The sequence below is a fragment of the Lemur catta genome, chromosome 3, assembly GCF_020740605.2.
Source record: "Lemur catta isolate mLemCat1 chromosome 3, mLemCat1.pri, whole genome shotgun sequence".
Lineage (NCBI taxonomy): Eukaryota > Metazoa > Chordata > Mammalia > Primates > Lemuridae > Lemur > Lemur catta.
In genome coordinates, this window is record NC_059130.1 from 46,207,513 (window position 1) to 46,351,691 (window position 144,179).

At 35.7% G+C, this 144,179-nt stretch overlaps 2 protein-coding genes across 2 annotated transcripts; one reads left to right on the plus strand and one right to left on the minus strand.

The window, feature by feature from the left end:
* Positions 1 to 8,719: 8,719 nt before the first annotated feature.
* SLC30A7 (solute carrier family 30 member 7) lies at positions 8,720 to 81,145 on the minus strand. The gene is made up of 11 exons (XM_045547431.1): positions 80,862 to 81,145; positions 80,535 to 80,636; positions 67,762 to 67,875; positions 63,603 to 63,690; positions 62,811 to 62,937; positions 58,207 to 58,350; positions 55,325 to 55,375; positions 51,428 to 51,563; positions 23,708 to 23,798; positions 17,841 to 17,990; positions 8,720 to 10,071 (listed from the first exon to the last, which is right to left on the minus strand). The coding sequence occupies exons 1-11, from the start codon at positions 80,939 to 80,941 to the stop codon at positions 10,024 to 10,026; spliced, it is 1,131 nt and encodes a 376-aa protein (XP_045403387.1). The 5' UTR covers positions 80,942 to 81,145; the 3' UTR covers positions 8,720 to 10,023.
* Positions 81,146 to 94,061: 12,916 nt separating this feature from the next.
* On the plus strand, positions 94,062 to 98,811 carry EXTL2 (exostosin like glycosyltransferase 2). The gene is made up of 4 exons (XM_045547433.1): positions 94,062 to 94,165; positions 94,543 to 94,970; positions 95,608 to 95,678; positions 98,293 to 98,811. Coding segments are annotated over exons 1-4 (990 nt in total). The 5' UTR covers positions 94,062 to 94,163; the 3' UTR covers positions 98,782 to 98,811.
* The last annotated feature ends 45,368 nt before the right edge of the window (positions 98,812 to 144,179 follow it).

The window sequence follows — 144,179 nt, forward strand, 5'->3', positions numbered from 1 at the left end:
CAAACTTGGGTGTTTTCAGCCATTATTTCTTCAAATACTTTGTCAGTACTGTGACCTTTATCCTCTTTCTGAAACTCTGATAATATAAATGTTAGACATTTCTTAATTGTCTCATAGGTTCCTGAACTCTTGTTCATTTTTTTTTCAGTCTGTTTTCTGTGTTACTCAGAGTGGATACTTTTTATTCATCTATCTTTGAGTTTCATTAATTCTTTCATTTGTCTTCTCCATTTTGCTGTTGAGTTCATTCTGTGTGTTAAAATTTTTGGGGACTGTTGTAAAATTTCAGTTTGGTTCTTTTTATATATGCTCTTCTTATTTTAACATTTGTTGGAAGATTATTTGTGATTGAGCATTTTTCTATTGCTGTTTTTTATATAGAATTTTTATATTGCTTGTTTGAGCATTTTAAATAGCTGCTTTAAGGCCTTTGTTAGATAACATGATGTTATCTTAGCTTTGGCATCTGTTGATTGTTTTTCTTCTGCAAGTTGAAATTTTTCACGGTACTTTGTTATTTTTGGATTGCAGCTTGGACACCTTGAATATTATATTATGAGATTCTGGGTCTTGTTTAAATTCTGTGGAGAATCTCAATCTTTTTGTTTTAGCAGATAACCAGCCAGCTAGATTCAGGATGCAGTTACCAGTCTGCCTTCTGTGGGCTGTGGTTCCAATGTCAGTTTAGTTAATCCAAGCATTAGTGATTTGAGGATGATCCCTGGGGTTCATAAATAACATTGTGAGGGTGCTTTGCTAGGCTCCTCCCTCTCTATGATCTGCCCGCTACTTCCCGTTTCCCTCAGCTCCCTTTTTTGGTCAGTCCTCTGGCTGGTTCTGGTTACTCTGCTTTGTCGCTCTCTTTCATATCTTCATGATTGGGCTTGCATCCTGACACATGTCGGGTGGGAGAGGGAACAGAGAGAAACAAATCAAAGGGGTTTTGCTCTATCCTTTTGAAACTATAGCTATACTGAACAGAATTCTTTTCTCTCAAAGTTGTAGATCCTGTGGGGTTTTATAGCTGCTGGCTGCCACCACAGGATTGCCTGGGGGAAGTTTTTGGAAGCCAGTGGGAATATTGCTCCAACTAATATAACTACAAATGTAGTAACTTTGCCTTCGTTGAAGTCTGTAGAAACCAAATGACTTGTGTACAAATTATTGCTCATGGGGAAGTAGAATGATGCACATACAGGACAGATAACCGTTATAAAGTTGACAACATTATGGTCTAATTCATTGCCTAGGATGGGAAGACAGTGATGGCTAATCAGACTGACCTTATTTTATTTATAATTTTGGAAGTGATTATGACATTTTCAAAAGTCCAAGACAAATGGCAGTTCTAAATGCTGTCATACTGTACCTGTACTTATATGTGAATCTGAATTTGTTCACTTAGAAAATGTCATGTTTTCAAAACACTATCTTGTGCCTACATTCAGGAAATACTTTTGTATTTGTATTGTTTTGTTTTTACTCCTTTAGTTTTAGCTGTGGGTCTCTCACAAGAACAGTACAATTCACTTTAAAAATTCATAGAGAACCATTTTTCAAAGAGGAGTTAAACTTTATATTAACATAATTCATCCATTTTTTATAAATTTTGATTGCCCATATTGTGCCAGACTCTATGAATGTATTATCTTGCTGTTAACATTAGTACTCTTGGTTATAGGAATTTAGCAGATAAAAGTTGAGTTGTACATTTAAATGTTGGTAGCATGTACTGTGCCTGAACTTTGTGGTAGATTTTTTTTTAAGTCTGGAAGTGGAGCTAGATTAGCTGACAGTATTTGAATGAACTAGAATCCCATTAAAGTGCTTTTTTTTTCTTTTTTTTTTCTTTTTTTACAGAATGAAAGACAGTAAATTGCTGTCATTCTGTCAACATCAGTTGCACCTGTTCACTCCTGCCTGTCTTTGCTGTTTCTCTGGTCTAGACTAATGAAAAGTTTGCTTATTGCCATATTGAGAGTAAAGAGATTGAATAAGGAGGGAAAGAAAGGCTTTATGAATTTTCAAAGTTGTTTAGAGGAATTTGTACTTCATAAGCATTAGGGAGCCACTCAAGATTCCTGAGCTGGAGGGCTGAATGTGGAAACTGGGAAGCTGACTTAGACTGTCAGTCTAACACAGGATGGCTTCTAGGGGAAAGGAAGCAAAAACCCTAGATAAGAAAGATTGGTTAATGCAGTATGTCGACTTGCCAAAACATGTGTGTAAACAGAAGAGGCTCCTCTAAAGGGGCATTGCTAGCCCACTGTAGAATTAAGCCAGAGGCTAATTCCAGAGAATACTGGAAAGGCAGGGAGTCTAGCTCTAGTAAGTCAAAGTGCAGTATGCAGATGGGCCAGGCCACGGTAATCAGGAAGCCATGGTAGGACACATGTTTTAAAAGGGCCTGGACAAAAATTGGATTCAGCAGAAATTCCTTGTACTCCCTGCCCAAACCAGGATTGCTTGTGTGTATGTGTGGGCAGGGAGGGCAGAAATAGAGATGGCTGGAGCTGGGCAGCGCAGTGGTTCTGCTTGTAGTCATCAGTGAAGTCCTGGAATAGGGCAGTGGAAATTGAGAAAAGGTGAATTTTAAGTTTTCAAAGGAAGGAAGAGGACTTTGTGATAAGGGATTCAGGAAATGGAGGTGGCAAAGGCAATGTTTAGATTTCTAAGAATTCTGTAAGGAATTCTGACAAATTGGTAGTTGATAAGAGATTAGAGTGGGAAAGATAAATTTACTTTTTCTCTATTTAGAATTTGAGATGCTGATAGTTCTGCCATGGATGTGACAAGAAATAAGCCACTGATGGTCTTTAAACTTCTACAAAATAGGGAAGAGTGAAGGAAGTGGAAGCAGCACATGTAGACCACATATGAGGAATCCGACAGACACACTGAGGGTAAAGCCCTTATGGTGTAGTAGAGGTTGATAGCGTAGAGGCTGCTTTGGTAAGAGTAACTCTGAGAAGGTGGGATGAATGGGGCCTGAGGTTTTGTGGAAGAAGTTACTTTAAAAAGGAATTGCTTCTGATGAGAAGGAAACATTTAGAAGGATAATGGAGGCTCATGTCAAATGCTTTGGCCTTCATTTCATATAAGATGAGGCGTGGTGGCTCACGCCTGTAATCCTAACACTCTGGGAGGCCGAGGCGGGAGGATCACTTGAGGTAAGGAGTTCGAGACCAGCCTGAGCAAGAGCAAGACCTTGCCTCTACTAAAAATAGAAGAAATGATCTGGACAACTAAAAATATATATAGAAAAAAAATTAGCCGGGCATGGTGGCACATGTCTGTAGTCCCAGCTATTCGGGAGGCTGAGGCAGAAGGATCGCTTAAGCCCAGGAGTTTGAGGTTGCTATGAGCTTGATGCCATGGCACTCTAGCCTGGGCAACAGAGCGAGACTGTCTCAAAAAAAAAAAAAAAAGATGAGATCATCCATAGAAAATGAGGTAAGAAAAGAACAATTTGGGGTTAATGAACATATTTGGAAATAAGTACTTTGAGACGTGTTTCTGAGGTAAAACAATGAGTGAGAGCCACAATGAGGCTCTTCATAATGAAAAGGCACTTCCAACCTCCTAGCATCTCTTCTCTCCTAATGAGTTCTGCTATTTCCTGGCTCTGAGAATCATTCTTTCCCTATCAGTTCTTAAGTCCTCTAGAATCTACTCTAATAACTGCTAGGTTCAGAGTGTTCTTTTCAGTTCATCAAAATGATAGACACAATTCAAGGAAAGATTTTTAAACAGAAATTTTATTGAAAGAATTTTGATACAGTTCATGATTCTTTTTAAATACATCTAAGGTTAAACAAAATATATACATGAATGTGTTCAAGTAGAAAAAGTGAAATATACATTATGGATTTGTTGTATTGCACATAGGCAAATCATAATTGCTCACCGTAGCATATTCAAACCAAATTACAACATAGCCTTTGAGATTTGAGATTACAACCTAGCTTTGTACCCAAAACATTTTTGGAAACATTTTGATGTCATAATCTTCACTGAAGGAATGAAACCCAAATACAAACTTGGCCATATGTTTAAAAACTACGAAAGGCAGGGAGGTAAAGTGGTGTAGAGGTGTTTGGAATATACTACAGAGGGATTTGGCAATTTTTTATTCACAATATTTCCAATATAAAAGACTCATTCTTTTTTATCAAATTCACGAAAGTTGGGGGAAAATATTACTTGGGAAAAAATTTCACTGAATTTTCTATTACAGGAAGCAATGAAATTACTTGACAAACTGTTGACAGGGTGTGTCTAGTTCAAAATTAGATCTCCATTGAGGCTAATTGATACACAATATGTGAGATATAAATAAAATTCAAATACTAAAATTCAAAATAAACCTTTTCCCCCACTAGCATGAAGTGGAAGTTCTACAGTGGAAGCAACAATGGAAAGAGATGAAAAATAAAGGGAGGCTCTACTAAAATTTAATATTTTGAAGGAAAAGGAAAAAAAGGTAAAAAGTATTCTAGGAATATTTAAATCACGTAATGAATACATGTAGTGTGTTTTTATAGAAGCACCTTCAAGAAATACCTCTGAAAAAGTTTCAGATGATAATACATTTGCGATAAATGAAATAGAAGACACGTTGTAGTCCTTAAAACATGAATGTGGTGTATTTCCATAATAACAAAGGCGACTATGTGGTTCCTGGTTTGGCCATACAAAATATAAAAATTCAAGTGGTCCAGGTTCCACAGTCCCAGTTCTGCCAAATTCTTGTCCAACAATATACAAAACGAATAACATCTGTTTACTTCCACTGTTTGTATATTAAAAAGAATGAGCAGCTCACAGGGCTACTTGAAAATAAAATGGCCAAGGTGAATATAAAGTCACTTATTTATGCAGAAATACCAAACAAATGCTGAGATGCCTTCTGTAAGAAACAGTAAATTACTGGTTTTACCTCTTCCTAACCCTTGTTTGTGAGTCCACTACTATCTATAATACTCACCAGTTAGCCAAACATTTACTGAGCAGGTAAGTGTAAGCCCGTGCTAAGTTTGGGAATAAAAGGATATATATAAGACAAAGACATTCTCTTTTACAAGCCTTCCAACATCATGGTCAAAATTACAAATAAATTTTAAAAGCTGTTGTAAGAGTTCAGTTAAATATTAAGCATAGATTACTACTACTTATGAAATAGATTTCTTCCTTTTGAAAAGATATATTTAAAATGTAATGTAAATCAAATCCTACTTACCCTTCTCCTGCAGTGCAAAATTATTTATACTTCTTGGGAGATAATTCCCTAATAAACTAAGTTAAGGTCTTTTGGGCAGTTCAGTTTCTCTCCTCATACTGGCACAAAGGGAGTCAATCCCTTTTAAGCAGTTTACTAGAAGAAGACTGTCAATAAAACTTTCTGCGTCTTTTTTTTAATGGTCTTAAAGGTACCTAAAGGAGTTCTGATTCCTTTTTTTAGCCTGCACAGTTTAAGATGAATGGCAAAGGTGGGAAATAAGTGTAAGAGAGCATAGAAAGAAGGAATGAGTCTAAATACTGTATAGTGACTGTTCCCCGTATCAGTTTTGTTGTGGTGATTGTTCACTAATTTTATAGGAGAGTCTGTTTAGATTTGCTACAACTTCTCAGAACTTTACAACATTGTTGAATGACATATGTAAAATAGAGTAGCTGTCAGCACCGGATTAGTCAGTGCTCTACCACTGCCTAGCCCCTAAGCAAGTCATTTAAACAGCTTCCTTCTGTAAAATGGGGATAAGAATTCCTTTCCCACAGGGATGTTAATGAGATTAGAAGTGAAAATATATTTGAAGAAGCTGTGTCAATCATAAAGTCATGCAAAATTCTTTATAGAAATCTGAGGATTAAATATGATGACATGAAGAAGGCTACACAAAGTGCCTGGCACATAAATAAATCCTTAATAAAGGTTATCCTTCTCCCCACTCGCCCCCCTTATAATTTGCAGTTAGGAAATGGTTAAACATAAACCAAAGATGCCCTCATCAGAAAGACTCACATACATTTGGACTTTAAATAGAACTATAATTCTTTGTTCCTTTTCTCCAAATATTTTTTTGATACGTAATTTTTCACTGTGTTTGAGTCTGTTGTTGAGATCTGGACCACTAAGGCTTCTGGGAGACCACATCTTAAAATAATCCTTCCAACACTGATAAAACTTTTAATACATGTTCTTCAGAGAATGAAATAATTTCCTTTTCTATGAAGCACTGGAAGTTGCAGTTTAACATTTTGGGTTCTGATAAGACTTCAAAATTTTACCTTACTGAATTAAAAGATTTGTTCTATACAACATTAATGCTCAATTTTGCATGGCTCTGAGAATCTTTAAAATGCAAAAACTCTCCAGTGGCTGAAAACCAAAGTGGCAAAACTGAAATGATATGACTGTGAATTAGCCTTGTTTCTAAAAAGTACCAGTTCACAGAATATAAACAAAATAGAAACTAAGCAATCCTTAAATTGGATTTAGCCTTGGGCAATTAACAGAAAAATTCACTCATAAATTAAAGGTATACATTGTACAGATGTCATTTTTAAGTCAGGAACTGGTTTCATTAAGAGTTAAAAAGTAGAAAGTAAAAAAATTAATTATAATATCTTCCATAAAGAATACTATGGAAATATTCCAAACCTCATAATTATAAATGAAAAATGAGACAATAAAGCCCCATTTATAAAGTGCCTTAATGTACCAAAAATGGAGGTCAAATGTCCTTTATTTACAAATGATATTTAATCACATTTACAGAAAGGCAAATATTACACTGGAGAGGCAGCACAATAGAGTATAAAGAACTCTCAACTTAGAAGATCTGAATTCTAGTCTTAGTTTTGCCACTAATTATCTCTGTGACCTTGAGTAAATAACAGCTTTTCTGGGCTTCAATTTTCTCATCTGTAAAATGAGAGGTAGACTAGACTGTTTCTAAGGACAGTTCCTGCTTAGATGTAAAATTCTATGTTAAGCAACGTAATATTGTTCTTGAATCCCAGCCTTATATAACAAGGTGCTACCATATTAATAATCTCTGTAAAATCTGATTATTTCATAGCAGGTAGGTAAAAACATAGAACTGTGATCAACTGCATTTTGAGTTAATGATTTGGCTGCTTTACAAAGGTGCACAAAAATCACAGTACTTTGGTTACTGGTGTATATGTATGTAGGCTTTCAAGAATGTTGAAACGTTCTGGATACAATGGAAGTCACAATGCCAATGAATGACATCTGTTACCGACTGGTAGGGATGACAGCATGAGGAACACTGACCTACAGATAAACTAGATACTGTCCTTCACAAAGATGCACAGGGAGTTAGCAAAATGAGGAAGTTGTACATGTTAAGCCCTTCATCTTGAGTAATCTAGATTAAAAAACCAAAATAAATACAGTATTTCTGTTTGGGGAAGTTTACCAGGCAAGGTAAACTTTCCCTGGGCAATACAGATTTGTTCTCCAGAGAATATTTTGGTTTTTAAAATATTGGAAAAGTTATGTTCAGATATAGACTGTTCTGGCTTTTGGGGGGGCATTCTAAATGTATATTTCATACATTCTTATTTTATAACAAAAATCGGGTAGTACTTCTCAGTGAAATTATCTCCTTTAGTAATACATATGTGCCAAGAACACTAATAAGGCAAAGTATTTCCTAAGAATGAGAAAAAAGCTGCTTTTTCTTACACTAATTTTTTACTTTAGCACACACAAATATAGTGACATTTAGTTAAAGCATGAATGTTAATGCCAACCTGCTAAATGACATGAGCTGGCAATCTCTTGTAACAAATGGAAAATTAGAGTTTCATATCAGCCTAACACTCTATATACTCTATACGCTATCAAAGGAAGAAAAACATACTCATGCATTTGTGTACTCAGAGTTCTGTTAAATACATATTTTGCAAAAACTTCACTTGGAATTTTGGGCCCAGTGAAAGGCAGAATTGGATCTTCAAAAGGCACTGGTAAATTTAGACCAGTGTAATTATCTCCATATGTGAAATATCAGTATAGTTATACATAATTAGTTTTTAAAGGCGCACATCCAGAATTTCTGCCTTCATCTCGATCTGTCATTTTCTATAATATGCCAAAACCACAGAATATCCCAAAGTTTTAACAGACTTGGTAGTGGCTGCAAAATTCTAAATGACTACCTATATTTGTAATGAAAAAAGCAATACCATAATCAGGACATTTCCTTTTGTTCTTTCCCTCCTCGAAGACCTCAACAATTGTTTTAGTCAACACATTCTATTGCAGGAATTCTTAGCTTTAGAACTGCCTGGCAGTAAGCAAACATGTTTTGAAAATACTACTTTATCTGCAAAACAGAGACTTACTGATAGTTCATGGCAATCTAAAGCAGTTTATGAAAGAATGAAGAAAGTGGTCTACTTTTCCTAATACAGAATAATTCATAAATTGTAGGGGAAAAATACTTCAAAACTTGGACAAAATCAACAATGATTTCTGCCACCTCACTGAAAAAGTGCTTATTACTAATCTATATTCGTAACAGTCATTACCACCCTTCAGTGTTTTCCCCCCAATAATTTCAGTTTTTTAAAGTGAAAGGGAAATACATGTTGTTATAAAATGAAATAAAATGGGAAAATGTTTATACAGATCATTATCTCTTTATAAAACAGAGTGTACTTAAGTAGAGTGTTCAAGCACTTGTCATCTCAAATGGCAATTTTATTTTTCAAATACACAAGGACCTAGAAAATCCTTGTCCTAGAAAAGGATTTTCAAATACACAAGGGCCTAGAAAATCCAAATACCTGTGTTAGGAACCAGGTTTGCTCTGTATGCTTTAATAGTTCAAACTCAGTAAAATGCTGCTTTAGGATTCCTGAAAGCAACTGTATGTGTGTAAAGCTTAAAAAGGAAAACAAACTGTCTGACTTGGCATTTGAAGAATGAAAAAGCAAAATAACACTGTCACAATCATTTCTGCTTCCAGTCTACCATTGCCTTTTCCTTTCATTATAAAATCCATAAAAATGGTAAGGAAAGATACAGGAAAGCTTATCATAGACACAGTAGCTTTTATAGAAATTTGGAATTTAGCAGATGTTTTAAGTTAAAACAGTTTTCTGTATAACAGATGCATATGCAAAGTTCTGAAAACACAGTCCACAAAGTAATTTAATGTGGTAATTGAATTTGTTTTAAAAAGCAAATTAACACCTTTTATTTTTTGATGAGATAAAAAATAAAAGGAAAATTTTCATATATCTAAACCTATGCTGGAAGTACATAAAAAGACAATATACATTACTAGCAAAAGTCTTATTTTGTATAGATTACAGACTATCCATTTAAAAACTAATATACATGAGCTTTGATGGTACATTTCTATGCTGGCAAATACATTTTCTGATACAAAGGCACTTTGAAAACCCAATATGGTTTGGTTCTTAAGTTTGCAAGGTACAAACAATTTTACAAACATATGATTATACTGAAGAACATCAACAACTGTGACATTACATATAAAACAGATTTCCATTTCTTTCTTTTTTCTTTTTTTAAATAACACTGGTTTCATGGGAATGAAAGCATTGGTTTCCAGAAGCTTCAGTGAAGACATTCCAGATGATTGGAGGCCCACAATATGAATTTCTTACTGGCTGGGATGAGGGGGTGGGAGTGAGGAAATTCAGCATGAAAACAAACAAAAAACACAAAACAAAAAGGACAAACCAACACCCTGGAACAAAACCAGAAACCTCCGTAATCGTTTGGAGGGAAGAGCACAAAAGAAAAGATCAAAAGTCCAGGAGATGATATCCTCTTAATTCTGATCCCTTAGCTGTGAACTCCCCACAGAGCACAAACGTTTGGCTGACTCTACCTGGTCTACTTGGTGCTGGGGAGTTGTAGTGATAATTTCTCTATTTTAAAAAGCTGGGTACAATGTTTTGGATTGTACAGTACCAGAAAAATTTGGTCCAAAAGAAAGCATAATTTCTTTTCCTTCATTACATGGCTGCAAAGTCAATCTGTACATAAAGCTGTCTTACTCCGGCCTGAAAAGTGAAAAAAAAAAAAAAAAATTAGAAAATCAAACACGCCAATAACAGACTACACATTTCAGAAAAGTAGAAAAAAAAAAATCTCAGCTTTGAAAAAGGAAAGAATTATTTTTCTCTTCTGCCTTTGGGAAATAATTCTTCATTTTTTAGCATAAAGCACCAGAAAATTGTTTCAGAAACAAATATACTCATAAGTTATGAAAAAGAGTCATCATTTACCACTCCAAGAAAAAAAAAAAAGTCATGCTACTAGTCACATGCCCTGTCCAAGTGATATTTAGAAAAATGGGGTTACGCACCTGCCATCGGTGCTTGACTGATTGGGTACTAATTAAAATCAATAAATCAACCCAGTCTAAATCCTCCCATGACAAATGATTAGGAAACACTTTATTAAGTATAGCCATCTATTGGTTATTTAATTATGTTGTACTCCAACTCCTCTCTTTAATTTTGGATATGAACTTGCTACTCAAGGATACTGCTGTCTAAATTGTCCCTAACCTCTTCCATATTATCAATTTTCCCCCTCAACTGGATCACTTCTATTAGCATGCAAACACATTGTAATTTCTTCCATTTAAAAAAATCCTTTACTTAACCCTGCATCTACTTCTGGGCTACAGTCCAAATCTCTGGTCTTTACAGCAAAAAGCCTCAAAAGGATTGTCCATATTTGTTGTCTACAATTCCTTTTCTCTCTTTTCCCTCAAACTCATTTGAACCAAACCTGTGCCTCCCACCACTTCCCCAAAAGTGTTTGTTAAGGTAACCTCCAAGTTGCTCCCACCAGTGCTCAATTCTCAGGCCTCAGCTTACCACTTAACCTATCAGCAATAGCACAGATGATCACTCTCTCCTACTAAACACCTTTTCTCCTTTTGGCTTCCAGAGAGTATTCACTGGTTGACCTTTTACCTCACTGGTCAATCTTTCTCAGTTTCCTTCGCTGGTTCTTCCTCCTATCTTTGAATACTAAACACTGAAATAGCCAAAGTCTAAAGAGAAAAAAAATGAAGCTTGGTACAAGAGCTGGTAAATGCCTCCCAATCTCCCTACCCATAATATTCATCACCTTGTGATATATTATAAAACTTATGTATTCACTGTGCTTATTGTTTATTGTTGATCTCCCACTATATTATAATCTCTCCAAGGTGAAGGATGTGTCTTCCGTTTTTCATTGCTTAATCCCACAACCTCAAGTAGTACCTAGCACATAGTAACTGATAAATAAATATTAGTTGAATGAACTGAAATTCTAATTTCTTTCAACCCACAATGATTTATTTTACTAAAGCAAACCATCAGTCACAATAAGCCCTTTCTTATCAGCACCATAGAATGAACAGTGGATTGGAATATTTAATAGAAAGGAAAAAACCAGAGCGAGGGATAAAAATCCATTAACAGAACCTTCTTACATCAATTTTGGGCTCCTCAAAACACTGCTTTCTAGCACGGCTTTTTTCTAGCATTCAGATAGGAAGGCTCTGCACAACACTAATGAATATTTGAAAGGAGTCAGGAACAACTCTAATGGCTAAAAAGCTGGACAGATGCTCGAAGCTTGTCAGCACAGAAAATATACTTTAATTTTGCCTCATTAAAAAAAAAAAAGCAGCTGGGTGCAGTGGCTTGCACCTGTAATCCCAGTTACTGGGGGAGGAGGGAGGTGGGGGGGGACTGCTTGAGGCTGGAGGTTCCCGACCAGCCAGGGGCTTTATAGGGAGACCTTGTCTTCTTAAAAAAAAAAAAAAAAAGGCCTTCCCATGGTAAGTTAAAGCTCTCTGTTACTCATATTTACAGAAAATACATTTAATAGCGTCCTCTCCTTAGTTAAGAGGCTTGTGGCAGAAAAGAGACAGAACTTAGTATCTGTATGTTCTTGAGCTACAAATTAAAACCAAATCTGTTTTTCTCATTTTAAAAATGTTGATAAATACCAGCTCTACTAATCCTCACAGAATTGTTACATATTCATCCAATATTTGACAAATATTTAATAAATCCTTGCTACATACCAGGCACTGTTATAGAATGCTGCTGTAAACAAATTATAATTGATTAGTTATATGATTCTATATACTCAATCTAGATAACCTTGAAATAACTAAGGAACTCTTTTGCAAAATTATTGTATAACTAACCTTACAAGAAAACAACTATTGCCCAAATAAATTGTCTTAATTTCTTTTCTCTTTCAATAAAATTGTTAATGAAAGTAAAATGGGCCAAATGAGTTGGGCTCCTTTTGTCTTTGCCATTTTCCTCACCCCAGCCCTAACACAGTGAGGATGATAATAAAAAATGAAGTAGCCCAAGGCAATAAAAAAAGGGGAAAAACAAAGAGGCTAGGTAAATTATCTTTGCATAATCACGAGTTAATTACTCAAGCTGATATTCTTCCCCTGAGGGGCTACAGCTTGCCACAAAAACTCAGTCTAACAGCAAAAAAACATCATTTTGCTTCATCCATCTGTCCCAATAGGCACAGCTTCAAGTTTTCCAGCTTCCCATTTTCCTCTTTCAATTTTCTTCAGAGTGGACAGAAAGCAGTATTTCCAAAGAATCCCACAGTGAGTCATCAACTCCCTAAATGCAAACTAGGTTTTCTATAGTTTATTCACATTACGAAGACATGACAGATACTCCAGCAGATAAAAACAGTGCTCAGGTTCATCAAATATTCTACCACTGGAATGATACCAGGAGGCTGAGGCTGACTGAGAGGTCCTTAAAATGTGAAAACCATATAATACTAATTGTGTATGCTGAGAATAATGTACAAACTATACTTCAGTCGATACTTCTTAAAATGGGAAAGATAGCTAGTTATTTTAAATACTTATATGCTCCTAAGAAAATAAATGTTAACCTGGTGCCACAGGCTTAGAATATCTTCAACAAATATTCATTGTTGTGGAAAGAAGAACAAATCAGAAGTAAAAATTTAGAAAAATAAACGTGAATATGACTATAGAAAATTATTGGTTTGCTTGTATTCTCTACCAATCAAAAACTACAGAAATTTTCTACTCTAGTTTTTGACTGAACATATACTAATCTTTATCCTTTTAAAATGAAGTCTTGAAAAACTGTCTTCCATGTCTTCCATGTGAAACCTAAATCACTTCAGAGTTAGCGAAATAGTGAGTAAATGTGACTAAATTACAAGTGAAGAACAATAAATTCGGTCTGGGTTTCCTTCTCTGTAAATAGTCTTATGAAGATTGGGTAACATGTTAGGTACCTATCACAGCGCCTGGTACATGGTGGGCTTAATAAACACCAGCCGCCACTGCTGCTATTATTTCCACCACTATCAACCACCCAGTGAACACTTAAATCATGTGGATCAATTAAAAACAACAAACCTAGGGATTTGCTGGCCTCACATCTAGTGGCTGTTCATGTCAGTCTCCTAAGAAAGTTGGATTCTGGTGGACTTCAAGTACATATAATGAAGAAAGATAATGGAAAGATGGATAAGGAAAGAGCAGAGTGAGCAAGTAGAATAAAGATTAAAGCTCTCTACAAAAAGGGAAAATAAATAAAAATGGTAGAAAACATAGCAACCCATCTGGAAAAGGGTAGATACCTTCCCTCTCTCCTACCCTCACCCTTAAGCAGACACAACAAGGTTGGATGAGAGACAGGAAAGGATTATGACAGAGAGTCAGGAGAGTGACAGAGGTGGAGGGTTTCTGAAACTTGGGGCGCTCTCATTTGGGCTTGTGAGGAGGCTTTTTGGTTCCTTCCTGGGTATCAGTGTTAACTTCTATTGAGGCCAGAGAACAGAGCACAAAACCTGAAGCAGGAAGCTGGGGGCTTAGGATTTAATAGGCATAAGGGAGAAAGGCAGAAGAATAGAAAAGATGGAAAAGATAAAGGTAGAAATTCTATTGGGGAGTAAATATGTATTAGGCTTAACTGTCTTTTGTGCTTTGTGGAACTAAGGAGGGGAATGAACTCCAAGCATATTCTAGATTTTTCTTTAATGTGTTTTCTTCAGACAATGTTATTTCTAACAAAAGTATGTTAAAATTTTTAGGATTATAGTTATAATTATGAAGTGTTATTAAAAATAATTAACATGATATTGGCCAGTCTAAAACAAAAAACATACATAAAATGTTAAACTGCATTCCTAATCCAGCATCCCACTTTCTCTTCCTGTTCACATATGAAACACAAAAGATAAATTTTCCATTTTATCAATTTGAAAACACTAACTCCTTTTTTAAAAAATTAGTGTAAGGGGAAAAGGGGAGATAGAACTTGTTCTATACCAATAGAAAACTTTGTAGTTTAAAAAGTGGATTATCACTTCATCCCAGAAGAATCTAAATACTAAAGTGACTTGCAGCAATTCACTTATGTTACTCTATATTTATGCATAACAAGGCACTTTCTTTAGCAGTTAAAAATTAATTGGTAACTCTGGAAAATGAGATTAAAAAGGATAATGCCTAATATACAGGTCTACAATAGTCACAAAGCTATAGTTTTATAAACACAACAGAAAGTTATAATTCTCAAACTTTTGAAGTTGGTCTTTTCAGTTTAAAGTTATCCTCATATAAGCTTTCACAAGAACAATTTTAACCAAAAATTATTATGTAAATTCTAATTTAAGATCAGCTATATGAAAGATAGCTAAAAATGTAATAAACCAAAAGGTATGACTTATTATTGAAAAAAATCCTTCTTTTGGTCTTTTGGAACTAAGGCCACCAGTATTTTAAATCTTTCTGCAAGAAATATACCTAAAGCATTAGTGTGATTTTTTTTTTCTCAAAAACGGAGCAATTTAAGTTTTTTTATTTGTGGTAAGTAGAAATTATAAATAAGATGTAATTTAAAATTAAAAAATTAATTAAATTTTAAATTTCATTTCATTTCATGAAAATGCTCCTGCAAGGCCTGGCATATACTCATAGCATAAAGACATGGGTATAAGCAGAAAAGGAAATAAATTAATAAAAAATTTCAATTTTGAATATGTCAGAATGATCATAATACAGTAGTTATAAAAGAACTTTAAATCATTAAACGTAGGAATGAAAGTCATTAGTAGGGTGATTCCCCCCACCCTGGGAAAAATGAGTTGAAATGTGTTGAACCATCTTCACCGCAGCCTCAAAAAATCTCTAGTCTCTGCAACAAATAAAATAAAGTTGACTTGACCTTTGCTTGACAAAAAGGCTTAAAATATTTTTCAGGGTTTAAAATATTCAAAGCTCAAATGCAGTTTCCAAAACCAAAGAAGCGGCTGAATAAACTTTCAGCTTCAGCCATTTAAAAGCCAACATTTCTGTTACCAGAAGAACCTCCCTCCACCTACTTGAATGACAGCTTCAGCAGTTCCTAAGCACAGACACAGCTGCGTGCACACTTCCAAACCTAGAAACTGCACTCCTTTTCAGAGGGAAAACTGTGACTAGGTGCCAAAGTCTTAGGACAGTATGGAGTGTCCTAGAGGCCAACAGAAGCTTACAATACGAGTGTGGCAGGACATGGCATAACTAAGAGAAAATTCAGAGTAAAAGAGAGAAAAAAGAACTAGAAATAGCAGTGAAAAGAAGGTTACCGCGCTAGCCTCCTCTTTTTGTCCCTGAAGTATGTAGGAGGTATGAGAAAGATTCAGACATGCTATGAAGGTCTTGCATGCTTCATTAGGAAAGTCATAATGATACTGACTTAGAGTGTCTGTTAAGAAAGAGACCTAGTTGTTAAAATTCTGGAATAAATAAGTGGTACCAGTTTATTGTTTTGTGGTAAAGTCTTGAATACACATAAGTTTAGAATTAGAGTAAATCCTAATTACACATAAGATTATTTCATTAATTTATTCCCAAAGAGACTAACCACATATTTCTCTTTATTAGAGAAAAGAGATTCTGTATCTCATTAAGATCTTTTTATGTTTTTGGTTAAAAAGATCAGTGGGAACCCAACAATTTTTTTCCACACTCAGCATATGTAAAGTTGGTTTTGGTCAAATACAGTTTGAAGAATTGTTTATCCAACAAATTCATTATACACATATACTCTTCTAAGCATTGGGAATGCAAAATCATGACATCTGGTAGGAACTTGCAAACAAATACAGTGTGTACAAGGTGAAATGCATATCACAGGATAAAGTAATTCTGCTTTAAGGGACCTTTAAAGCTTTAGAGAGAAAGTAACAATTGAATTGAACATTTAAATTAGAGTAGGGTTTTTGTCCTACACAGAAAAGTAAACAGTCCGGTAGATTTGGTACACAAAAGTACATGAGAGACTTGAAAAATCAATTGGATCATGCTAGAAAGTTTGGGCTTTACCCTGGTAGCAATGCAGAGCTACTAAAGTTTTTATTTTTCAACTTCTCTTTTTGAAAAATTTTAAAGTCAAAAGAATAGTATTAAAAAATACCCGTATATCCATCACATATATCCACCAGTTGTTAACATTTTGCCATCTTTGCTGTAATCTCTCTACATATATTAATATATTTATCTGTAATCTTTTTATTTTTGCCAAAACTTTTGAAAATTAGATACCTCAATACTTTACCATTATTAAATCCTTCAGCGTGTATCTCCTACGAATAAGAACATTCTTCTATAACCACAATGCCATTATCACACCCAAGAAATATAACACCTATACAATTATATGAATAATTATTATATAGTCTATATTCAAATTTCCTTGATTACCCAATACTTTCCTTTGCGGCTGTTTTTTCCCCTAGGCCAAGATCCAATCAAGGATCACACATTGCATTTAATTGTGAAGTATCCTCTAATCTAGAATTATTCCCCACCTTTTTTTCCTTTCCTTTTTAAGAATCCAGGCTAACAGTTTTGCAGAAGTTCCCACCGCTGGATTTGTCTGGCTGCTTATAATTAGAGTCAAGCTAAACCTTCCTGGCGGGAGCATCACACAGGTCGTGTCGCATCACCTGTGCCATCACACCAGGAGGCACAGAATCTCAGTTTTCGGCCAGAGATTTTTTTAAGGCATGGAACCAGTTTCTTCGTTAGATTTATGCATTAGATAACTTTGGCAGCAGTGTGGATGCCTAGGTTTTTGAACCAAATGTTTCCAGCACACTAGACTCAAAAAAGAATTTGTGTTCTCTCTCTTCTTAGATGTTATTGGCATGATCTTTTTACTCTCCCAACATATACACAATACATCCCATAGTAATCACTCTTACTCTGATTGTCAGTCACACGACTATGTTAACTCATGATGGCACAAACATCAACTGAAAGAATTTGGTTGCACACCATGCACTAATTCATGATTCCAAATACACTATTAAGAAAAAATCAACAGCGTATTAAACTATTAAATCAGACAGAAGGTAACCATGGTTTTGTTACCACACAAAAAAGTTAACAGTCTGCTTTTAGCTAAAACCAGTATATAAGATAGTATTCTTATTCCAAATGCCATTTTGGAATTCTGGGCTTCAAACAGCACCTAACATGTCTGATAAGGAGTGTGTAATAAAGGAAAATCTACTTTTTTTTGAAAAAACTCAAATCACTACAATAATATGTCAGTAGGAACTATCTTCCTTAAGAGTATTAACTACAATAAGGATCTCCCAAATTTGACTCTGACTGAAAAAAAAAAAAAAGTACTTTTATTATTACCTCATATTTTAGTACCATATATTTAATATGTTAGGTAGTATTTTTAAAACTAGTAGATATAATAAATTGTAAGACCCTTAAAAGAAGTTAGTGAAAAGGTCATACCTGAGTAAAAATATTATGTGTTTGGCTTAAAATCCACCTGGCATCAGCGTCAGGTGCTACTACTAATTTCAAGGTCCCAACATAAACGTCAGAACACAAAGTCCAAAAGTGCTGTTCTTGTAAATTGTAAACTCCTTGTAACTGCTGCACCTGAAATACAAAGGGCAGATATGAACATCATAATCAGGTTAAGTGCCCCCTCCCACTTAAATTATTAGGCAATATATTAATAACAGTAAACACGGGTTCTATCCACTAGTTTAAAAAAGGGGAGGAGGATGTTTGAATTAAATGATAGAATATACAATATCAAAAAACCAGTTCTTTGAAAAGATTAATAAGCTAGAGGAATAATTCTTAATGGGGTGTACTTTAGATAGGACAATTCTTTACTGTGTATAACTATCCAAGAAACTACAGGACCTTTGCATGCCAGGGCCCCAGGGAACTAAATGACAACGTATACCCTTCCCCAAATCATATGGCAACCAAAAGAGAGGGATCTCAGTTTTTCCAATGGCTCCCTAGGTTTCCACAGCGTTAGGCTGAGAACCACTGGTCATTAAGATGAGAACCAGTGGTCATACAAACTTCTGATCAAAGTGAGAAAGATAAAATAAAAGAAACTGCAATTAAACGAAATACAAAACAAAAAATAGGAATAATTGCGAACACAAAAGTTTTAAAAAACTGTAAAAGGGAATACAACTATTACAGGAATGTATCAATATAGGAATATATAAAACATTTTGATCAAGTAGAATCCAAATAATTCTCACTACCTATACTGCTATCAGCCTAGTTCAAACCAACACTATCTCTAGTCTGGATTATTAGATTGCTTCTTAACTGTTTTAATTCTAGCCTTGCACCTCTCCCATCTATTATCAAAATAGTAGCCCAAGTGAGATCTTGTTATTTTAGGTTAGACACTGCCACTCCTTCATTCAAAATCTTCCAATGGTTTCCCATCTCACTCAGAGTTCAACCAATGTGTTTACAATGATTTACGTGGACCCATGTCTTGTGGCACCCTTGTTACTTTATTTACCTCATCTCCTCCTCCTCCTCTTCCTCCCTCTTCATCAGAACCCCAGACTCCTCGCCATTCTTTCAAAAGCCAGACAAACTCCTATCTCAGGGTACTTGCTACTCCCTATGCCTGGAGTGTTTTTCCTCCTAGATTTCTGCATGTCCACTTCGGGTCTTTACGCAAATGTCCTTTTTTCAGTAAGCACTGTCTAAAATTACAATGTTTTGATTTCTACATTTCCCTGCTTGGTTTTACTTTTTAGCATAATAGTACTTTCTCTATCGTCTGCTTTTTATGTTGTTTATTGCCTGTCTCCTCCAGCAGAACTTCAGCTCAATAAGGTTAGGGATTTATTTTTGTTTTGTTTTTCACATTTTGTATCTTCAGCACCTAAAACACAGCCTGGTCCAAGTAAGTGTTCAGTAAGTATATATATTAAATGAATAACACAATTTTGAAAACCTAGACAAAATGGATAAATTTCTGGAAATACAGAAAATGCCGTATAAAACAAGAGAATAAGAAAGTGGAAGGACCATTAAAAACTGAAATGGTGGCTGGATGCAATGGCTCATGCCTGTAATCGTAGCACTCTGGGAGGCTGAGGCAGGAGGATCGTTGAGGTCAGGAGTTCGAGACCAGCCTGAGCAAGAGCAAGCCCCCCTTCTCTCAAAAAAAAGAGAAAAAACTGAAATGGTAACAAAGCTTCCTTTTAAAAAAGCCCCAGACAGCAAACTTTCAAGGAATAGATAACCTCTTAGCTTTTCCTGAGAAGGGGAAAACGTTGCTAGCTTATAATAAAGATAGTAAATCATAAGCTAATTCCTTTTATGAATTAAAAAAGCTAAATTCAACAATGTATTAAAAAAATAACATATCATGACTAAGTTGGGTTTACCCCAAGAGGGAGAGAATGGTTTCGTATCAGAAACTCTATTGTTATTCCTCAACTAATGAAGTAAAAGAGAAAAATCACTTAGTCATTTCAGTAAAGGCATTAGAATTCCTTAATAAAGTTCAACATTTATAATTCAAAAAAATTATTCAAAGGACATATCCTTAACTTCATAAAGTCTATATACAAAAAATGTACAGAAAATAAGAATGAAACCCTCTATGTATTCTTTCAGGATCAGGAAAAAGACAAAGATGCCCAAATCACTGCTTATTGTTCAGCATCTTTATATAGATCTGGAGTAGTTGAACAAAGATCGATATCCAAGTTGAAAGAAAGGCTCAATGTGAAAAGATCTTTAAAACAATTACAGCAGTTTAAAAAGAAAGGGGCTACTCTGGGGATGTGTTAACCGTCTATCCCTGGAAATGGTCAAGAAGCACATGACCAATTGGAAGTCACAGAGCGAATTCTTGCAACAGAAGTCTGGGCCAAATGAAAAATAAGATCATTTTCAATTCTGAGATTCGGATTTTTATGTAATCTACTTGGGAAGTCAATTAAGAAAATATTGATCTTATATCTATCAAAATATTTATAAGAATCTGATGAATATAGGCATTATTTCCTATTAATATAAACTTCAAGACAGTTGGTGAGAAATTTTAGACAATACCCACTGTGCCTTCTTTAAAGACTGCTTTTACTGGGGAAAGAAATCAAAATGTACTTTTTCTTCCTCTTTTTGAACTCTGATGACGTTTTGGTTTTAACCTGATATCCCTCTGCATTTTTCTAAATGGCATCCTCATGGAGTGGTCTACTGTTAATAAAACAACTTGACTGAAAAGATTTCCTCTACCTCCATTGAAGTAGCAGTACAAGTACATTCTTGCAGTTATCCTAAAACATAGATTAAGGATTAACTCCTGTGGAAACTAGCTTTATGACTCTCCAAATTAAAAAATTTGAGGAAAGTGTAGTTACAGATGAAAATCTGTATTACTATTCCTACTCTGGCAATGTGGTATAGTGGAAAGACCATGATGATGACCTTTATAGTCAGAGTGACATGGATTAGAATCCTGAATCAGCCACTAGCATTTGTGATTTAGGATGAACCTCCATTTACCTAGAGAAAGGAAGATGATACTTACCCTGTAGTTTATGGTGAAAACGAGAAACTGAACACAGACCCCACCCCCCACCCCCCGCCACAGGACACTTAGTATATAGGGCTAACTTATCCTAGGCATTCAAAAATTGTCCAACTTCCACAATTATGCTGACTGGCCTTACCTTAAAATCATAATCACATATCTTAAATGGGCAGCACTTCACTTTCCCTTTCTCAAAAGCCTAGTTTATACCTTTCCCTTTTTCTTCTAGCCTTCTAATCTCTCTGCATAATTATACTGCCTTATAAATTATAGAGAAAATAGAAGCACACAGGAAAATCCCTCAACCTATACCATTAAATCTACCAGATGACCCTCCTCTATGTCAGTCCTTTCTGCCTTCCCTCTGGGGAAGCTGTATCCCTGCTCCTGTCTACAATTAATCCCTCCATTGTGCTTTGGGTTCTATCCATTCTCACCTTCTCAAGAACTTCATTCCTTTAATAATCTCCTTCACTATACCGTATCATCCATTCCTTCCTCTCAGTTGGACTGTTCCTATGAATAACACATATGTTCTAGAAATATGATGTGCAAAACAAAAATCACTAGACACATGTGGCTATTTAAAAAAATAAAAATTAAATTAAAAAAATCAGTTACACTAGCCACATGTGGCTTGCGGCTTTAATATTGGATAGTGCAAAAGCTGGGCATGGTGGCTCATGCCTATAATTCCAGCACTTTGGGAGGCCAAGGCAGGAGGATCTCTTGAGGCCAGAAGTTTAAGACCAGCTTGGGCAACAAAGCAAGACCCATCTCTACAAGAAAATTAAAAAATTAGCCAGCATGCACCTGTAGTTCTAACTACTCAGGAGGCTGAGGTGAGAGGATTGCCTGAGCCCAGGAGTTCAAGATTTCAGTGAGCTATGATCATGCCACTGTACTCTAGCTAAAAGTACACTGTCCACAAAAAAAAAAAAAAAAAAAAAAAAAAGGACAGTGTAGATTATAGAACATTCCTATGTCGGGAAAGTTCTATGCAATTATACTGTTTTAAAATATCTTATTTTAAAGTAAATACCTTCTCTCCTGATACTATAGCCATAAAATATATTCTCTCCTGATACAACATCCATATCCAGGCTATCAACTCATTTCTCTGCTCCCTTTAACAACACTTCTTAAAAGAGTTGTCTGTAGCCACTGTCTCTACTTCCCCTATTCATTTTCTCCTTAATCCACTGAAATCATGCTCTCATTTCCAACATGCCAATGAAACTGCTCTTATCAAGGTAATTAATGATGTTCATGATGCCAATCAATGATCACTTCTCTATTCCTACCTTGCTTGACACCACAGAAAAGTTTGGCAGGCATAGTTGATTACTTCTTCCTTCCTCAACTCTGTGATCCTATACTCTTTTGGTTTTCCAGCTCTCTTACTAACCATTCGCTTTCCCACCTGTGCTCTAAATCTTGAGCTGAAATTAGAGCTAATAGAACTACAACCTCTCCCAAGGTAATCTCATACAATGTTTTAGATGCTATTCATATATTGATTACTCAAAACTCTTTCTAGTCCTATTCTGTCCCCAAAACTCCAGATCTGCATATCCAACTACTTAATTAACATTTCCCCTAGAAATATAATAGGGATTTCAATTTTTACATATCCAGAATAGAACTCTTCATTTGGGGAGATTTTCTGTCTTCAAATGTATACCAACTCAGCCTCAATCTTAACAAGTGGCATTACCATCTATCAAATTGTGAACCAACACTTTTTCTCTCCTCTGCTAATATAATACACCTCCAAAAACATTTCCCAAATATATATTTGTCTCCATCTTCACTGCTACAACTTTAGTCTAAGCCACTATTTTTTTTTCACTTAAGTAACAATAGCCTCATAACCGATTTTCTTTCCTTTCATTCTCCATAGAATTTGTGCTCTACACAGCAAACAGAATAATCTTTTAAAAATATAAGATTTATGACACTTCCGTTGCCTAAAAGGTTTCCAATGCTTCCCACTGAAGTAGAATTAAATCTAAGCCTCTTAGTATGATCAAAATTCCTAGATGATCTGGCTCCTTCCATTCTCTCCAGCCTTTCAAGCCACTCTTCTCTTTATTTATTATGCTTCAGCTACAATGGCCTTTTTTTCTGTTCTTCAAAAACACTAAATTACTTCCAGACACTGCACTTTTGCATTAGCATTTTTCTTTGCCTGGAACATTCTTCTCCAGGATTTTCATATGGTTAGCTTCTTCTTGTCATCAAGGTTTCAATGTCCTTGAATATAACTTTCTCAGTGAATCTCTTGTAGCCATCCATGCCTATCACATCACCTTATTTTAATTCTGTTATAGTAAATATCACCGACATTTTCTTATTTAACCATTTATTGTTTACTGCCTGTGTTTCCCCGCTAGACTGTAAGCCCCATGAAAACAGAGACACTCTGTCTTGTTGACCATTACATCCCCAGTACCTTAGAAGAGTATCTGGCACAGAGTGGGAGCTAAAAAATGTATGTTGCATAAATGCTTATAACATCTGCTATCCATATTCTATATTTTAAAAGAACTGCTCAATTTCTAGACGAGGACAATTTCTACCACATTTTCTTTCATAAAGTATACAATGTTTTCCAATGATTTTATTCTGGTTTGTATAAATTGCATTCATGGTTAGCATTCAATCTTAGAAGAAATATTCAATTATACACACATGCTACCCATATTTGTGAAAGTTGAAAACCCTAACAGTTTGGAAACAATATAAAATCCAATGGTTTGGAAGCTTTGAAACTTACCCTCTGATAGCACTGAGGCAGAGTATTTTCCAACAGGGGAGGAGTTCTCTGCATTAATATTCCAACAGACTCTCTTAAAAGGGGAATAACACTAAGGAAAAGGAAGACAACAAGTTTATTAAACCTACATTCTGACAATCCCATCCTGTTAGAAAGTAATAATATGCCTCTCTATAGTAGGATATAATAAGATTTATCAGAATAATACGAGAAAAAAAGGATGGTTGTTTCAAATTTTCCATGTGATCAGTAAGTTATCTAATGTAAAACCTAAAAAATCTAGAGAAAATGTACCAGTGTATGAAAGACTAAAGTTATAAAACTGAATGATATTGGATCACCTAAAAATCTAAACACAGCACATGTTCAACTATTATTTAAAATATGATTCCATATGGTCAAAACCTTCCAAGTAATCATAGACTATCATGCTGACTGGCCTTTAATATTTATCAAATATTTGCATGCATTTATCTGAATTGTACTGATAAGCAAAACACAAAAAAATTAATGTATCAGTCCATTCATCTAGCATTTCTGAAACCCGGTTATCAGTCATATTTCCTTATTTAAAAATTATAGAAGCCTGGCTACAACCACAGATGTAGTCAACTCAACACCTCTAAAAGTCTGTAGGTGTTGATGTAGCTAGTCCTCAACCAGTATTTGAAAGTACTGCTTTAGGCTATTTGGATGATTAAATGTACACAAAATAATTAATTGTATAATGGCAAGGGTGATTCCAATGCAATGGCTTTCTAACCTAGCTACACATCAGATTCACCTTAGTGTCTTATTTTGCTTTCATTTCTGACATAATGAAGCAGAATCTTTTAGGAAATGTCCAGGCATCTATGTTTTTAAAAAGCTCTCCCGGTGATTCCAATGAGTCAGGGTGGTAATGCATTGTTCTACTGCTTCAAGTAGATTAAGAGGGGAGGTCAGAAATAGCTTCATTACACTTAATAGCTGTTTACAAGGCTCACTTTAAAACTTGTAGAATCTCATAATTTTCAAAGTAAAACTTCTCCTGATAATAACTGTAGACGCAGATAAGAGGAACATACACCTTTCAAGGAAGGTCTCACAGGAAGAGTAGAAGTGGAAGTTACCTTAAGGACTAGTGGTATTTCTAACATATGAGAGGGAAAGAGAAGATACTAATAAAGACCCAAGAGAACAGAGACAATGCTTGTCTTGCTCACTATCATATTCCCAAGGAGGTCTAATAAAGTGCTGCTCATAAAGTGGGCCCATGATAATTGCTGGTTGAATAAATGATAGATATACAGATATCAGGTATTTTAGAATATGGATTAAAGATAGGAAAAGGGCTCAGGAAAGAGATCAGGAGACTTTTTCCATACATTAAGTAAGAAATACTTGGATAAGAATAAAAATAGAAACAGAGACAAATAAAGTTCGACAGGCAGAAAGAAATAACTGGTGTCTAACTGGATACAGTGAAAGACATGATAAGAGCAATGTCAAGGACAAACCTAGACTACTAAAAGTATGGAGGCGATGACTTTGGCTCTGGTCTCAGGCAGCTGCAATGATGGCTTCCAATGACTCCTGTTTACCTAATATTCATGACCTTGTGTAATGCCCTCCCTTCAGTGTGGGTGGGTAGGGGGAAGCTAGTGGCTTGCTGCTAATGAATAGTGTATGGCAAAAGTGACAAGATGTCACTGACACGATTAGGTGAAAAGACTTCTGTCTTGTATATCTTCTTCTTTTGCCCTCACTTGCTTTCTCATAGCTGCTGTGTTATGAGCTGTACTATAGAGAGGCACAGGTGGCAAGAAACTGAGAGATACCTCTAGAGAGAAACCAGACCCTCAGTCTAGCCCAAAAGGAACAGAATACTGTCAGCAACCACTTGAGTGAGCTTAGAAGCAGATTCTCCCCAAAACGAGCCTTGGAACGACTGCAGCCCTGCCTGACACCTTGATTGTTGCCTTGTGAGAAACCCTGAGCCAGAGAGCCCAGTTAGGCCTCTCCCAGGTTCCTGACCACAGAAAGTATTAGATAATAATGCATGCTATTTTAGTTACTAGGATTTTGTGTAATTTATTATGTATTCATAGATAATTAATACACCACTTTTATAGAACCATTAGACTAATCTATATAAAGTAAGTATGTGATTCTATCTCCTTCCACACTAAAAAATGTGCCAAAAGTTCCCCACTGCCTAGGGGAGAAAGTGTAAGCTCTTTAACATGGTATATCTTTGTATCTGGCCCCTTCTAGCTTCACCTCCTATCAATCCTTCCTTCACATTTTAAGCTCTCCAAACGTAAACATACTTGTATTTTACTGTATGTTATTTCTTACTTTCATGCTTTGGCTCATGCTATAACTTCTGCCTAGAATGTCCCTAGACTGACCTTTAGTCTGGCTTATATTACTTCTTTAAAATCTAAAGTGTTACCCATGTAGGGTATATTTCCTGACCCCAACCTGTCCTCCATACTGTATGAACTGCCCTTTCTGAGCTCCTATAAAAAGCTGTGGTATCTATGGTATTATTACATTACATGACAATTGGCACCTTGTGTTTCCCTCTCACTCTAAATTGAAAGTTGCTTTAAGGTAGGGGTTGAGTCTTATTTGTGTTTGTGTCCCTAGCATCTCAGTGTTTGGCAAATAAATATTTATGGAACAGAATTTATAGCTGAATCCATTAAACATAATTAATTCATTCATTTAAAAAGTATATTTAAGGCCAGGGATCAATACTAAATCTTGCAGAATCTACGAGGTTATTAACAGTTAGGAAAAAGCATTACTAAAGACAATAAAGGCATAGTAACTAAACCGTCAGGGAAAAAGGGAAACCTATTTCCAGCAGCAGTAAATGCCTAAATGAAGGAAGAAAAATATAAACAGAAAAAGGCCATTAGATTAAACAATAAAAATAATGTTTGAGGCCTCCCACTGTACAATTTCAGGAGGACTAAAAGCCAGTTTGGAGAAGGTTGAAAGAAAAAAAAAATGGATGGAAAACAACTGGAAGTAAAGCTAAGGATTCTGAATAGTGAAAAATATTGGTTATTCATTCATCTAAACTGAATCGAGGTATCTGGTTCTACCTACTGTGCTGTTATTAAATAGGTAAAGACTCCTTGCTTTACAAAAAAAGAAAAGGAAAAACATGATGGTAGAGTAAAAAGGTACAATTCAGTCACTATGACATTTTTCTTTACTCTCTCCATCCCTATTTCTCAGGAAAAAGAAAGGATCTGTTGCAGATTTTTTTAATATATGGAGCTTAAAATTTTTATGCTTTCCTACTTTTCTTACTATATTTCCCAGAAAATAAAACATAAAAATGATTCTCTTGAATTATTTGTTTGAGAATAAGAGAAACGGTCTTTTTCCTAACTATATCCCTCCTAAATTTAGGTATTTTGCTAATTTCTTCTTCAATCTTATCCTAAGGAACTGCTAATTATGTCTAGATATGTGAGGTGGAAATCACACTCAAATAAAAATCATGACACCTAGGTTCTAATTCTGCCATTAAGTAGCTTTGGGAAAATCATATAACCTTCCAGAGCATCAGATTTCTCATCTACAAAATAAACCTAGGCAATTTCTTCTATCTTTAATATATTTTTCATTCAATAATAATACATAGTTAAACTATAAGGAATACTAGAGGGAGAATATATCTGGAAATGAAAGAAAATATAATTGTTTTTATATACTAAAGAAAAAAAGGCTATGTAACCAAATGACACATAAGATATATCTGGCAAACTGATTTATTCCATCACTAATTAGGTAATCCTGAAAATTAATTTTATTAAGCAATTGATACAAAGGAAGAAATTATTAAGCACCTACTACTATATGCTTGACATTAGATTTTCAAGAACCAGATGGGACTTTACTCTGGACTTGTGGAAACAGAAGCCTAGAGCACCAAAGTAACTTGCCTAAGGACACACACATGAGCAGGAGAACTGGAGTAACAGATCAGGCCTTTTGACTACAAGTTCAGTTTTGAAAAGTTCAAGTCAATAAACATTTATTATATGCCTACCATGTGCCAAGCATGTGCCAGACACCAGAAATAAAAAGATAAATAATACATAATACCTTACTTCAAAGAAATTTATAAGTTTGATTTTAAAAGCCTAATAGAGAAGGCAATGGAAATCAGGTAACAAATGTATTTAGGACCCACCATTTAGAAGAAGGCATATATGGATTTAAAACAACTATAGATTTTGCCTATATCCATTTTCATTTTCCATTAACTTTTGGTGAATGGTTTTTTTTATTGGTATGCTAATAATTTACTTTTAAATATATCTTTAAAAATGAAGGGGAGGGGAAAAAAAGGAATAGAAGAGGCATGCACAGTATGGGCAAAGAAATTACTTAAGCAATAGGTATGAAATATCTTTTCCAAATCACTTTTAAAATATTTGTCATTTTAGAATGCTTAGGCTTAGTCTAATTTTTCCTTGCAAAGAGCTAAAACACAGTAAGTAAGAGATGGCGAGCTCCATCATTCTTGAGATCAGCCTTAAAACATTAAGGACATTCCCTTAGGCAGTCCTATAGTTTCTCAATAAGTCACCCAGAAGAATCATCTACAGATTTATCCAAATCTTTGTTCCAATTTATATGTGTATATTCCATGTGTATAGCCTCCCAAAGTCTGCTATTCTCTGCCATCAACTTTTGTAAAAAAGAATCCAATACTTCCCCTTTTCTCCTAAAATTCACTTTAACATGAGGCCCTTACTTTGAGGATTCTAGAATTGGTAAAGAAGTTCCATGATCACAGATAATACCTTATTAGAATTAAAAAAGGATTTAGAGATCACAAATTTTAATACTCAATTTAAGAACCATATGCAGATAAATATTTTAATAAAATTAATGTTAGAAGCAAATATGTATTTTAAAATAACTAAATATAAGATATCATAACTGATATAAAGAAATAAAATAGTGCATTTCTTTTTTTAAGTAAGGGTCAATTGTGGTTTTTACTGATTTAGCTATACTATGAAATTTGGAATGGTTGCTTTCTTAGGTAGAATTTTAATAAAATGTTTGCATTCAACAGCAGCAAGCATTTCAACAAAGCAAATGGGAATGTCACACTAATTTTCTACAATAGCAATTTTAAAATAATGTAAGAATTTCAATTGTAGAAGCCATTACTAGGTAATAAAACTGTGATGAGGAAAAAAGTACCTGCTAAATCACATGGTCAGATGCAATTTAGAACCAAGGTCAACTTCTATAATAATTTTGAGGGTAATAAAAATGTAAAAGAAACCTGGAGAAACTCTAGTTTTTGACTTTTAAAATTGTGTTTAGCGCAGGAGTTTGTGTCCATATTTTTCTGATTATCGTAATGGGGAATTATAAAACAGATTTTAGCATGGATCTATCTAGCCATAATGAAAGGATATGTAGAAAAAGACAAGCTTAGCAAATTCCTCACTAAGCTAAGACTTAGAGCTGCATCCAAACCCAAAAAGTAAGCATTTGGAAACAATTAGACGTTCACTTCTGGTTGACTAACCCAATTCTAGCTTTCACAATGAAACACCATTTTCCTATCATATATAAAAAGAGATGAGTCATTAGTTACGAGTTTACCAGTAAAATAGCGTAATGATTTTATTCTTTAAAAGGTGAATGTAAATCAAATTTATAATCATACAATTATAAACATAAAACTGATTTGAAAGCTTTAACCTTAAATGTTAACAGATTAAATAAGAGACAGTTATTATTCTTTACTGCCAGTAACTCTGCAAATGAAAGTATATTCAAATCTTACTTCAGAAGCAGCTTTTAGTCAAAGAGCCTCACCATTTCAACAGAAATAAAATTATCTAGCAGTAATTATAAACAAACCAAAGAAAAAGGCATACATTATAAAAATTTTTGAAGAACAGACTAGTGGCAATCATGTTTAACAATAAAAAATTTCAGAGAGTTAAAACTATTAGATTTGAGAATACACATCAAGTAGTAATAATTAAAATGTGATTACTGATTCATCTTTATGAATTGGCTTATGGGCTAAATCCTCTTGCATATTATCAGTAGTACTGACAATCTACAAACACAGAGAAAGAAAACTATATTTTTAAAAATAAATTTGAAGGTCTGGTATATGTCATGTACTCAAAAATTTTTAGTGGACAAAAAAGCCAAAGAAAATTAACCCATAATTATAATGCAATCAACATTTAAATCAAATATTTAGTCACACTTGGATAAATATAATTAATCCATAGTGATAGATAATGACCTATTAATCTAGAATTTTATAAGCCTAGTATAGAACAGATAACCCAAAATCATACCACCTGAGATTGTGGCTTACTCTGAAATCATACTAAATCTCCAAAACTTACAGTTCAAATCAATGAACGTTTACAGAGTTCCTACTTTACTCCATAATAGGGATAATAAGAAACCTAAGGTACCTCAGCAGAATCATGAAAAGGTCACTCTTTTTCTTAAACTTCTGGAACTTAGTTATAACACCTAATGTGTCCGGTCTTTGGAACAAAAACACCAGTGTATGTCAAGTTATTAAATAATTAGTAATGTCTTTGTTTAGATAGCACTTAAAAGTTTTAAAAGTGCTTTCACAACATTTTCTAATTTGATCCTCACAACAACCTTAAGTAACCTTAAGAAAAAGCTGGAATCACAGAATATCAGATGGAGGCAGGATTGGTAAGAGATCATTTAGGCCAACTCCCTCATTTTACAGATGAGAAAACCAACTCAGAGAGGTTCCCTGTCATACACTGTTAAGAGGCAGACTTGGGTGTGACATTGCCAAGCCCCCTGCACACACTGCAGTATCTCATCATGGTTAAGTCCTCCACAGTCAAGGTCACACCACATTCGTTTTACTCCCAGTGCCCAGTACAGAGGTTGGAACATAATAAATGCTTAACATATGCCTGCTGAAAGTATTATTTATTTGAAAATTTCAAATGCTAGTAGATTACTGGAATATAGAATAGCCTTCCTTTGACATGACCTGCAACACTTCACAGTAATAGCTAAATAGCAAAATAGTAAAGAGCTTTCCAATTCAGTCACATACAAAAAAGAACCTCTACTATTTATTAGAAAGCAAAGTATCTTATCCTCATTCAAACATAGATGAGAAGGAATTATATTTAGGCAGAACAATCAGCATTCTCAATTTTCAATGTGCAATTTATTACCTTAATGAACACTCTTATCTTCATTTTCATGAATAAGAAACTAAAATCACACCAGCAATATAAGTAAAAAATAAATCTTAAAATGAGAAGAGACAATGAAATCAATGAAGTAAGAGGGCAAAAAGCTGCACAAAATACACACAGGCTTGACAGAAGATTAGGCAAGAAATAATTCATATGATTTGTATTAAATATGGTTAACATTTGTATTAAAAAGTTAAGGAGACTTGGAGGACCTTCCCCACTCCCTCTGTAACAGACTGAAAGCAGTGGCTAGGCCCGGGTGGACACAGGCAGGAGATGAAGCTCTGTGGGGAAATCTGCATTTTAAAAAGCATAGAAGTAAGGAAACAGGACCCTGTTTAGAAAAATCAGATGGGACAATGAGAGATTTATTAAGACTATCAAAATCAAATTAATTACCATTTAGGTAACTTTGGAGATCACAAGTGTTAGCTCAGAACAGAAAGGCCTTATAGTCAGCAAGAAAAAATCCAAGAGGATTGGGAACAAAGTGCTAATTAATCTCTAGGTTCAACTGGCTATTAGGAATCTGACATAAACTGTATCTACTAGTTTAAGATCAAAAACGGTTTACGTATAACTGATACAATCTAAATGGTGTTCAAACATCATCATTTCCTCACAATATAGTCACAGAGCTTTGCCTCTTCATGGCTGAGTGTTGCTCTGAAGAAATCCAGCATCCAGGAAGGATACCGGAGAAAAGTAGAAAGAGGCATCATCAAAAGTGTGACTCCTTTGCCCTCTTAAATGACGGAGGTAGAACCTATCTAGGGTTTGGTCTGTGGCCTGGCCCATCCTAATCAGTGGCAGTGGTAAGATGCACCTTTCCAAGTAGCCAGGAGTTAGTTGTTCCAAAGTTCCAGGGCAGATACCAGTGAACTATATTTCTTTTATTCTTTTTTTTTCTTTCTCTCTCTCTTTCTCCTCATTTGATGATGAATGAATAGGAGTCAGTTAACATGAAACAAGGACATTTTACAGTATAAGAGAAGACTACATTTAAGTGAATGGTGTGCAGTTAACACACTTCCAATGTGGCAGGTGCTGTTCAAGACTTTATACAAATTAATTCACACACAACAAACTATAAGATAGGTATTATTTTCACCCCACTTAAAAAATGAAACATTGAAGCATGGAGAGGCTAAGTGACTTGTGCAAGGTCACTCACACAGCTACAAGTAAAAGCAGGAAGTTCAGCTGCATGGTGAATGCTCTTAACCAATCTGACACTGCCTCTAATGAAGTCATGAAAGTGGCTTGCTGGCTCTTCCAAAGCACTTGCTTACAGTAAAGTCCTGACTATAGGAGAAGCCGATCTTCAAAGTATATAGGGAGGCCTGGACCACAGAAAGAAACGAAAAAGCTTAGGAAAATATGAACAATAAAAATGACCCGAGAGGACCTTGGCAAGAGACAGAGAGCTAACAACGTGAAAGTTTTCCACCATCTAAGAGCTGACTGGTATGGTCAAATGACACACCAGAAACAAATCCCTGACACCTAATTTCCATTCTGGGGCCACACTCAGTGCTGACTTCCAAAGCCACATGTCTGCTAGCAGCAAACCTAATGTATGAAATAAAAAACAAAGAAAATCCTTATTTGTTTCTCCAAGATAAATTTTTAAAAGTATCACTGCAAGAATATATATATGTATATATTTGCTTATTGAATATCTCAAAGGTTTCTAATTGCTACATTACACTGGATGCTGACATTAAAATATTTAGGTGCTGAGGTACAAGCAGAAATCATGTTTTCAAGATATTAATTAAGCAAAAGAACAGAGTGATTTAAAGTGCAGCCTGTAGCTAGTGGTGGAGAGTTTGAAATTAACTACACACAAATTAAGAGTGAACATTAAAACTGAAGAACCAAAAGAGGCTGAATTTTTTTCTTTTTGCAGCAAATAAAGAATTAAAAAATCTTAATATGTTTTCCACCTTTTTTGATTTACTTTTGTTTTTCTGAAGAGCTAAAAATATTGATGATTCCAAGGTCAAAAGTATATTAAAAAATATATTTGAGACTCATTTTTAATCCCTTCCTTCTCACTAGAGATAATTATATTTTTACCTGCTTTTAGTTCATTCTGCCAGTGTTTTTTTGCAAAATTATACGGAAACACATTTAGATTATATGTGTATCTCTTCTCTTTCTTATATAAAAGGTAGCAGTGCTTTTATGCAAACTTATGCTATACATCTAGATATGGTGTGCTACATATTAACTGCCATCTTGTTTTCTTAAAAATCTTGAAAAATCACACCACATTATGGTATAAAGATTATCCTTACTCTCAATTTAGGGTTGCATAGGACTCCCTTATTGATGGTATGATATTGTAACACATAAATTTGATCTTCTACCCCATTTCCTGACATAAAACTCCCAAAATCCTTGGAATCTCTAAAGTGATGTCTTTTTGTATGCTAATGATTGACTGATAGCTGGCAGCCACTGGAAGCTTCAGAATGGGAGCTGGTCATCCGAAAGATCAAGGCACGATCGAGAGGGTTGGGACTTTTAGCCTCCAGGGAAGAGAATGGGGCTGAAGGTTCATGGCCAATGGTCAATGGTTTAATCAATCATGCCTACACAATGAAGCCTCCATAAAAACCCAAAAGGAAAGGGTTTGGGGGAGCTTCCAGACTACTGAACACCTGGGTGTTCTGGAGGGTGGTACAACCAAGGAGGGCAATGGAAACTCTCTGTCCATGCCCTCATATTTCACCCTATGCATCTCTTCATCTGTGCCCTTTGTAATTAATAGTTTTTATATAATAATGAACTGGTAAACTACTTCCCTGAATTCTGTGAGCCACTCTAGCAAATTAACTGAACTCAATGAGGGGGTTGTGGGAACTCCAATTTATAGCTGGTTGGTCATAAGCACAGGCAGAATACCTGGGCTTGCAGTTAGCATCAGAAGTGGGGACAGTCTTGTGGGACTGAGCCCTCAACCTGTGTGATCTGACACCATCTCCAGGTAAACAATGTCAAAATTGAATTGAATTAGAGGATACCCAGCTGGCCTCTGCTGGAGATTAATTGTTTGCTTGGTGTGTGTGGAGAAACACACATTTTTAGTCACAGAAGTCTTCTGTGTGTCTTTTCCACATAGATGGACATCTGTGCTCTTTCCAATCTTTTGCTATTCCAAATAAAGCCACAAAGAATAACCTTATAAATATGTCCTTTAAAAAAACAAAAAAAGACAGGGTCTCACTATTGTCCAAGCTGGAGTGCAGTGGCTACTCACAGGCACGATCATAGCACACTGCAGCCTTGAACTCCTGGACTCAAGTGATCCTCCTGCCTCAGCCTCTCAAGCAGCTGGTACCACAGCTGTGTACCACCACACCCAGTGCTAAATATGAACTTTTATATTTTTGCAAATTTATCTTTGAGATATATTCCTAGAAGTGGGATTGCTTAATCAAAGGTAAATGCATATTTAATTTTGCTAGATATTGCCAAATTTCTCTCATAGAGATAACACCATTCTCATTCCTAATCCATGAAGTATGAGAATGCCTATTTTACCTATAGCCTTGCCAAAAGATTATGCAAACCTTTGGCTATTTATCCACCTGATAAGTGAAAAGTTGGTATCTCGATGCAGTTTTAATTTACATTTCTTTTTTTTATGAGTGGGGCTGAACTACTTTTCTACGTTTTAAAAGTAATTTGTATTTCTTTTCCTGTGAACTAAATGAACTTATACTCCTGCCTGTTTTTCTATCAGGATGTTAGTCTTTTAATTAAATTAAATTTTTATTTTTAGTAGTTCTCTCTACATTGGTGAGGTTAGCCCTTCATGATCTAAGTGGTGAATATTTACCCTAGTTTATTATATCTTTTGATTTTCCTTATGGTGCTTTTTTCCTATGCCAAAGTCTTCTTTATGTAGTTTAGTTCACCAATTGTTTCTCTTACTGATTTTCTGAGTTTTGAGCCAGTTACTCCCTAATGTTATCACGTTTAAAATAATTCAGCCATGCTTTCCTTTAGTGCTAGCATAGTTTCATATTACTTTTACAACTCTAATTCATTCATTTTTCCAGGTATAGAGTGTGAAATACAGTTCCAAATTTATCTTTCCCCAAATGGCTATCCAGTTATTAGAAAGAGCATCTTTTTCCCCAATGATTTGAGGTGCTGCCTTTATCATTTCTAAACTTCTACATGTACATATAAATCTATTTCTGAACTTTCTAACCTGTTCCAGTAGTCTGCTTGCTTTTTTAAGTAGCTCACTATTTTAATTATAAAGGTTTTACATTTTACATCTTTTTTCCCAGAGTTTTCTTGGCTATTTCTATTGGTTTGTTCTTCCTTATAAACTTTAAAATCAGTTTTTACTACCTCCTCCTCAGAAAAAAACAACCTGTTGGGATTTTTATTAGGATACTTTTAAATTTGTAAATAAACATAACAAGAGTTGACATGTTTATGATGCTGATTCTTCAAATTGTCATAGTTAACAAAAAAGGCTCTGTTCAAGTCCATTTTTATGTTTTTTAAGTGTTTAAAATCCTCACGTAAGTTTTAAACATTATGTAATTTCACCTCTACATTATCTTAGTTGTTACTACCGAAAAGGCGTCTTCACTTAAATTATATCATGTAACTGGATTTTGCTTATATATAAAGGGCACTGATTTTTGCATATCAATTTTATATCTGTAACTTTACTAAATTATCTGCCATAGTTCTCCCATCAATTCTCATGGGCTTTACAGAGTAAAGAGCACTGGATTATTTCAAATGCCTCTGACATCTATGGCAATGATGACATCATTTTCTCCCTAACTTGTTTAATATAATGAATAATATTCTGTAATACTGAATCATCTTTGTATTTTTGAAATGAACTTCAATTGGACATGATATATTATTTCCAATATGCTTTTTTAAAATAGTAAAATGCATTTCTTCAAACATTATCAGACAATGCATAATGCTTATAACTTGAAAGTCAAATTATTCACATTTCAAATACTCCAGATTTAAGATCTTCAATTATTTACCAAAACTTTCTGATGGCTTTGACAAACACAAAAAAATAAGACTAAGTTGATTTATTATTAGGAACTAGAATTAGACTAGTACTGTAACAAGAAAACATCTTGTAGTAATAATACAAGCACTTAATAGGAGAACATAGTGTAATAGTAATAGTATGACAGAGTACAGAAAACATGACTGAGACCTTGAGAAAGCCACAGGTGGCCTGTGCTTCAGTTGTCACATCCACTCATTCAACTCTCCAATCCACACTAATCAATATCATCCTTTTTCCACTCACTAGGTTAGGTATTCAGAATACAGAGGAAGAAGGTAAGGTTTGGCTAATATATCCCAAAGTGATCCCCAATGAGTCACCCCCACATATTATCCCCTCCCGTTAAGTATGAGCAGACTTGTGACTTGATTCTACCTAACAGAACATGGCAAAGATAAAGGGAATTTGTAGATGTAATTACGGTCCCAAATTAGTCAATTTTTAATTAATCCAAAGCGAGATTATCCTGGGTAGGCCTGAGTCAATCAGACGTATGCCCTTAAAGGAGGGACTAGAGCCCCCCCTGAGGTGAGATGCTCTCCTGCTGATCCTGGAAAGGTAAGCCACTGTGAGTTACACAGCTGTAGGAAATTAATTCTGCCAATAACCACATAAGCTTGTGAGACAATCCTGAGCCTCAGGTGAGACCATGGCCCAGCCAACACCTTGGGGGCAGCCTAGTGAGGCCCTGAACAGAGGAGCCAGCTAAGCTGTGCCCAGACTCTTGAACATGGAAACTGTGAGATACTGAATGAGTATTGTTTTAAGCTGATAAAATTGTGGTGATTTGTTATGCAGCAGTAGAAAACTAATATATATGCAAATTCTCCAGTTTATTAGAAGGAAATAAGTAAGTTTAATGGAGTGTGATAGATGCTAGCTATAACGCAAGTGTTTAGGGCACAAAATAAAAAAGTTAATTCTATATGGTACTGTCAAAAAACAGGCTTCACAAACGAGATGCTCTTTGAGGTGAATCTCACAAGAGGTATCCAAAGGATAGACATTAACTCCCTATCAAAATCCCAATGACATTTATTCCAGAAACATAAAAATCCATCTTAAAATTCATACAGAATCTCAAGAAACCCCAAATAGTCAAAATAATCTTTAAAAAGAACAAGTTTGGAGATTCATAGTTCCTGATTTCAAAACTTACTACAAAGAAACAGAAACAAAAACAGTGTGGTACTGACACGAAGACAAATAGACCACTGGAACAAAATAGAGAGCCCACAAATAAACTCTTACATATGGTTAAATGACTTTCAACAGGGATGTCAAGACCTTTCAGTGGGGAAAGGGACAGTCTTTTCAACAAATGCTGATGGTAAAACTGGACATCCACATGCAAAAAAATGAAGTCAGACACTTCAGAGGCATAAGCTAACCTAACACATTCTAAAAAGTACAATTTGGTACCATGGAAATTTAGTTCAGGAATCTTCATACTAGTGTACATACAGGAGTATGTACTACCTCCCACATCTGGGGACACCAATCACAAAAAAATACCCGAGAGGATACCCAAAGACTTTCCAGAAGATGTTGGGAATAATTTTAAGAGAATAAAATACCAGATCCTGCACTTTTGCAGGTATGCATTCCTAAAACTGACCAGACTGAGACAATTTGTCTAGTAAGCAGTTCTCTATTGCTCCCCTCCTATTTCACCATAGTGAAAGGAAAAGCATATATTTAACACATCCTAAATATTACTGTGGTAAACTGTGCCAGGAAAATCTTTGGTGTGGCAAAAAAAGAAAAAAAAAGCCAATTTAAAATGTTGGTATCTGATAAGCCTTTATTGAAAGCAACATAAACCTGAGGTATAGTTTTGTGCCACCCCTGTCTTATATAATTCCTGTTAAGGGCAAAGAGTAATATTAGAAACAAGGTATTCTGGCCCACATTAGGAATGTTCTAGGTTCAGACATATTGTAAAGGAGGATGACTAAAGTGATGATAGTTTAATAATCTCACCTCTACTGTCCACTAAATATTGACAAAGAATGTATCATTCCTTAGAAAAGTCCCATGAAACTTTTGTCAAACAATGGTAAAAACCTGTTATCTCTTGCAAGGTCATTAAAAAAAAATTCTATTTTTTTTAGAAATGGGGTCTTGCTATGTTGCCCAGGCTACACTAAAACTCCTAGGCTCAAGTGATCTTCCTGCCTCAGCCTCCTGAGTAGTTAGAACTACAGGCGCGTGCCACCACACCCAGCTTGCAATGTTGTTTATTTATATGCTATACAGACCTTAAAATAAAGCTACTAAGTTTTTTAATAAAAGAAAGCTGGGAATATTAGTTTTAAAAAGTAAACACTTTGAACAATTTCAAGATATTATCAATGTTGGCTTTAGAAACTTCATATAAAGTATTATTGCTCACTATCATGATTAAGAAATCATATTTGATAGTCACCATATCCAGTGTATAGGTGGATAGCAAAAAAAAGTTAGATACCAAGTCTATTGCTACAACTCAATTAATTCCCTATTCAGATACCACTCTACTTCATAAAATGTATAAAATGGCAGAAGTCATAGTTCACCAGACTGTGGCAAAAATTGTTACAGATAAAATATATCCTTGACATACTAATAAATCCAGAGGTGTTTCCAATTATTTCTAGTAAATTATTATATCAGCTTTTACATCAACAACGAAAAAATGGCATTACTAACATAACTTTGGTATGCAAAAACTTGTCTAGGAATATAAACTGTGAAGAGATTTTCAAAACTTTGGATACTTTCATTCCAGATTTTGAGCAATACTGGGAATCTGCAATAACATGGCATAAAAGTAGGTTTATTGTTCATGTCTATGCTTTAAGTCCTATTTTAATTTGGAAACACTTTTATTTAAAAACAAAACAAAACTCAAAAAACTAGCTTTGATTACTGAAAAGTTTAAACTGACTTGTATATAGCCTTGGATGTCACTATTAAAAAGGTATTAAAATTCATGCCTTTAAAAAGTGCCATGTGAGGAATCTAGGTTCTGACGTAGTCAAAAGTAAGATGGTTGTCACGGGGATAAGTAGTAATACTTTGGTATTAGGTGAAGTATCTAAAGAATGGAAAAACAAACACCATATGTATTCTCTATTAACACACTGACTGCCACACTAGAAAAAAACATTTTTTCCTGGGGCCACAGTGTTTTATTAAAACAAAACAATCTTTTCTAATTTGTTTTCTGTGTGTGAGTTATATGCAATGCAATCCACATTTTTAGAATTAAATTATTAATATTAATTGTAACAATGAGAACATCAACAAGTAAGATTTTCACAAACCAACTGCAAGGGTTTTGCTTCACGAGGCTCCGGGCCCAAAACTAGTCTGAGTTAAATACAACTCACACGGCAGTCTTAATGTGTTAAACTGGAACTAACAGATCAGCATTGATGTGCACAGATGGAAGAAAAACTCAATGGAAATGGTGCAGGTGGGAGGGGGGAGGAGGGGATAGGTGAAATCATACCTAACAGGTACAACGTACACTATCTGGTGATTGGCACACTTATAACTTTGACTCAAGCAGTACAAAAGCAATCCATGTAACCAAACCATTTGTACCCCCATAGTATTCTGGAAAAAAAAAGACGTATATAACATTGAAGAAAACAGAATAAGGAGTACCATTTAATAATGAATATCCACGCAAATCTAACAGCTATTATAAATTTTTGTTTCTTATGTTACACGAATTTTAATAAAACTTCTAGATTGGGATATAGTAATTTCCATGGTTCTCACAGTGGGCCATTTGTCTTATCTTCATGTGACTGACACAACACTTAATGTTTATTAAACCCACAAAATTTTTAGCTTCAAAAAAAAACAGAAAGAAAAATGAAGTAAAACTTTCTCTGACAGGAAGGACTTTCTCTGACAGTCTGATTTGACTAATTGGGTTGACAATGAAAACTAGCTTTTAAAGTTAGGTTATATAGAGGATATTTCCATAAATCAAATGAGCTATATCTGCAGTGTGAAGGTTTTGATTAAGATATATTAAACACAAATAATTTAAAGTTTCAAATATGAGTTACAAATAGGAAATCACAGCACTGGATGCTCTGAATTACAGCCATAAATTAGCAATTGAGCAGCTTCTTATGCAAGTATATACTATGTTCTCTAGGCAGTAACAGCAGATTTTTATTTACTTTTAACATTGATTAATATTTCCCCAGCAATCCTGGGAAGGTCAATAAAATATGAGAACATGTAAAATGTGAAGCAAAATACACATCCGTATTGAATGAGTCCTGCTTCTTCCATTTACATGAAGATAGTTCGAATAACTTCTGAGGGAAATATTCTATCTCAACACATTAAGAATATTTAACTTCTGACTTCCTTATTTTTTTTTTACCATAATATGAAAATATCTAAGTGGTTAATCTAGGTAAAAGAGCAAAGAAAGATGGGAGTCCTGCATTCTTACAGGTTGTAACCTAAATGACTCCTGACTGCCTCTATTTAAATCTGCAATGTTTAATTAGTTTCTACCTTCTAGGAATCTTTGTTCTCAGCTTCTGATAATTCACTAACTCTCTATCTTTGAAGTAGGCTACAGTTTGCAAATTCTTACTTTCCATTATTAGTTTTGGCTTTTAACATGCTAAAGGTATCATATGTAAACATTCCATGAAAAGGTACTTTATTATACAACCATGAAAATTAGAATAGAGTCCAAAACCTACACTTGAGGAAACAGAAGGTCCAGAAAGTTAAACGGCACAGAGCCAAGACTATAACCCAAGCCTCTTGATTCCTGACCTAAGCCACCAAAATTCCACAAATATTACTGTATACAAAGCACAATGACAAAGCTGAACAAGACCCAGTCCTATTCTCATGCACTGATACATGTATATATGTAGATAGAGATGATGCTGCTATACATAGTGCCATCATTTAAGGAAACAATAACTTGATAAATTTAGAGGTATAAACAAATAGTTTAGGAATGGAAGAAAAAGCTTCATAAAAGAATATCCATTAGAGTTGAGCGTTAAAGAATTATTAGGAATGTGACAGGAAACAGATTAAAGCTAAAATATAGGGTGATATGATATACAGGAACTGCTATGGAAAAAAAGAACACTGACTTGAAAGCCAGGTTAGAGGCAGATAATAGAGCACTTAGATCATAGTATTTATTCTGTAAGCAGAGATAGGACATCAACAGTTTTAAAAGAGAGAGCCCTTGATCAAATTACCATTTATACTCATACTGTGCCTTGTTCAGTTTTATAGTCTAGCTCGGTATTGTTTTTATTTACGTACAGGTCTATCTCTCATACTACTTGTAAGATCTTTGTATTCTGCTTGTCTAGAATACCGCACACATTCCCAATAAATTTCCTTAATTCAAAAATGAACCTACACAAACCAAGTACTTCCACGGTATACGGTATAAGATAGTAAGGCATAAATAAAAGGGAGAAGAAAAAGGAAAAAATTTTGATTTGATTTTTAATCAAAGAACTGCACATGTATGCCATCATTAGACTTTAAATTACCATATATATATATATATCTCTAGTTATACCATTAATTTATTTATTTTCATTTTTTGTTTAGAAATATAAATTACAAACCACAAAATAGACATGTTCAAGTTTCTTATTAGACTAACAGCTCTAAAAATTTTTGTGGGTAGAGGAATAATATTCTGATACTGAATTTTTTCCTTCATTTTAGCTTTTATACTTCAGTAAAGTCAATGATGAAATATTCAGCATCTTCTTAGAAAAGCAACAGTTTAAATACACCAACAACAAAAAATGGTAGGGTTAGACTAAAAGCAGAAATAGCATACTCTGCTGTTTGTCCATAAATTTTCCTTTTAGCAAAATAAGTATAACAATTATCTTAACAGTTACTGATTTCCATTTAAGAATCAAACAATAAAGTCAAAGCTATTCTTCTGTTTCTTTTATTAAAATTCAATAAGTAGCTCTTCTTATTTGACATTTTGTAGAGTTTTTGGCTTCAGGATAAAGAAAAAAATACAGTGTGCTTAATGTTTAAAAAGGAGATAAATACATGTCAATAACGGATTCCTGAATAACTCAGATTAGAAGACGGTATCTCAGAACATTTTAATTTCAGTTAAAGTGACTCCTAATTTACAAATTGGTTGCTTTTTATGGTATTTTTAAGTGGCTGAAAACCACCATTTTCCCACAGGAAACAATGCAAACAGTTCTTAGGTTCTACAGGAGATATTTTAATCAGAGCATAGTGCCAAACTCTGGTACTAAACTATGGTAACTGAGAGGTAAAATTTTTTTAAAGAAAAAATTCAGTGAGTTTCAAATGAGAACATGGAAAACACAATCCCATCCAGTACTGCAATCCTAGTAACCAAAAAACCTACCCCCTTCTACATTGGCCAGGAGAGGACATCTCTGGAATAACCAACCATCTGCTAGAACTAGCAATTGCAAAACAAGGCACTGACAATTAAGGCATATGTATGAATTTGTGTGTGCACGTGTGTGTGTGTGTGTGTGTCTGTGTGTGTGTAGTGGCAGAAGGGAGGAAATGAGTAGAGATCTTAAGTCAAGAATATTTCAGTATATTTATGGGGGTTTACTGGTGGTTGTGAGAACTGCATTAATGGCTAGTACTATATCCTCAAAACCTAATGAAGTATCAGGGACAAAGCAGGTGTTTCAATAAAAACTACTGAATTTTTGTTAAATGATATTCTTACAAAATTTGGTTCTTACGTTCAAAATTCCTTGCAGCATGGCAGCACTTGTTCTGCTCCTTCCAATATTTCCAAGACCCTCTGCCAGCCTTTCTTAACTAGGGTTCCTCATTGGAACCATAGACTACACAAAATGATCTGAATGACTATTTCTCAATTCTCCCAAGGATAGTACATAGCTGGTACTTTTCTAGATGCATAGGTGAGAAGTTAATAATTCCATACAAATGGATGCCTTATGGCTGTGGTCTCCAACCCCTGGGCCAGTCCCTGGCCCATTAGGGACCTGGCAGGCAGAGCTCTGCCCCATCCCCCATTAGTCAGTGGCAAAACTGTCGTCCATGAAACTTACAAAATGGGGGGTAAAGAGGGAGCACACGGCAGGAGGTGAATGGCAGGCAAACCAAGCTTCATCTGTATTTACAGCTGTTCCCCATGGCTCGCATCACTGCTTGAGCTTCACCTCCACCACCCCCAGGAAAAACTATCTTCCATGAAACCAGTCCCTGGTGCCAAAAATGTTGGGGACCACTGCTATGGTATTAGGGCATTCTCTCTCAGAATGCCAGTTGAGAAAGGCTGTTAGACTAATTGGTATTTATAAATACTCTAAGATGGTTTTATATATGATTTAAAAACATACTATGCAATAATGTTCCCATATGTTCCATTTTAGAATAGGGGTACATGTAAATGCAGCAAGTTCAAAATCTGGGCAAACTGTTTACCTTTTTCTCAGGCCCCAAAAGTACAGTTCACGAATTATAACCACTTGAAAGGCAAACCACAAAGGAAATTGTTAGGGAACACCCAAAAACATTTTTGAAAAAAATAAAATCTCTAAAATTTCTCATATAGCACTATATGAAGTTACAGTAGCTTCTTAACGTTAAAAATGCTTACATTTTACTTAATATAGGCCACAAATAGTTACCTATTTAACCACAAAATCAGTAAGATTTATCAAAATCAATATATGGTCCAAATCCTGTATTCATGAATAATGATGATCATTTATAATTTAAAATTTCTAATTTATACTTTTGTTTCCATTAGCATATATTCTATTTTGTATCTTTATTTATGACCCTTATTTGTCATTTATAAAGGCTATACCTTAGTTTGTCTCTAAAAATTATTTTTTTCCTTCAATATGACAAGAAATTAATATATTATTTAAAAACTTTTTGTGCCTAATGAAAAGACTTTCTTGTGGTTAAAAAGCTTTTCTTTGTACTTAAAAATAATGATGGTAAAAAAAAGTACAAAGCACTACAAGATGGTGACTGGTGAATGGCAGAAAAGTGATTAGAAAAAAAAAAAATCTAGCAAGGATTCAGAAATACCACTCCAGTAAAAAAGGATCTTTCTGTATCCTGTTTATATTTTTTATTGTCTACCATACACAGATATATCCCTTTTATTTAAGTGAATAAAAAAATCAAGCAATAGATCTATGTAAATGGCATCATTTTTAAATTGTGGTGAGATTCAAAGCTACAACTTATTGTTCAGATTTCTGCATTCTAAGTTATGAATTCATTTCCATTCCAATTCACCTTACTAATGGGAAAAAAAGAAGCAAAACTACTCTGAAACTCTTATAGGAACTATATTTTCAGAAAATTACACTCTCATTGTTAAACTCAATCTCCTGCTTTTCATTCAGAAACAAAATTCATCACAGGACAACTCAGTTTTACCCAGAGATTTATATCACCCTTTGCCTGTAGTAGAAAATGCTGAGAGACAAACTGTCTTATTCTAAGAAATCACTTTCACTGAGGAAGTGAAAATGGAACACTGGGCAGCCTAGAAGGGATGGACATGTAATTCCAGGGCATGTTTTCAATTGAGCAACATTAAACCCAGACAATATATAAACAGTGCTATTACTTCTCTTGCTCTTGGTGAATTGCAAGTATTGTGTGTGAGAGTGTGTGTGTGCGTGTGTGTGTGTGTGTGTGTGTGTGTGTGTGTGTATATATATATATATATATATATATATATATGAATTAAGGGTAGGGAAAATTACTTCTTTATACTCTATTTTGTTGAATCCTCAAGGGTTTTCATCTATTTCCTAAAATCAGCTTTGGCTAATTAGGCAAACTCTTAACCAATTTGAAATACTTCTCCAAATATTTCTCAGAAATACTTCTCCTTATAAATATTTCATTATCAGGTGAACATTTAAGTAAATTCAGTTTGCTTTCTTAACAAAAAAAAGAAGACTGGGCTGGAATTTCTTTATTTTGTATTTTGGGGGTAACTTTTTTTTCTTCCCTTAAAAAAATGTATGCTTTTAAAAGACATGAGTCAGAAATGTTGGTTTACCTTAGGAAAATTAGGCAAGAAGCATAATTTAAAAATTATACTACCTAGAGAGATCCAATTAACATTCAGAGACATACATACACTACAGTTTCCCCTTCATACATGTAAAGAAAAATACATATTTTAGATACGGACCTTTTATAAGAAAGAACCATTCTTATGTGTTGCTCCAAACCTTTGCCATTTATTGTCATTGAATTTAAGCCTTTGCTACTCAACAAATCATCCAAAACTTTATTGACTTAAAATAATGACTGTACCATTACTTTTCATCTGGAACCTATGAATGTTCTCATGCTGACCAAACTTGACAATCAGTACATATAGTAGAAGCTCAGTAATTTTTTTAAAATATGCCTACAAAGAAATATTGTTAACAGTAATTATGTGGCCTAGGGTATTGTGATCTTGAATGATTTTTCTCTACTTTTTTATACTTTTCAGTATTTTCCAAATTTTCTATAATGGCTATACATTACTTTTATAATCAGAAAAGTCTAAGAATTTTTTCTTAGAATTATATATATATAATGCAAACAAAATAAAACATTATGAAAAACAAAATAAAACATAACAAAAGAAGCTCAGAATAAAAAAAATCTAAAAGAAAGCCCACAAAAATATAAACATGAGTGTCTTCACTGGTAAGATGATGGGTAATATTTTCCTTGTCTCTTTATCATTTCTTTGTCAACATAATTATTTCCAGAATTTTTAAAAACTACTTTTAGATATGCGATTTTCATTAAGTCTTCAGCCTCTTCTCTAACTAATCATGTGTTCATGCTCTGTCTGAAAACTGGGCTTTACCTGAGGGCACTGCCTTCCCCAGAGTGCAGCTGAGAAGTGCTATTTTCTCTTCCATGCTCTAAGCACTACTCGGGCTTGTGGTGAGGTGTATGTTCCTCTTTGCTTATCACTACTAATTTCCAGATCACGTTCCCCCTACTTCTCCCCCAAACACAGTTCACTTAAGGCCCATGCCACCAGATTATTCCACCCTCTATCCATCTTGATTACCAGTGTTACAATCCTTGATTGTTCCCCTTCAGTTAGTAAAGAATTCAGGAACAGGCTTCTTATCTTTCCACCTCTACCCTTTTCATTACTCTTGATTTTAATGTCCATGGGAACAATCCAACACCTGGCCTCTATATGATGATCTTATCCAAGCTCTACGATCATACCTTCAACCTAAGATCTTAATGGCAAGCATGTCACAATCTGCACAACCCTTCATATTTCTGCATCACTTCCCCTAATACTTCCACTCTAATACTTCTTTAGAAGTTCCAATCCACTCACCCTATCACTTTTTTTGTAAGCATGTATCATTACCTTTTAATCTTAATTTTCCTACCTTGCTCCTTTCTCACTGTCAGTACTCACCTGGCAAAACCCCAAACCTGTTAAATCCAACTCTCTGTCTATTCCATACCTTTTACCAAGTAGCTTAACAAGACTGATGAAAAACATACAACTGTGTTGGTTGTTTTCACTTTAAATTCATGACCACAAACCTCAAAGTGGGCCCTCAGTGTTGCTAGGCAATCACACTGCTCCCCTTTATAGCAAAAGGCTTTGAAAGCGAGTTGACTGTAGTTGCTATCTCCATTTCCTCCCCTCCCATACGCTCATGAAGCTACTCTGATCAGGCTTTCATTCTCATCACTCTTCTGAGCATCCGGTCTAAGTTACCGATTACCAGTCCAAGTAGCATTTAACAAGATTGATTATTCCTTCTGTTTGAAACACTTCCTTTACATGGATTCTAAAAGAATGCATGCTGCATGCTTGTGTCTTTCTTCCCACCTCGCTGGCATACCACTTTACCCTTTTCTTTGCTGCATTTCCTCGTGACCTCCTCCAGGGCTCAGTCCTCAGGCTTCTTCTCCTCTGTCAGTATTTGTTCTCTGGGCAAACTCACCCAATCTCATGGCTTTAAATAACATATATAAGTTGATGACACCCAAATTTTTATCTTCCACTCCAAGCTGTTCCCTGAACTTCAAAGAGATAGATATATAATTATACATCTATCACTCCGCCCTGCTCATTGTACCCCAGCTACACTGCCTTTCTTGCTGTTCCTCAAATATGTCAGGTATGTATGTTCTCTGCCACAATGTGTTTACACTCGAAGTTCCCTCTGTCAGGGATGCTCTTCCTCTGAACAGCCCCGTGCCCCTCCCCTTCACCATTCAAGTCTCTGCTCAAATGTTACCTTACGTAGAGGATTTCCCAAGCCCTTCTAAAATAGTATCTCCTTACCTCACTGTATAGCACTCGTCACTGATTGGTATTACACTATTTGCATATTCATTTGCTTTACTGTCTGTCTCTCCCATTAAAATAAAAGCTCCATGAGGATAGGTTATTTGCCTATGTTGTTTATTGCCTGGCACAGAATGGGCACTAAAGCATTTGATTTTAAATATATTACGATACATTAAAGTTTTCTGTTATCTCCAAAGGGTGAGATTATGAGAACATTTCAATAGATAAATTATACATTTCAGTAATGTTTGAAATTTTTATAGTCAGCATGTATTACTTTGGTTATCAGGAAAAAAAAAGAGCAAATAATAAAACTATTAAAGCTTAACAATAATAAAAAGAAATCCAATCATATGACCTAAAACCATATATTTCTGTATGCTACTGAAAAAAGTCTTATAAACAGGTCAGTAGGACCTAGACAAGGATGACAAATAGGTTTCACCTTGGAAGCTGACTGTAGTTGGCTAGTTGTGGCTGCTTGAAGCACTGTATTGAAAGGGACTCTGAAGCTAAATCAGTTTTGGCAGCAAGGAACACCATATTGAGGGATATTTTCCAGGAAAATAGAAGGGGTAGGAATGCTGGAGAGATGAATCCCACTCCATGACTTTAAGTCTACTTGTGGGGCTGGGCACAGTGGCTCATGCCTATAATCCTAGCACTTTGGGAGGCTGAGGCGGCAGGATCGCTTGAGGTCAGGAGTTCTAGGCCAGCCCAGGCAAGAGTGAGACCCCTGTCTCTACAAAAAAATAAAAGAATAAGCTAGGTTCAGTGAAGCATGCCTGCAGTCCCAGCTACTTTGTAGGCTGAGGGAGGACGACTGCCTGAGCCCAGGAGTGTGAGGTTGCAGTGAGCTATCGTGAGACCACTTACCACTACACTCTGCTTGGGCACCACAGTAAGATCCTGTCTCAAAAAACAAACAACAACAACAAAAAAACCTACATGTGGACTATTTTCAACCCTTTATGTTCAACCAACTGCTCCCAAGAATCCCATATGTATATATTCTTTACCTATTAATATTTGAAATCTCCATATAAATGCCTAATGAGAGATCTCAAACTTACAACCAAAACGGAACTTTTCATCTGCAGTACCCTTCAAGAGCAGACAAAAATATTATTCTTCTCCCAGACTTGTCTCTTCCAGTAACAACACCTTCATTTACTCAGTTGCCTGGTAAAAACTCTAGGATTCATCCTTGATTGCCTTTTTCCACTCAACCCTGATCCATACATTCATATCCACGAGCAAATCTTGTTAGCTCCATCCCAAAGCATTTTCTAATTTTATCTGCTTCTCTCCATTTCTAAGATTAGTATCTTAGACCAAGCCACCATGGCCTCTCACCTAGTCTAACTAGCTTTCTAGCTGGTGTGCCTGTTTGTACTCATGCCCCCTTATAATCTATTAATATTACCCACACAGCAGCCAAAATCACTTCTAAAAATATAAACCAAATAACATCACACCCTTAAGGTTTCCCACTACACTTGGAATAAAATCCAAACTCCTAATCCTGAGTAATTTTCCCAAGCCTATTTCTCCAACTTTATCTCAAACCATTATTCTCGTACTCCTTATTGCTTCAGCTATACTGGCCTCCTTTCAGCACGAAAGCTATCTGCACCAAATGGCTTTTATACTAGTTGGTCTCTAGACTAAAATGCTCTTCCTCTGACAAGCTCTCCTGTGACATTCAGATCTCAGCTTAAAGGCCCCCTCTTCAGAAGTCTTCCCTTACCACTTAAAGTGGCAACTCAGTCACCATCATGTAATCCTATCTTATCTCTCTGTAAAATATTAATAACTATTTGATATTTGAGTGGTTTATTTATTGTTTGTTGTCTCTCTCCCCTATTATAATATAGAATCAAAACAGTAGGGAACTTGTCCTTTTCACTACCATGGTGAGAGGGCCTACTTAATAAATATTTGGTAAAGATATTTTGTGTAGTTTTTTAAATGTGTGTTATACTAAGTAAATGAAAAATTTTGTTTATTTATTTATATTTGTGAGAAAAAATGAATGAGAATAGAACTAAGTAAGAATTCCCTATTTGGGATTAGAGAAAGTAATTCTGAGGTTGAAAAAAACATGATTTGATTCAAATTCAAAGTATACCACCTTTTTTCCCAGGCAGAATTAGGTGCTGATTTCAAAACAATGAAAAAATAGTTTGCCCTTACGGAGCTTAAGGGAGAATTTTTAATAGTCACCCACTGTTTATCCAGAAAGATTGTTGAATAAGATATTCTAATTACATTTCTGATATATGATACACATTTAAATGCCCTGAAAAAGTGGCATTTAAATGGAATCTGATCTGAAGATGAGTAGTGATACATACATAAGTGTGTGGATGGGGAAGGGGTGGGGGTATGGGGAGGAAGGTGCAAAGTGTATGAGTATTTTGTATAGAGATAATATGAGCAAAGCCTAGAATCCAGAGAACTCATAACATATTCAGGAAACTGACAATAATTTACCACGGCTGGAGAACAAAGTATGAATTGAGAAGTACTGAGAGACAGACTGAAGAGGTCAACAGGGGTAATATCAGGAAGTCCTATTTAGGAGTTTGTACTTGATCCTGAGGGTAAGAGTCACTGAAGGATTTAAAGCAAAATAATTTTTATATGTAACATAATCCTTATTAAAGAAAGATAATTTTACACAGTATAAAGAGTTTAGAGGGAAACAGATCAACTTGGAGATTGTTATAGTTTTCCAGGCAAGACATAATAGTAGTCAGAATTAGAATACTAATGGTGAAGACAAAAAAAAAAGTAAATATTAAGATCCTACTCTAAGAATTGTGAGAAGCAACTAAGAATTATAATACATTAACAAAATGAAATGAAAAGTGAAAGCACAAATAGTTATTGTAAGAGTGAACAAATCTATTAAAAGTTAAGTTTCATAGAATATGGGACATCTAAGCTAAACTTTCAAGGAAGTGTAGTAAATTTCCAAAGAAGAAGAAAAGATATTTCAAACCTTATGCAAGACTTATATAGCAGAGTTACTTCCTTATACAAATTATTTGAAAAAATTAAAAAATAATCAGCACGTTAAAAATGTACCCCCTACTTTTTAGGCAGAAACTTAAAAAATCTCTGTTTATGATTAATTTCAACATTACAATTTCATCTACTCCAATCAACCGCAAGCTATAAAAATCACCATAGTCTGACCTCTAGTGGGTCTTAGTTATCATTACAACAAAAAAGTTTCACTGACAGTAAAATAAATAATAATAGTCCAATCAAGACATATGCAGTGTATTTGTAAAATTTTAAGTAACTAAAGACTTTAAAATAAAGGAACATATTGGTCCTTTATTATTCTGACAAAAATTAAATCAATAATAAGACGTATCTCAGGGTACAACAAACTTAAGAGATAATAACTATACAATCTAATTAAGCAAAAATTTACTGAGAATATATTTATACACCTACACACATATATACCTTTACATATACATTGGCACTATGGTAGGCAATAGCAAGATAAAGAGCTAAGAGGCAGATGCTTCCTCGAGAACTTTATAATCAAAACAGGGTGACAGACATAAATTTATTTCAGTAAGCATTTTTACAAGATTTCTGCAATAATAATGTGATTTTATAATTAAAAATAGTTCTACTAGAAAAGACTTTGATATTCTTTTGCATTTGATGGTGCAAAATATAGATGTCAAAAGAATAATATTCTACCTATGGTTAATACATATTAATATTTTACTCTATAGATACAATGTTGGATTCAAGAAAATTACTGCTGATTTGAATTATGATTAAAAAGTTTAACTCCCAAATACCAAAAAGAAACATCAAATTCTAGGCATGAAAGAAATGGCAAATGCAGAAAAAATATGAAGATGAAAAAAGAGTCTATATAGGAATTTCTGAAATACCAAAGGAAAAGCAATGTAATAATTTATATTTTAGAAACTGTAATTTAAATAACATATTTATCACCTATCTTTCATTTTAATACTTGAAAGTAACATAACACTTACCTTATAACTATAAGCATGGCTATAAGGATCGAACAGATAGGATCTGCTATCATTAGGCCAAAATTTTGCATCATGATGGCAGAGGCAATTACACCAATGCTCCCAAGTGTATCTGCTAGAATGTGTAAAAATACCCCTAGAAATAAAACATAATAAGAACCAAAATCATACCTTCTGGTTAAAGTACCAATATTTCTTACAGCTATATTTAGTTTTATATTACAAACTAAACATTACATTGAAAAATCAGTAAGCATGTCTATTTACCATTTAGTAAATATGAAACTACATTTAAGACTCTGAATAATCTTTTCTTTTTCAAATCAGCAGGGGTTAAAATATCTGACTAGTAAATTATACTTGCTCTTAATGATATAATATAAATGAAGAAGTAGAGAAACAAGTTGATTTTAAAAACTGCAAACATTCAACTCTGACTAAAAAGAGTCCAAAAGTTAATTAATAATTTGTTAGGGGAAGGAGATCACATTAGACTAAAATAACTGGTCAAGAAAACATTGTAACTACAAATATATGTACATACAGAGCCCTCTGCTGGTGATTAAAATTAATGCCATTTGGGACTAGACTTTTCTATGGACCATGAAACTATCCTGATATAATTATTAATTATCCTTAAGGTTTTATTACCTAAATTAGTTATACACTACACTCAAACTCAATGTGAAAGAAAGCAGGGATTTGAATATTTTTAAATGAATATTAAAATATGTTAACCTTTTAATAATTAAAGATTGTCAGGATACTGATATTCTAACTGCCTAAGAACCTAGATGTAATATTAATTTTTAACAAGTGACACTTCCTTGAAACATCATTGAAAGTGTCAAGAACTAAGTTTCACATACTATATTTTCTGAAGAGACTCAACTAAGACAAATTATTCAACATTTAGATCTTCAATGGGTAAAATTTACTATACAGCAAAACATTGGCTCTTAAACTTTCACCATGCCTTGCTAAAAATAGAACATTCTTCAATAACATTAACTATCCTATCTGAAAATAAATAACTAGTGTGTACAAGCATTTATGTACTTTAGAAATACTTATTTTTATTATTTACTGGACAATAAAAGGTAAACTATAATTATTTTTAGGCATAGAAATACACATTTACTTTAACAAAAAAACTTTTCTAAATAATTTAAAAGCTGTTAATGAGCCCAATCAAATCCTGCATTCTAGTCTTTGACACTTAAATTTATCTACTGTAGAATGTTGCATCAAATATTATACCAAATATAACTCATCCCTCACTACCTACATATATTTTCTCATTTGCATAGAGTTTTGATTTATTACAATCATTCTTCAACAAGCTAATGGCTCTCTAAACAAAAATTTTCCCAAAACAAAAATATTTTGTCAGAGCATACTTATAGAATATTCAGTTTGTCTAAGGTATTTCCAATAGCAAAGAATTGAATAGATCAATAATGTTGAGGCACTTTAACTTTTAAAAATAAAACTGGAAAAAAATTCACATTAAAGTATATTGAAGGTCCTTAAACTACAAACTCTTAAATGTAACATATGCTTTTATATCTTTATATTCATTAATCAGTGTGTTGGTAAAATCAGAAATGAAAATAGCTATAAACATTAAAAGGAGGCCGGGTGTGGTGGCTCATGCCTATAATCCTAGCACTCTGGGAGGCCGAGGCGGGAGGATTGCTCGAGGTCAGGAGTTCGAAACTAGCCTGAGCAAGAGCGAGACCCCATCTCTACTAAGTATAGAAAGAAATTAGCTGGACAACTAAAAACATATAGAGAAAAATTAGCCAGGCATGGTGGCGCATGCCTGTAGTCCCAGCTACTAGGGAGGCTGAGGCAGGAGGACTGCTTGAGCCCAGGAGTTTGAGGTTGTTGTGAGCCAACCTGACGCCACGGCACTCTAGCCTGGGCAAGAGTGAGACTCTGTCTCAAAAAAGCAAAACAAAACAAACAAACAAAAAACATTAAAAGGAAGAAAAGAATCATGTGTTCTTGATTTTCCTTAAGTTGGAAAGTTCCTGGCTACATGTTATTTGTCAACCTGAAAACTGGTTTTAGTAGCAAGTATCATTAACAATGTAAGTCCTTCTTCCTTTATAGTAACTGTTTAAGAAGAAAAATTACTGAAGAAAGAAATACACATTAATATATTTAACTTACATAAAGTTAAAAGCCTTAGAAGACTGGATAGAATACTGATACTCTAACTCCCCAAGAACTCAGTAGGCCAGGGGTCATACTCAAGATATAGCAAATAATTGAAAAATTCAGTTAACTCATAGTTTTTCATGTGTGAGTATCTACATAGTCATTCTGCAGGAAGGTTTTAATACCAGGCAGTTATCTCTATACTTCAGCTATCTACTGGGCAGCTTCAGCCTCCATAAATTGATGGATATTCAGAAAATATAAGCTTATTTTCACAGGAAGGCAAATCTAACTTCCTTTCCTCCAACTTGTGATGATTTTCAAAACTAAAAATAAATTCTTATTATCAAGGCTAGTTAACAGCACTTGATAGAGACGCATCAAATATGCATGATTATAAACTATTTTAGCAAATGTTCTAAAACAATTCTATGTATTTTGTAAATGAAAAATCAGTGACTGGAAGGCACATTTAAGCGTTCTGATAATAAATTCCTCAGTATGGAGGAACATATTCACGGTGAAAAAATAAAAAGCAAGAGTTATACCAAGAAATAGTAGAGAAAAATACGTGCAGTAGAAATTGGATCAGAAGCCACTGAGAAAGTCAGATTGAAGTCAAAAGTTAATAAAGGTAGAAGACAGGGAGCTGGGTATTAGGAAACCTTGACTTTAAATAAAGTCTAAATGGAAACTCGGAGCCAAAGATTGGTTCACATTCCAAAAAAGGAAACTACAACAGTTCAAAGACAAGACTGATTTTCTCTGGCTTAGAAAACTTTGTAATACACATCATTTTATACCACATGTAAGCCCCTGTTTTGGTATCATCTATTGATACCGAAACCTACAAATATAATGGAGTTTTCACTTTGCATTACATTTTTTAGCTCTAAATTTTCGCACAACACAAAAACATATTGGATATTGTTCTTGGAAAAACTATGTAATAATCCTATAAAGGCAAACATAATACTACAGGCAGGCAGTCCTCAACTTACGATAAACTGACTTTATAACTTTTTGACTTTATGATAGTATGAAACCAATACGTGTTCACTAGAAACTGTACTTTGAATTTTGATCTTTTCCCAGGTTAATGATAATGTGGTATGATGCTCTCTTGTGATGCTGGGCAGCAGCAGCAAGCTACAGCTCTCAGTCAGCCATGTGATCATGAGGGAAAACAACCAATACTGTGCTCTACAGTGTACTGTATTCAATAAATTGCATGAGATATTATTTGACACTTTATTATAAAGTAGGCTTTGTGTAAGATGATCTTGTCCAACTGTAGGCTAATGTAGGTGTTCTGAGCACATTTAAGGTAGGCTAGGCTAAGCTATGATGTTCACTAGGCTAAATGTATTAAGTGTATTATTTTACAATATTTTCAATTTATCATGAGTTTAATCAGGATTTAACCCCATTGTAAGTCAAGAAGCATCTGTATAGTGTTACTATTGTCATAGGCATGAGTGTAACTTATATTTAAGCAGCACAGTTTCTGAATGTTTTGTGTTTCTTGTTACATCTAAGAAAATAGCCAAATGACAAAAGAATACCTGCTCATATATCTAACAGTACATATAAAATAATCACTACATTAAAAAGGCTAACATTCTCAACACAAATACTATGTTATGTATTTTTCTTAAAGAAAAACTTCAACAACTCAAAACTATGAAACCAATTTCATAAAAGTTAGAAACATACAAGAGCTTGACATACCTTGTAAAATCTGTCTGCTGGGTCCTGTTGCTTCTTTTAAGGAAGGACCATCTGTAGAGAATTAAGTTAAATAGTTTTACAACATGTTTTCAATTCCTGATACAAATTTTTACAACTCAGAGTCCTTTTCATTCAAATGCATGACAGTATAGACACATCAGACCTATAAAATTATTTTTAAAATTTAATGAAGTAATTCAGTGGAGGAGCATAGGAAATTAAAAACACTATGAAAAATCTTTTAATATTAATAAAATATCCTCTTATATTTTACAATTGGAAAATTCAGAAAAAAACAAATGGACTGCCTGAAATTATAAGAGGTTCAAGAAATGAAGGCAGGACAGTATCCAGGATAACTTGACTATGGCAAACAGTAGGTTTTCAATAGCTTCTAGCTGGATGTACCAAACTTTGCATACAGAAGAAATAAAAATACTTTTTAAAAGTTTTGCCTTTATGATGAAAAGATTTAAAAAAATCATAATTTCTATACTTAAATACTTTGAAGATTACTAATCAGCTTTAACATTAAAGCAGAAAATATAGGTAAACAAGGCAAACGATGAGCAGTATTTGTTTAAAGGGAACATCAGGAAAAACTGACAAGCTTTCTGATCACGGTACTTCTAACAGAGTACCTGCCTATAAGTCATTTGTTCCTGGCTCACAGCACCAAAAAGATCTACATACCCTTATCACTACCGCTTGGATAGAGCACTGTAACAATGCTCTGCAATAATATATCAAAGAAATATAAAAGCATAAACATAAGGCTGCACGATATTTTCTGTCTAGATATGGTACTGCTGTGTCAGAAGGATGATGTAGCTACCCTGAAAATCTCACTGATAGTCAAAAGTGTGAGAGATATGTAGTTTTCCAAAATTATTTTGGGATGCAAGTGAGCAAAAAAGTTGGAAAAGCAAGGTTTTAAAGCATACCAGTGTAATCATTACAAAAATACAGCAAATTTTAGAGACTGACACAGGCAACAAGCAAAAATAGATATGTGAAATTACATCAAATTAAAAAGCTCCTGCACAGCAAATGAAACAAACAACAAAATGAAATGGCACCCTACGGAATAGCAAAAAATATCTGCAAACTCTATATCTGATAAAGGGTTAGTATCCAAAATAGAAACAGAACTCCCACAACAGCAAAAAACCAAATAACCTGATTTAAAAATGGCCAAAGGAACTAAACAGACATTTCTCCAAAGAAGACATACAAATGGCCAACAGTTATATGAAAAGGTGCTCAACACCACCAATCATCAGGGAAATGCAAATGAGAATCACAATGAGATATCACGTGACACTGTTAAGATACCTATTATTAAAAAAACAAAAAACAACAGGTATTGGCAAGGATGTGGAGAAAAGAAAACCCTTGTACACTGTTGCTGGGAATGTACACTGGTGCAGACACTATGGAAAACAGTACGGACGTTCCTCTAAAAATTAAAAACAGAGCTACCATATGATCCAGCAATCCCACTTCTGGGTATATATCCACGGGAATTGAAATCAGGATCTCAAAGAGATATCTCTTACTTCCATGTTCACTGCAGCATTATTCACAGTAACTAAGACATGGAAGCAACTTAAATGCCCAACAACGGATGAATGGATAAAAGAAAATGTGGCATATACACACAATGGAATGTTATTCAGCCTTTCCAAAAAAAGAAAATTCTGCCATTTGAGATAACATAAATGGACTTAGAGGACAATATGCTAAATGAAATAAGCCAGACACAGAAGGAGAACTACTACATGATACCACTTATAGGAGGAACCTAAAATAGTAAAATTCATAGAAAGAGAAGAGTAGAATGGTGACTGCCAGGAGCTGGAGGGAGGTGGAAATGGGGATGTATTAGTCAAAGGGTATAAAGTTTCAGTTATGCAAGATAAATAAGTCTTAGGAATCTCTACAGCATAGTACCTATAGTTAATACTGTATTATATACTTAAAAATTTGCCCAGAGGGTATATTTTATGTTAAGTGTTCTTATCACAGAAAAAAATAAGAATAAATAAAGAGGGCAGGAAGAAACTTTTGGTGGTAATGGATATATTTATGGCGTAAAGTGTGGTAACAGTTTCATGAGTGTATACTTATCTCTAAACTCATCAAATTGTATACATTCAATATGTACAGCTTTTTATATGTCAATCATATCTCAATAAAGTAGTTAAAAAATTTTTAAAGATTGAAAAATTAGGGGCTTGGAATGCTCACTTTCCAAGGCCCCTTTCACATTTTCAAATCTAAAGCTTTAGCATTCTGTGTGGCAAATATAGATAATATTTAAGCAATTCAGAGTAATTGAATTACATTACCTATGCAGCTTCTATTAATCTATACTTGATAAACCATTTTAAATATAATTTAAAATAAAAGATTCAGTTGGTAAATACCTAATGCTATAAAAGTTAGCATACAGAGATTTCTAAAGAAACACAAAGGTAAACATCAGCAATAAACATAAAAAATTACAATCAAAATGTAAAAGTCAAAAACCCCTATCATATTTTTATAAGCCTATATAGTACAAAAGCCCTCACCATACTTAAAAAATTATGATTTTGATTTGCTAAATTGCAATTGTTCCTCATTCATTGACACTCATTTAAAATAGTGGCATTTTATTATTATATACTCACTGAAAATAAAGCTGTATCCACTGCCTTATAATGACTTAATTTCATGATATACTAAAAATAAACTGGCCCTTGGAAACAGTCAGATTCATTAGAAAAGAAGGTGATCGCAGTATCCTTTTAATAAACTATTTCAACTAGGAAAAGTAATCTACACAATACCTGTTTATTTGGAGGCTGTCACTTTGAAAGTCTTTAGACTGTACTCACCATGAGAATGAAAGTGTCCATGTCCATGAGCATGATCATGGCTATGTGCAGCACCATGTTTCACTTCATGACTATGGCAATGATCTAGATGGCCACGTGTCTGATCTAGAGCACCGTTAAAAAGGGAATGACTGTGTCCATGGCCTAGAAAACAAAGTGTTAGAACAGAAGGTATGTAAAAATATATAAATGGTAGCAACAATACTGATACTAGTGAAAAGAATCAGCTCTAAACTCAGATTCAATTCGATATACATTTACTTGTAAAAAGTGTTATAGATTCATTAAAACATCTAACATCTACGTTCTTGTTATAGAGTACAGGAAGAAAATGAAAGCCTAGAAGAAAGTGATAGACCTTACTGGAAATTAAAGTAAGTACTGATCAGAAGTACACAGAAATATTCGAACAGATTAATGTTATTCATTCCTTCAAGAAATATTTACTTGTTAATTATACTATGTTATAGGCACCATTCTAGGCACTTGGGATAAAGCAGTAAAAAACATAGAAAAAATTCTTGGCCAAAATTTTGCAAAGTACTACTATACACACTAACAAAGATTAAACAAGATTTATGCACATGGTCCACTGAGGCAGAGACAGGGAAGATGTTGCATTTGGTAAAAGAATCATTAACATTACACTAAAGCAGGTAGAAAAAGCCAAACACAAAATACAGAATCCCCTCTTCATAACATACCTAGAAATGACTAAACCATCAAAAAACATGTTATACAAGCTATTCTAAAGCACAAAAAGAGACTGGATGTTATCCAATTCAAAAATATCACTTAGGTTTGCAAAAATTCTAAACACCAGCAAATCAAATCCAGCCCTGCATCATATGAAAACATCATGACTACGGGGAAATCACCTTCCAGAATGGTGGAGAGGACTTCATTGAACTCTCTCCTCTGAAACAGTAAAAACACAGGAACTGACCATTTCAGAACTGACAACCAATCAAAGTCAGAGAATGAACTGAAAATCATCTACCCAAGAGAAACTACTGAACTTCTTTAAGACTTAAAACTTGGGGCTATTTCCATTCCACCTCTCTCCCCGGCCAATGGGCAAAGCAGCCAAAAGCTAGCAGGAGTGCAGACAATGGAGAGGTCTCTTTTGGTGTTTTGTTAAAACCACCATCTTCTCAGCAGTCAATATTTTATCCAAACTTGCAGTTCCCTGGGAAAATTTCTATTCTCAGTGATATGGATCCTAGAGATCAGCTCAGCCTGGTGGAGTGAGGATGGGGTAATGGCCAAAATGATGGCAAATTCCTAGCACTATCTCAGCTGCAGAAGGCTGTGATGTCAGATGGGGCAAAGAAGAGCCTGGCTGAGAATTAAAAGGAAATCCTGGGACTATAAGGAACTTTGAAAACTGCCAATATATTCCTGGGGATCTAAAAGGTTTCATGTACCCTGTTTACATGCCCAAGGAGGACCTGAGAAAAGAGAAATCACCAGTTACTTATTTCTCACTGAGCTTGATGCCTGCATATGAAAGCTAAGGCTGCCTTATAAACTGCTAGTTTGAAGGTGTGTTTTCCCACAAAGATCCTTCTGGCAAAACTAGAAGATTTAAAGGCAAGGCATTAAATCTTCCGACTAATCATTGGCTGACCACTTAATTATACCAGCCCAGGTATGACTCCTAGGAAGACAGGTTAAAAATAAAAACAAGAACTTAGAAGAGCTAGCAGAGAACTCCATGGCTACACACTGCAAGAAACACAAATCTACTGAATTGGTCCAGGAAAGACTCACAAGAAGAAAGATACAACAACAACAACACCAGGAACAACAAACTTTGGAGGGGTGGTGTAATCTGATACCAGAGTTGTTATAATATGTAATCTAAACTGTTCAGTTTTCATCAAAAAATTACAAGACATACAAAGAAACAGCAAAGTATGCCAAATACAAAGAAAAAAGCAGCTAACAGAAAATGTCTCTGAGGAGATTTTGGATTTAATAAAGACTTTAAGTCAGCTATTAAAAGTATGTTCAAACAACTAAAGGAAACCATATCTAAAGAACGAAAATATTACGAGTCACCAAATAGAGAATATCAATAAAGAGACAGATATTATATTTTAAAACCAAACAGAAATTCTGGAGTTAAAAGCATAATAACTGAAATAAAATATTCAATAGAAGGGCTCAACAAGAGATCTGAGCTACAATAATAGCAAACTTGAAAATAGGTCAATAGAGATTATCTACTCTGAGGAGTAGAAAGAAAAGAAAATGAAAAATGAACAGAGTCTCACAGACCTGTGGAAACATCAAATGTATCAAATTAAGCACAACAGGAGTCTCAGAAAGAGAAGAGAAAGAGGCAGAAAAAATATTTGAAGAAATAATGGCTGAAAACTACCCAAATTTGATGGAAAATATTAGTCTACACACTCAAGAAACTCATCAAACTCCAAGTAGAATAAACTCAAGCAAAACCATACCTAGAGACATCATAATTAAGTTGATGAATGTCAAACACAAAGAGAAAAATCTTAAAAGTTGTGCAGCCCCAGAAAAATAACTTATGAGCAAAGGAATTCCAACAAGATTAACAGCTAACTTCTTGACAGAAACCACAGAGGCCAAAAGGCAGTGAGATGCTATCAAAATGCTGGAAAAAAAGACTCCATCAAGAATTCCATATCCAACTAAACTATCCTTTAAAATAAAGAAGAAATTGAGATATTTCCAGATTAACAAAAATCTGCCCTCCAAAAATATTAAAGAGTCTTTCTGGTCAAAATGAAAGGACACTAAATAGTAATTCAAATCCATACAGACAAAAAAAGAACACTGGTAAAGGTAACTACATAGGTATTATGAAAGAAAAGATATACATACTTTTATTTGTAACTCTTTTCTTCTGTTTTAAAAGACAATTGCATAAATCAATAATTATAAAGCTATGTTGGTAGGCTTGAATAAGCATGTAATTTGATATTATTAGTATCAATACAAAGGAGGAAGAAGGGAACAACTGTACATTGGGCAAAGTTTCTGTATATTACTGAATTAAATTACTATTAATATGAACTAGATTGTTTTAAGATCGTACTTATAATCACCAGGGTAACCTTTAAGAAAATAAAGGACAGATTAATAAATAGTGACTGGAAAATTGCTCATTCATATTGAGGGAAAAAAACAAGTCAGGCCCTAATTCACCCTGCTGAAAAAATAATAAATTACATAAAGATGAAAGACCAAAATGGGTGGGAAAAAATTGTAAAACCAAAACTTTAAAAGCATTAAAAGATAAGAGATTATGTTTATGACCCTGGAATAGGAAATTGCTTAAACAAAGCAAAAAATATACCAGAAAAAGTATAGGACAAAAAGACAGAAAAACCAGAATACGCAAACTAAAAACCCCTATGTAAAAGTGCAAAGACAAGCCACAGACTAGGAAAAGATATTTGCAAAACAGAAAACAAAGGATTAGAGTATAAAATGTATTTAAAATGACTGTAAGCAGGACAACAGAAAAACAGGAAAAAATATGAAGATGGAATTCTACAAGAGAAAAAACCAGAATGGCCTAGAAACATACCAGAAAGATATTCAACTTCATGACTAATCAAATACCAAATAAAATGAGACACCATTTTTATCAAATTATTAGCAAAACTGTTTTACATCCACAATATTAAGTGTTGATGTGAGTGGGAGGAAATTAATACTTGCATTGATTCCTGGGATAAATGAGAATGATAGTCATTCTGCAGGGCAATTTGCAAAAGCCTATAGAAACTAAAAATGTATATATCCTATATTCCAGCAATTCTACTTATACTCTAGTACAGTGCAATTTAAAGACCTCTCTGTGAAAATGGAAATGTTCTATACCTTTACTGTCTAATACTATAGCCCCATGTGGCTACTGAGCATTTGAAATGTCATTACTGTGACTGAGGAACTTAATTTTTAATTTTATTTAATTCTAATTAACAAAAATTTAATTTAAATCATCATATGTGACTAATACATACCATATAGGACAGCTCTGGAAAAACATTTGCATATGTTCACAAGGATAGGCTTTATATGAATTAGCGAAAAAATGGAAACAACTTGAGATCTATCCAGAGAATGTTGGTTAAATAAACCACAGTCATCCACACCATGGAGTTTTATATGGCTGTTAACAAGGCAAGGTAGACTAACGCATACGAAATAGAAGGATCTCAAAGACATTGCATAATGTATATAATTATATAGTAAATTTCATACACATATAGATAAAATTTTCTAATAACTAGATTTGTTTTGTGGTTTTCTAATATTTACTTGTTTGTTTTATATAAGTGGTATCATACTGAATGGATGAGCTACAGAGGTCTGGAGGAATCCACACCAAAATGATAATATGCACAGCTCTGGGAAGGCACTGAGATGGAGGGGCATAGAGAAGTGGGAGGGATGCTTCAGGAAGATATTAATAAGAGTCTACTGACACTATTTTTGTTACTAAAAATCAATATATAGCTTAAGTTTAAAAAGTAACAATTTTCTAAAGTAAATAATAATGACAGAAACCTGGTACAAAATGAAGAAACAAAGGATTCTAACCATCATACCAGAGCCATGAGAATGTCCGTGACCTCCATGCTTGAAAACAAATATTCCTATTAGGTTTACCACAAACCCAAGAATTGAAACAAGTAGTAGTCTCTCATGGTGCACATCTGGTGGGGCTAATGCTCTCTAGAAAACACATAATACAAACAAATAGCATTGATTTAATTTCTGATAAGTCATCTGGCAAAAACATAAGGTAATATTAAATATTTTGTTATTTTCAAAATTAAAAGCACTCAAAAAGTATCTGCCAAAACAGTTTATAGAAATAAAATCAGTGCTTACAAACTGCAGAAAAAGTAACAATTACTACTTTTAAATAAACATAGACATTTAAAAGTGTGACTATTTGGTCCAAAATCTGTTCCTCTTTGGTATCTTAAAATACTGCCTTTCATTTTAAGTTCATTAACCTTTAAATTTTCTTCCTTTTTAAAAAAAAAATACCAAATATTAAAGATTCATTGGCAAAACTCTCAGGTTCTATTTTCCTGTTAAGAACATGCCCCAACTGACCTCACTATCCAGATTGCACCTTTATTTTTCATAGTGTTAACACTTCATCCATAGCTTATAAAGTACCCTCTTTCAATTCCAAGAAGTTTCACATATATTTAATTTTTTAACTATTTTGTAAGCTCCTCTTATACACATATATTATCAAATCTAAGACTGTCCTCAATAAATACTTAATGATAGTTGAAAACAGCTCTATTAACATGTACCTTTAATTAAGAAACATTTTCATTACAAAAAGGTAATTTACTGAGTCTAAACATTATCTACTATACCTCAACTCCTTCTGAGAAAATAAAAAAAGCAGTGAAGATCAAAAATAAGCCATTGACAAAGCCAGCCAGAACTTCCGCTCTAACATACCTAAAGAGGAGCAAAATAAACAACTGAATTATTAAGTTAATTCTTAAAAATTAAATCATAAATCTATATATGTTCAGAGATTCTAAACCATATTACATGGTTATAACTAGCCAGCAAAGTCCTAGTATTTATAGTATAGTACATTTTATTTTACAAATATTGTAGAAATGATGAAATAAATTTAATTATTATGAATTATTTTTAATAGCAGAATGCCACAAAACACAGATTTCTAGAAGCCAATCAAAAGACCTTCTTAGAGTAAGTAGGTTTAGAAAGACCTTTTACAGAAATTTAAATCTCAAGTTGCCACTGGAAAAGGAAGAACAGGACCAGACAAGTGGACAAAGAAGAAAGGATCCAAAGATAAAAAGTAGAACAGGTCTGGTGAAAGGGGTTTTTAGAACTTATTAATTCCTCCTTTTCTAAGAACTCCTTATGTTTTGTGCTTTGTACCTTTCAGCTTTCAAATTTGGAATAGTGGAGATTTAAAAGGAAAATAAAATTATTTCTGAATTATCCCAGAAACAACTTGAGATTTATATTTCTAATGCTTATTCTAAGATTAATAAATTTAGAATAAACTTTCAATTACCTATTTTTAGAATCAATTCTAGCTTCACATATTCTAATTAAACTATTTTTAAAATACCTGTCTTTTGCTCCATGGACTTCTGAAGCTTTGTGCTTCCTACCTGTGTGAAGCATTGGGGAAAGATTTTATTTTTCCACAAGGTATACTTGGCTTAGTTAAAGTCATCAGAAACAACTTTAACTTAGCATTTTTACATGTTGAAACATTATTCAAAGGGTGCTGACAGCAGTTAATCCCTCTGGTCCTTCAACATAATGGGAGCATCAAAACTACCGCTTTTCCTAGCTTTCTATGTTAACTTCTAGATAATACAATTTTTACTATAATTTTAAAGTAAAGAGAACTCTTTAAAATATACTCTATCCAGTTATGTTGGAGTTTGTCTTGTCAAGCACATTCCAACATAGCATGTATTTCTATACTCAAAAGTAATGCATATTTCTAACCTTTACCTTCTAACACATACAAATAAATTATCATTTGTCATAGCATATTTTCTTTTTCTGGATAAAAGCTCATTAAATTCAAATAATTTGCGGCCGGCTTCACATAACCTACACTTAGGAGTTTATCTAATAAATCAGCAAGGTAAGGATACTATCCGAAAAATAAAAAGCATTTCCTTTTAACCCACCCTTCCAGTCCCATAGCTAATGCTTGATTGAAAGCCTTTTGTGCTTGAGTTCCACTAGATTTCAAGATTAAAGGCAAGAAGGTTTCTCAAGCACTTTTTTGTTTCTAATTCCTAGCTTAGGAGGTATGCTCCACAAAATTCTGATAAATTGTTGGACTCAAGTGATTTAATTGGCTTTAATATATTTGCTAAACTTAGATGCAGGTTTAAAATGAAAACTTGTGAAAACTAGACACATTTGCCTTTACAAATGACTATGTTTACTTGAACAAATGGAGTGCATCTTGGAATTATAAAACAGAACATTTAATGCATGAATGTACTGCTGCCTAGTTAAGTATAGCTAGTGTTTGGATTCTTCGGCTAGGACACACACACACACACACACACACACACACACACACACACGCAAGATTCAAAAATATGTACCTACGTATATAAACATGTATGTATGTATTTATCTACCCATTTGACATATATTATTTTTATGCCGGCTTTGTTCTTTCAAAAATAAGAGTGTGCTAAGACACAAAGATGACTTTTACATAAAGAAATAGTGAAAAGTCTTTGCTCTCAGATTCCCCTACTATTTGTTTTACTGCAGTGTCAGCCTGCTATTATGATCATCTTGAATTGCGGGTTTATGGGGATTCATCCCAAGACTTAACATGAATTAATCAGTGTCATTTTGATGTACTAACACCAGTAGTTTACTACTACTGCTACTTACTACTATAGCAATTATTCATAGTTTCAACTATTACACCAACTTTTATTCTTTAATTTTTCCCAAAAGAAACAAGAAAACACATGAGAAGACAGATTAAGAAATAAAACAGTGGCAAGAATATTACTTTCTTATATCCACTAGCTGAATATTAAAATCTGCCATGATACTGAAGGTATTCATAGGTATTCCTAAAAACCATCTTATAGCAACAGACAATGCATTCTAAATGAGAAACAATAGACACCTAAGCATTAAAAAACTGAGAATTTTTAACAGTCACGGTTTATCCAGCAAGACTATTGAATAAGATATTCTACTTATATTTGTGATATATAATACACATGAATTACTAATTTTCCAACAAAAATTATAACTTCAGATATAATCTTTCTTTAATAATTTACAATACAATCTTTCAATAGTCATTGTTTAAGATTATTTGAATATCACTAATACAGTGCCATAGAAAATGTTCTTACTGGAGCTTTCAAGCTGCTTGAATTTATAGATACATAGAATTTATTGTTCTATACTACAAAAATAGTATGATTAGTATTTTTGTCCCATTTCATAATTTTATAAATAACCATATCATTTTGGTTATGACTAAAATCAGCAAGTTCTGCCACAGAACCTCATATCTCCCCTTTAGCACCTGTCACATTTCATATGGTTATTATCGTATTTTTACGGAAGTGTTTCCCCATCAGGCCACAAGTTCCTCCAAGGCAGGAGTCATGTCTTATTCATCTTGGTATCATTAGAACTAGAAAAGTATTCAACTTATAGTGGGCCCTGAATAAATACCTCAAGAGAATAAGAGTATGTGGAAGAAAAACTATGTGGAAAGAAGCAAATGTGGAGAAAAAGAGGAAGTAGCGAATGAACAAGAGTAAAAGAGAGAGCAAGGGGCATTAAGAGACAATGCATACAAGAAGGTGCATGTAAACAGGAGAGGGAGAGAATGAGAGAAACTGCACAGAAAAGGGACAGCGCAGGGAAGGAGAATCAGTGAAAGAAGGAGAGAGAGACTTACGAGGAGGAAAAAGAAATAGAGCTGAAGAGGTTAAGAGAAGGGGAGGAGAGTTAGAGTCTCAGAGGTAAAGACTTAGTAGAGGAAAAGAGCAGGAGAAAAGAAAGAATAAGAGAAGAAAGGTGTGGGGGTACTTAGGAGAGGATGAGAGAGAGAATGAGTATGAGGATAAGAATGAGACAGAAAGAAAATAGGAAAGACAGATGTAGAAGGAAGAGAATGTGAAAGAGTATTCACAGGGAAAAGGCGGGGGAAAGATGGAGGAAAATAATCAACAAGAAAGCAGAAGAGGAGTAAGAAGGAAAAAGCAGTGGGGAAGACAGAGAAAGCGGATATTAGTCCTGAGATCTACTTACACATAAATATAATTACACTGCAAAATATTCCAAGAGCTCAAAAAAGGAAATACTCAGGCAGTGTAATGAAATCATGGAAAATCCATTGCTTTTCCCAGTCAGGAATGGCAAAAGGCAAATTCTGCCTCTAAGATAATCCAATATAGTCCCTTGACATAAAGATACCCTACAAATATTTGATTAATTGTCCAAATCAGCAAAAGCATGAGAAGTATTTTAGATAAAAGCAGAGCCAAAGAGGATAAGTTATATAAAATCATATTAGGAAATGATCTTAAATAAATTAACAGCAAAGTAGCCTTTCAAAAAGAAAAAGAAGAAAAGAAAGAAACATGACCATTTTTATACACCGGAATTTTTTATTATTCAAAAAAAACCTAGGTTAAGAGTTGAGAAATTCACCTACATGATAATCTCACCTAAATTTTTTTGGTAAAATCCAGATGCCCTAACCACTAAGCAAAGAATTCAGATGTAAATAAAAGTATATACTGTAGATTCCACTTATATACTGTTCGAAAACAGGCAAAACTAATCCATGAAGTTATGACAGTGGTTATCCTGAGGGAGGTGGGTGGGAAGGAACCAGAAGAGGCATGAGAGGGGTTTCAAAGATTCAAGTTACACAAGCGTGTTCAATTTATAAAAAGTCATTGAGCTTAAGATTAGCATATTTTTCTATGTATCTTATACTTCAATAAAAAGATTTTTAAAAAGTCTTACCCGTAAGAGAAAGCATCATTATCTCTCCATTTTGAAATAACAGAAGCTGCCAATCCAGCCAAAATGGCAGTGCTATCGAAAAACATGTGAAAAGAGTCGGAAATCAAGCCTAAGCTGGAAAAGAATAAACACATGGGCATATTGTAATAAAAATCAAATAGTAGGCATCCTTCTCTAAAAATCTAAGATTCAGCCTCTGTTCACCAGAAATTAACCTTCTAAAAAGACAACATTTAAATTTAATATGTAGAAAGATTCCAAGAATAATTTTTAAACATCTAAAAAGGAAACCCTCGTACCCCCTGCACAAAGAAAAGCCCAACTGCTGCTGAGAGGGGTAGAAACAAAGCCATCTGTTGTTGGCCCAAAGGTAGGAATCTGCCCCCTCTTTGGTCATTTGTAAAGTCAGCTGCCACTGAAAGAAAGGTAGAAAAAAACAGCCATCTGGAACTGGGAGCAAGGCTGAAAACCACTTGGGCACAGGATCTTACAGTGATATAAAGCAAAGGTCTGATGTTGGATGTCCTGCTTATCCCTTTTGATACCAGGCTGCAGATGGTGGGGACAGGCAAAGAGAGGGAAGGTGCAGGACATTCATGCTCTCCCTGTACCACCTCACCACTACCAAGCCCTGAATAAAGAATGGGCAACAGCAATCTACCAGTGAGAGAACAAAGAGAGATACGCAGGACTTGCTGAAAGCTGAAAGTAGAGCAGGAACCCTGAAAAAGTCCTCCAGCAGTCCAAATCCCACACTAACCACAAGGTAGTAGGAACCACTGGCAAAATTTGAAGTTTGTGGCTTGTTGAAATTAACTAGCAACAACAAAATACAAAACCCAGTTCAACGTTTTTTTTTTGAGACAGGGTCTCACTCTGCTGCCCAGGCTGCTGTGCTGTGGCTCAATCACAGCTCACTGCAGTCTCGAATTCCTAGGTTCAAGCAATTCTCCTGCCTGAGCCTCCAAAGTAGCTAGGACTACAGGTGCGTTCCACCACGTCCAGCTAATTTTTAAAATTTTTTTGTAGAGATAGGGTCTCACTATTCCTCAGGCTGGCCTCAAACTCCTGGCCTCAAACAATCCTGCTGCCTCAGCCTCCCAAAGTGCTAGGATTACAGGCATAAGCCAGCAAGCCTGGCCTCAGTTCAACTATCAAACACATAAATTTAAAACCTCCTACATTAATGACCAGACAGAAAAATAGGTGTGCCTATTTCTGGGCATATATGCCAACAGTTCAGTCTCTATTATGCTTTTAAATACAATATCCAGCACTTGATATTTACAAGACACATAACAAGATCAAGAAGGAAAAAAAAAAGAGACCCACTATCAAGAGCTAAGGCAGTCAACAGAATCAGAACCAGAAATAACTCAGATGTTGGAACAATCAAGGACTTTAAAACAAATATGATTAATATGTTAAAGGATGTGGTATGAAGTAAAAAAAAATTCATAACAAATAGGAAATTTCTACAGAAATAGAAACTATAGAGGAATATTAAGGAAATAAGTTTTAAAAATTATAATATTAAAGATAAAGACTAACAATCATGAGCTTCTGAGCAGACTAGACAATCAGGTTAAAAGAAATTATACAAAGGGAAACACAAAAAGGAAAATGAGTGGAAACAAACAAACAGAAAGAACAGAGTAACTAAAACCTGCCAGAGGACATCAAACCGACTAAAATACATATATTTGGAATCTCAGGAGTGGAGAAGAAAGAATGGGGTAGAAAAAGTATTTAAAGGGAAAATGTTTGAGAATTTTCCAAAATTCATGAAAGAAAACTAATCACAGATTAAAGGAGCTTAATGAATCCCACAAAGGGATAAAACCCTACACATATCACAAACTGCTGAATACCAAAGAGAAAAAGAGAAATCTTGGAAAAAACCAAAGGAAAAAAATTAGATTAAAAAAACAAAGATAAGATTTATACAATATTTTTTCATCAGAACTATCCAAGCCAGAATGCAATGGAGCAATATCTTATTGAAAGAAAAAAAATACTGTCAACCTACAATTGTACATCCACAAAAATATTTTTCAAAAATGAAGGCAAAATAAAGACTTTTTTCAAAGATAAGGGAATCCATTGCTAGACCTGAGTTAAACAAAATAACAAAGTTCTTCAAATAGGAATAATATCACAGGAAAACTTACATCTATAAAAAGAAACGAAGAATGCTGAAAATGATAAACATGTGGGTAGATACAGAAATTAATTTTTCTTACCTTTAATATCTTTTAAAGATAACTGAGAATAGAAAAACAATAGGAAAAAAACCAACAAAACCAAAAGTTCGTTCCTTGAAAAGATCAATAAAATTGGCAACTGAATAAGAAAAAAGAGAAAAAACTCAAATTACCAAAAATCAGGAATGAAAAAGGGACATTACTACTGACTTTACAGAAGTATATTGGCCGGGCACGGTGGCTCACACTTGTACTCTTAGCACTCTTGGAGGTGGAGTCAGGAGGACTGCTTGAGGTCAGGAGTTCAAGACCAGCCTAAGCAAGAGCAAGACCCCGTCTCTACTAAAAATAGATAAATTAGCCGGGCATTATGGAACTTGCCTATGGTTCCAGCTATTCAGGAGGCTGAAGTAGGAAGATGGGAGGCTGAGGTAGGAGGATTGCTTCAGCCCAGGAGTTTGAGGTTGTAGTGAGCTGTGATGATGCCACTGCACTCTACATAGGGCAACAGTGTAAGACCATGTCTCAAAAAAAAAAAAAAGAAATATGTTATGATGATTTTACAACTCTGTTGAATATACTAAAAGCCATTGAACTGTACACTTTAAATGGGTAAATTGTATATGTGAATTATATCTCAATAAAGTTTGTTTTGTTTTGTTTTTTAAAGATAATTGACTGTCTAAAGTGAAGGATAACATGCTATGGAGGCACAGGCCAAATCCAGGCCACCATCTGTTTTTATAATAAGTTGTACTGGAACACAGTTGTGCTCAATGCTTTATATATTTATGTTATCTATAGGTGCTTCTGTGCTACAACACTAGAGCCGAGTAGTTGTGACAGAGACCTTATGGCTTTTAAAGTCTAAAATATTTACTATTAATATCTCTTGATTACATAAAGTTTGCTAAGCTATGGTATAAAGTAAAAATAGGAATGCTGTATTATGGGGTTTATAACATGTAAAAGTGAAATGTATGACAATAATGGCACGCAGAGTAGAAGAAGAAAATGAATGAGCATTATTGTAAGTTTCTCACAAGATACATGAAATGACATATTATTTGTGATAATTTAAAGATTCATATTATACACACTAAAGCAACCACTAAAAAAAGCTACTAAAGGAGGAGCAGGAAATCCTGCACCAACACAAAGCACGTGTTCTGGGGAAGGTGCTGGAAATTTGTTCTCATCCAAAACCATGCACATATACATGGCAGAATTTGGCTTTCATGGGACGAGGGGTAAAAATGTTGAAATAAACCATATTCCTGAGGTCCAGGCTTATACGGTCTGCCTAAGACTGAGGCCAAGTCAAGTTAGCAAATACCCCTCTGCCCTCACCATAAACCTAGCACTGAATAACAAGCAATAGCAATCTGTAACTTGGGTAGGGGTAAGAGCTTCTGTGGCACATGCAGCATACAGACACAACTGGAAGCATAAGATCTGACCAATGAATAAGCAGATAGATGAGGCATGCCTATTTCCAGTCATAAATACTATTAACTCAATATCCACTGCTCTTTACTCACAATGTCCAGTGTTTGATCAAAAATTTGAGGACACAAAACAAGCAAGGAAAAAAACTCATCACAGAGAAAGCAGTCAATTGAACCAGGCCCAGATATTGGAACTATCATAAACTGTGATTAACAAGTTAAAGGATCTATGGAAAAGGTGGACAAAATGCATGAACCAATGGGGAATTTCAGTAGAGAAATGGGAAATTTATAAAAAAAGATCAAAGGAAAATGTTAGAAACAAAAAACAATGTGTCAGCAAAGAATTCTTCTAATTGGCTTATCAGCAGACTAGACAAAGCTGAGGAAAGAAATCAGTGAACTTGAAGAGATGCCAATAAAAAATATTATGAGAGCAATCATATATCACCAGCTCAGTCTTCAAAAATAAGCTTCTGGGCCAGGCACAGTGGCTCATGCCTGTATTCCTAGCACTCTGGGAGGCCAAGTCAGCAGGATTGCTTGAGGTCAGGAGTTCAAGACCACCCTGAGCAACAGCGAGAGCCCATCTATACCAAAAATAGAAAAAATTACCTGGGCGTGGTGGCACGCACCTATAGTCCCAGCTGTTCGGGAGGCTAAGCCAAGAGGATTGCTTGAGCCCGGGTGTTTGAGGTTGCTGTGAGCTGGGCTGACATCATGGCACTCTAGCCCAAGTGACAAAGTGAATAAATGAAAAAGCTGAATGAGAAAACTGATACCTGAGGACAAGGTAAGAGGCATGCTATTCATGCAGTTTTCTCAGATTTAGTATTTTAAGATTTCTCAATGGATAGTTAGATAACCAGAAAAGTAAACACTTGGACCATAACAGCTAAGTAACACTGAAAATAGCGACTTAACTTTATTAAATTTTGAAGTATGAAAGAGACATTTGAAGAATTTCCCTGTACTATTAAAAAACTACTAATAAAGACATTGTCTATGATTTTGTTTTTTACCTCCTGAGAAAAAATTAATAGGGTAAAATACTGTTAAAATTTGGGTTCAGAAAATCATACTTCTATTCTGATTAAACAGTATAGTTGTATTCACTTATGGAATGTTATCACTAAATTTAAAAGTCAACTTCATTAACTACATTAGATTACATATTTAATAAATCTTTTTCCTCCCCATGCATGGTTTTTAAATGTTTTTATTTCTTAATGTGTTATATTGTATATATGACTTTTATTTTAAATAACTATAAATCAGTTTTAGAAACCTGGGTATTTATTTTAAATAAATATGAATAAATACTTACTGATTTATTGATCTACACATATATTTAACAAAACACTATGCCATGGGTTGAATTGTATCTCCTGCCCCCACCCCCAAATTCATATGTTGAAGTCTAACCCCCAGTACCTCAGAATGTGACGTTATTTAGAAAAAGGTTCATTGCAAATATAATTAGTTAAGATTAGGTCATTAAGGTGGGCCCTAATCCAATGTGACTCATGTCCTTATAAAAAAGGAAAATTTGGTGAGGACACATACAGGAGACCACCATGTGAAGATAAGGCAGAGATTGGGTGATGCTTCTACAAGCCAAAAAAATGTCGAAGATTTCCAGCAAACCAACTAAAGCTAGGGGAGAGTTATGGAACAGATTCTTCTTCAGAATCCTCAGAACGAATCAACCCTGCAGATGCCTTGATCTCAGACTTACAGCCTCCAGAACTGTGAGACAATATAGTACTCCTGTTTAAGCCACTTGGTTTTTATTAATAGTACTTTGTTACATCAGCCCTAGCAAACTAATACTATTTTTTTCAAAAAATTTACTTATATAAATTTCAATAGACACCAACCATTGCCTTAATAGGGGGAAAAAAGGCAAATCCCTTTTGCATACTACAGCTCTCAATCCTTTTAAGGATATATTTAATAGCATGGAAATTTTAACACTCTTTAAAATGAAATTTTATTTAAATTTTAAGTAAATCTAATTTTCATTAAAATATTATTATATTTTTAGTATTTAATAAAATGCGAGTCTACTTGAAAAAACTACCCCCTCTTCTGAGATGGAAGAACATCATGTTCCCTTAAAGCATTGCAATAGATGTTCTTTTCCCTTAAACCTAATATCATGATTTAAAAATGCTTAGCTGCAAATACACAGACAAACTCATGTGAATAACAGTTTACTTTTAGTTCCCTGCTCACCTATTATTATAAGTAAAAATATTTCTCATGAGGCATGTCAATTTTATTGCTCATCTTAAATATTAGCAAATGTTTCTGATTATAAATTATCATTTAAACTATATAGCATAAATGTCCTTAAAAAATAAAGGTAGCATAGAGAATATCTAAGGTTATATGATTTAAACACCAAATGTAACTTTGGTAAATCATGAAAAAGAAAAAGTAGTTGTTAAAATCGACATACTGGTTTTAGTCTCTTCTCTAAGCACTGCTAGTTTCTGCAAAATATACTTTTTTAAATTTAAGTGACTACTTTCTAAAGACACTTTCATACGGAAAACTTTGGACATAAAGGGGAAAGATGAACACTAAAGCAAAATAGAATAAATGTAAGCAGAGCATATGGTAAAAGAAACTTTTGAAAAGGATTTTATTTAAGGTCTATTGAAAACAAAAACAAAGAAAGGGAGAAAGAAAACCTATAAATTAAGAGAGACTTAAGAGAACTATCAACTAAATACTAGGTGTGGATCTTGTTTGTATTCTGATCTATAAAAATCAAATAAAAAAGAATTTATGAGACAATGAGGTATAACTAAATACTCACTAAATATTAATGAGACATTAATGGTGATAATGGTGATAGGTGATAATGGTTGTAGGTTATGTTAAAACGGGGAACTCTTAGCTTTTAGAGAATCATACTGATATAGTTATGGAGTAAATTATATATGTATCTGTTCTAAAACAATCCAATGGTGGGACAAGGATAAGAGAATAAAATAGACCATGCTTTGGGTGAATGGGTACATGAGGTCAATTAAACTCTCTACTTTTATATACGTTTAAAATTTTCCAAGACATAAGCAATAAAAACAAAATGGGAGGTATTGATTTGCCAGACTTCAAACTATACTATAAAGCTGTGGTTCTTAAAACTGCTTGGTATTGGCACAAGGGCAGGGACACAGACCAGTGGAACAGAACAGAAAACCCAAATATAAAACCATCCTCATATAACCATCTAATCTTTGACAAAATAGACAAAAACATACTCTGGGGACAAGAGTCCCTATTCAATAAATGGTGCTGGGAAAACTGGATAGCCACATGTAGAAGACTGAAACAGGACCCACAGATTTCACCTCTCACAAAAATCAAATCACGGTGGATAACAGATTTAAACCTTAAATGGGAAATGATTAGAATTCTAGAAGAAAATGTAGGAAACACTCTTACAGACATTGGTCTAGGCAAAGAATTTATGAAGAAAACCCCTAAGGCAATCGCAGCAACAACAAAAATAAACGAATGGGACCTGATTACATTAAAAAGCTTCTGCACAGCCAAAGAAACAGTCACGAAAATAAACAGACAGCCTACAGAATGGGAAAAAATTTTCGCATACTACACATCAGATAAAAGACTGATAACAAGAATCTATTTAGAACTCAGGAAAATCAGCAAGAAAAAATCAAACAATCCTATCAAAAAATGGGCAAAGGACATGAATAGAAATTTTTCAAAAGAAGACATAAGAATGGCCAAAAAACGTATCAAAAAATGCTCAACATCCCTAATCATCAGGGAAATGCAAATCAAAACCACAATGAGATACCACTTAACTCCGGTGAGAATGGCCTTTATCAAAAAATCCCAAAACAACACATGTTGGCGTGGATGCGGAGAGACAGGAACACTCATACACTGCTGGTGGGAATGCAAACTAGTGCAACCCCTATGGAAAGCAATATGGAGATACCTTCAACAGATTCAAGTAGACCTACCATTTGATCCAGCAATCCCATTACTGGGCATATACCCAGAAGAACAAAAGTCATTCTTTAACAAAGACACCTGTACCCGAATGTTTATAGCAGCACAATTCACAATCGCAAAGATGTGGAAACAACCCAAGTGCCCATCAATCCACGAATGGATTAGTAAACTGTGGTATATGTATACCATGGAGTACTACTCAGCTATAAGAAATAACGATGATACGACATCTCTTTGGTTCTCCTGGAGAGAGCTGGAACCCATTATATTAAGTGAAGTATCCAAAGAATGGAAAAACAAGCATCACATGTACTCACCAGAAAACTGGTTTCCCTGATCATCACCTAAATGTACATCGGGGAAGGATACCAATTGGATATCAGACTGGGATGGGGGGTGGGGGGTGGGGGGGTGGGGGGAGGGGATGGGTGTATGCCTACATGACGAGTGCGTTGCACACCCTCTGGGGAATGGTCATGCTTGAAGGTGCAGACCCGGGGAAGTGGGGGGGGGAGGGGATGGAGGTATGACTACATGATGAGTGCCAGGTGCACTGTCTGGAGAATGAGAACGGACGCGCTTGGGACTCTGACTCGGGGGGATGGGTGGGACATGGACAATGTATATGACCTGAACTTATGTACCCCCATGATGAGCTGAAATAAAATAAAATAAAATAAAATAAAATAAAATAAAATAAAATAAAATTTTCCAAGATAAAAATTTTTTAAAAAGGTCTATTGGTAACAAACCTAACAGTTTACTTACATTATTTGTTGAACATCAATTCAAAACTGAAGATATGAGATCATCCTAATTCACAAACCCCTTACCAGCTGGTTCCGATGATTTAGAACAAGGGGGAAAAACAATGACTATCAATTTATTATCAAGAAATTAGAAAATTCGTAGAATCCTGACATTAGTAAAGTCAATAAACTAATTAGTTGCAGTGAAATAGCCCAAAACTCCACTAAAGTCCATTACATAATCCCTTACTTTAAAAAATTTTCTGAGCAAAATGAAATACTTATCTAAATTTTTGAGATAAAAAATAAAACTATAGGAAAGCAAAAGACATCACCATAAGCTGGTAAGTAATGCTGCCTTTTAAAAAGGGAAAAGCTGATTTTAGAAGACTAAGATATATAAGAATTTTAATTTTGTAGAAAAATATGTAATTAAGAAAAGCATTTCTCTTTACCAAAGAATTACTTTACAAATATCTGCTGTGACATATTATACAGAAGTAAAACCAAATAAATATCCAGCTTTGCCTTAAACATTTCTTGAACAAATATTTACTTTGTAAACACAAAGACATTTACCTTTAGAGTTACCTGAGTTTCTTCTACGGTCTAGGGAAAAATGGTTGCAACAGCTTTGGTAAAAAGTACTACTAAAATTAAATTTCTTAATAATGAAGTAAAAATAAAACAAAATTGTATAAAAACAAAACAAACTGTACTGAAATACTAGAAAAAAAATCATGCTATGGTGGGAAAAAATACTTAGATGACAAGTGCTATAGGCTCTGTTGCTGATTTGGGAAGTAAAAAACTTTGGGTCTCAATTTTCTACCTCTAGAAGAGGTTAGATTAATTTATCTCTCTCCAGTCCCACTTCTAGAACCTACAGCATCCACATAGTCCCCTTCTTCCTTTATTTATTTATTTATTTTTTGAGACAGAGTCTCACTCTGTTGCCCAGGCTAGAGTGCCGTGGCATCAGCCTAGCTCACAGCAACCTCAAACTCCTGGGTTCAAGCAATCCTCCTGCCTCAGCCTCCCAAGTAGCTGGGACTACAGGCATGCGCCACCATGCCCAGCTAATTTTTTTTTCTATATATATTTTTAGCTATCCAGATAATTTCTTTCTATTTTTTTAGTAGAGACGGGGTCTCGCTCTTGCTCAGGCTGGTCTCGAACTCCTGACCTCGAGCGATCCACCAGCCTCGGCCTCCCAGAGTGCTAGGATTACAGGAGTGAGCCACCATGCCTGGCCTCCTTTCTTCCTTTATAAAGAATACTTGACTTTCAGCAGAATACATGGTTGACTAGAATAAAGACCACATTTGCAACCAGGCATGACTATGTGATAAAGTTTTAGTGAAAGTATTATGTTTTAACAGCCAGATAAATCTACTTAAAAGACAATGTATACAACTTTTGTCTTTTTCTCCACATTCCAAACATTACGCTGCCAGGGATGGCTGGAACCCTAACACTCATCTTGGAAACAATGTTTTATCTTATTTCAGCAACCATTATTTTGAAGTTTTTCTGTAATTTGAAAACAAACTTAATCCTAGATGGTATAAAAACCACACTCTTATTATACTATGCTACCTTGAAATCAATTACTTAATAATAAATAAGTGAATGAAAAATAAAATGCTAGAAGGAAAAGTACACTAGAAAGAAAGAAAAATTACTACCATTTTCCTCCTAATTTCCAAGAATGAAAGGAGTTCAACATTTTGTTTTGTTTTTTTTTTTCTTACCTAACAGGGGTAGTTGGCATGTTTAGTGTAGGTAAAGTAATTCCATACATTAATTACTCCCTCATTTTTCATTCAGCAAATATGTATTTAGCATCCACTATGTGCCATGTATTAAGGTGCCTGAATAGACAGAAAAGATCCCTACTTTATTAAAGTTTACATTCTAGTGGAAAGGTGAAAGGTAGTGTATATTTAATGGGCTAAAAATACACAAAGCACTTAGCTATTCCTCCATTGAAGAGACCTTCTCACCATCAAAAATATAAATTAACTAAGTTCTTCCTTTAAAATGAAGGCTCTGAACAAAAACCAGAACAATTTAACATCTGTTGCAACTAGATCAATTGTTTCTATGAACCTTTATTTGTGAAGAGAGTGTTTTCTCCCCATTTTAATGACCTACAGGGAAAAAAATTCTTGATATTTCATGCTCTCAACAACTGGAAACTTATTTTTACAGAATGAAATTGAACATAAAAATGACTATGACAAACAAAATGGCCTTTGGTCAGAAATTTAATCAAGGAACTTAACTAATTGAACCTACAGGAACAGAGATAATCTGGCCATATAAAGAAATTATTGATTAGTCAACAAAAGGAACTAAAAATTTTGATGTCTAAATAAAACATAGAAAGCCAGATTATAAAAAGGCCAGAGTAATTTCTAAATCTGGCCAAATATCAATGGGAAGAGATTTGTACCTCATAACCACCAATAAAAATTAATATTGGGGATTAATTGATTTTGGATATGGAGTACACCCAACATACTTAGGCATGAGAAGATGAGTATCTACCTGCTAAATGATCTAAGTATGACAGTCCCTAGAGCTAGAATTTAAACCTGGAAGATACACACAATGAAAGAGAACAAACTGGAAGGGTATAGAAGAAAAAGTCACCTAAAGGGCAGAAGAACAAATCCCCTACGCACAACAAGAACAAGAAAGTCACCTACCACTGATGTTTTCCTTACACACTGACGTATATTGACTTATAAAACAATGGTTTTAGTAAGTTCCTCAATAGATCTTTATAGATAAAGAGTTACTATATGCCCAACTTCCCATAAAAGAGGTGGTTTAGGCACTTCAAATATGAATCCCTTGAACAAGGTACTTCACAGGGTGATTTATGCAATGGAAGGCCATGTACTGCCATATAAAGTAACTGTAGCAAATATGCATATATAAGCTATGATACAGTCTTGATACAATAAGCACATGTGCCAAAATTATGGCATAATTTAGGAAGAGAAAAATGTAAGATATATATGATAAACTATAGTTATTCAAATACAAGTTAAGATTAATAGTGCTTTTAACCTCTGAAGACATTAAAGTGTGTCAAAATTATAAAATTTAAAAAATTAATATATTATGGGATATCCTTCAGATATATATGATTCCCAGAGTATTCAAAATGGTTATTACATATATTAAGATTTCACTATGTCAATATGCATTTTACACTCAAGTTGACTACACCAATAACCTTCATAATCTGCTGGCTATTGAGTATTTTTGATACAATTGAATTGATAGTTGAATTCAAAAGAGCTCGTTTTTTTCACATAAAAATATACTATCACAAAACCTGGTGATATCATCATTGGTTGACCTCAACAGAGATAAAGATCAAGGACAGTTAATTCTCTTTGGAAGTAGACCTTAAAGGACAGAGGCTATGTTTATTTAATTGATAGAAAATAAAGCATACATGCCATAGGTTCTTAATCTGGGAACAAAGATCTATTTCAGGGAACACAAGAACACCCTGAAGCTATATATAAAATTCTGAGTCTTTGCTTTCATCTGATTCTTAAATGGGTATGGAATCTAAAGACAGAATTAGTACACCTAGAAGTGTGATGACCTTATTGTTTAGCAGAACGCCACATGTCCTTAAGTTATTCAACAGCATATACCTGAATACTAGTAACTGCATTTCCATCGAGTTACACTGTATTTTCCTCTTCCTAAAGCAGCTGCGAAACAAAACAAACCCCAATTTGACACCAAAAACCAACAACTCAAGAGATTCAGGCTTTAAGAAAACTATATGGGATTTTTCAATGCAGTCAAGACCAGAGGAAAACCATGAGACACTTTCAGCATTAAATTAAAGAGAGAAGAGAATGACACACATTTCTCTGCATGTCCCTTTATAAACCTCTTCCCCATTCCAAGACCTAGTAACAAATTAAGCACAACATCTCAGATATTCCCTCTCAAAATCTTAAGGGTGAAATCCAAATGCCACTCCCCCACACAGAGGCAGAGATCAGGTTTCTTCCAATTCTAACAAAGTGGGCAAAGCTAAGGCGTGCAATTAGAGATGAAAGACTCCCCATTTGCCAAAATGAGGAGGGGGCTTGTCAGTCTTGTCTGACGTAGATGGGGGAGACCACAAGGAGAGCTGCACGTGATCGGCCCCGGATGTTAAGAAATGTAGCCCTACCAGATTGCTGTGGCCATGAGAAAGCAACTCAGCAGCAGAGGTGGTGGCAAAGGTAAGACCTGAACCTCCTGGTGAAGAGCTACGTGGCACTAGGCAAACTGTGCTTCGTCTCCCCAACCCTCTGCTTCCGCCCCAACCATTTTCCCCTTTTGGTTACCAGTTGCTCCAGATGCCATAGAGTAGTTCCACAAAAGCGAAAGAGAGGTTCAGGCACAGGAAGAAAAACAGGTTCCGGGATGTCTTGTCCGACAGGATAGACCTGGTCATAACACAAGTGGGAAAGAGCAGGGAGAGTCAAAGGGGTGCCGGGCCCCCGAAGCTGGGTCCCCCTTTCAAGACCCTCCCAATCCACACAATCCTTTCCTCACAGCGGGGAGTTGAGAGGGAGTACCTGACGCTCCCTCCCTGGACCTCGGGACATTCTGCGGTCTGGGCCCTCTCCTCTTCTGCCGGCCACCCCCTCCCAGCAAAGAGCACCCCGCACCTAAACCAGCCCGAGATCTTGCCGAACAGATTGAACTTCGGTGGTTTGTATTCATCGTCCTTAATGGACAGGGGCAACATCTTTGCCCGGCGAAGGGCCGGGTCTACTCCCCTCTATAAGCGGCTCCGTCAGGGTGATGGCAGTGACAGTAGTGACGCCTCAGACGGGAATCCCCAGTGCTCCTCCGGGACCGCGCGTCGCTGCGAGGCACAGTCAGACACAGACACACGCCCGGGAGCTCGCTGACTTCCGGCCCGGGCCGCGCAACGGGTCCTGGGACGGGAAAGGAGGGAGGCGGGATTGTGGGCGGGGCCTGCACTGCGTGGGCGTGGCTTACGGGGGCGGGATGGGAGCTGTCCTGGGTCTGTTGAGGGTGTGCAAGGAGGTGGCAACTGCGAACGGGGGAGTCTAAGGGACTAACCTGGGGTACGGTCCAGTCACCTGGACTCAGAAACAAAATCCTGAGGTGGCAACCTGCAGACTGGGCTGTCAGTAGGTTGAGAGCCCGCTCACGCCCACCCTGACCGCCTCCCGCCGGTGTTCCTGGATGGATGCACTGGTCCCCAGCCTCTACCCTTTCGCCACCGCCCCGCCCCCCGATTGGCATTAAATCCTGGTGCGGCAGGTAGCAATGCTTAAGACTCCGGGCAACCACGTGCTCTCTTGCCGCCAGTCCGCAGGAAGCGCAAGTGATGCTTTTGCTGGGTAAACTCGATGGGCACCCAAATCCTACCCCACCCCCCAGCCTGTACTGCCACGCAGGAGGCGATCAATCAACGTCTTGCTAAAGAAAGACTGTTAAAGGTGTTGTATGAAAGAAGCCCTTTAACAGTAGGTCTTATGAGACCGTGTTTGAATTGAGGTTTGGTTAATGCATTGCTTCCCCTACAATCTCCATGCGCTGAAACCCCCAAACTCTAGAATTCGTGCACGTCCCTTTCGCTTCCAGGCCATCCCTGGGGCAGCAGCTGCCGCTATAATTCTGGTCGGAACCTCCCTGCCAGCTTCGGGGAAGTGCTGGCAGAAGCTGGCTCGGCGGCGGGACTCCGGGCATGCGGAGCGCCGAGAGGCTAGGCCGGCGGGCCTTTCCCCCGGCCTCCGCGGTCGTTGGAAACACTGCTTCGGGCGCATTTCCGGGAAATTATTTGGGTAAGGTCAGGTGCTCCGTCACGTGAACGATTGAAAATTGTTACCCTGGGGGAAAAATAGGGAAAAGAAGGACTGGCTTTAGGAGGTGGGCTGGAAACTACAAAACCGAGCTTCTTGGGAATGCCTTTCAGTCTAACAGGAAGTGAAGCGTCACCGAAAGGGAGGGGCGGCCACTGGGGGACCGTCCCCTGCTCCAGGCGCTCACTTTGCGGGCGGCGCTTTTTCCAGGTTGTCAATCCAGCGAATGAGACGTAGATGCAGGCTGCTTGGTTTAGGAAAAAACAAAAATGAGCAAGCGAGACGCCCCTTCCGTTTTATGGTAACCACGCTGCAAGCAAATAAATTGACTAGCCCCACTGCAATCTTCTGCACTCAAGGTAAGGAGACAGCAAAATGCTTGCTCTAGTGTTAAATTTTTTTTTTTATAGTGAACATATAGCCGTGTTTTGTTCTCGTTCTTGGAACTTTGTGTGCGTGTGTAGGGTGGTAATTCGGTGGTTTTATTTTTGAAAATACGTACTTATTCTACCATTTAAAAAAATGTTCATGTTACTAAAAACCTGCAGTGTAAAAACAGCTAGGTTCCAGAAATTAAGTTCTGGGAAGATTATTTTGTCTTTGCCTTTTTAGCATATATTTTATTATTTTAATTTAAACATAGAAATATTTTCAATTAGTAGCATTTACTTTTTTTTAAGGAAGCTTTTATGTTAAGACTTTGAATTTTACTGCACTGCTGGGGAAACAAACATTAATTGGGTGCAAACTAGGTAGTTTAAAGATAAATATTTCCATGGAAATTGGGTTTTTCTCCCAAACTGCTTTATTTCAATATGATATAACTTGGGGTAGGGGGAAATATATAGAAATAATCAAATTTCAGAACTGATTTCCAGCATTCTCCTAACTCACAAGGTCAGCTGCAGTTTGAACCTGTATTTTTGTATTGTGCCTTTGAAAATAAATTTTCTGTTTTATCCAGTATTACTACAAATCAGAACTTGCTCAGCTGGTTTATGGAACAACCTACGTTAGCCCTTTTCAAACAGTTTTGAAATCCATTAGAGAAATTGAACTTTAATTTCAATTACATCAGTTTCCAAAGACTCCCAAATTACCCCACTCCACACCCCCAAAGACATGAGATAGTACATAAGTATTCCCATGAGGATCTTCTTTCAGAAAGTGGCAGTGCTACTTCACATCTTTCAGTCTTGCATAGTGTAATGACCAAATTCAAAACTAAAGGCATTTTATTTGCAATATAAAAGTGTAAATGGACACTATTTGAATCAGGAAAGGTTTCATGAGTGGAAAATGTTAGACTGTGCCTCACTTCTTTTGTCATCTGGAAATAACGATTGTCCCTTATATGTTAACCTATGTATGTTGCCACATCAAAGTTTGTTTCTTTCATTCACTCAGTAGTCATTTGATGACTATCTACTATGAGCCAGGCTTTGTGCTGGGCACTGGGAGTACAAAGCCAGATAAGTCAAAGTTCTTTCCCTGGAGGAATTTTACGGAGAGAAGCTGATGTAAAGAGAGGGCAGTTGTGACAAGGAAATCAATCCAGTATTTTAGAACTGTGTATGTTTAAGATCTACACAAGGAATGCCCTTGCAGTAGAGAGAAGGGACATCTATTACTCAGTGAGTCTTTCTGTATATACCAAGCCATTCCTTTTGCCCCTACAATAAGTTGTATCATGGAACAACATGACTTTGGAAAACCAAAAATGATTCTTCAGCTCTATTCACGTGGTCAGCATCTTGCAAGTCCCCAGTGAAATGCAGTATCTTAAAAGTCTTCAATCAGAATTCTTAATTCCTTTATATAAGATTAAGTGAGTTTATAAGATTATAAAATATATATATTAATAAGCATTTTTAAACTAATAAATGGATTTTCTACCCTGAACTTTTAAATATTTGTTTATATCATCTCCTACCAATTAATTGCATTAGGTTAGCTATGCAGACTCTATGGGGGAAAAAAAAAACCCAGCTGCTCAGACATGTGATTGAGGACTGTGAAAAATGAAAACAGAGAGAATTAAGGGGCAGAAGCTCATCTCCAGCCGTGGTTCTAGCTCCTTTTGGGCAGTAATCAGCAAGAAATAGGAGAGACACCATCTGTCATTTCTCAGTAATCAACCCTGGCATTTATCTGCAACCTTCTTTTAGACCCCGTGGTTTTTTCAATGTTTGAAATTGAATGCCCTGAACTGTTAGTGAAAAGATGAGTTGTAATGGGTGGCTAAGACTACTGATACATGTAAATCTAGAAATTGAATAGAAGTGCAAATTGCTAACATGTTCAAGGTTTTGTTCCATGGCCTATATCCTCTGGTTTCACATGTGTAATCATTAGATAGTTATTCTGCATCTGGACCCTGAAGAGAAAGGTGAAAACAAAAATATAGCAGTGTTAGCATCAACCTATGGGAAGCCATTATCTACCTCTAAATTAATTTTTAGAACACAGAATAGCAAATTTTAATTTTTAAAATAATTCAAAGCTTATGGACAATGGCATTAAAAACATCGGTTTTTTAAAAAAATTTCCTACTAATTAACAAAAGCATCACAGAAAATTCTTTGATTTCCCTTAATAGTGCCAAGAGAGCCTGTTCCTATCAATCACTGAAGCCATAAGGAAAATTTTTATAAAAAATTAAACTTTAACGAAATGAGGTAAGTACGAGTATTTTTTTTGGAGGGGGGCCTTTTGTTTAATTGTGGTAAAATACATATAACATAAAACATATCATCTTAATCATTTTTAAGTATACAATTCAGTAAAGTATTTTCACATTGCTGAGCAATCAATTTCCAAAATTTTTTCATCTTACAAAACTGAAATTTTATATCCCTAAACAACTGTCCATTTTCCCCTACTCTCAGTCCTGGCAACCACCATTCTTTTTTCTGTTTCTATGAATTTGACTGTCATAGATACCTCGTTATAAGTAGATTCATACAGTGTTCGTCTTTTGGTGACTGGCCTATTTCATTTAGCATAATGTCCTCAATATTCATCAATGTTGTGGCATGTATCAGAATTCTCTTTTTAAGACTGAATAATAATATTCCATTGTATAAACATATCACATTTTCTGAATGAATTATCCATTCATCCATTAATGGACATTTGAGTGGTTTCTGCCTTTTGGCTATTGCAAATAATGCTACAGTTAACATGGATGAAGTACCAGTACTTTTATCTGAGAAAAATTATTTCCTATAGAGGTATTTTTGTTTCCTTGGACACAAAAGTTCTTACTTGAGCCAGGCTCTTAGAAAATGCTGTAAGACCTCTTTTAGGTCCACTGGAATAGTAGTCCAGGTTATAGAATGAAATCAGTACCTGTAAAGTTGAAATATTCTTGTAGAGTAGAACAAAGCTGAAAATAGAGATTATGTAGAAGACATAGAAAATACAAAGTGGCTCAAGTATGAGAGTCTGGACTTTGATTCTGACCCGCCACTCTTTCTGTGGCTGAGGAAAAATCATTTAATACTGTATTCTTGAGTTCAGCTGTCCCGTCTACAAAAATGGATGGATATATTTTATTTCTTTTCTTTCTAAAGATTTGAAACTTGGATTTGAAGTATCGTGTCACATGAAGGGGGAAGAGCTTTGACGACTTTCGACTTTTGTTACTGTTGCTAAGCTCTGTGAAAGCAGGAACTGGGTCTGCCTGCTCAGTACCAGCCCTAGTGCCTGCTGGTGCTGGGCACACGGTAGGCACCTTCCAATATCTGCTGACATGGATATTGTGACCTTCTCCTAATAGAGTGAAAAAGCTCACATGAATTGGGATTGCTTCCATCTTAGGCTTGATATCTAAAAATAGTTATGTCATAATTCATATATAGGAAATCTGTTTCTGTTAGAGAAGTGATTTTGGAATATGAGTTTATTGCTGAAAACCAATAATGGGTAAAAGGGAGAGGGTTACATAGAATATTCCAGGGATCTGTTGCCTAACAAAACAGGGTGTCAAATGAGAAGCTTCAGTATCTGGAATGGTAAAAGTAAAATATTTGCAGATGTACTTGGTTTCTTTTTGACCCATTTCTGGAACTAATTTTGCATGGCACTGTACTGAGCTAAAAATGCCTTTCTATTTCTAGGCTTTCTTCTTAGGATGCATTGACTCCTTGGATCCTATGAGTCATGGACGTTCTTCTTAGGAATAAGTCCACTCTTACTTCTGCCCTAATATATGTCCATTGGAATGGTCATCTCCGAACTTATCATCATCATCATCATCATCATCATCATCATCAATAGCTACAATTAATTGACAATTTCAGGAGAAAAGTGCAAGGCTAGAAAGAACGTTTATCTAGCAAAATTCAGGCCTGTGCGTTTTGAAAGGAGAGAGGGCCTCATTGTCTGTTTCAGTAACAAATGGCTGGATTGAAGGAAGCAGGCAATGCTTTAAAAAGACTCTACATAGTATTTACATGTTATTTCCCTATAAATCAATGATAATAAAGCAAACTGTCGTTAATTGATACTAGCTGCCTGAGGCAGTGTTGAGAAGGAATCCTTTGTGTAGGAAAGGAAAGAGAAAAACTAAAAAATGCCAGGACTGATGAGCACCTTTTGCCATGGAAAAGGGGGTAGGATTGAGGAGGAAAATAGAGACACAGGCACTTAGTGTCTGATATCCCTGTTTTAAATGCTGCCTTTGTTCATTCTAATCTGATTGACCTCTAAAGAAATGGCTCACTCAACCTGTCTGCCAGAAGGAAGACTTGATATTTAATGTAATCAGTACAGAGATGCTTTCCTCACAGCGTGGAGTGAGACATGACATGTTGCAGCAGCATCTATCTATTCAACTGTGATATTGAAGTCCATATAGCTATTTCTCAATATGTTTTAGCAATTCTGTTGCAGAGCCATAGTTTAAAAAATGTACCAAGGGCAGAACTAGGCCTTCTAAATAGCAGGGTTTAAATTGGCTATCAACAATCATCTATATGTGTAGCCAGTTATATTGTCAATAGAAAAGATGGATCGATTTAACCCTAATAGCTAGTCTATAACACAGTTGATCCAGATTGCAGTCATCTAAATGATCCATTCATATCACTGTATAATTGGTCATAAGCACAGCAAGATCACAAGATGAATCTGTGATACTACATGGAATCTTTTATTATTATTAGAAATCTATTTCTATTCCTGCCTTTCTTACTTTATTTTTTATTAACAAAAAATAATTTAAATTACTTTCATGTATTGAGACTTGTGAAAAAAGTAACAGGAGTTAAGAAGAACCTTATAAGAGTAGATAGGCTCTTTAGAAAAAAAGGGAGAAGAAATCATTTAGGAGGGAGAAGATAGAATTGTTAGATGAGGAGAGCTGTATGGCATTTCTAAAATAGCAGTGAAAAGAATGAATTTCCTGAGTGTGGGTAAAATCCTAAAGTCAAAAACTCTTTCCAGAATACTATATAGCACCTGGAAAAAACTTGTGAAGAAAAGTGCCCTTTCATGTTCTATTTCTGGCATTTTTGTATTTTACAATGAAGTAAATTCTAGTTTATGCTGCTTAAAATGTTAATGGAAAAGGCTTACTGTGGGCAGTACTGAACTGATTTGGTCAGTGTGCTGACTTCATTTTCTTTTTCTGCTGGATGGTCCTGTAGTCTATAGTTTTTGTCACTTTGTGAACCCAAACTAAATTTTCATTTCCCAACTAGGTAAGACTATTTGTCTGTTTAAATCATGTATACTGTATGCCAGATTAAGCTTATGGTCACCCTTAAACCATTAAACCTCCTAAACCTCCTTGGGGAAATTCACAAGGATAATATTATCTAACAAATGATGATTTTCCTCCAAGGAAAATCAGCTCATTCACCAGGAACTTCCATAGAAACAGGGATGTTCAAAGACATTTTACTGCAGAACATCTTTGAAAAGATGTGAAAAAAATCAGAGATCTGGACATCTTTTATTTATCAAGTAACTTGGCCACAGAACTGAAAGTAGAAAGGTAGCCTGTGTAGTCTGTGCTTGAGGTCACATTCCATGACTTGCTGTTCTAGTCACCAGTTGGGTGGTGACCCAGGTCTTTTATATAGGGAAAGGTTTCTTAGGTACTGTCTAGTCTCAATTCAGCCTTAATTTGCATTTAATTTGAATTTATTCTGTTAAAGTTTCAGGCATCCATTGAAGTTTAGAATTTAAATATAAATGTCCTCATTCCATTCAGTTACAAAGAGTTGTGAGCACAAAAAAAGGGTCAAACACTTTTCTGGATTATAAAGACTGGCAAAAACTGCCCTCAAGATACATTCGGTGTAGTGGATAGTTGTAATACCTGAAAATAAGGGCTAGTAGCACTATATTCAGAGTTCCCTGGAACACTGAGGATGGAAAGTGGTGAGGGAAGCATTCACAGGGGAGGTGATATTTGAAAGAGACTTGAGGGGCAGGGAGTAGGAGTTTGTTAGATATAGAGAAGGAAAGGCTCTATGGGGAGAGAACATGTACTGACACATCATGATCAGCTCACTGTAGGTACCATTGAGGGGAAAGTTCTTTTGGAATTTGGCACCACATTCTCCTTTGCCTCAGTTGAACAATGTCTGTCACCTGTAGCCATAAACCTGGCCAGGAACTGCTCATCTATCATATGGCTGTCTCTTCCAATTCTCCAAGTGCATGTTCTTAGGAGAAAAGCCTATGTTCTGAATTGGTCCCTGCAGTCTACCTTGTAAAGATTTTATCTCTTGGCAGCTAAGGGCCTTTTCTGAATATCTATATTCTATAATCATCAGTTTGTAGGCAAGTACATATTCTGCAGGATGAGCCAGGGGAGACGCAATCTGTATGGTATGAGGCAAGTCTCGTAGTGAAATGGCAGAACAGTTATCGTTCTTCTACCATCTGTGGCATCAAAATAAAAATGACAGCTTCTCATTGTACAGCACCAAACTGCTCATTCCTTTTCTACCTCATGAGTCAGAAGACAAACTAATCTTTGTTCATGCTGTGCTGTGGCATATTTGTTTTCAGCTTCTCTCTGGGTAGTTGTTGTTTTTCCAGTCTGAAGGAACTAGCCCTAAGAAAAGAATTATTCAACAGTATTGCTTCTAGGGAACGTGGATAGATGATATAGTAAATAACTGGATAGCGAGTCTTTGAAAATTCAGATTGCCTGGTCCATTTAAAGACATACATGAAAGAATTTGTACTGTTGTTTAATAGACTATGTATTACTTTCTTACTCTTACATCCACATTTAACAAAATTTCTTATAGTTTCAGATAATGCTCTTTCCAAAGCTACTTCAGTTCTCAGATATTTAAATATTCCTGACATTATGACCTAGCAATTCCACTCCTAGGTATACGCTCTAAAGAAATGAATACATACGTTCACATAAAAACTTGTGCACAAATGTTCATAACAGCATTATTCGTAATAGCCAAAATATGGGAATAACCCAAATGTCCAGCAACTGATGAATAGGTAAACAAAATGTGGTTTATCTGTACAATGGAATGTTATTTGGCAATAAGAAAATGAGGTACTGATATATGCCTCATGATATAGACAACACAGATGAACAAACTTGAAAACATTATGCCAAGTGAAAGAAACCAGACGTAAAGGCCACATATTGTATGATTCCATTCATATGAAATGTTCAGAATAGGCAAATCCTTGAGATAAAGTAAACTAGGGGTTTCCTGAGGCTGGAACGGAGGTTTGGGATTTGGGGAAGTAGAAATCGAGAGTGACTGCTAATGCTGGGCCTTCTTTTTGGGGTGTTGAAAATGTTTTAAAATGAAGTTGTGATGGTTGCAAAACTTTATTAGTATATTAAAAGCCACTGAACTGTGTACTTTAAATGGGTGAATTTTATGGTATGTGAACTCTGAGTAAAGCTATTTTTAAAAATCCCCAACAAAACAAGTATGAATTTTATATTATTATTATTTTGCAGGTAACTTAGTGACAGTCTTGTGTATTAATTTTTTGATAACATCCTTACAGAGTTTACCGTAAGGAAGTGGAAAGAGTCATGGACTATGCCATCAGGTGTAGATTTTTGCCCTGGCTCTGCTGCTGATTAGCCACATGCAGCTGCATGACCGTAGGCAAGTTCCTCATCCCTGGACCTTTGGTTCTTTATCTATGAAACAAGGAAATTGGCTTAGGGGGGCTCTGAGGTCCCTTTCAGCTCTCTGAGTTTATGAGTATGTGCCATGAGATATGTAATTATTGGGGCAGTTTTAGAGACATGCTTTTGTCCCTTGTTGTTTGAGGATAATCAATAGTGGTGGGTTTTTCAGAGACCTTCTCACTAGAGTCCTCATCATGTTCAAGTGTGTCTGAATAGGCAACTTATATATGGAGCAGGGTTTCTCAACCTTGGCATTATTGGCATGTCAGGCCAGATAATTCTTTGCTGTGGGGGGCTGTCTTGTGCATTGTGGGATATTTAGGAGCATCCCTGACATTTACCCACTAGACAGCAATGGTATCTCCCTTCCAATTGTGAAAATCAAAAATGTCTCCAGACTTTGCCAAGTGTCCCCTGGAGGGCAAAATTGTCCCTGGTTGAAAACCCCTGATATGGAAGATGCTTGAATAACAGTGTACCAAAATAACAAAAAGATGTGTTCTCTACCTATGTAAAACTCTACTAAATAATAGGCACAAAAAATCATTCAAGGAATTTTTGAAGAGGAAGGATTTTTTTATTTTGATGACGTTTACCGTGTTTATCAAAGTTATATTTAATCTTTGGGGAGAATGACAGGGAATAGACTAAGCTGTTAGAGCCTTTTTGGAATGAGGCAGGGCGTCAGTAAAGATACATAGACTTAATTTTAAAAAGGAATAACCAAAACCTGAAGCAAAAGTTAGGAATTGAGGGCAAGAGAACTGGGAAGTGCCTACATTTACTTCTTGGTTCTTCCCAAGTGAGACATAGGTCATCCAGATGTATTCTTTCTCCTATCTCGTGTTCAAAGCTCAAAGCTGTGAATTAGATGATGGGTTTGGAACTTTCTCTAGAACAAAACAGAAGAAAGCTATAAACTGTGAAATCCACATAGCCATGAAGTCATCATTACCCTCCAAACTGTACTGACGCTGTTTCTAATGGGCCCACAACAGAGTTCTAGACTTTAACTATTCTCAGAGTACAGTGTGCCACTTGCAGTGCAATCTATAAAGTCCTTGCTCTTCTTGCTTTTCTATGTAAACTAAAAAATTTGCATAATTTTATTGGGCTGCATTCTTTAATAAATACCACATGAAATATTTACACTGTGTTTCTAAGGACATAAGTTATTCATATCTCCTGAAACCTTTCTGATACAGGTAAAATGGGGGATTAGAAGCTATCTGAAAGAGGAAATTTATGTGATGGGCCCAGGGGATAAACTCCTACTTAAAAGTATAGATGAAACTGAAGCAGTCACTCATGAGTGTCAACAGTGTATATTTATAGTAAGCTATAGTAACTAACTTTCATTACTTTTTCTGGACTAAAACTTCCAGATAATAAGTTATTAGTGTCTACTTTAGAGAATAGAAATAGTTCTATGTAAGTTTTATAATATGCTATTCCTACTCAGCAGCAGAAAATGAATATGAAGACCTCAATCATGGTATACTTTAACACAATTGTCAGTGATTCTTTACTCTGAGTGCTTGTACCTGGCCATATTTATGTAGAACTGAAATATGTTTTATGGCACCTGCTTTTGATTCAACATTAAAAGGATTTTCAAGGACTTTGAACCAAGATTATTAATTCATAATGGCTTGTCTTTGGTTGACTACATTAACAGTAGATATTGTTTTAGTAAGAGGGTACATAAAATGAAAACATTGTACTCTAAAGCCTTAAATTACCGTCCTTGAAAAATAATCATGGTAAAGCTGAGGTCACTTTGAAAATAATTCATTTTATTCATATTTTAAGAATGAGGCCATGATAGAAGAGGAAACACAAAATTGCTCTTCTTAATAGAACAAACTACAGAGAAGGTCTAGAACAAATACCCTTGAAAGCTCTCTGAAAAGTTTACCATTAGGTAGCATTGCTTTTCAGATCTGGACTATTGAAAAGTGAGAGCTACTGAATGGCAATGACCTTTCCCTGTCCTTGTGAATAAGCTCTTCCTTTGCTTGCATGTGGCCTCAGCACACTGTCACATCATGGAGTGTATGCCTCTGTCCTCAGAATTCTCCATTCTCCTAAACTTCAAAGGAAGATGTTAAAGATGTGGCCTATATGGTCTTTCTATGTCCTTGAACTACATATAGAGAAAACTTTCTGCAATTATAAAACATACCTCACGATGTGAAACAAGGTCCTGGGAACATGTTGGTCACTAACCCAACCACTGCCAAGTCTCCTCAGTAAAAAACATAAAAGGTTGATTAGACATCATTTGGAAAGTAAAGGGAGATTTAGTTTGGAATATAATATTTTATTAGCCAGGAAGAGTTAGACTACAGTCTTAGGATTGCCTGTGGAATGACAACTTAGCTGTAATTGCCTAACTTCAACCAAAGGAAATGAAATCAAGAGCTTAGATATTTCTGTGTATGTATATACACAGTGTACTTTTCCAAGAGATGGGAAGACCAAAAATAAAATGTACAAAGGCAGCATTATACCAAGAAAGACAGTGACAGTGGCTCTTTATACTGGCTTACCATACCTTTGGTTAGCAGTGAGAAATTTTTTCCAGCTTTATTGTATTTGTCTGTATTAAGCAATAGACGAGAGTATCTGTTTATCATATAGCCTAAGAAGAGAAATTGTATCAAAAGTGGTAAGACAGAATAGACCATGGATCAATTAAAGCCCTCAAGAATAATATACATTATACTTATCACGTTCTTATTTCATTCTTTCTAAGAAATCTATTTTTTCTTAAAGCTACTTTAAATATGTTGTTTAGAAACTCCTGGTTGATTTTTGTTTCCAGTTTTTTTATAAGTGAATTTCTTCGAATGGTTCATTTTCCTCATTTCTGGCTTTTCTACTTGAGTAGAGTAGTAGAATAGATCCAGGATATGCTGAAATGGATATGAAGACTAAGTTGACAAATTACAAAATAAGGACCTACCTAAAAGGTTTATGGAGGCTTGTGGAAGAGTTAGTAGTCTGGAATAGCAGAAGAATAAAAGACAGAAACAATTGAAAGCCAACAGTGCTATAGTAGGAGGCAGCAAGCGAGGAAATGAAATTTTATTGGAAGCCAGGGAGTCAAGAATTGTAGGTCTCTGTAAAGCTGTATGTGAGATTTAACCTTTTGTCATATAAGTGAGAGATTTGATTATGCAAAAATTTTTGACCAGTGAATATCTAGGCCATACCTATCAATTATTTGTTCAGTACTATTCTGCAGCCATCTCTGGAAAATCCTTTAGGTGTAATAAGGAAGATGGGAGATTATATATCTAATAATAATGCCTATGATCTGTACTGTGAGAGAGGAAGCTTTGGAAGCTCAGGAGCCTACCCTCAGTTCAACCTGGATTTGAATCCAGGAAGTGCAGCCCCACAGCCCCTAATAATGAACAGCCTGGGGTCTGGGGGCAGATTTTCCTGATGGACATCCTAGCTCCATTACTTACAATATTTAGTAATTTGGGGATTGTTATTTAATCTCTGTAAGCATCTAAACTATTCAATGGGAGTAACAATAGTAAAGGATAAATTAGATCCTGTCACACTCCTGATTAACACCTTCCAGTGGCCTCCCATCTGACTTAGAATAAAATGTGTACTCCTTATTGAGGCTTATAGGGCCCTACATGATCTGGTCCTTGCTTATCACATCATTCTGATTTATTGTCTTCAATTATCTTTTGAATTTGTTTATTTGTTTCTCTCTCTCCCTATCATCTTCTCTGCTACTAACAGCAGACATCTTGTCTGTCATTTACTATGCTGTATCCACAGAACTAGAACACTCCCTGGCACGAAGTAAGTGCTCTGTGACTATTTGTTGAATGAATAAGTACATACTATGGCATATCAAGCACATAGTACAGGGCCTGTTAAGTAATAAACTCACAATAGTTGTTTGCTGCTTTATGTCTTACAGTTCTGCATATGATTTTATTTGGAAATAAGTTAGCTGCCACCAAATGTAAGTTTAAAATTAGTGTTTTACTAAGGGAAATATAATCTCATTTAAAAATAATCTCAGTTCCCGATTTTAGTGCTAAAATGACAGAAAATTTTAAAATGCTTAATTCTTAAGCTTAATTCTTAATGCTTAATTCTTCTAATTTGGTACATATAAGATTTTTGTCTGCAACTGCAAAACAAGCAAGACCAGAAGGGAGGGACTATTAGACTATACTTTTTATCTCTTGGGCCAAATCATCTTATCAAAGAGGAAGGGAGAACTGAATTTGAATCAACTAAAATAAGATTGATCTCTCTCCTCATTGAAAAATCATAAAAGCACAGTGACTAGTAAGAAGGCTGATATTCTGTATTTCATTTCCATTTCTGCTCTAGGTGTTGCCACATCTGCAAACTTCCTGGGAGAGTAATGGGGATCCGAGTGCTTCGTTTCTCTCTGGTGGTCATCCTCGTGTTACTCCTCGTAGCCGGTGCTTTGACTACTTTGCTTCCTAATATCAAAGAAGACAAGATGCTCATGTTGCGTAGGGACATAAAATCCCAGGGCAAGTCCACCCTGGATTCCTTTACCCTCATAATGCAGACATATAACAGAACAGATCTCTTATTGAGACTGTTAAATCATTATCAGGCAGTACCTCATCTACACAAAGTGATCGTGGTGTGGAACAATATTGGGGAGAAGGGACCAGATGAGTTATGGAATTCTCTGGGGCCTCACCCTGTCCCCGTGATCTTCAAACAACAGACAGCAAACAGAATGAGAAATCGACTCCAGGTCTTCCCTGAACTGGAAACCAATGGTGAGTAGCAGCTGGGTTCTCAGCCTAGGAGGGCTGCAGCTAACCAGAGCTGGGGTGGGTATGCAGATTTCTACTTGTCTTAACTGTCTGGAGAAAAATAGGGGGAAGTTAATCATAAGAAAGCACTTTGAAAAGCTCGAGGGGCAATTTCCAATATGTCAAGAAACAGTTTCCTGGAAAGGAAATCACATACATCTTGCAACAATGACAAAGAGGTTAATATTGTGAAAAAGGATATGCTATAAGTACATGTTACTGCATTACACCAAGTAGTAAGATGCCATTTAGCTTATACCTAATATATTTTTGCCACTCCCCTTTTCCTCCCATTTGTAGCAGTTTCATGAGGTTGTAATTTGCTTAAAAGAATCTTAGCTTTATTTACATATAGGTTTTTAATAGTTTCTAGGGTGATGGATGCTACATGATTATATCCCCCTCAGGCAGTTATAAAATCAATTACAATTAAAAAAAAAAATATATCTGCGGGGCAAATCTTTCCAAGCATACATTTCTTATTTACTAATTTGGTCAGAAAATACTTCATCTGAGTGATCTATATGGATACTATAGTATCTTACTAGTTTTGTTTTCTTTTCCAAACTGTTCAGTTTAATTTTTTTTCCTTTCATTTCAGCGGTGTTAATGGTAGACGATGACACACTCATTAGCGCCCAGGACCTTGTTTTTGCTTTCTCAGTTTGGCAGGTAATGTTGCTATCTCCTTTATGAATCCTTCTGTATAAAATCTTATGTAGTGCTTAGCTAGGGCAACATGGTTTAATGTGAGAGTTACCCAAAACAGTGTAGACAATATTTATCTAAAAGACAGATGAATTTGTTCTAGGCTAATCAAGATTTCCTGAGCTTAATTAAGCCATCCTGAAAGTTATGTTATCTTTTATCTATATTTAATTTATATTTTTTGTGTATTAGGAGAAGAGCTAGAATTATCTTCCAGAGAACAGTGAGGAAATGATCTGGTATGGCAAAAACTAGAATGTAGAGATATTTTCCACAGGCCGTAGATGTGTCTCAAATGAGAAATGTATTTCTATATTCATATTGTGTGTAACTTTTTATAAAAGAAAGCATTTATTACCTCCACAAAATTTAATCCTGATTCTGAGACCATTGCTAAGAAACTCTGCAGTAATCATTCTACATGCACCATTGTAGTGGCAAATTTTTTGTTTTGTTTTTTTCTAAATTCTAATTTGAATAAACAGGCATAAATTGCTCACTATCCTATAAAAGCAGCTCTTTCCTACTGAATAGGTGTTAATAACAGCTGACTTTTACAGGTTGCTCTGTATTTCCTGAAACCAGAACTGCACACAAATACTCTGAAGCCCTGTCAAATAATTAAACACTGCTGCCCAATAAACGGTCTAATTTGCACCATAGCAACTTTTTTTAATTAGCTACTTGGGATATGACAGCATCCGATAGTAACAGTAAGGGTTCACAATACTCTGTAGATATCAGCATTTCAAAAACTTCAGTTTCTAACTTCATGCCTAGTGTACTGACCTACAAATTGAAAATTTTCCATATCAGCAGTTTTTTCCATCCCAGTAAATAAAAGCTTCTCAGACAAAAAGTTCTAATGTAATACTTCAGCTGTGAGATTTCTATTTAAAGTGAAAAAATCAATTTATCCAAAATGTAAATGGGGGATGCAGAATACAGGCACTACGGTTAATTAGAATAGTAATTAAAGATGTATTAATATGATTTTTAGATTTATTTATAAAAATATCAAAACCAATCTTAATTCATTGAACAAGGTGATCTGACTCCTTAAATTCAGTCCGACCCATACTCTGCGTCGTGTAATGACTTGGGTTTGTACGTAAGCAAGCAGAACGGGAGTAGACATCCACCTTTGCCTTTGTGCTGGCCCATGACCTTCACTTTCTGTGCTTTCCCTTTTCTCCTCTAGCCATCTGTGACGTTTCTTTCCTTCTAGACTGTGTAAATGGCACATCTTCCCTGAAGCCACCCAGCCTTTATCCCCCATCCCTTGACCTTCCCCTTGGCCTCCGAGCAACACAGTTATCCTTTTATCCTCAATGTTCCCATCAGATTTACCCAGGTGTATTTACAGTTTCCTCTCAGTATTGTAATTCCTTTTTCACATATCCCTATCCTACTCTAGACTATGAGTTCTTTTAAATGGAGTGTAACTCCGTCTAATTTGTGTGTGTGGAGGGCTGTGCGTGTCCCTAGTTCAGTGCCTATTCAATAAATGAACAAAACTCAAATTATTTATGAGAGTGAATTAAACTTTTCAACCCAGTAAGTCCTTACCTCTTTCCCATGCTTCTGTGTTTTTCTTTTGTTTGCTGATTGTTGTTTTATTTTTAGTCAATCTCCCCTTAATATTATTGTATTTTGCTACCATCTCTTCCTTCTTCAAAGATACTGACATATCACTCTCACATATATATAATTTTATATTTATATTTATTTATACGATCTCCTATTTTTAAAAAAGAAATGCCAATTTTTAAAAGGATAAAATATAATATTGTTTAAAATCAAAAGTGATTTTTAAGAACATTGAAATCTACATGAAAAACAGTAAAATCATACATGTAAGCCAGGCACAGTGGCTCACACCTGTAATCCCAGTGACTCAGGGGACTGAGGCAGGAAGATCTCTTGAGGACAGGAGTTTGAGACCAGCCTGGGCAAAACAGTGAGATGCCCAGATCTAAAAAAGTAAGAAAAATTAGCTGAGCATTTTTCAGGCCTGTGGTCCCAGCTACTGGGGAGGCTGAGGCAGGAGGATCGCATGAGCCCAGGAGTTTAAGGTTGCAGTGAGCTACTATTATGTCACTGCACTCCAGCCTAGACAACAGAGTGAGACCTGTCTCTAAAAAAATAAAAAATAAAAATCATACATGTAGATCCATAATTTTAAATATTCCTAAGAGATCAGAACAGTTTTTCAAAATAATCACATTATATCTTACTTCCTGGAATAAATAGCATATCATGTAGTCAACTTTTCTTGCCCAAATTCCAGTAACCAAAGAGTCTAGTTCTTCAAAATTTGCTATTTGTTAATATCAGACAATGTTTGAATTAGAAGAATATTTGTGAGGTTAGAAAATTTGTTTTCAGAGAGATTTGGGTTGTGATGGAATTTGATCAGTAAACCTATCAGGATACAGATTTATGAAGTTGCCTGGAATTAGATGAAATTGAGATATAGAAACCAGAAATAAGGAAAAGTTGACAAATTAGTTCATTTTTTTATTGTGTCTTCTCTGAAGAAATGCCACACTTAATTTTTCTCTCTCCCTCTTTTCAGCAATTTCCTGATCAAATTGTAGGATTTGTTCCTAGAAAGCATGTCTCTACTTCATCAGGCATCTACAGTTATGGAGGTTTTGAACTACAAACACCAGGTTTTGGAAATGGTGACCAGTACTCTATGGTGCTGATTGGAGCCTCATTCTTCAGTAGCAAATATCTTGAACTTTTTCAGAGGCAACCTGCAGCGGTCCATGCTTTGATAGATGAAACTCAAAACTGTGATGATATTGCCATGAATTTTATCATTGCTAAGCATATTGGGAAGACTTCAGGGATATTTGTGAAACCTGTAAACATGGGCAATTTGGAAAAAGAAAGCAACAGTGGCTATTCTGGAATGTGGCATCGAGCTGAGCACTTTCTGCAGAGGTCTTATTGTATAAATAAGCTTGTTAATATCTATGATAGCATGCCCTTAAAGTACTCCAACATTATGATTTCCCAGTTTGGTTTTCCATATGCCAACCACAAAAGTAAAATGTAAAAGTAAAACAAACAAAAACAAACCTGAAAACTGCTTGGTATTTGAGTAGCTTCTCCGTGCTATGTATTTTGTTTTTTTTTAAGCAACATCATGAACTTTTATCTACTCCAGAAGTCTCTACAGTAGAAAAAAAAAGTACTGCACATCTGAGATATAAAATTCACAATAACTTCACAAACAAGAAGCCAATCTTATCCAGATAAGATTGATAAGAAAATGACTTCTCACTGGGCGTTTTCATTCACGGATAATAACTCCTCTGTCAGCGATTTTATTGTTTACATTCTGAGACTGTTCTACGATTTCTTTGATTCCTGGCATTTGCCTTAAGGACCTACAGCAAGCTGTTTCCAGGATTAGAAACTCAAGAGAGGCATTTCTGCACTTTTTCACTAAAGGTTGATTGTTCTAATTTGAAGCCTGAAATGCCCCTTTGGCAAAAGCCTGTGTTGTAGGGAGAAGCCATGTGAAAATAGTTTCAGTCCCGTGTGAAAAGAAGAGGAAAATTTGCAGCTACCAGTGCTTTTTCGTGGCCCTTCCAAACAATTCTTCCAAGACTTAGTAGCCCAGCATGGTTTTGATGCAACTCTCAGTGCTTTTATTTTTGTTGATAAGTCTGTTGTGACTGGGAGGGTTAATTTTAGTTAGCTAAAGGGCGTCTAGTTGCTTGATTTTTGTGAACGCTTACTGCATGGAGCACAAAACAATGCAGCCTATGTTTCTTTTATGCAGCTTATATGCAGCAAAGAGTAAATGTGTTACTAGATCCAGGTAGTGCACTTTGTCACTGAATCTGACCTTGAGAACTTACATTAATTCTTATATTTTACGTAAAGTATGTGTTATTTAAGAAACATGTATAAAAAACTTCTGAAAGAATGAATAGGTAGGAACTGGCAGAAGTTAAAATCCTTAGTATCAAAAGGTGTTTATTGTTAGAGCATAGATTATCTATCTTATGGATTCTAAAAAGTTGTGTGTAATACACACAACTCCAAACACTTGCATTCAGAACTTTTTTTTTTCCCAAAAAAAAATTCAAGGTACTGTTCATCATGATGAAATTTAAAATACATAGATACAGGGAAAAATAACTGAATCATAGCAGAGGAATTCTATAGGGAGTCTACATCAGTTAATTGTTTACGTTGCCCATTCTCTGTTAATGTGAGTTAGTATCTGTGTTCCACCCATTGTCTGTGTTTAGTCCTTGTTCACTACTGGTGGCAAGGAATTCTTAATTAGGCCTCTGTCTACTGCCTTTTCTTCCTTCTCCTCCTCCTCTTCCTTCTTACATAATGCCAGTATATTCTCAAAATTGCAAAGCTGTGAGGATATTAAAATTTTCATGGTTAATATTCCAGTAATGAGGTCTTTGTGTAGTTAGTTCAGTGTATGTTGTTTTTTCACATTGGAGTATGTATGTGTCTTAATGCAGTCAGATTGGGAAAAAAAACTACAAAAGAAATTGTAACCTCACTAAAAATCAATAATGTCAATCATCTGCTTTGTCCAACCTTGGTAGTGCTTTCTTGCCTTTTTGGATTCCACTAATAGAATAAACTTTTACCATCCATGTGTTCTATATTAATTAGGTAGACTCATATTTTCATGGTCAGTGTTTCCACAAATTTCTATGTACAATAATATATTGCTGAGAATAAGGTAGAGATATTAACCACATTCCCCATGGGAAAATTTTCCATTAGGAAAATATTCACAGATTTCATTTCCCATCTTGTGTTTTTAAACTTAAGTATCACATAAGTTTATCATATGTTTCAGATGTTATAGACCAAATATGAAACCAAAGTGCAGTTCAGTCTATATCACAAAGATTGTTGCATTATGGCTAGATGCCTACTGAAATCATTTCTCACTGAACTCCTCTTATTCTTGTCCCAAATGATCCAGAGAAGAGATGCTGAGGCTTAAACTGCATAAGAGAAGCAATTTAACTTCGGATTAAGTGTGTATCCTTTGCCATTAGCATTCTTGGGCTCAAATCCTTGCTAGACCTCATTATATTTAACTACTTAGAGCCTCAGTTTTCTCATCTGCAAAATGAAAATAATATCTGCTTGGGGTTTGTTTTAAGGAATAAAGGAGATAGCTTGCATAAAATAGAGCACAGTGCCCTGTTCATTTTAGATGTTCGATAAATTAAAGCTATTGGGACGATAGTGTTATTGATAATAAGGGCATAGTTAATCCTCCAGTTCACCACTGAGGTATTAGAAAGCCCCTGCATCCACCAGGTGAGATATTCAGGAAATTATTTCTACCCAGCAATGGGCAAGGAACAATGACAATTTTATCTCATGTTAATTATTCTGTTTACTTGAAATACCTTTTTTCTTATCATTAAAGCAATACCTATTTATTCTAGCAATTTTGGAATATTCAGAACAGTATAAAGAAGAAATTAAAACTTTTCTGTGTATTCTTGCAGACTTCTAGGCATATATTTTACTAGCATGATTTATTTGGTATTTCACTGCATGATAAAGCATTATTTATGTAATCAATCATACTGCCATTTTATTTGATACTTTTTTACTATTATGAAAACATTTAGATAAGCGTCTTTGCTTTGAAAAGACATCTTTGAGCACATGTCTATAATTATTTCTTTAAAATCAAGTCCCCGAAAATTCAACACCTGGATCCATCTAGTAGTATGCATGCTTTTCAGGTTTTTGATATATATTGCTAAACGTCTCCAGAAGTGTTGCCATGGTTACCCTTATTAATATCACATCTGAGAGCACCTGTTTCCCATCAGTCTTCTGAACATGGCATATTATTTAAATTTTTCTTTCATTTATTTTTTTTCTATGTATAAAATTCTTGAATGCTGCAGGATTTAGAAGGCTGCTTTTTCATAGAACTGTGTCGAGAAGGCTGAAAAGGCAGGCAATCAACCGTCAAATAAAAGATTTGAGGGCAATATAAGCTTCAGGAAGCATTCGAAGTACTTCTAGAAATTTTATTCCATGGTTTACAGTACAGACAATGAATTGCTGACCCTTTCCTGATCCCAGTAATAAACCATTTGGAAGCAACAAAAAATATTCACACTGTTTCCCTTGGAAAGAACCCAAGGTCAGGAGTGGATAAGTGTTGGGGAGGCGGGGAAGAGGACCTTCCCCAAGGGTGTGCATGCATGGGTACACGCACTTGGGAGAGTAGGAGGTAGAGGGGGTGGAAGTTGGGGAGGCAGTGGAGGATATGCTGAGATGGAGGAGTATATGGAGCACTGAATCTCAAGGCGCACTACAATGGCTTCAACGGTGAGATTACATCATCCTGGATCCCATGACAGTTTTTATTGTTTATTGTCCCACTAGGATTCTCTAAACTTTTTCTCTTCTCCTTCTCCGGTTCTTCTTCCCTTCTCTGCCTTCCTCCCTTTTCCCTTTCCTCAAGGCCCTCTTAATATAAAACCCCAATATTTTCAAAAATAATGCTTACCATGGATGAAATGAAAAGAACATTTGATACTCTAGAAACCTGCCCTGAGTCCTGCTTCACTTAATTTCCTTATCTGCAGAATGGAGATGAAAATATCTGCCCTCAAATTTCATAGGTTGCTTTTGTTTTCAAAGGGCATAATGTATAGAGAAAACTTTGTAGTATCAGGAAAATAAAAGAATTTTTTTTTAAAGAATTTTCGTAAAAGAAAGAACAGCTTAGCTCAGAGTTTAAAAAAAAATTTGGTTGTGAGGTAGTAGCTGTGTCAAAATTATACCTTAGAGCATAAAAAGAAGCAAGAATAAATATACAAGAAAACATTTAAGGAACCTACTTTAGCTGTAGCTCAAAAGGGATACTTAAATGAAGTATTTATTTAATCTAGAGGTACCTTGAGCCTCTTTCCCTTTTCATATGTCAATATTTCTTTTATTTGTAAAGAAAAGGAATCAAAATTCTTGCTTGGAATATTTTAAGTAGTTTTTTAAAAAATCTGAAGAAAGTAGCCTTACTTTATAGTGGTGGTTCTTAACCTGGACTAATTTTGGCCACCAGGGCACACCTGACAATGCCTGGAGACATTTTTGGTTGTTACAACTGGGGGCATGCTACTGTCATCTAGCGAGTGGAGGCCACTCCCTAAACATGGATTAGTGACGCTGCCTTTAGATAAGTGTCTTTGCCTTGAACAGACACCTTTGAGAATATCTATAATTATTTCTTTAAAATCAAGTCCATGAAAGTTCAATACCTGGATCCATCTAGTAGTATGCATGTTTTTCAGGTTTTTGATACATATTGCTAAAATCCTCCAGAAGTGTTGCCATGACTACCCTTATAATATCACATCTGAGAGCACTTGTTTCCCATCAGTCTTCCCAACACTGCATATTATTTAAAATTTTCTTTCATTTATTTTTTTCTATGCTTAAAATTCTTGAATGTTGCAGGATTTGGAAGGCAGCTCATTCATGGAATATCCTACAAAACACAGGGTAGGCCTTCCCTACAAAGAATTAAGCATCCCAAAATGTCAGTAGTACTAAAGTTGAAGAAAAAGCATACTTGGCATCATATTATAGAATATTTTATTAGTGATGTATCTATATAGCACACACTTTATAACAAAGCAAGTTGCATTTCTAAAGTTTTATCCTGTATAACAATGCCTATTAGAGCAGAAAATTAAGGGGAAAATGTGCTTATATTACTGATAAGCCATCAGATGCATGATTCTGTGACCCCAACCCTGATCAAAAAGCCAGAAATATCCTCCATTGAGATTTATTTTTGACTCATTTTTTTGTGATCCACATGCCTTTTTTTTTTATTTTCACATATAAAGAAATAGACAATGGAGCTTGATTTTCTGGAAAGGACATATGAATGAATATATATTTCTGAAGCACCCCAGAGCAATATTGTATAACACACTGTGTATTTTGATAACATCTCTAATTAGAGAAAACGTCAGGATGGTTGAGTTAAAATAAGCTAAATATAAATTCTCAAATAAGCATGCGTTGGTGTGTATGGGTATGTGTGTTCAAATATTTTTGGTTTAAACAATAAATAATATACAGCTACTGAAGACAATTTATATAGGAAAGAATCCTGAAATGGGAGGATCAAGGAATTTTCTAGTATCAACTAGGTGGCCAAGTTAATTAAATTTATCTGAACCTCATTTTCCACATCTACAAAAGAGATGGAATTTCTTTCCAGCTGTAAAATTCTGTGACCCTAAGTCAGAGTGTTGAATTAGTAGGTTTTAAAATAAACATGCTATACTTCCTGGCAAGAAAAAATAATCCCCTAGAATTTAGCTCTGTTGGAGCTTGTTGCCTCCCCTATATCCTAAGCCTATCTCCGCAGGAATACTTTCTCAAAGTGAATTCTAACTTCAGAAACATCACTACCTGTTACAGTGTTTCAGGACCAAAAGATATGGTGATGATAATGTGATGAAGAAGATTATGGTGATATCATCATTCAGTGGTAAACACCTACTGAAAGAGGTTATGATTTAAAAGATATTTTACTCCTTAACAAAGCTGTTTAAAGGATGCCACTAGCCATTATGAAGAACCCAAAGATAGTTGCAACAGGTTAACAAACCACTTGAATCAAATTGAACTATGAATTAGAAATTGTCACATGCAGCAGCTCATTTGTTAAACCCAAAGTGCAAATACAAATTGTAAAGATTAAAACTATTTAATTCCATTTAAACTTACAAAACATGATTTTTGTAATTTACTTCTTACCAGTAGATGTCAGTACAACCTAATTAACTAACATTTTAACAGTTAAATACCTGCCAGTAAACTGAGTGCAAATAGTCTTAAAATAGCAAAGTTAAAAACCTACTGTCAATGTTTTTGATTAAGAATATCTTCTTAAGTGGAGCTATAGAAAATATCAGTCCTTCAAAAGTTAAGCTAAAATGGGTCCTTGCCTAGGTAAATCATATTACATAAGTTTTAACACCTTGTTATCATCATAATTTGTCTTTTGCAGTGACATATAAAAGACATGACCTTAATTAAGTAAAAAATGCTAATCTGTGGTAGAGTGTTAGAATAACACATTATTTTAGAAAGTCACACATCATAGACACTAGAGCCAAACAAAACTCATTTGTCTTTGAGTAACATATACAACCCCTTGGAAAAACATATTGATTGCTAAAGAATACTAAAAAAAACCCAATAATGTGATATTATTTGTTTTGTAGAATGTAGCCTTTTGCTCTTAGCAAAAGTTGTACATTTATGACAGTATCAGCAGCATCTATTATGTGCTGAATACTCACTCAGCTTATATTATTCTACATAACCTTTGTACCAATCCTGCAGCATAGATACCAGCATCACCCACATTTTGAGAATATAGTAATTGACCTTCACAGAGGTTAGATAATTTGTCTAACTAATAAAGGTTACAGAGCAGCCAAAATGACAAACCACAAATGATTCCAAGGCTGTACTCTTCCCTTTATGCAATACTCCATTCCTTTTAAAATGCTATTTCATGACTTTATATGGACGAGGCATCTCACTGCTTGTTTGTCACACTTAGAGCTAAAGCTACATTCTGCACAAAATATTTCTACAACAATGATATGGGACACAGCTAGAAGTAGACTAAAATAAGGATAAAATAAAGTAATATGTGTAAAATTATTTTTAAAAGCAAAAGTCATAGTTATAAATTTCTTATGAAATTAAACATGCACGTACCATAAACAACCCCGTGCCTAGGTATTTATGTAAGACATATGAAAATATATATCCACAAAAACACCTGTACACAAATGTTTATCAAAACTTTATTCATAATCACCAAAAGCTGAAAACAATGCAAACTTCCATCAATTAGTTAAAGGATAAACGTATTGTGGTTCATCCACACAGCAGAACTCTACTCAACAATAGCAAAGAAACAACCCGATGCATACAACAACATAGCTGAATCTCAAAAGCATTAAGCCACATGAAAGAAGACAGACACAAAGGGCTATATACTATGTGACTACATATGCATGACATTCTGGAAAAGACAACACCCAGAAAACACATCAGTGGTTGTCGGGATCTGGGGTGGAAGAGGGATTGACTACAAAAGGGTATAAAGGAACTTTGGGAGATGATAGAAATATTCTAGATCATGATTTATGGTGGTGGCGATGTGACTGTACACGTTTATCAAGACTCATAGAATTGTACACTTAAAACTGGTGAATTTTATTTTATGTAAATTTTACTTCAATAAAGCAGACTTCGTTTAAAAAGGGAAAGACATTAGACACATACAAAGTATTAATGATGTCACCAGTAATAAGATTTCTGAATAGTTGAATCAAACAATATGAGGTAGAAGAGAAGTTAACGAACAACCTGAATCCTTGCCTGGCCTGGGAATGCAAGAGAGCAGAAACCAGGGCTCTAGAATAACCTGCCAACCATTTGTTGTGTGACCTTGAGCAAGGCATTACTTCTCTCCAAGACTCAGTTAACTTCCTGTTAAAGAAATTGCATTAACTGTTTAAAGTCTTTAAACTTCTTGAACTTTTCAAGCTAGAAAAACAAAACCAAAACAGGACACCAGGTTCACCATTCCAAAAATTTTCCCCCTTACTGCTCATTAAAGGAAAGCCAAAGTATCACATGTAATTGCTTTGATAGGAACATGGGGTTCACAATCTTAGCTATTATCAAACTCCATTCCTTTAGAGAGGAAATTATACAATTTGGCCAGCAGGTGTCATTCACTCATTTATTTAAAAAAAAATCCTGACTTCTTTATATCAAGATACTTTTTAAATGAATATTTGTCTAATATTTTCATCTGTAGTGATTATGAACATTTTTTCTATGCATAAATGCTTAGAGGAAAGAAAGATGTCCTAAATATTCAGTCTGTTCCTCAATCTTTTTCTCAGCTCTCATCAGGCATACTAATTAAATCTATATACCAAGACAGAAAAAAAAAATCTCTTTTACTCCATTATGTGTAATGTTTCAAAGATTTTTAGAAAACAGAGTAGTGGTTTATCCAGTCTTGGCAAACTCAGTCCTTTAGTTGCATTCTCTTCATTCTCAATGTCACCTCCTGCATGAAGCCTTCTTCTGACATCTCCTATACCATAAAGCTTCATATATCCTAAGTAAAACAACATCCACATTGTCTTGGAACTGATTATGTGTAAGTCCATCTTTCATCTCTTTTGACCATTCCCCAAACTATAAATTCCGGGGAAATACCAGTACTTCATTACACAAGTGCATAACATTGTACCTCGTGCTCAATAACATTTGTTGGTAATGAACAAGTAAGTGAATGAATATTTGAATCAAGTTTACCATCTCAAAATAAGTGGTGTCTCTATGACCATGTGAAAAGTAAAAAGAGCAATAAGTGGTCAGATCAATTGAAAAGCACATAAAGGCACATGACTATTTTCCCTAGAAGAACATAGGGGATAACTGTGGCCTATAGAAAGAAGTAAGGGCAGCAGCATGTAGTAACCAAAAATTTGAGATAATGGGGTAGATACACAGCTTATATAATGAACTAGCAGGAAGTCTTAACCTCTTTGTGCCAAAGTTATTTGAGGATGCCTATGGACTCCTTCTCAGAATAATGTTTTCAAATAACATAAAACTCATAAGATTACAAAGAAAACTAATTTCAATACAGTTATCAAAATATTTTTAAACTATTTATAAGATCTAGCAGCAGGTTTAAAATAACTAGTATAATTTCATAAAAATGATGAGTGTAAATGATATTTTGAGAAATCTGCGACAACTGTAACATGATATGAAAAAATATTTTTGACAGTCACAGGCACTGCTAATCTTCCATAGTTTTTGCCTAAATTTACAATCAGTGAAAATGCTAGATTTCAGGCTGGTGAAATTACAGTTGTAATTTTTCTCCTTTCTAAATACATGGGCCCCTTAAATCCTATTTATGAATCACTTGAGGTCTGTAGAGCAAAGGTTAAGAACCCCCCGGGCTGAAGAGAAGTTAGGATGGTGGAAAACAAGGAGTTATGAAGGATGAGGAAACAAAAGATTTTCCTTCTACAGATAGAGTCTTCTCTCTCTCTCTCTCTCTCTCTCTCTCTCTCTCTCTCTCTCTTCAGAAGGCTCACTGTGTTCACTTCCTTACCTCTTATTTATTCTTCACTCCATTGCGATAAGGATTCTATCCCTGTCACTTCATGAAACCATCCTTTCCCAAGCCAAGCTTCATGTCTGGGCATTACATAGTCCAATGGATACGTCTTTCTCCTTACTGTATTTGATTTTTTTTTTTGGCTTTTTCACAGTTGACTACACTTTTTTTTTTTAAAGCATCTTTCTTCCTCTGGCTTAACTCTTTCTTTTTCTCTTACCACTTTGGAGGCTCCATTTCAGCCTCCTATTCTATCTGCTCTTCTTCTGCCTGTGAATGTGTCCCTGGAGTTCTACCTACGTTCTGCTTCTCTTCTGACTCTGCACACTTTGTCTGAACAGCCTTACCCATCTAGTCTACATCTCTAACCCAAGCCTCTTTCCTGAACTACATCCCTATGTTCAACTATCTATGATATACTCTTCTGAGATGTAGCAAGGATTCCTCAAACTCAACATATATGAAACTGAACTCATCCTCTTCCCTTCTCAGTTTCTTCTTTTACGTTCGCCATTTTGGTGAGTGACATTGCAATCCAAAACCTGACCAAATCAAAAGTCTGGGAGCTATTTTTTACTTTTTCTTCTCTCTTACCCCCAACCATAAAATTAATTGCCAATCTTTCAAGATCATCTATCTTTAAGATCTCTCAAGCTTGTCCCTTTTTCCCAGCTCTACTATTACTGCCTTAGACATTTTCATAGCTACCCATCAATCATTGTTTACAATGTGTCAGTACTATGCTGAGTATTTAACACACACTGTCTTTTTTAATCCTCATATCATCCCATGGTGCAAGACTTATTATGCCTAAAATTACAAATGAGGAAATAGAAGCTCAAGAAGGGGAAGAACTTTTCCACAGTCATAGGGCTTTTAAGTGGCAGAGCCTGGACCAGAGCCTGGATTGGTCTGCTGGGCTCCGAAGCTGTGTGCCTCCTTGCTGCCCTCAGGGTCTCTGGTGTTCCTTGCCTGCAATCTATCCATCTCGTTACCACTAAAATTCTTCCTCTCAGAGGCAAATCTGATCGCCTTACTGTGCTGCCTGTGAATCTGTGGTGTTCCTGATCCCCTGCACCTCAGTGTTCACCCTCCCACACTGGCCCACAGGAGCTCACCCTGCTCGCCTCTCCAGCCTCCTCTCCTGCCATGACCCAGCCTGCGCTCCACACCCAGGTGATTTCTGTCCCCACATGCCATGCCTCACTCTCCCACCCAACTGACTCATTTGCTAGGGCTGCCATAACAAAATACCACAGACTTGGTGGCTTAAACAACAGAAATCTATGCTCTGTCTCACAGTTCCAGAGGCTAGAAGCCTGAGATCAAGGTGTCAACAGGGCTGGTTTCTTCTGAGGGCCATGAAGAAGAACCTGTTCCAGCCTCTCTCCTTGGCTTACAGAGGACCACCTTCTCACTGTGCCTCACATGGCCATGCCTTTGTGTGTGTGCATTCCTGTTGTTTCTGTGTGTCCAAATTTTCTCCTCTTTTAAGGACACCAGTCAGAGTGGATTAGGACCCAACCTAATGACCTCATTTTAACTTAATCACCTTTTTTTAAAGGCCCTGTCTCCAAATACAGTCACATTCTGGGGTTAGGGCTTCAACATACGAATTTGAGCACAGGCTCAATTCATCCCATAACACCCACTCACCTAGCTAACACCAACTCACCTCTCTGGACTCATTCGTTCATGTTGCCCTCTCTGGAAAGTGTTCTTTAATGCCCCACATCTGAGTTAAGTGCCTCTACCACTAACACTGTCACGGTTCCTGGGCTTCCCTCTTTTATAGCACTTACCGTTCTGTATAGTAATTGACTTTTTACTTCCCTGAGATCTCCATTGGACCTAGCTCCTTGAGGGCATGAAACATGTCTCATTATTTATTTTTCTAGCCACAGCCCCAAAACCCCATACCTGACTCATAGAGGCATCTCATCAGCCAATTAATCAGGTAAAAATTTGTTAGTTTACATTTTCTGGATGCTTATATAAGACCAAATGAAGCTCCTTCTATCCTGGACATTTTAGCAGGCAGACAAAAATAGGTGGAAATAAATACTATAATTTCTGGTACTGATAATGAAAATAGAGCAATTTGATGGAGAGCAGCTATAGGAGACTTCTTTGGTTAGAGCCTTCAGGGAAAGCTGGAGGACATTTGAGATGTGGCTTGAATGATGAGATGTAACAGGCATGATCCGTGGGAAGAGAATTTCAGGCAGAGGGAACATCAAGGCCAAAGGCCTTGAAATAGGAATGAACTTGGCAAGTTCAAGGGACAACAGGAATGCCAGACTGACTGTAGAGCAGTGACTCAAGGTGAGAGTAGAAGGAATTGATGTCAGAGGCTTGAGCTGTGTACTGAGTGCAAAGGAAGCCATTGAAATGTTTTAACCAGGGGCGAGATACTATGATTTATGTTCTTAATAAGATTTCTCTGACTGCTGTGTGGGTGTAGATTTTAGAAGGACAAGAGCAGAGCAGGGAGACCAGGATAGAAATGGCTAGCAATAATTTAGACTGATGGTTCTCAACTGGGAGTAAGGGTGACTTTGTGCCTCCCCAACCTGCCTTGCGGACATTTGGCAACATCTGGAGAGAATTTTGGTTTTTACAACTGTGGAGTGAGAGAGCTACTAGCTTCGAGTGGGTAGAGGTCAGGGATGCTGCAAAACAGCCCCTCACAACAAAGAACTTCCCGGTGAAAATGTCAATAATGGCAAGGTTGAGAAACTCTGATCTAGAGAGAAATGATGGTAGTTTGGACCAGGATGGTAGTAATGAAGGTTGTGGGAAGCAGCGAGACTTAAGATATATTTGGAGGTAGCCAGTAAGCCATACAGGACTTGTTGACAGATTGGATGTGAACTCCTAGGTCTTTGCCCTGAGCAATGAGGTGGATGTTGGAAATATTTACTGAGATGAAGAAATTAAAGGTCAATCATTATAGCATAGATGATATTTAAAGCTATCAGAGTGGTTAAAATCATTTGGGGGGATAATGTAAGTAGACAAGGGAGGAGAGGCTGGCAGAGCCCAGGGACACTCCAGTATTGGAGTTCCTATTGGAGGAGAGGGAGCCAACACATGACACTGGAGCGAGGTCCTTGGGATAGCCAGAGAGGATGTGTTCCAAGCTCAGGGGAGGGTGGCCTGGGGAGCAGGAAACTTCCTCCATTGGAAAAGAGGAAAGGCAAAGTTCGTAACAAGGGATGTAGGCAAGTGAGTGGATTTGGTGATGGGAAAGGGGGCATTTAGCATCAGATTGCATTTATTGTCTGTATGACTAAGGTCTGAGTATGAGTATCATCTGAGTATGAGAGTGTATGTATGTGGGAGATACTGGATATTTAAGAAGAAAGGGTGTTATATAATAGCTAACTTGGAAAGGAGGAAAATGAAGGAATTGTCTAGTACTGTTTCGAGTCATTTAAGATTTATAGTCACAAATTTAAAGGGAATCCAGTCAGCACAATTTCTGAATTCATAATTAATTGATAACGTTTATTGAATGAATAAAATATCGTAGTAATATTAACATTTACCATCTTGATCATTTATAAGGTAGCATGCATCATTCTTTATAGATGCTCTTATTTAATACTCCCAAACAGCCCTATGAGATAGGTATTATTACTCTTATTTCACTGATAAATAAAACCAAGAATCAGAGAGATTAAGTAATTTGTTCAAGGCCACACAGTAAAAGATCAGAATTCAAACCTGGGTCAGCTGTAAAACTCATATTCTTAACTAATATTTTATATCCTACACAGGCTACTGTTAATGAAAACCACTGCCCTAGCCAGGGCTTTGTAATTTCCCTACTATTCAGAAGGCCAAAGATGCTAGTAACTCTAGGAGGAATAATGAAAATAAATGGAGGTAATGATGAAAAAAAAAATCACCAAAAGTTCATTAAAAATGCATTGTAATGGATTGCTACAATTTACTCCTTTGTGATTTTCCTCTTGCAAGATCCTCCTTGCGGCTTACTTAAATCCAATTTTACCCACTCACCCAAATAGGTTAGGAGACGGCCAGTGGAGAGGGAACAAGGTACAGAGTGTGATTTGCCCTTAGCCTCCAACTCCCAGTGGGACAGTCTCAAGTCCTGAACAGGGACTAAATTTACTTCTACCAAGCAAACGTTCCACACTGCCCCCTCTTTGGTTAAAATGAAGATGTGAGGGTTGAGGTAGAGGTTATCTAAGACCTCAAGAGAGTATCTGAAGGGAATGGAGATTTTTCTCTGCAATTTGACTCCTACTACACATTCAGCTCGCTCCACATTCTTGGCAGCAGTGAGGTTGCCAATAAGATGCAGAGTTACAGATTAAATGCAAAATATGACAGGTCCTTCTAGTGAGAATGTCCAAGCAAATGCTCCACTGAGTTTCCCTCATTTTAAATAAATGTCAACCAGTCTTGATTTCCTTTCCCCCAACAATTAAAAAAGTTTAGAACTTGTTTTTTTTTATTTTGCTAGCTCAGATGATTTGCATATAACATTACTGGTATAGTTATATATCACATGGAAAGTCAGATTTATTCTATATCTCTTTGTTTCAGTAATATTTACTTACCACTTGCCATTAATCACTGTTATTAAAAAGCTGTTTTTTAAAAGTGACTTTTAACTTCTTTGATACTTTTGTTTATATACTTATCAAAAATCAGTTAGGCTGGGTGCAGTGGCTCACGCCTGTAATCCTAGCACTCTGGGAGGCCGAGGCGGCGGGGGGATGGCTTGAGGTCAGGAGTTCGAGACCAGCCTGAGCGAGACCCCGTCTCTACTAAAAATAGAAATAAATTATCTGGACAACCAAAAATATATATACAAAACATTAGCCGGGCATGGTGGCACATGCCTGTAGTCCCAGCTACTCGGGAGGCTGAGGCAGTAGGATCGCTTAAGCCCAGGAGTTTGAGGTTGCTGTGAGCTAGGCTGACACCATGGCACTCACTCTAGCCCAGGGAACAAAGTGAGACTCTGTCTCAAAAAAAAAAAAAAAAAATTAGTTAAAGCTCAGCATTTTAGATCCATTTATTTTATTTAAATTTGTTTTAAGCAATGTGTATATTCTGACCATGTATTTTCTCACCTTATTAGTCATTGTGAAAGACATTATGTTGACCAGGATGGGGCATGTTACTTGACACGAGGTGTGTTAAGATCTCTCTTTTTCACACAATAGGTTAAGTTCCTAGGTATTTGGTTCTTCTTTTCTGGGAAAGAATTCAAGCAATCATTTAGTATTCCACAAACATTTATTAGGTCCCTACTGCCTAGCACTGTGTTGGGCATTCAAGATGCAAAGAAGGATAAGAAATGGCCACTGTTCTCAAGGAATGGAAGGAAACAAAGTGTTAAAGAGAGTAAAATAGCTCTATATGAAGGGTAGAATGGAGCAAGAGGAGGAAATATATGACATACAGAATATTTCAGCCTTTCTGTTCTGAGATGTTGCCACTGACCAGCTCCCACCCTAACGCCTCGTGGCCAGCAGGGCTTGCAGAAAGGCTGTGGGCTGGGACTGTCTGTGACCAGAGAACACGGGCTCAGGAGTTAGGCGGACCTCAGTTCAAACTACATTGCCATCACTTACTACGATGTGAACTTGGCTAGTTTTTTAATGTCATTGAGCCCAACTTTCTTCACCTCAAAGGAAAGCGTCTTGCAAAGGAGGCAGTATTGTGTATTGGCTGAGAGGTAAAGCTCTGCAGCCAGGCTGCCTGGATTCAGCCCGGTGACCTTGGACAATTTGTTTAATTCCTTCATTACTCAGTTTCCACATTTATAAAATAGGGACAATAATTTTATCTACCTCATTGGTTTTGGGGTGGATTATGTGATTAAAGTGCATAAAACAGTGACTGGCATATCATCACTGGTCAATAAATGTCAGCTATCCCTACTGTTGTTATTGTTATATCTCTCTCATGGAGAAGTTGAAAATTACGTGAAATAATGTATGTAAAGTAGCTAGCACAGTACCTAACACCTAGTAATCACTTACTAAATGCAACAAATGAAACAAAATGAATTAAATGCAGCATTCTTGCCCTTCTTTCTTCAAACCTCTGGCCGTGACCTTGATAAGAGAGGGCTTTTGAGAAGATAAAATAGACATATCTCATTTCTTCTCACAGCTCTTGGATAGCTTTGTGGTTCACTGAAATAAAAGCCAACGTACTGAGAGTGACCTACAAGTCCCTAACTGATCTATCTGGTCCTACCCTCCTTCCCTGACCTCATCACCTACTGCTTTGTGTCTCACTCTCCTTCCTCTGCCACACCAGCTGTGGACTGTGCTCCAACATGGCAAGCCTACACCAGTCTCCAGCCTTGGCTGTTCCTCTGCCTGTAAAGTTTGTCTTCCCTCAGAGTACATATCCAAATATAAAGGACCCAGCAAAAGTAGTTCTGAGAAAATAAATTATAGCCTAAAATGCTTGTGTTAGGAAAAAATAAGTGAGCTGTACACATAACTAAAAAAGTTAGAGAAAGAAGAGAACAAAATAATTTTAAGAAAGAATATAATAAAGAGCAAAATTAATGGTTTTTAAAACAAAACACAACAATAAATGGGATCTACAAAGTCAAAAATTGGTTCTTTGAAAAGATTATTAAAATAGACAAACCTCTAGCAAGATTAATAAAGAAAATGAGAGATGGCATGAATAATTAATGTTAGCATTGAAAAAGGAAAATAACTTCATATCCAGCAGGATTTTAAAAAGATAATAGAATAATACTTTGGTTAATTTTATGTCAATAAATTTGAAAGATTAGAAGAAATACACAAGCCTATAGAAATAGTTTAGTCACAATTAAAGAGACTGACAGAGTTATTGAACATTTTCCCATAAAAACACACCAGTCCCAAATGGTTTTGTTGATGTGTTCTACCTAAATTTTAGGGAAAAGATTATTTTAATCTTTTGCAAAGTCTTTCAGAAAATAGAAGAGGAAGGAACATTCCCTACCACGTTTTGTGAGTTCAATATAACCTTGATAATAGCCAGAGAAGTATTGTGAGAGAAAGGAAAATTACAGGCCAATTTTACTTATGAAGTCAATGTAAGGATCCTGAATAATATTAGCAAACTGAAACTGGCAATGTACAATGCATAAAATGATCATTCTACATCATGATCACGTTGGATTATCTCAAGAATGCAAGGTTGATATAACTTAAGAAAATTTTAGAGTGCCATTTCAGAAGAATAGATTTAAAAAGGTATTCCCTATAAACTCTATCATGGAAATTTGATGTTACCCCAAGGAATATTTGGGAAGGGGAAAAAACAGTGAGTTGTTTCAATTTAAACCCAAAGTTCCTAAGTTTACCTGGATCTGGCTGAAAAAAAAAAATTCACCACCTGGAAGAATGAAGGAGATAAAATTGAGTTAAAAATTAAAGAAAATTAGTCTTTCATATCTGAGTTTTGTCCTCAAAACATCATATTTATTAGGCCTGCAACCGAGTAGATTTTTATTTTCTTTTACTGTGAGTTTTTCCACCCAAGTTCACAAAAAAAATTTGCAAGATAGTTTTTGAGAGGTGCTACTAGTATTTTATTACAAGTTTGGTGATCAATGCCTATTGCATTCTTTTATCTTTTAATTTGAAAATTAAAAAAGAAATTGTTAATTATGCCACATGACTTGTGCTCTAAAAGATCTACTTTGCTTGTATTGTTCATGTTTCCATCACCAGTTAGCTACTTATATTTGTTTTTTTTAATGACATATCTCAAATATGATGTCTTCCATAGGATAGCAATTACCAAGGATATTTTCTTTCTTTTTTAAGTCATCTGTAGTCATCTGTATTAGCTTTAGTTCTCAGTGATTCTTCAAAACTTATTTTAAATGGATTAGCAAATATGTATGCAAATCCCTTTATAATTAAGAGGGCTAAACTAGTGAATGTCTATTTTCCAATTGTTATTATTTTATTTACTATGATGTTATAATATTTGGAAAATACTATTTTTCAAGTGTCTTTTTTTGCTAATATGATTAGTTGTATGTACTGAGAAAGAAATTTAGCTATTTATTATAGTAAACATGATTCTCTTTATAAGATCATATTGAATAGGTTCAAAATAAATAATTGAGTGAATCTCAACTGTTATAGCTGATCTATTCAGTCTTTTGTTGAGACCTACAATAGTCTTGTCTCATGAATGCCATAAAAATGGCATTAGATAATCACAACAATGGAATGTTGGGGCATTGGAATGATTATACACACACACAGACACACACACACACAAACACACATTACAAAGGTAAGCTAAACCAGTATAGTTTATTATTTTGTAAGCTGGGGGAGACAGTATGTCTTGTGTTTTTCTGTATACCTCAGAGGGCCTAATGCAGGTCAGTGAACACTGTAGAAAGTCCATCCTTGGATGAATGAGTAAAAGGGGTGAGGCATCAGTACTGTACCTAGATGTTGGGGTCGGCTGCTTGGGTTCGCATACTGGCTCCACTATTCCCTGGCTGTGTGACTTTGAGCAAAAAACTCTCTGTGCCCCAACTCCTCAGTAACCAGCTGGGGAATAATAAGTATACTTACTTCGTAGAATTTTTGTGAACATTGAATGGATTAATACATATAAGTATTTAAAAGAGTACCCAATACATAATAAACATTGAGTTAGTATTAGCTATTATCATTTGGAATAGATTTGCAAAAATTGACCATTATCTTAATAGTTTGATTATACATATTTTCTAAAACTATTGCTCTACAGTGATCTGCACAGAATAATTGCTCAGTAAAAGTTCTTACTGCTGTGAGGGTGGAATGAATGTCCAAGCTTTGCTTAAGTTCTAGACATCAGTAAATGTCAGTTTTCCTTCTCCTTTTTCTCCTTTTTCTCCCTTGCCCTACCATGTCCTTTACCCCACGTCTCTTTCTGATAGCAGTTGTTCTTATTACTGTATTATGAATAAGTTTTTGGTGTTGCTAATCCCATACCTTTTAATCTCAAGACATTTATTATTATTTGATTCTTTCATCTTTATTTACAAAAAAATCTTTGACTCTTTGTAATCAGATAAATCTGAATTTAGACCTTGGCTCTGCTACATAATCTCCTCAGTCTTTATTTGCTCATCTGCAAGTAATAAAATCAATTAATAGATATTAATAATTAAATCTATTTATAGGACTAGGGCAGTTTTCTGTTAATTTCCCATCAAAATGTCTGGTACATGGTCAGTGATCAAAATATAGTAGTTCCTTCTCTCCATTAACTGATTCCCCTCATTGTGTATTTTCTGCATTAATTTATTTCTTTAAAGGATTGAGATAAAATTCTTAATTAACTGTTATCCATATTTTCACAGCATTTCAAATTTTCATTTTCCAAAGGACGTAGAAGTAGCTTTGAATCTTCCAGCCTTTTTGAAGAACTGGCCTAGAGCCTACATAGAATGTGAAACTCTGTAACACATCAGTTCTCCTCTCAAAATAAACCTGTAATTTACTGGTAGTTTTAATTTACATGTAAATTACTATTTGGGAACATTAACCATCAAATTTCTTATGTAACGGGTATGAAGTTCTCAAGTCATAAATATGAACATTTAAGAAAATAATATTATTTTTCTGTAACAGCTTAGTTTCTATCTCATGATCTTTCTTCCCAGCAGCAGATGAAATAATCTTATCAATTCTGGTTAAACTCTGTCATGAGGATCTTCTCTCTTTTTCTCTGAGGTGAAATTTAATTTCTAGGGGCTTACGGTATCATGGCTTCAGATGGGGTTGGTGGAAGGGTAGCTCGTCCACAGTTGTCATCTGTCCTTCATATTGTCTTCTACATAGATGCAGCCCATGCACCTACCTCCATGCTGGCACCCGCAGTGGTGTCCCTGTTCCTACCTGCACCATGGTGGTATGGTCCCTGCTGCTTTCCTTCATTATGGAGTCTTGTCATTATAACCTTGAGCTCCTTGCTGATTCTCTGGCTAGTTTCTGCACCCTTTTCTAGGGCATTAGAAAATGAATCCCTCTCAGACACTGTTATTGGCCCTCAGGGGACTCAGTAGGACGGCCTCTGGCTATAACTGCCCACACCCACTTACCCAGCCACATGTGCTACTGAGCCTGCTCCCTGGGGGCAGAGGGAACTCCTGGGGACAATGTTGCCTTCAGGAATTCTCTACTATCTTGCTATTCAAAGTGTGGACCATGGACTAGCTGCATTGGGATCACTTGGGGACTTGTTAGAAATGCACAATCTTGGGCCCTATTCCAGAGCTACTCAATCAAAAGTACATTTCAACAAAATCCTCGGGTGATTTGTATGCACGTTAAAATTTGTGAAGCACTGATCTGAGACACAGGACAAAGTTTTAATTTACCCTCAGAACCCTGACCCTATCTAAGGATTCCATTGCTCCGTGCTCACTTAGGGGCTAATTACTGATGGGAAGTACAGAAAAGTAGGGTCTGGGGACCCTTTCTAGAGATTTCCATAAATATCTTAATCTTGTTTTTCATCTCCACGCTAACATTTTTCTTCCCTTAGTCCAGAAAAAGGTTTAAACTATCCCCTTCTGGGAGGGGAAAATGCCACAGCAAATACTTGATTTAATCTTTGTATTAAATATCTGGGCATTTTTAACTGAAAAGCCATGAATTTGATACCTTTATTTTCTGGATGCGCTGCAAATCCCTCCCTTACCTTCCTCGTGCTTCCGCTTGGGCCAGTGGAACAGTCCAGTCTAGTGTTCCGGACAGGGGAGAGTCAGGGCAAAGGTAACAGGGGACAAAGCAGTTAGTACTTTACAGTGTCACCGCAGGACATACGGATTTTATTAAGGTTTAAAATATTTTGGTCTCAAATGGCTTTAGGTTTTCTGGAAAGCCAAACTGCATTTCTGAGAATGTAGTTCATTCTATCATGTAGAAAGTCCTTCTCCTGGGCTTTATTTTCTGATGGTGGACTTTGCTATTGAATTTTTATGTTCATATAGTGAATATTGGGCAAGTAAACTGAGGGAAGTGACTTCACTTTCTTTTGTCTCCAACAGTCTAGTTTGGTGTAATAGTTGATGTTTCAGAGTATATGTTATTTACTCCCCAAAGTCTCCTTTTGCCCCTCAAGAGTGCACTATGCACTCCCTGAGTTCCAGGTATTTACTTCTATGACAGCATTTAATACTCTGTTCACTGTATCCCTTGTTAGACTGTAAGGTTATTGAGGACAGGGTCAGAGTTTAATTCACTGTCACATCCCCAAGCCTACCTCAGTGGCTTAGTGCCTGGCTCATGGGGAAAGCAAAAAAAAAAAAAAATCAAAACCCTACTGCTTGGATGAATAAATAAACAAATTCATTGGTATTACTCAAACTTTTCCTCACCTACCCTTGATACATGAGAGGAAGAGAATAAATATAACAAGTGTCGTGGAGGTCTTTTAGTCCAATCACTGACTCAAGGTGAGAATCCTATAAATAGAATCTCTACGGAGTCAAGCTTTTGCTGAAATATTTCCAGAAGAGGGAATACACTTAGCTTTTTCCCATTTATGGATAGTTCACATTTTTAGAAAGTGCTTTCTTTATTGAATCAAAATCTGCCTCCTTGATTCTATCTACCCTTTGGAGTTTTGTAGATTTCCATTTCTATAGTATAATTCTCCAAATTTATTAAAAAGACACAAGTTCAGAATGATTTAAAATGTAGTAAGGACAGTTTGTCTTGTATAGAGATCACCGACAGCTGGAATGTCTCTCCACCCCTCCCATAAAATATGCAGGTCTAGCTTTTGAACTTGGATATTTATAGAACTGTCAGAAATGGAAAGGGAGAAGAATACTGGTGAGTTTGGCAACTATATTCAAGGAGGGAAAATTGCCTTGATTTCTAACCTTATCATTGATGTGGGAGCAGCATTGCTTAGGTACTTTATATCTGTCATATACCATGATATAGGGATTCAATTCCGGTTGTGATATTTTACATTTGAAAATGATTATCAGAATTTCTCTGTTTCCATATTGCTACTGCCTAGTTGTCATTGTCACCTCAAATTTTACCTTTAAGAGGTCAAAATTACCTCCTCCTTTTAACCAGCTACTTCTACCAACTACTGTATCACTGGCACCGTTATTCTCCCAGGCATGGTAAAACATGAGGTTCATTCATCCTGCTCATCCCCCCATCCTGTCAGCTACCCCGTCATGAACATTTGTCCTCTGTTGTATCCTCACATCTTCCTCTTCAGTCATACTAAGAGGAGGCCCTCATGGCTGCGTGATTCAATTCCCCACTCCCTTCCTCACTTCAGCTTCCATACCATTTTTATCCAAAAGGCATACCATAGCCCCACTAGTTTTTCTTTAACTCCACTGTCATCAATCTGTCACCTAATTTAAAACCCACAATGTATGCATGTCAGTCTAAGCTTCTCTACCTCCATCTCAAGGTCCTTGTTCAACCCTCAGCCCCTGACTCTCAAGTTGTCTAGCCTTATTTTAGCTACTGCACTTCTTCATCCAACCCCTCCAAAACTCTGAGGCCACTCTAGTCGGTGTGCTCCCTCCCTGCGACCTATCTGCACTCCCACCTTCACACAGTATGCTCCATTTGCATTCGTGTTGATCTGCTTTCTCCTCTGTGCCAATTCTAAAGCCCACCTTAAGTTCTATTTTCTCCACAAGTTTTTGTCCCAATTATTCCAGGCCTTATTCACCTCCCTCTCTTTCTTTTCTTTAACATTTTTATTTTGGATTATAATATAAACAAAAGTAAATAAAACACATGTACAGTTTAGCAGCTGGTTATAAAGAGAACACCCATGTAACCACCACTCAGATAGGAAATAGAATATTACTGGAACCCACTACCCCCAAGTACCCCTTCCCAGTGAATTTTATAGTACTAATTGTCTGTGCCTTATAATTTAGCACTTATGGTAATTAAGTACCATTTTGCCTTGCCTTGTGGCTTCAGTATGTTGATTTTATTCCTCATACTCAATTGTAGGTTATTGAAGGGCAGGGACTATGCAGATTATTCTTCAGAATATCCCACAGTATCACAAGTAGTGTGCTAAGTAAATGCTATGTATTCAAGAAATGCTTGTTTATTGATTGTAGACTAGAAAAAAGCAACAGTGAGGACAAACAATATCTATGTTTATGTCCAAGAGCTAACATTGTTATATCTGTCAAACTCATGTTACCTTTTGGAAAATGCAACAGTTCTAATTACTTAGGTTCTTTTTCCACATATTGTGTTCCTTGGTTTCAGTTTTCTTTTCCTTCATATGACATTCAGCTATCTTGGAGATTTTTTCAGGGAATTTCCAGTTTTACAAAGCAGAATAGAGGGGAGTGCCTTGATAATGAATCAAAGTCCCTGACAGCAGGGTAGAAACACCAAATATTTCCTCCCTACCTCAGTTAAAGCATTGCTTTAATCACAAAGCAGCCTTCTCCCCTCCACTGCATAGTTCTCTCATGAAAAAAACTTTGCATTGCATCCAATGTCTTTAGGATTAAATTCCTCAGCAAAGGTACCTTAGAAGTTTTAGCACACAGGACTTCTAGTAAAGATTTCATGACAGTAATAAGGAAGAAAAAATATATATAATAAACGTTATACTAAGGAAATAGCAATCATAGGAAATGTACATTTAAAAAGAAAACTAATTTCTGAGGGAGTTTTCAGTGCAAGCAAAACATTTGACCCAAGGTAATGATGCCATGTAAATTACATTAAAAATGTGTAAAGTATGCCAGTGGTGATATGTAGAAAACAGCACAGATATTACCAGACAATGAAAATTCTAATGTTTGGTCAGACCTATATGATCACTGAGCTGTTGGGTTAACTAAGTATTCCTTACATAGGAGAATCTGATATTCACCAGTAGAAGAAAGGAAATGTATACTTTTGTTTTATCCTAGCGCTTCTATGACTAGGGAAAAATTGATTGTATTAAAAAATTACCTCTGTCTTTGGCTAATTATAATCAGAGAGTGGAGAAAATTAGGAAGAAAATTGACATTACTGAAATGGGTTTATTTACAATAGCTTAGTTCACGCATGGACCAATGAAATAGCCACATTAGCTAATATAGCAAGATACCAAAAACAGTACCTGACTGTCATGGCGTTCAGTCAGTTAAGTAACTAAGCCTGCCAAGCTTCAGATATGAAAAGATGGACAGAACTATTTAGAAGACTTACGTTTTTATTCAGTAACATATATTTGTTGAGCTCCTACTGTGTGCCAGGCCCTGTTACAGTTACTTGGGACACATCAGTGAACGAAAGAGACAGAAATCCTCGCTCTTGTGGAGCTTACATTCTAGTAAGGATATGCTGATAGCCATTCACGTTGTGTGATATGCTGTTTATATGAATTTCAAAAATGAAAAAATCAAGTATTGATTCCACGGTCAAGCCACAGAAAAACTACAAGTAAGCATAAGCATTAAGATAAATTAACTCTCAGAAGAGAGAGGGCAATAGGATCAGGAAGGAACAAACAGGTAGCTTCAACCACAAGTGATATTAAATTTCTGAGGCTGAGTAGTGGATTAACAGGTGTTTGTTCTATTATTTTGCTTTATAAGCTAAATACAGTTATATAATTTCTTTTGTACATATGAAATACTATATCATAAAGTCTTTTTTAATGAAAGTATAAATTTTTTAAAAAGAGAGCAAGAGAGCAGGACATCGGGCTAGGGAGTTAGCCCACATAATTTAAAATGGTTAAGAAAGACTTTTATTATTTCTTTAGATTGCTGTTTTATTTCATATATGGTATAACTGTATTACTTTTATTACTATCTTTAAAAGCTTAGTCTATTTAGAAAAGAAAGATTTGTGGGTATACTTTGCATTGGGCTAGCTGGAAATAGGTGCTTCATTAGTCGGCTCAAGTTGCCATAACAAAGTGCCAGAGACTGAGGGTCTTAAACAATAGAAATTTATTTTCTCACAGTCCTGGAAAAACTGAGATTAGACTCTCTGGAAGTCTGAGACTAGACTGCACGACTAGATTCCAGCAGGGGCTGGCTTCCTAGCTTGCAGATGGCTGACCTCTCACTGTGTCCTCACATGAGAGGGGGAGAGACCTTAAGGGCAAGCTTTCGGGTGACTCTTCTTATAAGGGCACTAATCCCACCATGGGGCCCCCACCCTCATGACCTCATCTAAACCTAAGTACCTTCCAAAGACTCCATCTCCATCACATTGAGGTTTAGGGTTTCAACATATGACTTTTAGGGGGGATACAGACATTCAGTCCATAACCAGAAGCTGTGCAGAGAGTTTACTGACGAGTGTTCTCAGAAGATAGACCTATAAAGAAGTGAAGAGTCAGGACCAGGAAGAAGGAGAAACTGACCAGGATTACGGTTGCAAACGAGGCCTCAGCTGATCTTAGGAGGAGCTGCAGAGCGAGGATAGCCCTTCAGAGAGAGAGTGAATCAAGGCAAGGGAGCAGCCCTTGGCTGTTGGTCACTCTCTGAGTAGCATACCCCTGGGCATAGCAGTACCCAGAGAGAAACAAAGCTACGAACCATCAGTAGCAGGTTGTCCAAGCAGCTGGAAGATCGGCGTGTAGCCGCTGAAGAAGGGATCTGGGAAAAGCACCATTGTGTCTCCTACAGTCCTACAGAGTTTTAGGAATTAGAATATCACAGTGGTTAAAACTGACTGGAGTTAAAATCTGAGCTCTGTGTGACCCTACGAAATTTAATTGCAATCTATTAAAAAGTTTCTCATCTGTAAAAAATGGTTATAATAATACTAAGACAAGGTTATTATTATAAGGATTATATAAATTAAAACATATGTAAAGAAACTTGTGTAGTACCTGACACATGTGTTCAATAAATGGTAGTTATTATTATTACTATATTAATATCTTATACTCATTTGGAAACAAGACTGAGTATATAGAAATAAAAACAATCAGATGTCTCAGATATTGCATAATTAGTTCATAGGATGAAAAATTTATTTGTAAGTTTTCAATACTTATTGATGACAGTGCCTTAGGAATGTTCTCGACTGCAATCACAATTCTCAGACAGGTGTTGAGATGGCATATTTAATCTCAAATTCCAACTAAGAGCAATCTGTAGTAGCTGCTGAGGCTGCAGCGTTAATGAAACTTTTTGAGGAGAACTTCACTTCCAGGTAGGATGTAGCTGGCTGTGAAAGAACTTTGCCCCTACAGGAACAACAAGGGAAAAAACCAAACCAAACAAAATCATCATTTTCTGTGGAGTTAGACAAGAAAGGGGGACACAAAGAAGCCAGAAATGGGCCCTACATGTTTGATCAGGGAGCTGTGGTTGCTTCTATACGGCTCCTCCATGGTGAAGAAAGAGGGGCGTGGTCTGTGTACAAAGGATAGAGGAGCTGGCCTGTCATAGATACAGAGCCTTAGCATGAATAAGGATAAGTCAACTAAGCCTTGGCCTTGGTGACAATATGTGCTGATGTGACAGAATGGCATCTGGAAAAGTCTCAAATTCTAAACAAATTACTAGGCCTGACAATTCTCTAACCCCACTGTAAATTTTTACTGAGAACACAGTGAGGGTTGAGGAGGTGAGAGTGTAGTTCTCTGTATTCTTGTGGCTATTTGAGTCCAGGGCCTTGTCAAATTGAGTCCAGAAAGTGAACCAAATATATCTTAAAATGCGGCACAATTGACTGCCAGCTCAACTGTTGATAAAACATAAGAGGCAAGGCATGAAATGATGTTTGTTAGACTAATGACGAGTGAACACAAAACTATACACAAAAACAAACCTTTGGAATTTCCAGAACTGAAAAGCACAATATTTGAAATAAAAATTTTTTTTAAACATGTTTCACAGCAGACTGGTCACTGCAGAAAAAAGATTAGTGAACTTAAAAACAGGTCAATAAAAATGGTCCAATCTAGAGAGATAAAAATCATTTTAGAAAATGAACAAAGTGTCAGGAATTGTAGGATAATATCAAATGTTCTAACACACATGTAACTGGGTTCTCAGAAGTGAGAAGAGAGATCAGGGGACACAAAAACCATCTGAGGAAATAGAGACATAAAATTTTCCAAATATGATGAACTAACATCTGTTCATTCTGGGTGGTTGTCATACAGGTGTTTGTTATATTAGACTATATTTTTATTTATTTTTAAACTTTCAGTTAAAAAAATCAACATTTAAGAGAAAAAGACTCTGGAATCAGACTGCTTATATTTGAATCTCTGTTCCATAATTGTTAGTGTGTGACCTAGGCAAGTTTCTTCAGCTCATTAAGCCTTACGTCCCCCATCTGTAAACTGAGTGTGATAACATATTCACCTCATAGAGAATGTTATGAAATAATAAATGTTAAAATGTTAGCAATTCCTGGCACCTTGTAAGAGCTCAATAAATGTAAAATTTCTTTTTCTTCTCCTCTTTCTTCTTCATTATCTAGGAAATTTTCAGCCAGTGGTCATGCATAATCAGTCTAAAGACCAGAAAACAGTGAAGACAATTTCCAGACCACACTAAATTAAAGCAAAGTTGCTTCAAATACATGATGGCACTATATATGCATCATCATCCGGAGGGGGTGAGCCAACAAGTAGATGGGAGGGACTGGAATACTTAGGTCTGATCTTCTTTGGGGATATTCTTTTGCCAAGAATATCTCTCTGCTGAAAATACCACAGGACCTGAGGAATGGTGCAGAGTAGCCGCCACTTTGTGACTAGGCTCTTGTTCTGGAGAGAAACCAAACAATTCAAGTAGCCTATCGGTGATGTCACAGTTTCCAGCTTCCTTCTTAAGTTTAGCATTCAGTTTGCCTTTCTGGAAGAAGAGAACACAGAAAAATGTCTTGTTTGGGAATTCTACAACAACTGTGGGTCTTCTTGTTGGCTGGTGATCGTTTCTGTGTATAATTTGGATTGCTTTTCTCTACGGCACTATCTGGTACATACCCATATGGAAAACTAGTGTTGGTTTTCTTCTTGAATACATAGCCTTAAAAATTTCATGCTACTTATTTCTTTCCGTTTTTAATTTATTAGGAAGAGCTAAATATCTTCTGAAAACCCAGAACATTTCACTGTTATCTTTTTCAGAATATTTCTTAAAATGTCAGGGGAGAGCAGGTCCTGTTTAAATCCTTAGGAAAACCACTGTTTATACCCCTTTTAAATTAGTGTTTATTTTAATCTTAAATTATGATCTTTAGATGAGTTTACCAATTCAAACTTTTAAATACATTCAGTTAACAAACATTCACTTACCAGACACCTTTATTGGTGGTAGAGATACATTTATAAATACATCAAAAACATGATCAAGACATCGCCTTTACTCAGCTTACAGCTTAGTGAAAAAGAAAGACGGTAATAAAACAACACCACAGCCTTACACAGATAGTCTAACCAGCATCAATTGTGTAAGGTCAAATCCTTGCAACAAATATAAACAGACTCTAATGGTTTTGCTTCTTTGATTAAACCCTGACAGATACAAGTATTGAGCAGATTTTCATAGTTGTCCCATACCTGAAGGCATCAAAGAAGCTTCAGGCAAGGTAGGAAGTGAGAGGCACAGAGAGACAGACTGTCAGGTTGCTCCTGGGTGAAACTGATTGAAGCAGGTTTTAGGCAGGTAGCTGCAGCAGTGGCTGGTGTAAGAGGTGAGGCTGAAAGGATGTGAAGGGGTGTGCAAGAGGTGTCTAATACAGCATTCTAGAATAAAATATGTATAGGACACTACAGAAATGCCCAATTCAATTAGGGTAGAGAGTTAAAGGGAAGGATTTACAGTTCTCTATCCCTGCAGTAATATATCCTCAAATAAATGTCATCACATTTGCTACAGCAATTGTAAACTTCCCTTTGTATTATTAAAGCTGGTTACTTACCTTAATCTTGGATTATTTCAGGTTTCAACTAAACATCCATAGTTGGTAAGGAGGCCTATGCTTTTGTTGCTGTAAGAAGTGTAGCTTGTTGACATAAAGTTGGAATTTAAATGTTCCTAGTTTGGTAGCGTGAAACAGCAAGTTCATCAAATCAATAGCATGATACTCTTTGGAGTCTTTAAAACTAAGATATCTTTTTTGGGGCTTGAGTGGTTACCAATCCTTCTCTCATAAATGTAGGTTTTAACACTTTATTTTATAATGCTCGTCTTCTCTCTCTTCCTTTCTTAATTTATCCTTAGCAACAGGAGGAAATTTTTGCAGCTGTAACAAAATGGTGAAAAAAAGTACACTGAGCTTAGTATATATTAATAGCATGTGTGCAATGTTAGCAAAATTGTTGCTTACATTTTGCATAAATATAAATATTTATGACATAAATCAATGCCTATTGTAAAGAGCTATTTTTATACTAATAAATAGAAACTGTTATACTATGAAATCACATCTTTCATTAACTAACTTTATATCCGCTAAAGATGGAATGTTTGTGTCCTTCCAAAGTTCATATGTTGAAATCCTAACTCCCAAGCTGATGCTACTGGGAAGTGGGGCCCTTGGAAGGTAATTAGGTCATGAGAGTGGACCCTCATGAATAGGATTAGTGTGCACATAAAAGAGACCCCAGGGAGCTCCCTTGCTCTTTCTGCCATTTGAGGACATATCAAGAAGAGGGCAGTCTGTGATTCAGGAAGTGAGCCCTTCTTGGATGTCAAATCTGCTGGCACCTTGAACTTGGACTCCTCAATCTCTAGCATTGTGAGAAAACAATATTTATTGTTTATGCCACCCAGTCTATGGTATTTTTGTTATAATATTTCAAATGGACTGAGACAGTGTCTTTGGGTAAATTATGTAAAATCTCAGGGCCTCAGCTTTTATCTATCTGTGTGTATGTATGTATGTACATATATATATATATAATGTTTTAGTTAAATAAATTTTCTTCTAATTCAAAAATTCTATTATTTAGGCTTTCATTTTGCAACAAAATTTCCAATTAATAAAGAAGCCCAGAAAATATCAGGAAGTGTGACATCACATCAATTATATTGTTACTTAGTTACTTCTTAGTGTTTCAAATTCCATTGGGTGTCATAATTTGATTTAATAGTAGTTTGTAAATGGGGTTGTTCTCTTAAGAGAGGAAGAAGTAACACCCAAATGCTTATTATATTAGGATTTATTGTTTTTAGATTTTTATCACTTAAAAGTAACAGAAAAAATTCCTTTTTGTATTATCTAAAGGATATAAAACAATTCACTTTTAATAGCAATATATCAGCTAAGTGACAGTCTGACACACATACTCCCCTTGAAGAGTACCTTAAAAGAAAGATCAAAACCCTTTTAAAATCCTTGTAGCCTCAAAAAGTCCCATTATCCTTGGGAAGTTCCCATGAGTCATGAAATTCAAAAAGTCTAAAGATTCAGATCTGGTGAGCAGTGAAGGAAAATTCATTAACAATTGTGTTTATCAATATTTTAAAAGAACAAAGCTTAAATTTTAGCGGGTGAGTTGGGCAGGATGTGAGACATTCTAAAGCCATCTTCCTCGACCTGATTCCTATCAGACACAAAAATAAATCCAACCCAGTGGCCAGGAAAGCTGCGCTCCACCACATAAAACTGAAAGCTAATCACACTCTCTGACAATAATGAATCAAAAGAATGCAAAGTAGAGAAGGCTTGAAAAAGAGGAGAAAGAACTTTTAAATCTTATAAACAAGAAAAAGGAATTTACCATGCAAGCTGCTGGTGTCCACCTTTCCCACCAGCAGCGGCAGCACCCTTTATGGAACCTCTATTTCCAGGGCTCCTCATGCACGTATGCATGGAGGGCTCAGCTTGGAGCTAGGCGTATCCTTAGCAGTTCAGGCATGTCTGAACAGATCCGGGCAGGTCTATTGTCATGAAAGTGCTGAGGAAATCCTCCTGGAGAATAACTAACCTTAAGGGAAAAAAGAGTCAGACGTCATGTGCTCAACCCAATATGAAAGCCTTAGTCATCAGATGAGAGGAGAGATTCTGAGTCTACTCAGTCATCAATAATGCTGTGTCACCTGGACTTATCCTCTGCTCATGAACGCTGTTGGGTCAGAGAGAGATAACGAGTAATAAAAGAGTATTTGCACTAAAACTCAGTAAGGTATTGGAACCAGCAACACTACTTTGACACTCTTCCAATTCAGTGTAACACAAAGTGAGGGAAAGAGGCATGCCCCATTTTTATGACAATCCAACAAATAGTCTCAGCACCTTGAGGGAGATGGTGGGAATGGAAGTAGCCAGCAGATGATGCTAGCCCCCTGGTGGGAGGTAGCAGGTACTTCAGAACTGGCAGTGTGATCTGTGGGATGTCCCATGATAACTGACTGGATACATTCATTAGCACTTCTCGAAATTCACTATTACTTCTAGAAAGTCTTCAGGCAACGAGACGGCTGTATTAGTCAAGAGAAGCTAGGTTGTCATAACAAACATGTTGCTTCTGCTTACAACTCAGTGATCAGAAGTCTCATGGCCTTGCTTAACTGCACCAGGGCTAGGGAAGGTGGAGGAGCAGATGGCATTCTTCGTAAGCATCACTGTCTCTGCCCCCAAAAAGGGTGGATGCTGCAAGGAGCAAGCAGGTTGGGGGAAAAGCTGGTGAAATATACTCTTAACTTAACTGCGTTCATTCCCACATACTGATAAGATGAGAGAAAATGTTCTATTATATATGTAATAAACCTATTGAATCCTTATGACAGTCAGAGAATACAGACTCAGAGAAGTTAAGTAACTTGCTGGAAGTCACATAGCTGTTTAGGTCTCCTGGACTCCAGAGCTGTTTACTTTTTACTATTCCATGTTTGTCAAAAAATTATAGGCTTTAATAATAACCCCAAGCATTACTGAGTTCCTATTCTGTTCTTTATTATCTCATTTAGCTTTTTCACAAGAACCCTGTGAGATGAGATTGCTATTATCCTCAACAGGCTCAGAGAGGATTAAATAAATTAAAAGGTATGATTTGAGCCCATATCTTCTCTCTTCAGACTGTAGAGCTATTTTCATTCCATTCGTTTCAAACAATTGCACCCAGATTTGTTAAGAATTTGCCCAAGGTCCCACAACTAGCATGTAGCAGTCTGGAATTTGAAATCAAATCATACAACTCCCAGTCTCATACTTTTTCCACCTCCTTAATTAGTGATGAAGATTCCTCAATTATACCTATAATACCTATTATCAATGTTGTAAAACACAGGCTATAAACTATTGGTTAATTTGGTGACTGCTACTCTGGAAAAGAATAGCTTCTTTATAGTTTAAACCTTTATTTTTCATTTGAAAAAGTCATGAACATCTATAAAGCATAGACTCCTTCGGCCTTCACAAATCAAACAAAAATAACTTTTCCATTCTTTGTATTAAATAGACATCAAGTACGAAAGACAGATGCTTGACTCTACCTCTTATGATGTTTTGAGGCAGAATCTATAAAGAAAAACCCAAACAACATCAGTTGACATAGCTGAGAAGGAAGGCAGAAAGGCTATTAGGAAATAGTTTAAAGGAAATAGATACTAAATAATGACAACTTTTTAACAAAAAGAGGAATATGTCATGAGAAAACAATAGGAAAACAGATCATATGGTAAGAATTTATTAGGCTATAGGTAGATAGAATCAAACCAGAGAACAGAAGGGTATACTGTGCTAAATAAAGCCAACAGAGTTGTTGGAATAGCAACCAATTTATAAGTTATATTTCAAATGCAAAATCTAGCCCATTTGCTATAAGGTTTGAGACCCGTCTCAAATATACTAAACATTGTTTATCTGCAAATAGACTGATTTCCTCATATGGGCCCTAAACTATATAAATTTGTTAAAAGTAACCTTTCTGACAGGATCTGTTTGTAAGATAGCCCAGAGTAATTACTCTATCTTCAAATTATCATGAAAACAAGGGATGTTAGATTTAGTTTTCACCAGTTTCCTTAAAGGGCAAACAATTGGCTCCAATCAGAGAAACAACCAAAACGACTGCATTTAAATCTAAAGTTGATACAGAGTGTCTACAGTAGACTCTTAACTCCTGGTGCTCCTTAGAATCCCCGAATAACTGTCAATAAACATTGCTGCCTAGAGCCACTCACCAAAAATCTAGTTTAGTGCGGGGGGTGGGGGGGGTTGGGAGGTGGCCTGGTGGCAAGCAACTATATTTTAAAAATTCCTCCCACTTAGTGTGATGTTTGATCTATAGCCTTCCACCATGAGTCCTGTATGAGTGTATATTTCTTTGAATAATCAGCCAGGCCATGCAAACAAACACAACCAAAAGCCCTAACTTTTGGAAAATTAGCCATGTCATGTTATAAGCAATGCTAGTTATTAGTGTTATTTATTTTTTTTTTTACTTTAGTGATTTAGTTTAGTTATTAGTGTATTCTTAACAAATGCATGTCGTGAGTGACAATAAATCACATTTTTAATGAGAAATCATAACAAGTTAGTGTTAAGCTTCTTATCTTAATGAACATGACAAAAAATCTTTTGCATGTGTTATTGTTACATTTAAAGCTTTGTCTTTAGCAATTCTCTCTGTTCATCTTCTGTGCCCCTTTCTTGTGCGTGGTGTGGTGATACTCAGCATGTCTACTGTCTTTGTTCTTATATTCATCTATTCCTTTGTAATGTGCTAATTAGTTTTAAGATGAAAGCTAATCCCGACTGTGAGTGCTGAGCTATTATTACTGCCGGCTAATGTACCAGTAGAAGACCAGGCACAGAAAGACAGCAAAAAGTCTTTCCTTATGTTCTCTCATGGGTTTATTATTACACTTAGGAGAAAAATGTGAAAAATTTATCTCTTAAGCATCAGTGAGAGTAGAGATGGAAAAAAGCAAAAAATTTTGAGATGAGAAACAGTTTCGAAGGGCAATGAGTAAGCTTAAATCATCTTATGTACTGGAAGAGTAGGAGCTCAGCATTGAAACCCAGATCCACTGGTGAAGGGTGGTCTTTGGGATTCTCTATATCCACTGAAATGGTAGGCAAAATAATGTGTGTATATTTATTTGTGCAGTTTTCGGGAGAGAGTATCCATGACCTTTGCCAAAGACTGACGAGGTATCTACAAATTGATATGAAGGAGCGTTATGTCCTCAAACCTTCTCTTTCTTAGCAGTAACCAACACTGACTCTTTTTTGACTACTCTTTTAGGCTCTCTTTGCTGTTACAATCTATAGTACTTGGTGCATTTCTTCAGTGTATCCTTATAAGAATTCCTAATTAACAAACAAATAATGGAATATTGGAATCAAGCTTGCCTCTTCCGTACAAAAGGCCACTAGCATCAGGATCTTAATTTTCTGAATGATAGGTGCTGCAGCTTCTTTTCCTTTTCTGCTAATACTGTCTCTGGTGATCCTGCTTTCATCTTCTTATTCTGGACTTGTGCAGGTCTGATTGGTTGATGGGTGGACCAGCCAGTTAGGTGCCATTGAGGTTTAGTACCTACTCAGATCCACGCTCTCATCTCTCTTGCTCTATACAGGCAGGTTAGCATCCACTTTAAGAGGGCAAGACCTCAGCTCTCCTGAGTGCGTAGGAGAGGTAGAAGAAATGGTCCCCTTCACATTTTTTCTTAACTTTAGGTCAAGGTCCATGAAACATTCATGGTTCTACTCTCTTGATTCCAGTTCTATTGAAATGTGTTGCATTGTTTAAAAAAAATATGATGAACTTTGCTGCAGGAATGGGCCTATACTCTCTTTCCTAACAATCAGGGCTCAAGGCCAGCATGGTTACACAGAGATCCCTGACATCTAAAGTGTGCTGTAGGCTTCAGCCCCACTTGTCAGGAGCCTAATGCCATCAGCCACGCCAATAACAATTGCTCATAGTTCTTGATACTTACTGCTTATCAGGCATATAATTTGTATTATCTAATTTAATCTTCACAACAGTTCTTTTAGATAGGTCCAATTATCATTCCCAGATTATTATTTACATATAATGAAACAAAAGTTTACTGTGATCAAGTAAATTATATAAGGTCATACAGCTAGTAAATGGTTGAGTTGGGATTTAAACAGAGGTCTGCCTGACTCGAAAGCCTCCATGCTAAATGATGTTAACTCCATGTTGCCTGGAAGGATACAGACTCCAAGGTAGGTAGAGTCAGGGTATGGGAAACAATAGTCACTGTGAGTTTGAAGCCCTGGAAATATAGCAGTAGTTACATATTATTTATATAAATTTAAAAAGTACTCATATATCAAGAAGACTGAAAGTACTAAGATTTTTTTTGTGTGTGTGTGTAGAGATAGGGTCTTCCTAGGTTGCCTGGGCTGATCTCAAACTCCTGGTCTCAAGTGATCCTCCTGCCTCGGACTTCCAAGGCAATAAATTTCTTCAATTTTTGTTTGTCTGAGAAAGCAGTTCTCTTTCACTTTTGAAGGATAATTTCACAAGGTACAGAATTCTAGGTTGGTGAAGTTTTTCTCTCTCAATACTTTTACTATTTCACTCCATTCTCTTCTTCCCTGCATGGTTTCTAAGGAGAAGTCAGATATAATTCTTTGTTTCTCTATAGGTAAGATTATTTTCACCAACCTTGGAAGAAATGTTAAAAGAAGTTCTTCAGAGAGAAAGAAAATGATATAAATCAGAAATTCAGGTCTACATAAAGGAAGAGTATCAGAGAAAAAATACGGAAAGGTAAAATAAAACTTTTATTTTTTTTATTTTTATTTGATCCAATAGGTAACTGATATAATAATAGGAACAATATTTTCAATTACTTATGCTTATATATTATTTATGTGTACATATATATTATATATTCTTATGTATAAGTGTAATTAATGATATAAGGGACAGGAGGGAGGACTATTTCTCTGTCTCCTCCTCTTATTTTGTTATTATAAGGTACTTGCACTACCTGTGAAATGGTATAGTGTTATTTGAAAGTGGACTTAGATTAGTTATAAATGTATACTCAGGCAACCATTAAAAAAGTATAATTGATATAACTGATATGCTAAGAAAGGAGAAAAAATGGAATGATATAAAATGCTTAGTTAAAACCACAAAAGGCAGAAAGAGTGGAAGAAAAAAATAGGAGCAAATAATAGAAGCAACAAATAGAAAACAGTAGTAAATATGGCAGATTAATGCAACTATATCAGCAATCACCTTAAATATCAATGTTCTAAATATGCCAATTAAAGAACAGATTGTCAGAGTGATAAAACATCAAGAATCAACTATGTGTTGTTTACAAGAAACCCATTTTAATATAAAGACATATGTATATTAAAGGAAGTTCTTTAGGCAGGAATATGTTATCAAATGAAAATTTGATCTACATAAAGGAATAAAAAGTAGCAGAAATGGTAAACATGTGGGTCAATATTTAAGACATATTTTTCTACGTTTTAATTTTTTCAAAAATAACTACTTGAAGGAAAACCACTAATAACTTCTTATGAGACTTTTATATAGAAGCCAAATATATTATAACAATAGCACAAAATATGGAAGAAGGGAAATGAACTATTAAACATTTCTTACACTATATATGAAGTTAGAATGTGATAAGGTTAAAAGTATATATTATAAACCATTGAACAATCACTAAAAAGAGAGGGATTAAAGCTAATAAGTTAATGTGTAGATAAAAATGGAATCATAAAAGATAATCCAAAATAAGTCAAAAACAGTGAGAAAAAGGAACAATGAGCAGATGGAACTAATTGAAAACAAATAACAAGATGATAGACGTAAAACCAATCATACAGATAATTACATTAAATAACAATGGTTTAAATGTTCCAAATTAAAAGGTAGAAATTATTAAATTGGATAAAAAAGTAAGAGCCAACTATATTCCACCTAAAAGAAAGCTGCTTGAATTTAGAGCCATGTATATATTAAAATTAAAATAATGGAAAAAAGATGTGTCATGTAAACATTAATGAAAAGAAATCTGGAGTGGCTTTATTAATATCAAAGTGGACTTTAAGACAGAGTATTATCAAGGATAAAGACAACTAAATCTCATAATGATATAGAGTCAAATCTTTAAGAAATTATAACAGTCCTACATGGTATGCACCCCAAAACTGACCATATTTTTAGAGCTAAAAGAATAGATAAATACACAATTATAGTTGTAGATTTCAACACCCCTCTCTTAGTAGTTTATAAACAAGGAAACAGGAAATCAGTAAAGATGCAAAAAACTTGAATAAAACTACCAACCGACTTGTCCTAATTCACATTTTTAGAATGCTGTACCCAACAGCAGCAGAATATATATATATATATTATATATTTATATATATATATAATATATATATATATGTTTTTCAAGTAAACGTGGAACATTTGACAAGACAGATGATATTCAAGGCATTAAAACTAAGTCTCAAGTTTAAGAGGATTGAAATTACAAAAAGTATATTCTCTGACCACAACAGAATTAAGCCATAAATTAATAACATATCTAAAAAAATCCTCCAAATATTTAGAAATCAAATAACATGTTTTAAATAACCATGCATCAAAGAAGTCACAAAAGAAATTAGAAAACATTTTCAACTGAATGAAAACAAAGACACAAAATCTGTGGAATGCAGCAAAATGAGTACTTAGCGGAAATTTGGTATCATTATATGCTTATATTACAAAAGAAGATCTAAAATCAATGATAAAAGTTTCTACCCGTTTTGCTCTTACAAAAAAGTGCATTAAACCCAAAGAAAAAGAAAAAAAACCATATAAATAAGAGCAGAAATCACTGAAATAAAATACCAGGGTAACATTGGGGAAAAAGTAATGAAACCCAAAGCTAGACCTTTGTAAAGAACAATAAAATTGTTAATTCTCTAGATCAGTTGTTCTTAACCACAGGCAATTTTGCCTCCCAGGGGATGTTCAGTGATGTCTGGAGACGTTTTTCACTGCCACAACTGGGAAGGTGCTATTGGCATGTAGAAGCCAGGAATGCTACTAAACATCCTACAATGCATAGAATGTCACTAGTACCTTTAGTACCCCTTCAATGTCTTTAGTGCTGCTATTGAGAAACTTCCCTAGCCAGACAGCTCGCAACACAATTACTAATGTATGAAACAAACAAAGAGACATCACGATAGATCCTACATACATTAACAGGTAAAAGAGAATATTATGAACCACTTTATGCCATAAAATCCAACAATGTAGATGAACTAGATGGACAAAACTCCCAAAGAGCATTCAAACATAAATAGATAACTTAGATATACCTATATTCTGTTAAAGAATTCAATTTGTATTTAAAAATCTTTCAACAAGGAAAATTTCAGGCTCAGATGGCATCACAGGTGAATTCTACCAAACCTTTAAGGAAGAAATAATACTAATTCTATACAAACTTCTCAGAAAATAGAAGAGAAGAAACACTTCCCAACTCATTTTATGAGGCCAGAAGTACCCTGATTCTAACACCAGACAAAGATTACTGGAAGAGAAAACTACTGAAAAATATCTACTCATGAAAGTAGATGCAAAGATTCTTAAGAATATTTTGGCAAATGAAAATCAGCAATATATTTAAAAGATAATACTCCATGACCAAGTGGGATTCATCTTGGGAATGCAAAGTTTTGTTCATATTTAAACAAATCAATTCAATTTGAATCAAGGTCACTAGTGAACTATTAGCTCCCATTCTAACCATGTGCTCCTGATACTCTCTCTTACTTCAGGTTCTATGGCATCATCCTCTTCGATTCTCCTCTTACCTGTCTGTTCATACATTTTTGGATTTTTAATGAACTATTCATCTTCTATATGTTTTTAAAGTGTTGGTCTTCCCCATTCTTGGGCCTAATCTCTTGCAACTCTGCACCCCTTGATTGCCTCACCCCATCTACTGCTACTCCTCTATCCCTCATATCTTTGATTATGATACCATCTGAGCTCTAGACCTGCATTCTATTCTGGCATTTCTATTTTAATATCTCAAAAATGCCTCATGTTTGTATTTCCAAAAACATCTTCCTTCGTTTTCTTCCACCTTGATCAATGATACCTTTCTCCACATTGGAGACTAAGCTAGATATTTGGGACTCATTGCCGATTTCATTTTCTGGCAGTTTCCATGTGTACTTTGTCTTCCTACCTGCCCTCCTCTTATTTTCTCTATAGCCATTTGTTCCTCTGCAGTATTACTGCTACCGTTACACCTCTTTCATCCTGAATAGACTCTTACCTGGTTGCTTTGCTTCTGACCTTCCCTCCCTCCAATTCATTCTCAGCATTCCATTTTCAAATACATGTATCTGATTATACCCTTACCCTGCTTAAAACTGCAGTTTTATATAAATGTATAGCATTACCTTGCTGAACAGTTCTTTGGAGATTCTAAAGAAATGAAGGATACATTTTCTAATGCTCAAAGTTCTAAGAAAAATGTTGGAGTTGAGAAACTTTGAAGTGTTGTTAATTATTTGGTGAATCACTTTAACAATCGATTTACTAAAAGCTATCTGTTGAGCATCTGTAATGTGCCCAGCTATGTGTTAGACATTCTATACATTTAATCTCAGAATGTGATATAAAAATTAAGGAATGTTTTCTTACTTTTTTATTCATAAGATATACAAGTATCTCATATCTTCCACTGGACTGCAAAATTGATCTTCTGGAGTTAGTAATGAGCAGCTGATTGGTACTAAAATAACTTTAGCAGTAATTTTAATATTGTAATAATAAATCTGACTAATTTATACAGTTACCCAATAACTTTTATTTTACTCTTTTTGTGTGTGTGTCAGCCACTGTGGAAGATAGAAGATAGAGACTTCATAGTTTTTCTACAGGAAGTCAATGACAGAATTTTGATGTCCCTGGAATATTTCCCAGAGATACCCTATGATATTACTGATCAAAATAAGACATCTAATTACTCAACACACTTTAAATATCTAGTAAATCTACTTTCTCTTGTCAGTAAGTGAGGAGAAAAAAAGAAATGACTGTGACATCTCAGTGACATGAAAAGGACATCAGGTAGTCTCTTGAGAAATCAAGTGGCCTGCCTTACAAATGAGTGATCATACTGACATTTAGTGCCAAATGCCCATTTATTTCCTTGAAGAAATTATGCTTTCTTTAAATACATAAATACTATATACCTTTTTATGTTCTAACTTATGCATGGGAAAATTAGCACAGAATGGGATTTCAGAGTCATCATAGAATAATAAACTCCTTTTTAAGCTGCAATTTTAAACTCTTCTGTATTTCTGTTACTAGAAGAATCATCTTTTTATTTAAGCCTACTTAAAATCCTTCTTTTCATTTCACCCTGTTAGAAGCCCCAAACAAGACTTAAGGAGATCCCAACTACCATACATGAACAGAGATCAGTCAGTATTTAATCACTGAAATTCCATCAAATTGTACAAAATAACTCTGAAATTATATTCCTAGAATAGAGCTATGGGTGCTCAACCCTTAGTGACAGACTGATTACTGCCTGCACATTTCTGGAATAGAGTCAGAGCCTATATTCCTATAAAAACCCAACAATTTAAATAATTAAACCCATAAGCTCTTTTCTGAAAGTTTGTGCTAAATGTCCTTTTAATAAATGTCAGCAATCTGTTAAAAAACCATGGTTTCTACTCCTTTTTCTGTCGTTATAGCAACCATCATACCATAGACATATGGGAAGAAAAGCACACCACCTAACCAATAGCATCATATTGTCATGACAATTGCTATGTTGAATACAAAATGACAAACCAGTTTCTCACTGCTGAAGCATAAAACCAGGATAAAACTATACATTCAGATCCCTTTTAGCAAAATGTGTAATGGTGATGGTGGTGTGGTAGTGGGAGGTGATAGAATCAGAAAGGGGAGATCAGAAAAGGTAAGAGAAGAATTTAACATTAGACACCTATATGAAATCAGTCTGATTGAGAAAACGTTAAAATTCAATGTTAACTGATACTATCCAGGCATTGACGTAGTACTAGCTGTAAAGTGGCCAGCTCCTATGAAAGCATGAAATATGAGGTTCATAATTTACTTATCAAATAAAAAAAGCTTATCACCTATGTGCATCTTTGGGCTTGAAAGGCATGACTGTATAATATCCCTTAAGGCTGTTTTGGTGAGTTGTTCCACTAAAGCTGGCTGAATCATCATGTAGACTCTAGGGTTCCAGAGCACAGTCATGCCATCAGCAAGGAAGAATTACACACCATTTGGAATAGTTCATTGCATGCTACAGGCACACTGGTAGAGACAGAGGGTCTAATTGTGAGGCAAAAGTAACCATATGGCCAGAGCTGCTTATCATAAGTTGAGTTTTATCAGATCAGATCCACCAACTCGTAAGATTAGTTGGGTCCAGCAATAATTCATTGTAAAATGAAAATGGTATACCTGGAAGCAGGCATGAGCACAGGCCAAATGACACAAGTACCTTTGTGAACAATGACAATGACACAGATTCACATATCCCTAAACACTGTTGCATAGCCCCTCATCCTTACCCTACACCTATAGCCACAAGGGTGGGGGTTCCCTTTATGACAGCTGGTAGAGGAGAAAAAAAGCCAAGCTTGGTTTATGGATAGGTTGTCTCAATATGTGGGTGCAATCCAAAGAAGGACCACTGCTGCACTGCAGTACCATTGAGGCATGACCCTAAAATTCAGCAGTGAGGGGATATCCTCCCAATGTGCAGAGCTCTGTGGAATGCATACTTCGCTTTGTGCAGAAGGAGATGTGGCCCCAAATAAGCATACACATAGATTCACAGGTAATGGTGAATGGTTTGACTGAATATTTTAGGGGCCTGCAAAAAGAAATACTTGAAGATCAGGGATAAGAAAGACTGGAGAAGAGGCATATGAATAACCTACGGAAGTCAATATGAAGTGTGAAGATGACATATTAAAATCCAACAGAAATCATCAGAGATGGAGGAGGCATTAAATAACTAAGGAGACAAATGACTCAGCTATTACCTCACCCAGCCTCTGTCATCAGCCACTCCTGTGCTAGCACAGTGGGCTCATGAATGAGTAGACATGCTGGCAGTGCTGAAGATGATGCAGGGATTACACGGGCTCCCATTCACTGCAGCTGATCTCGCTCCTGCTGCCCTCAGGTGTCGAACCTGCCAGGAACCGAGCCCCTTACACAGCCTCGTCCTTTGAAAAGACCAGTCAGTGACATAAAAACAATAGGATCAACTGGAAAGTGATCACAGAGTCTCTTTTAGGAACTCATACCAGAACCAAGCTTTTATGCTGGGTTTATACTTAGAAGTTTTCATTTCCATTTTGATAGATGTTAGAGACATTTATTTTAATATTCCCTATTAAAAATTAATTTTGGGCTTGACAGTCCATACCAAATAAAATGTTGCTGAATCTTGTTCACTAAAATGGAAACAGTTCTAAATTGAAATCAGTCATCAATCAGTCCTCGGCATGACTAATTCATTTTGGTCAGATCTGGGTATTAATAAAACCAAAGTTGAAGTTCCTGACCTTTCTTAAAAATTTTATTTTAAAAAGGCATATTTTATTTTTAGGATATTTCTGTAGCAGGAACCATCTGGTACTGGCCTTTCATCGGCTGCTTACTGTTCAAATCCCTAGTCAAATTGGTAAAGTAGGTAGAAATTGCTTTTGTACTTCCTCCTCCTTCCAGCCCCAGGTTATGGAACTCCTTAATGTTGTTCCTTAGTGACCCATGCTTCTGACACTGAATTCAAACTAGGTCAGTGGCTACTATTCTTAAGTTTAGCCAGCTAATACCAGTGTGGAGAGATAGGACCATGCTTTAGATATATTGGGTATTCAAAAGGTGTTTGTTGAATGAATTGATACAAATATAAAGGAATAATTTCATAAAACATACCTTCTTATTTTGTAGGAGCTTCAGAGAATATTTTAAAATCATATATATCCCCTAGCTTCAACACTCTATCAGTTATTCTTTTACGTCCTGAACACATTTAATCCATCTGCTTCTGTCCAGCTCTGCAGCCACCACCCTGGTCTACATCACTGTCATCTATTTTTTGTGGTACTGCTAATTGGTCTTATGCCCCCTCCAATGTCTCCTCTACAGGGCAGCTAACTGATATTAAAGTGAAACCTGATCATTTCAAATCACTACTGAAAACACTTTAATGGCTGCTCGTTGCTGTTAGAATAAAACCTGAAATACTTACAGAACCTTTGAGATCCTCTAGTTCCATCCACCTCTCCCACAGGGGTGTTTCTAGAGTTCTGTTAGGGACAGCAATCTGGAAAGTGAGGTCGAGAGACTTCTCTAGAAGCTGTGTTAAGCAGCAAACACTCTGCTTTTACTAAGCATTTATATTGATGTGTAGCTCTGGGAGCTGATGGCACCCTTAGAACACCACTGCTTTCCAGCCTCACTTCTTCCCACTGCTCTTCATCTACACTGTGCTCCCTCATTGCTGTCTTCCTTTCAATTCCTAGGGTGTCCCAAGCTCCTTCCTTCCATCTTGAGGTCTTTGTATTTGCTGCTATTTCTACCTAGATCCATTTCATTAGTCTAAATGCTACTCATCCTTCAATTCTCAGCTTAAATGTCATTTCCTCAGGGTAGATTTCCTTGTCTTTTTGCTCGGACAGTTCCCACATTGTAGGTTCTCATGTGAAATATGGTCTTTCCCCTTAGACTACAGCTTTGGAGAGGCAGGGGCAATGTTTACCTTCATCACTGCGGTATTCCTAGTGCCCAGCTCAATGCCTCATTCATTTCATGCATATTTGTTGAATGAACCAATTGCATTGCATTTAGAACAGACTTTACTGACAATGAAAAACTGGGATTCTATAAAGAACTCTGATTCTGTTTGAACAAACCAAAGGTCTTTTCCAGCCCCTTCCTCATCAGTGCTCAAGCTCTCACTTTTTGCTGGGCTTTGTATTGTTTTTCCTTTGTTCAAGGCTAATTCTCTCTCTCTACCAGAGTCTTTTTCAGAATTATTATTCACTTGGATTTTCTGTTTAGTTTCAGATTCTAGATTTGCCCGACACTGCCTTTCAATGTCCTTTGTCACACATTCTGTAACTCTTGGAGCGCCTGTCCCACCCCTCAACCTCTGCCCGGATCCAGACCCAGGACTTCGCTCAGAGTAGCAGGCTCCGCTTTTTCTCTGCAGTGGTTCCCCCTCAACCCAGCTTGGCTGTGTGTGCCTTCCGTTCCCCACGGTCAGTAGGACTGCACTGAGTACACTGCAGTAAGCCATTCTGAGAGAGAAAGGAGAGAGAATACAGTCACATAACTTTTATTGCAGTATATTGTTATAACTGTTGTATTTTATTATTAGGTATTGTTGTTGATCTCTTCCTGTGCCAAATTTATAAATTAAACTTTTTCATAGATATGTAGGTATAGGAAAAAAACATAGTATATATAGGGCTTGGTACTATCCTCAGTTTCTTGGAATGTATCCCCTGTGAATAAGGGGGAGCTACTATATTGTGTTTTGGAGTCCTAGACATGCCCATTTAATCCAGTTTACATGAAGTTATTATGCATTTGAACACTATTTCCCCAGAGCATAGGCTTATTGCAGTATTAAAGTCCTTTGGTGCTAAATATTAATACGTACGGAGGGCTTGCTTATTGTGTGACAAACATTGTTTTTAAAGCTTTACAGCTTTGCACATATTAACTCATTTAATACCCCAACAGCCATAACTTGCCGAGGTCACACAGTAATGAGTGATGGAATCAGGACTTGAACCCAGGTGCTTCAGCTTCAGAATCCACATTGTCAACTACTACACCATACTACCTCCAAGTAGAATTGGCCATTCCAAATACACTAACAGAACTGAGAAAACAGGTGGAAAATGTCTTCATCATAGGAGGAAAAAAATAAGTAGGTAAAACAAGAAAAGGTGAGGACAGTGGTAAGAATCCAGGGGCAGGCAATGCTATACAGACATTTTCTTTTAAGCTGAATGTATTATTTATGAAGTCGCATGTGTCCAGATGTGTCCTGTTAATTTGATAAATACCACCTGTTCCTCAAAAGTAAGGATGGAGTGTATGTTGTGGCTGAGGAAGTTGAGGAGTAGCACTTCGGAACTGACGATGACAGGCTTTGTGAGAGATGTTGACAGGTTGGCCCACTCACCGAGCCAAGAGAGCCCCCAACCCCAGGAGTGTACCATGAAGCTGTGACTTGAGTGGGGCTAACAGGCGGTTTCCTGCATGTTGCCCCTTACAAAGACACTATGCAACATTTTCAAAACCAAATAGGAAAAATGTTTGCATTCCAGAGAAAGAGGAAGAAGGAGGGAGAGAAGAGAATAGGACAAGGGGTGAAAGAGGACAAAGAAAGAAAGTGAGAGCTGAGGAGAGAGAAGAAAAGACAGGGGAATGAAGAACAGACAGTACAAGATAAGACTGCCTTTGTGATACAGAACTTAATGATTTGTCAAAAGATCTTTCTCATAGATTTCATAAATGTGGGTGATAGGACTAGTGATTTTTTTTGCCTGTATTAATATTTCTACTGCTGTTTCTAAAACATATCACTATCTAAAAATGGTAATGACATATTTATGATCATCATCGTCACACTCAGTGTCTCCTTTAACCCTGTTGGCTAAAGCAGTGGTCATGAAACTGTGCTTGCGGGTTAGCTCCTCACTTCTCTTAAAGCCCCTGCGAGCTTCCCTCTGCTCCATGTTAATGCTGCGTTCTAGACCTCGGGCAGCCACCCTGGATTTCAGGACTATCGACACTCAGTGAATCCGGTAAACCCCTACAGCTGTATCACTATGACCTCATCACCATTTCTAGAAAAACCAACACCTATCCCACTATTGCCTCCATTTTTGCACACTAAGGCAGCAAGTGATTATAAAGATGAACCCTTATTCACAGTTTTGAGCATAAACTACAACATGATTAGACTTTTAGGTAATTCTTAATTTGAATAGACTGACACCAGAGAAAGGTGGGACTCTGATTTTAAGTGGGAGAATATAGTGTGGCCTCCAATCAGATGTGAGAGGAGAAGTAAAAACTCACAACTGGAGACCTGATTCATGTGTCATATAAGTTGGGAATTGTGGTGTCTTGTCTCAAATCCCCTCTGACAATATAGATGTCGTGTATAGTACGGTTGGTATATTTCATGGATGAGTATTATAATCCTATGAAAAGCATTTTGAGACTGAAGGACGTGAGTC

What these genes read in the sequence shown, in the direction of transcription:
- EXTL2 (XM_045547433.1), top strand. An exon ending in CCCTGAACTGGAAACCAATG is followed by an intron (nt 94,971 to 95,607) that starts GTGAGTAGCAGC and finishes CTTTCATTTCAG; the next exon opens with CGGTGTTAATGGTAGACGAT. An exon ending in TTGCTTTCTCAGTTTGGCAG is followed by an intron (nt 95,679 to 98,292) that starts GTAATGTTGCTA and finishes CCCTCTTTTCAG; the next exon opens with CAATTTCCTGATCAAATTGT.
- SLC30A7 (XM_045547431.1), bottom strand. Translation starts at nt 80,941, where the DNA reads ATGTTGCCCCTGTCCATTAAGGACGATGAATACAAACCACCGAAGTTC. An exon ending in TATGGCATCTGGAGCAACTG is followed by an intron (nt 67,876 to 80,534) that starts GTAACCAAAAGG and finishes ATTCTTTTCCAG; the next exon opens with CTTAGGCTTGATTTCCGACT. An exon ending in CACATAATATTTTTACTCAG is followed by an intron (nt 10,072 to 17,840) that starts GTATGACCTTTT and finishes TTCACTTTTCAG; the next exon opens with GCCGGAGTAAGACAGCTTTA.